Source organism: Suillus discolor (assembly GCF_016758755.1).
Source record: "Suillus discolor strain FC423 chromosome Unknown F5147scaffold_35, whole genome shotgun sequence".
NCBI lineage: Eukaryota > Fungi > Basidiomycota > Agaricomycetes > Boletales > Suillaceae > Suillus > Suillus discolor.
In genome coordinates, this window is record NW_024541282.1 from 242,665 (window position 1) to 370,928 (window position 128,264).

At 46.5% G+C, this 128,264-nt stretch overlaps 39 protein-coding genes across 39 annotated transcripts; 21 read left to right on the forward strand and 18 right to left on the reverse strand.

Moving 5' to 3' along the window:
• Positions 1-372: 372 nt before the first annotated feature.
• F5147DRAFT_774886 (major facilitator superfamily domain-containing protein) lies at positions 373-2,527 on the reverse strand (the record flags this gene model as incomplete). Its single annotated transcript, XM_041441644.1, has 9 exons — positions 373-633; positions 759-851; positions 909-994; positions 1,047-1,569; positions 1,623-1,782; positions 1,834-1,968; positions 2,028-2,188; positions 2,244-2,309; positions 2,369-2,527. 9 exons carry the CDS (start codon positions 2,525-2,527, stop codon positions 373-375), a joined length of 1,644 nt encoding a protein of 547 aa, XP_041291644.1.
• Positions 2,528-3,133: 606 nt separating this feature from the next.
• On the reverse strand, positions 3,134-5,428 carry F5147DRAFT_837835 (major facilitator superfamily domain-containing protein; the record flags this gene model as incomplete). Its single annotated transcript, XM_041444103.1, has 9 exons — positions 5,345-5,428; positions 5,088-5,291; positions 4,790-5,016; positions 4,661-4,739; positions 4,442-4,602; positions 4,248-4,382; positions 4,037-4,196; positions 3,446-3,983; positions 3,134-3,393 (listed from the first exon to the last, which is right to left on the reverse strand). Exons 3-9 carry the CDS (start codon positions 4,933-4,935, stop codon positions 3,134-3,136), a joined length of 1,479 nt encoding a protein of 492 aa, XP_041291645.1. The 5' UTR covers positions 4,936-5,016; positions 5,088-5,291; positions 5,345-5,428.
• A 12-nt stretch (positions 5,429-5,440) lies between these two features.
• Positions 5,441-7,589, reverse strand: F5147DRAFT_229073 (nucleoside phosphatase family-domain-containing protein). Its single transcript, XM_041428718.1, has 3 exons — positions 7,193-7,589; positions 6,057-7,137; positions 5,441-6,005 (listed from the first exon to the last, which is right to left on the reverse strand). Exons 1-3 carry the CDS (start codon positions 7,356-7,358, stop codon positions 5,567-5,569), a joined length of 1,686 nt encoding a protein of 561 aa, XP_041291646.1. The 5' UTR covers positions 7,359-7,589; the 3' UTR covers positions 5,441-5,566.
• A 36-nt stretch (positions 7,590-7,625) lies between these two features.
• F5147DRAFT_700759 (uncharacterized protein) lies at positions 7,626-9,758 on the reverse strand. Its single transcript, XM_041437698.1, has 2 exons — positions 8,753-9,758; positions 7,626-8,701 (listed from the first exon to the last, which is right to left on the reverse strand). Exons 1-2 carry the CDS (start codon positions 9,534-9,536, stop codon positions 7,938-7,940), a joined length of 1,548 nt encoding a protein of 515 aa, XP_041291647.1. The 5' UTR covers positions 9,537-9,758; the 3' UTR covers positions 7,626-7,937.
• Positions 9,759-11,530: 1,772 nt separating this feature from the next.
• On the forward strand, positions 11,531-12,310 carry F5147DRAFT_637545 (uncharacterized protein). Its single transcript, XM_041432947.1, has 6 exons — positions 11,531-11,638; positions 11,695-11,760; positions 11,814-11,887; positions 11,938-11,986; positions 12,044-12,080; positions 12,130-12,310. Exons 1-6 carry the CDS (start codon positions 11,588-11,590, stop codon positions 12,162-12,164), a joined length of 312 nt encoding a protein of 103 aa, XP_041291648.1. The 5' UTR covers positions 11,531-11,587; the 3' UTR covers positions 12,165-12,310.
• F5147DRAFT_700778 (uncharacterized protein) lies at positions 12,311-14,008 on the reverse strand. The gene is made up of 7 exons (XM_041437699.1): positions 13,650-14,008; positions 13,468-13,589; positions 13,337-13,419; positions 13,122-13,286; positions 13,047-13,071; positions 12,713-13,000; positions 12,311-12,651 (listed from the first exon to the last, which is right to left on the reverse strand). The coding sequence occupies exons 1-7, from the start codon at positions 13,773-13,775 to the stop codon at positions 12,570-12,572; spliced, it is 891 nt and encodes a 296-aa protein (XP_041291649.1). The 5' UTR covers positions 13,776-14,008; the 3' UTR covers positions 12,311-12,569.
• A 2,152-nt stretch (positions 14,009-16,160) lies between these two features.
• F5147DRAFT_746279 (uncharacterized protein) lies at positions 16,161-17,693 on the forward strand (the record flags this gene model as incomplete). The annotated part of the gene is made up of 6 exons (XM_041439831.1): positions 16,161-17,004; positions 17,065-17,081; positions 17,140-17,358; positions 17,413-17,444; positions 17,501-17,592; positions 17,653-17,693. The coding sequence occupies 6 exons, from the start codon at positions 16,161-16,163 to the stop codon at positions 17,691-17,693; spliced, it is 1,245 nt and encodes a 414-aa protein (XP_041291650.1).
• A 483-nt stretch (positions 17,694-18,176) lies between these two features.
• Positions 18,177-18,830, forward strand: F5147DRAFT_746280 (phosphotyrosine protein phosphatase; the record flags this gene model as incomplete). Its single annotated transcript, XM_041439832.1, has 3 exons — positions 18,177-18,337; positions 18,470-18,698; positions 18,750-18,830. The coding sequence occupies 3 exons, from the start codon at positions 18,177-18,179 to the stop codon at positions 18,828-18,830; spliced, it is 471 nt and encodes a 156-aa protein (XP_041291651.1).
• A 470-nt stretch (positions 18,831-19,300) lies between these two features.
• Positions 19,301-21,050, reverse strand: F5147DRAFT_700804 (HAD-like domain-containing protein). Its single transcript, XM_041437700.1, has 3 exons — positions 20,635-21,050; positions 19,926-20,580; positions 19,301-19,875 (listed from the first exon to the last, which is right to left on the reverse strand). The coding sequence occupies exons 1-3, from the start codon at positions 20,686-20,688 to the stop codon at positions 19,541-19,543; spliced, it is 1,044 nt and encodes a 347-aa protein (XP_041291652.1). The 5' UTR covers positions 20,689-21,050; the 3' UTR covers positions 19,301-19,540.
• A 3,772-nt stretch (positions 21,051-24,822) lies between these two features.
• Positions 24,823-27,834, forward strand: F5147DRAFT_637559 (kinase-like domain-containing protein). The gene is made up of 13 exons (XM_041432948.1): positions 24,823-25,263; positions 25,315-25,380; positions 25,439-25,624; positions 25,680-25,710; positions 25,763-25,800; positions 25,851-26,075; positions 26,132-26,509; positions 26,561-26,629; positions 26,684-26,869; positions 26,918-26,948; positions 27,008-27,045; positions 27,099-27,323; positions 27,377-27,834. The coding sequence occupies exons 1-13, from the start codon at positions 25,087-25,089 to the stop codon at positions 27,602-27,604; spliced, it is 1,878 nt and encodes a 625-aa protein (XP_041291653.1). The 5' UTR covers positions 24,823-25,086; the 3' UTR covers positions 27,605-27,834.
• A 1,121-nt stretch (positions 27,835-28,955) lies between these two features.
• F5147DRAFT_700817 (D123-domain-containing protein) lies at positions 28,956-30,464 on the reverse strand. Its single transcript, XM_041437701.1, has 5 exons — positions 30,103-30,464; positions 29,898-30,048; positions 29,608-29,851; positions 29,424-29,552; positions 28,956-29,370 (listed from the first exon to the last, which is right to left on the reverse strand). The coding sequence occupies exons 1-5, from the start codon at positions 30,285-30,287 to the stop codon at positions 29,057-29,059; spliced, it is 1,023 nt and encodes a 340-aa protein (XP_041291654.1). The 5' UTR covers positions 30,288-30,464; the 3' UTR covers positions 28,956-29,056.
• A 121-nt stretch (positions 30,465-30,585) lies between these two features.
• F5147DRAFT_700820 (uncharacterized protein) lies at positions 30,586-34,737 on the reverse strand. The gene is made up of 3 exons (XM_041437702.1): positions 34,138-34,737; positions 33,356-33,955; positions 30,586-33,303 (listed from the first exon to the last, which is right to left on the reverse strand). The coding sequence occupies exons 1-3, from the start codon at positions 34,591-34,593 to the stop codon at positions 31,039-31,041; spliced, it is 3,321 nt and encodes a 1,106-aa protein (XP_041291655.1). The 5' UTR covers positions 34,594-34,737; the 3' UTR covers positions 30,586-31,038.
• A 122-nt stretch (positions 34,738-34,859) lies between these two features.
• On the forward strand, positions 34,860-38,492 carry F5147DRAFT_229441 (CHAT domain-containing protein). The gene is made up of 2 exons (XM_041428720.1): positions 34,860-35,104; positions 35,156-38,492. The coding sequence occupies exons 1-2, from the start codon at positions 35,078-35,080 to the stop codon at positions 38,459-38,461; spliced, it is 3,333 nt and encodes a 1,110-aa protein (XP_041291656.1). The 5' UTR covers positions 34,860-35,077; the 3' UTR covers positions 38,462-38,492.
• Positions 38,493-39,726, reverse strand: F5147DRAFT_229438 (eukaryotic rRNA processing). The gene is made up of 4 exons (XM_041428719.1): positions 39,432-39,726; positions 39,244-39,374; positions 38,902-39,191; positions 38,493-38,852 (listed from the first exon to the last, which is right to left on the reverse strand). Exons 1-4 carry the CDS (start codon positions 39,660-39,662, stop codon positions 38,524-38,526), a joined length of 981 nt encoding a protein of 326 aa, XP_041291657.1. The 5' UTR covers positions 39,663-39,726; the 3' UTR covers positions 38,493-38,523.
• Positions 39,727-43,587: 3,861 nt separating this feature from the next.
• On the forward strand, positions 43,588-45,100 carry F5147DRAFT_229527 (uncharacterized protein). The gene is made up of 7 exons (XM_041428721.1): positions 43,588-43,809; positions 43,868-43,996; positions 44,052-44,093; positions 44,142-44,184; positions 44,232-44,425; positions 44,487-44,683; positions 44,733-45,100. The coding sequence occupies exons 1-7, from the start codon at positions 43,782-43,784 to the stop codon at positions 44,931-44,933; spliced, it is 834 nt and encodes a 277-aa protein (XP_041291658.1). The 5' UTR covers positions 43,588-43,781; the 3' UTR covers positions 44,934-45,100.
• A 19-nt stretch (positions 45,101-45,119) lies between these two features.
• Positions 45,120-47,973, reverse strand: F5147DRAFT_700832 (MFS general substrate transporter). The gene is made up of 12 exons (XM_041437703.1): positions 47,829-47,973; positions 47,744-47,782; positions 47,643-47,659; positions 47,540-47,594; positions 47,276-47,490; positions 47,004-47,225; positions 46,254-46,950; positions 46,067-46,200; positions 45,857-46,009; positions 45,779-45,801; positions 45,656-45,727; positions 45,120-45,591 (listed from the first exon to the last, which is right to left on the reverse strand). Exons 1-12 carry the CDS (start codon positions 47,938-47,940, stop codon positions 45,426-45,428), a joined length of 1,905 nt encoding a protein of 634 aa, XP_041291659.1. The 5' UTR covers positions 47,941-47,973; the 3' UTR covers positions 45,120-45,425.
• Positions 47,974-48,293: 320 nt separating this feature from the next.
• Positions 48,294-49,380, reverse strand: F5147DRAFT_700835 (uncharacterized protein). Its single transcript, XM_041437704.1, has 2 exons — positions 48,900-49,380; positions 48,294-48,850 (listed from the first exon to the last, which is right to left on the reverse strand). The coding sequence occupies exons 1-2, from the start codon at positions 49,366-49,368 to the stop codon at positions 48,402-48,404; spliced, it is 918 nt and encodes a 305-aa protein (XP_041291660.1). The 5' UTR covers positions 49,369-49,380; the 3' UTR covers positions 48,294-48,401.
• A 277-nt stretch (positions 49,381-49,657) lies between these two features.
• Positions 49,658-50,165, reverse strand: F5147DRAFT_637578 (uncharacterized protein; the record flags this gene model as incomplete). The annotated part of the gene is made up of 3 exons (XM_041432949.1): positions 50,157-50,165; positions 49,873-50,101; positions 49,658-49,818 (listed from the first exon to the last, which is right to left on the reverse strand). Exons 2-3 carry the CDS (start codon positions 49,907-49,909, stop codon positions 49,658-49,660), a joined length of 198 nt encoding a protein of 65 aa, XP_041291661.1. The 5' UTR covers positions 49,910-50,101; positions 50,157-50,165.
• Positions 50,166-51,667: 1,502 nt separating this feature from the next.
• Positions 51,668-53,863, forward strand: F5147DRAFT_700840 (uncharacterized protein). Its single transcript, XM_041437705.1, is given in 6 exon segments — positions 51,668-51,920; positions 51,976-52,098; positions 52,149-52,573; positions 52,626-52,875; positions 52,930-53,801; positions 53,812-53,863. 4 exon segments carry the CDS (start codon positions 51,991-51,993, stop codon positions 53,761-53,763), a joined length of 1,617 nt encoding a protein of 538 aa, XP_041291662.1. The 5' UTR covers positions 51,668-51,920; positions 51,976-51,990; the 3' UTR covers positions 53,764-53,801; positions 53,812-53,863.
• Positions 53,864-54,797: 934 nt separating this feature from the next.
• F5147DRAFT_229572 (major facilitator superfamily domain-containing protein) lies at positions 54,798-57,069 on the forward strand. The gene is made up of 7 exons (XM_041428722.1): positions 54,798-54,882; positions 54,945-55,202; positions 55,260-55,546; positions 55,612-55,746; positions 55,805-55,964; positions 56,017-56,554; positions 56,604-57,069. Exons 2-7 carry the CDS (start codon positions 55,044-55,046, stop codon positions 56,858-56,860), a joined length of 1,536 nt encoding a protein of 511 aa, XP_041291663.1. The 5' UTR covers positions 54,798-54,882; positions 54,945-55,043; the 3' UTR covers positions 56,861-57,069.
• A 3,045-nt stretch (positions 57,070-60,114) lies between these two features.
• F5147DRAFT_653859 (uncharacterized protein) lies at positions 60,115-61,199 on the forward strand (the record flags this gene model as incomplete). Its single annotated transcript, XM_041433816.1, has 2 exons — positions 60,115-60,175; positions 60,196-61,199. The coding sequence occupies 2 exons, from the start codon at positions 60,115-60,117 to the stop codon at positions 61,197-61,199; spliced, it is 1,065 nt and encodes a 354-aa protein (XP_041291664.1).
• An 865-nt stretch (positions 61,200-62,064) lies between these two features.
• F5147DRAFT_549089 (uncharacterized protein) lies at positions 62,065-62,307 on the forward strand (the record flags this gene model as incomplete). The annotated part of the gene is made up of 1 exon (XM_041430377.1): positions 62,065-62,307. A coding segment is annotated over one exon (243 nt), but the record flags the coding sequence as incomplete, so codon positions are not given.
• A 3,638-nt stretch (positions 62,308-65,945) lies between these two features.
• On the forward strand, positions 65,946-69,476 carry F5147DRAFT_578923 (uncharacterized protein; the record flags this gene model as incomplete). The annotated part of the gene is made up of 5 exons (XM_041431459.1): positions 65,946-66,577; positions 68,137-68,261; positions 68,496-68,686; positions 68,736-68,999; positions 69,234-69,476. The coding sequence occupies 5 exons, from the start codon at positions 65,946-65,948 to the stop codon at positions 69,474-69,476; spliced, it is 1,455 nt and encodes a 484-aa protein (XP_041291666.1).
• Positions 69,477-71,481: 2,005 nt separating this feature from the next.
• F5147DRAFT_774908 (uncharacterized protein) lies at positions 71,482-72,018 on the forward strand (the record flags this gene model as incomplete). The annotated part of the gene is made up of 2 exons (XM_041441645.1): positions 71,482-71,913; positions 71,971-72,018. 2 exons carry the CDS (start codon positions 71,482-71,484, stop codon positions 72,016-72,018), a joined length of 480 nt encoding a protein of 159 aa, XP_041291667.1.
• A 7,478-nt stretch (positions 72,019-79,496) lies between these two features.
• On the forward strand, positions 79,497-80,994 carry F5147DRAFT_653864 (uncharacterized protein; the record flags this gene model as incomplete). Its single annotated transcript, XM_041433817.1, has 6 exons — positions 79,497-79,637; positions 79,693-79,822; positions 80,063-80,169; positions 80,213-80,383; positions 80,442-80,681; positions 80,740-80,994. The coding sequence occupies 6 exons, from the start codon at positions 79,497-79,499 to the stop codon at positions 80,992-80,994; spliced, it is 1,044 nt and encodes a 347-aa protein (XP_041291668.1).
• A 7,016-nt stretch (positions 80,995-88,010) lies between these two features.
• F5147DRAFT_637582 (major facilitator superfamily domain-containing protein) lies at positions 88,011-90,014 on the reverse strand. The gene is made up of 7 exons (XM_041432950.1): positions 89,747-90,014; positions 89,624-89,689; positions 89,407-89,567; positions 89,217-89,351; positions 89,000-89,159; positions 88,412-88,946; positions 88,011-88,362 (listed from the first exon to the last, which is right to left on the reverse strand). Exons 1-7 carry the CDS (start codon positions 89,903-89,905, stop codon positions 88,106-88,108), a joined length of 1,473 nt encoding a protein of 490 aa, XP_041291669.1. The 5' UTR covers positions 89,906-90,014; the 3' UTR covers positions 88,011-88,105.
• Positions 90,015-91,478: 1,464 nt separating this feature from the next.
• On the forward strand, positions 91,479-93,995 carry F5147DRAFT_837853 (MFS general substrate transporter). Its single transcript, XM_041444104.1, has 12 exons — positions 91,479-91,861; positions 91,922-91,966; positions 92,022-92,081; positions 92,360-92,431; positions 92,481-92,487; positions 92,549-92,692; positions 92,741-92,884; positions 92,936-93,013; positions 93,063-93,344; positions 93,396-93,501; positions 93,561-93,713; positions 93,776-93,995. The coding sequence occupies exons 1-11, from the start codon at positions 91,571-91,573 to the stop codon at positions 93,682-93,684; spliced, it is 1,353 nt and encodes a 450-aa protein (XP_041291670.1). The 5' UTR covers positions 91,479-91,570; the 3' UTR covers positions 93,685-93,713; positions 93,776-93,995.
• Positions 93,996-94,393: 398 nt separating this feature from the next.
• Positions 94,394-99,427, forward strand: F5147DRAFT_229654 (uncharacterized protein). The gene is made up of 6 exons (XM_041428723.1): positions 94,394-95,142; positions 95,192-95,260; positions 95,311-96,177; positions 96,252-96,779; positions 96,838-97,335; positions 97,393-99,427. The coding sequence occupies exons 1-6, from the start codon at positions 94,470-94,472 to the stop codon at positions 99,135-99,137; spliced, it is 4,380 nt and encodes a 1,459-aa protein (XP_041291671.1). The 5' UTR covers positions 94,394-94,469; the 3' UTR covers positions 99,138-99,427.
• Positions 99,428-100,117: 690 nt separating this feature from the next.
• Positions 100,118-105,904, forward strand: F5147DRAFT_229691 (ankyrin repeat-containing domain protein). Its single transcript, XM_041428724.1, has 8 exons — positions 100,118-100,197; positions 100,260-100,434; positions 100,492-100,589; positions 100,649-100,831; positions 100,884-100,908; positions 100,956-101,513; positions 101,564-101,930; positions 101,983-105,904. Exons 3-8 carry the CDS (start codon positions 100,532-100,534, stop codon positions 105,805-105,807), a joined length of 5,016 nt encoding a protein of 1,671 aa, XP_041291672.1. The 5' UTR covers positions 100,118-100,197; positions 100,260-100,434; positions 100,492-100,531; the 3' UTR covers positions 105,808-105,904.
• A 493-nt stretch (positions 105,905-106,397) lies between these two features.
• F5147DRAFT_700876 (uncharacterized protein) lies at positions 106,398-107,130 on the reverse strand. Its single transcript, XM_041437706.1, has 3 exons — positions 106,696-107,130; positions 106,542-106,635; positions 106,398-106,494 (listed from the first exon to the last, which is right to left on the reverse strand). The coding sequence occupies exon 1, from the start codon at positions 107,055-107,057 to the stop codon at positions 106,854-106,856; it is 204 nt and encodes a 67-aa protein (XP_041291673.1). The 5' UTR covers positions 107,058-107,130; the 3' UTR covers positions 106,398-106,494; positions 106,542-106,635; positions 106,696-106,853.
• A 943-nt stretch (positions 107,131-108,073) lies between these two features.
• F5147DRAFT_229803 (uncharacterized protein) lies at positions 108,074-109,133 on the reverse strand. The gene is made up of 3 exons (XM_041428725.1): positions 108,652-109,133; positions 108,535-108,601; positions 108,074-108,462 (listed from the first exon to the last, which is right to left on the reverse strand). Exons 1-3 carry the CDS (start codon positions 108,924-108,926, stop codon positions 108,247-108,249), a joined length of 558 nt encoding a protein of 185 aa, XP_041291674.1. The 5' UTR covers positions 108,927-109,133; the 3' UTR covers positions 108,074-108,246.
• Positions 109,134-110,068: 935 nt separating this feature from the next.
• F5147DRAFT_746291 (uncharacterized protein) lies at positions 110,069-110,603 on the forward strand (the record flags this gene model as incomplete). Its single annotated transcript, XM_041439833.1, has 4 exons — positions 110,069-110,123; positions 110,183-110,268; positions 110,330-110,369; positions 110,578-110,603. The coding sequence occupies 4 exons, from the start codon at positions 110,069-110,071 to the stop codon at positions 110,601-110,603; spliced, it is 207 nt and encodes a 68-aa protein (XP_041291675.1).
• Positions 110,604-111,759: 1,156 nt separating this feature from the next.
• F5147DRAFT_578921 (uncharacterized protein) lies at positions 111,760-113,360 on the reverse strand (the record flags this gene model as incomplete). Its single annotated transcript, XM_041431458.1, has 8 exons — positions 111,760-111,855; positions 111,909-112,384; positions 112,441-112,461; positions 112,511-112,666; positions 112,721-112,809; positions 112,916-112,940; positions 112,993-113,251; positions 113,304-113,360. Coding segments are annotated over 8 exons (1,179 nt in total), but the record flags the coding sequence as incomplete, so codon positions are not given.
• Positions 113,158-114,146, reverse strand: F5147DRAFT_229872 (uncharacterized protein). The gene is made up of 2 exons (XM_041428726.1): positions 113,304-114,146; positions 113,158-113,251 (listed from the first exon to the last, which is right to left on the reverse strand). Exon 1 carries the CDS (start codon positions 113,931-113,933, stop codon positions 113,457-113,459), a length of 477 nt encoding a protein of 158 aa, XP_041291677.1. The 5' UTR covers positions 113,934-114,146; the 3' UTR covers positions 113,158-113,251; positions 113,304-113,456.
• Positions 114,147-116,683: 2,537 nt separating this feature from the next.
• On the forward strand, positions 116,684-117,605 carry F5147DRAFT_837859 (uncharacterized protein; the record flags this gene model as incomplete). Its single annotated transcript, XM_041444105.1, has 5 exons — positions 116,684-116,708; positions 116,767-116,904; positions 116,959-117,196; positions 117,254-117,311; positions 117,367-117,605. 5 exons carry the CDS (start codon positions 116,684-116,686, stop codon positions 117,568-117,570), a joined length of 663 nt encoding a protein of 220 aa, XP_041291678.1. The 3' UTR covers positions 117,571-117,605.
• Positions 117,606-118,292: 687 nt separating this feature from the next.
• F5147DRAFT_637596 (domain of Kin17 curved DNA-binding protein-domain-containing protein) lies at positions 118,293-119,688 on the reverse strand. Its single transcript, XM_041432951.1, has 3 exons — positions 119,624-119,688; positions 119,339-119,570; positions 118,293-119,279 (listed from the first exon to the last, which is right to left on the reverse strand). Exons 1-3 carry the CDS (start codon positions 119,637-119,639, stop codon positions 118,613-118,615), a joined length of 915 nt encoding a protein of 304 aa, XP_041291679.1. The 5' UTR covers positions 119,640-119,688; the 3' UTR covers positions 118,293-118,612.
• A 77-nt stretch (positions 119,689-119,765) lies between these two features.
• F5147DRAFT_700903 (DUF2407 C-terminal domain-containing protein) lies at positions 119,766-121,001 on the forward strand. The gene is made up of 5 exons (XM_041437707.1): positions 119,766-119,995; positions 120,048-120,281; positions 120,335-120,479; positions 120,527-120,746; positions 120,803-121,001. Exons 1-5 carry the CDS (start codon positions 119,819-119,821, stop codon positions 120,885-120,887), a joined length of 861 nt encoding a protein of 286 aa, XP_041291680.1. The 5' UTR covers positions 119,766-119,818; the 3' UTR covers positions 120,888-121,001.
• A 1,555-nt stretch (positions 121,002-122,556) lies between these two features.
• Positions 122,557-124,593, forward strand: F5147DRAFT_229930 (major facilitator superfamily domain-containing protein). Its single transcript, XM_041428727.1, has 7 exons — positions 122,557-122,929; positions 122,989-123,054; positions 123,110-123,270; positions 123,330-123,464; positions 123,516-123,675; positions 123,729-124,260; positions 124,313-124,593. The coding sequence occupies exons 1-7, from the start codon at positions 122,705-122,707 to the stop codon at positions 124,552-124,554; spliced, it is 1,521 nt and encodes a 506-aa protein (XP_041291681.1). The 5' UTR covers positions 122,557-122,704; the 3' UTR covers positions 124,555-124,593.
• A 689-nt stretch (positions 124,594-125,282) lies between these two features.
• F5147DRAFT_229950 (major facilitator superfamily domain-containing protein) lies at positions 125,283-127,569 on the forward strand. Its single transcript, XM_041428728.1, has 7 exons — positions 125,283-125,565; positions 125,622-125,687; positions 125,746-125,906; positions 125,972-126,106; positions 126,158-126,317; positions 126,367-126,910; positions 126,963-127,569. The coding sequence occupies exons 1-7, from the start codon at positions 125,407-125,409 to the stop codon at positions 127,217-127,219; spliced, it is 1,482 nt and encodes a 493-aa protein (XP_041291682.1). The 5' UTR covers positions 125,283-125,406; the 3' UTR covers positions 127,220-127,569.
• The last annotated feature ends 695 nt before the right edge of the window (positions 127,570-128,264 follow it).

Here is a 128,264-nt window from a genome sequence, read left to right on the forward strand (position 1 = left end):
GTACGGCAGGTCAATGATCAAAGTTTCTGACAGTGATAGGCTCGGGGTCAGAAACGTAAAAGTAAGCACCTCCTATTACGCCCGTTGCCCCGTATACTTGATCACGTTGTACGGGTAGCTCAGCTACTCCACAAGTACTCGCCCGGAAGGGTTAAACCTTATGCGCATGGTCTGCGCATGCGAGACTAGAGCAGAACGCAACACCTGAATCAGATAAATTAAATGTCTTTCCTGAACGTGTAATGGAAGCTCACTGCGTTGCGCCTACGGTGACTGTCCTTGTTTACACCCGACAACTGCCCACCATCGTCATCGTAACACCAACCGAGCTCTGTACCTTCAATACGCTTCTCAAGTTGCACCTCCTGATCATTACCAAACTCGTAGCTGGAAAGTGAGATCAAGGCACCACTCCGGTCGACCTTCGAGTTCCTCCATAATGTCAGGATATGTGCCCCAGTACTGTGCCCAGCTGGTAGGTCCTGCGCAGACCCATTTAGCAAGCGTGGCGAATGTTGAAATTGGCATGGGGGGCTGGGGATGATCTGTTGAAGAGTCTGCTAAAAGAAACGGGGTGACCCGATCGGAGAAATACGAGATTGTTCCGTTAGGAAAGGCGTCCAGAAGTGATGGCTGGTAAACACCATTGAAGGAGCAGTGTTTGAGTTTACAAACGCTAGTGCAAGCGATCGATAAACATGAAGGAGGTCAATAGAAACAAGTCATTCGCGATAATATTATTGGGAATCTTCCCATACACTAAGATCACGAGGAAGCAATAGAGCAGTACCTACAGCGAGAAATACAATCGCGATGAAAAAGTAGTATATCGACCATGCATCATGCCCTTGCTGCAATGAATAAGAGAAGATTGAAGTTGCAGATGCCGGGCCGATGATCCTTCCTACTGCGAGAGCCACCTGCGCGATTCCAGTGGTTGCTCCGAGCGAGGCACGATTGGGAGCAGCTGCTCTGATGAATAATGTCAGGCAGGCTATGAGTTGTTCTCAGTTCAACAGAACGCAGGAAGTGCTGAATTAACATACGGAAGCACATGAGCAGGCTAGTCTTCAGCGTAAGCTGGACGACAACACACAGCCACACCGCCACGCCTATTCCATAGGCCCGAGCCAGAGCATTGGTCACTGGAAATAAAATGACTATGGGTATGCCGGAACTAACGCCGGTGATGTGGATAGCTCTTGCACCGAAGTGATGATGTAAACGAGCGTATAAAAGTAGCTGGAATATGCCTTGTATGATACTTGATGCCGCAAGTAAAGCACCGATGCGAGGAGGGTCAAGGGAAAGACCACCAAGTTCAATCGGTGTCGCATAGAAAACAGGTAGGATCAAACTCAATGCCATGTGAAACAGGCCCATGGTGGCATAACTCGCTGTCACAGTCAACACTTTCGAGGTTAGCAAGGCGCGCAGCGGAAGCGGCTTTGGTTGAACTTCTCCAGGATGAAATGTAACGTTGCTCGATGGCTGGCGAGACTTCGAATATGACTGTCCGAAGAATCCTCCTTTAACTAGCTCCCAAAGTGGTGTCCTGGTAGAAACGCTCTTGTAACCACACTTAGTCTGATCCAGAGATGGGTTTTCAGCATCACGCCCACCTCTTTAAGACAAATACACGCGACTAGCCAAATTATCGATATGAAAAATGCCGAGATAGAGCACGGCAGGAGATATGGATAGGTTTTCAGGAGTTCTGATCGGCCAAAGATGTCAGGGAATCTGTCTGTTGGTCGGGAGAGAAATCCCCCAATGAGTGATCTAGTAGATGCCGTGAACCTCAGCTTGAGGAAAAATGTACTGTGTGCCTACCCAACTGTGGTTCCAATCATCACCGGAATTGGCATATAACTGAATGCCTTGGGCATATTGGTTGCGTCAGTAATGTCCATCACCAAGGTCTTGATGACAACATCGCCCGGATCAAATGCCCCGCAGACAACACAGCTGTGGTGAAGTAATTGACGATCACAACTAATATTTGATATTTAACTGAACACACTGACCTGACTACCAGACCAAGGAAGCTCTTCGACAGCCCAAACGCAAACATCGAAACAACATGTGCTAATAGAGCTGTCAGTAATACAGGTTTCCGCCCGATGTAGTCGGACAGTCGACTCCAATGAAAAATAGTCAGGGTGTGAGCTACAGAGGATGATAATTGCTCGAGAGAATATTAGCCACGAATAAAGGGGTAGGAGCAATGAAGCCATGCTTACAAGGATGCCGACATAACGACCGACCTGGGATTCGTCTCCGTGAGTGACTCCAATATCTCTAATGAGCTTGGCAAAGTTCCAGTTGTGATCAGATATAAGCCCAGCGAAGTGAATATACTACCCACTTGGGGAATAAACGGGGCAAGGGTCCGAGAAGAAAGAAAATCAGGCATCTCCAAGAGCAGTAGAATCCAAAATTGATCCCAGGGAAGAGGTGTCTTGGCTGTTGGCTGCTCTGGTCGTTGCAGAAGAGGTGTCTCCTCGTCATCCTGCGGTGGAATCATAGTGGTATGAGAGAACGACTGAGATGAAAGACGCACCTATACTACGTGAATTCATTTCAATGCAACGGCAATTAGTGTTGCTGTTGAATCGAGGTCACCCCGAGGTGAGTTCGATTCGGTTCGAAAATGAGGCAGTTCGATTCGTTTACACCTCGCATCGAATTAGGCAAATGAGATGCTAAATCTGGCCTGTGACTTGGTGATTCGTTAGAGTAGTACTCCAGCAACCTGTCATGCTACGGTACATAAATACGTCTACCTGTATTTATCATCCGCAGACGCCATGGCAGGTCTGATGTTTATGGTCTGCCCATAGTGTCAGGATATGCACCCCAATACTGTGCCCAGCTGGTAGGTCGACTTATGGTTGGTTACCTTCGCGATCTCAAGGTCTGCGCCCTCGCGAGGTGGGATTAAAAAGAGGAGACATTTTTTTTAAAGTCAGATTTCTGTCCAATTGGGGTGAACCAGCTGCTACCCTAGTATGTATCTAAGAAAGAGGAGACATAATAACACAAAGCGACGTTACAGGGTATAGGTTAGTGGAGTTTTGCCAGTTCTGCCTCCTACACTAGACCATAATGTACACGGTCATTCGCGATAATATCATTGGGGATCTTCCCATACACTACGAGGATCACGGGGAAGCAATAGACCAGTACCTACAGCGAGAAATGCAATTGCGATCAAGAAGTAGTATATCGACCACGCATTATGCCCTTCCTGCAATGAATAAGAGAAGACCGAAGCCGCAGACGCCGGGCCAACGATCCTTCCTGCTGCGATAGCCACCTGCGTGATTCCATTGGTTACTCCGAGCGAGGCGCGATTGGGAGCAGCTGCTCTGATGAATAATGTCAGGCAGGCTATGAGTTGTTCTCAGTTCAACAGGACGCAGGAAGTGCTGAATTAACATACGGAAGCACATGAGCAGGCTAGTCTTCAGCGTAAGCTGGACGACAACACACAGCCACACCGCCACGCCTATTCCATAGGCCCGAGCCAGAGCATTGGTCACTGGAAATAAAATGACCATGGGTATGCCGGAGCTAACGCCGGTGATGTGGATAGCTTTTGCACCGAAGCGATCATGTAAACGAGCGTATAAAAGTAGCTGAAACATGCCATGTGTGACACTTGATGCCGCAAGTAAAGCACCGATGCGAGGAGGGTCAAGGGAAAGACCACCAAGTTCAATCGGTGTCGCATAGAAAACAGGTAAGACCGAACCAAACCCCATCAGAAACAGGCCCATGGTGGCATAACTCGCTGTTGCGCTCAACACTTTCGAGGTTAGTAAAGCACGCAGCGGAAGCGGCTTTGATTGGACTTCTTCAGGATTCACTTCCCCAGTATCAACTATAATATCGCTCGATGACTGGCGAGGCTTCGAGTATGACTGTCCGAAGAATCCTCCTTTAATGAGCTCCCAAAGCGGTGTCCTGGTAGAAACGCTCTTGTAACCACAATTAGTCTGATCCAGAGATGGATTTTCAGCATCCCGCTCACCTCTTTAAGACGGACATACGCCACTAGCCAAGTTATGAATATGAAAGATGCCGAGATAGAGCATGGCAGGAAATATGGGTAGGTTTTCAGCAGTTCCGATCGCCCAAAAATGCCAGGGAATCTTTCTGCCGGTCGAGAGAGCGATCCTCCAATGAGTGGTCTAATATATTCTATGAACCGCAGCGCGAGAGAAAATGTACTGCATGCCTACCCAACTGTGGTTCCAATCATCAACGGAATTGGCATATAACTGTATGCATTGGGCATATTGGTTGCGTCAGTAATGTCCATCAGCAAGGTCTTCATGATAGCATCGCCCGGATCAAATGCTCCGCAGACAACACGACTGTGGTCAAGTAATTGACGATCACAACCACTATTTGATATTTAACTGAGCACACTGACCTTACCAGCAGAGCAAGGAAGCTCTTCGACAGCCCAAACGCAAACATCGAAATAACAAGTGCTAATATAGCTGTCAGTATTACGGGCCTCCGCCCGATGTGGTCGGACAGTTGACTCCAATGAAAGATGGTCAGGGTATGAGCTGCAAAGTACGATGATTGCTGGAGAGAATAGTATCATGAACGAAGGAAAGGGCAAAAACTATGAAAACATGCTTACAAGAATGCCGGCGTAGTGTCCAACCTGAGTTTCGTCTCCGTGAGTGACTCCGATGTCTCTAACGAGCTTGACAAAGTTCCTGTGATGAGATATAAGAGCGAAGGGAATATCCTCACTTGAGGAATAAACGGCGCAAGGGTCCCAGAAGAAAGAAAATCTGGCATCTCCAAGAGCAATAGAATCCAAAATTGATCCCATGGAAGAGGTGTCTTGGCCTTTGGTTGCTCTGGTCGTTGCAGAAGAGGTGTCTCCTCGTCATCCTGCTGGGCAATCATGGTGGTACGAGCCTACGAGGGAACGGCTCGAATGAGAAATGCAGCTCATTCCAAGTGAGGACATGCTAGACATAATACAGCCTGAGGCACATTGCATTACATAAATACGTCGACCGTAAGTTTATGTGGTGACCATGCCATTACGTGCGTACCTGTTGATGCCATCCGCGGGCGCCACAGGTCCAATGACTTGTTCGTTTACTTATGGTCTACCCAGTTCGGGGTGCACTGTACACAAGCTAACGCAACGGGGATTCGGGCTTATTAGATGAGAAGTCGTTCCACGAAGTCGGCGGTCGCTGCTCGTCGATAAAGAGTACGGCAGGTTAATGATCAAAGTTTCTGACAGTGATAGGCTATGTAGCAACCGGGGTCAGACACGTCAAAGTAAGCACCTCCTATTACGCACGTTGCCCCGTATACTTGATCACGTTGTACGGGTAGTACCTCAGCTACTCCACAAGTACTCGCCCGGAAGGGCTAGACCTTACGTGCATGGTCTACGCATGCCAGACTAGAGCAGACTTAGCAAGATGTAAGACCTGAATCAGATAAATTAAATGTCTTTCAGTAGCAGAGCTAAACGTGTAATGAGAGTTCACTGCGTTACGTCTACGATGACTGTCCTTCTTTACACCCGACAACGTAGATTTCCGCCCACCATCGCTATCGTAGCACCAAGACACCAACCAAGCTCTGTGCCTTCAATACGCTTCCCAAGCTGCACCTCCCGATCATCACCAAACTCGTAGCCAAGGACCAGCAAGGCATGCTGGAAAGTAAGATCAAGGCACCACTCCGGTCGACCTTCGAGTTCTTCCATGATGTCAGGGTATGCACCCCAGTACTGTGACCAGCTGGTAGGTCCTGCGCAGACCCGTTTAGCAAGCGTGGCGAATGTTGAAATCGACATGGGGGGCTGGGGATGATCTGGTGACGAGTCTGCTAAAAGCAATGGGGTGACCCGATCGAAGAAATACGAGAGAAGAAGGATTTTTCCGTTAGGAAAGGCGTCCAGGAGTGATGGCTGGTAAACACCATTGAAGGAGCAGGGTTTGAGTTCACAAATACTAGAAGCGATCGATGAATACGAAAAAGGTCAATAGAAAACAAAGACTTACTCATCCTTTGCCATGACAAGCTCCAAGACACGATTACAAGCCTCAAAACTGCCAATATCCGATCCCGTCATCATCACCGTCACAGTATCGCCGTCCCCCGCAGGAAGCTTCACCTCCTTCACTGACCCTTGAGCCAAGCAAGGATTGTGAATCATTCTTTTCCGATCGTTATCGCCATTCTTGCTAGACCTCAGAGAATCCATGAATTGAACGACGCGATGCACGCTCTCCCGAGCGCTCTTGAGGCCATATCCAAGATACGAGTGCTGATATAGCACTCGGTTAGCCCCACCAAACTCGAGCTCATACTTGTGCTCGCCCTCCTTGAGACCCTCATCACCTTTCTCATCACCAAACTGGGGCTCGAACACGATCTGCGTGGACCCTCCACCCAAATCAAGCACAGCATAGGGCGGCGCGTCCTCGGGGGAATCACCTCTAATGGTATTGAGAAGATAGTTCGCAGTAATCCACGCATAAACGCCCTCGTCTTTGCCGTCCATAATGACAACACCATCCTTATCGGGGAACGGGAAGGGATATTTGGAAAGGATGTGGTCATGCACTGCCTTGAGAATATCTTCGCTTTGGCGGGCGCCGAGAAGTCGAAGCCCAGCGGTGGCTTTAACAGCGACAGGCGTACAACTGCGCAGAGATTCGGGTACCACGTTCATGGCTTCGTCGAGAAGAGGGTTAAGGCTCCCTGCCGCCGCACTTGGGAGTCCTGCATACGAAGAGAGCCCTGGTTGAATCATGCGGAACACCTCGTACTCAAAGGTTGGCGAGGGTCCGCAGTTGTGGAATTTGTAGATGTGAATGCGCGAGCCAGTAGAACCGGCGTCAATCATGAGAGCATACTGCACAAGAGGGAGTGAAGGAGAATGTGGGGAAGTACAGTGTACAGTTTTGAGGAGGTCTGGGTCTGTTTCGGGAGAGGTAGGGAAGTACGTTTTGGAGGGTGGCGAGGCAGCAGTAGTCTTGGGAATGTCAATTTTATCTTCTGAGGGATTCGAAGGAGTTGTTGTTGTAGGTATATGTAAAACTGGAGGATGAGCATCGTCTATTCCAGGCGTCGGCGAGTCTTGTTTTCATGATATGTAAATGTATTCCTTCACGACAACTATCGCAAGACGTACCAGGTATCACATCTATCCTCGATCTTGGTCCAAAAAACCAGACCACGGAAATGAGCACTGCAGCGCCAATTGCGATCTTCTTCCATGCTAGCATCCTAGTCGCACGACCTGGACCAAAGCCGCCCTCAAGACGCTCATAGTTGCTGCTCGTTGACGTGAAGACCATGTCAGTTGTCAGGAGCCTGCGAGCACGGGCCTTGTGTCTGAGGTCGACGGACGTAGAGTGACTGGAAGCTTCTGAAGTATGTAATCGCGTAATGGCGAGTTGGCAACCTTCCAAGACAAAGAGTTGGTCTCGCTTAAGTATTTAGTCAATCCTTCAAGCTTAAGCCCCAAGTTGAAGGAAGAGTCTTTCAGGTGAAACGTGGTCCACTGACGCTCGTGGTTGTTCAATAACAAGTTTGGTTAGCATAGCCTCAATTCACGCAATTAATTATGACGCAAAAAAGTAGTACTTTTGATTTGCATGTAATCAACCTTGGACATATAGACGGGAAACGTGAATACTACTAGATGGCGTGTAATGAAATTAACAGGATAAAAATCAAGAAAATGACGAAGGTGGGGACGAGGAACGCAGGTCAAGAGCGATCATGAACATGGGGAAAGGGGATACGACGATGCTCTTCGCCAGTGGATGGGGAATGGGGATGATGAACATGATAAGAATACACAGAGCATCGAAGTCGAGAACTATGGTATCAAAAGAACGACGAAGGGAATGACGAGACTACTTGAGTGGTATTCATGGGTCTGGAAGCTCGGGATATTCGATGTTATGACTTCGCAGTAGGGCCTGGTAAGTCATAGCCTTCGATTTCCAGATCTCACTTTCACGCTTGTATTGCTCAACACTCTCCTCCAACTCGCGCTGGTACTCCAGCTTGCGCTTGCGACTTCGTCGAGCAGCGACCGTGTTTTGGCGCCTCTTTGCCTCAATCTGCTCCTGCTCAGTCATGGAAGGGAGGATTCGCACATCCTCGATGAGCTCGTCTTGCTCGTCACCGAAAGCAGCTGTACGCGCCCGCTTCCGAGCGAAGACAGCAGGAACCTCCTTGCGAGAAGTCACTGACGGGGTAAGGTACTTGCGCTGCTGTGTGGGAGCATCGATAGGGACAAGGGCCTCCGGCGTAATGTTCTTACGCGTGCCAGTGACAGCCACTTTCCGCTGCGGTGGACGATGACTGGCAGGAGAGTCGAGGGGCGATTCGAGTGGAGTGTTGAGCATTGGAGTGTCGGGGGACATTTGATACAGTTCATCAAAGTTGGTTGGGAGGTGGTATGATTCAGTGGGTTTGCATGGGGGATAAATAGAATCAAAGAGGGACGGGAGTTCGCCGAACGAGTCACCCCCAAAATCATCCAAAAGCGGACTCGTGAAGATGTCCGCGTTGATGTCCGCAGAGCCGAATGCAGGCGTAGTGAGCAGCTCATCATCGAAAGGCGAGTCGATGAGGGGTGAAGTGAGGTACTCATTTAAGTCATTCGAGTTGGTGAGTTCCGGTGTGGCTGGTAGGGATTGTGTAAGCCACGCCAGTGCGGCGGAAGTGAATAACTTACCACCGAAAACGTCCAAGAGCGTCTGAATGGCTTCTGCGTCAGACGGCGAAGCCGTCGATAGCGCCGTGTCCTCTACGTGGACACCGGTCGCGTCGTTGTTGCCTGGGTTTTGTGACAACATCTTCAAGTAATTCGAGCACAAATCGGCGAAAGCAGGTGAGTTTGTAGATGCGAAGGGTTCAACAGACAGTGTTGAAGAGGATGGTTCTCCTGGTTCTGGTCTACTAGGAGTTGTACGAGGTGCACTGGGCAAAAACTGGGGTATCCCATAATGGGAAGCAAGATCGGAAATGTTATTGAAGACCGGAGTAGACGTCGTTGGACGTTTTGAGTGACTGTTTATCGCGACATGGCGAGTGGACGAGAAACTTGAAAGTTGGGAACTTTCAAGGAAATTATGCGAGACATGGTGACCAGGTGATTGCGATGGGCCGGGTTGGTGCAAGAACGAACGATCTACAAGCTGTGGGTCGCGAACATGTTGACTAATATAATGGGTCGGTTTGTGGAGAATCGCGGGAAAGGGGGACGTGTTAACGGTCGGGTCTGGCACAGGCGGCAACGTCGGCTGCCTGGAAGGTCTGGACGACGACGCAGTCAGTTTCCCGTTCATATCACGTTGTGTATGGTATTGAGGTAAGAGTGGTGAGTGTGCGTTGCATCGCGGTGACTCCCCTAGCCCCAAAGGCTGCACCGAAAATGTTCGTGAAGGCCCTGGGAGGGGCCATGTACGAGACACATCGGGTGACCTCGATGTCGATGGATAATTATATGCCGACGACATCGTTTAGCCACGCGCACTCTTGATTTCAATCGATTTGATAGAAATCGGTAATATGATTGTGATGTGATCGTGCGCAGTAATGCAGACAAAACACACGTAGAACACAATCGAATGAATCAGACAGAACTGAGTCACTCACGGGTAACTTTGAGTACTTTAAGACTCGTTGGACACCTGAGCACTGCAAGAGCCGCTCCTAGGGTGCCAGTTGGTGGTTTGAGGGGAAAGAATATGGAGGAAAATTGTGACTCGCTATGTGCTTATATGGGAGTCTCTTCACCGCTTTTCAAGCTCAGAGCCGCGCATTTCCCAAAATAGTGTGACAGGCACAGCAAATCCGGTGATTTCTAAGGCACCGGCAAATATTGTGACAACAAAACTTGTATTACTGGCTGAAAAATCATCCGGTAGACAACAACTGCCTTCACTTTCCTACTGTACCCTAAAAGCCACAAAAAAATGGCAGTTCAAACGTTGGAGAACACTCGAAAATCATGGGTACACCGTCTGAGTCATTCCGGTGGCATCGGGACTCCATGGATGGCTAAGCCGTCGTTACCGCATCCTGACTCACATTTAGACGCCTTCAAAAACCACGACTCATATAATTGGGCGCGGCATACCAGGATGGCGGCCCGCTGTCCATCACGAGTGCCAATCGGATGGCTTGCCGACCAACTAGTGGCATAGCCTTGTGAATATCTGCATGCTCAGCGCTCAGCTGCGGACACATCACCACCAGAGAATACACGTCGTACAATGTGTTAGCGAACAATGCGTGGGAACAAAGGAGGCTGCGCGATCGCAGCTACTGCGAGTGATAGTGTTCGACTTCTTCTCCTGACTGCGATACCTGCGAGTGCACACTGCATAGATCTACGCCGTCGCCGATTGCGAGAGCTATTGTTATTAATCCGCAGTCGAATCTCGAGACCCCACAGATGTAGTTGCTTCTGGAACAATAAGAGACACGGAAGAAGTGACGTTCCGATATCGTCTGATTGCCGCAAGCTACTAGTAGTGGATGCCGGAAGCTTCTGGGCGAAAGGCGATTGTTCAGGGAAGGCGCAGAACGTCTCCAGCAGCATTGTCCGCTTGATTAGGCGATTACCATCGCAATGATTACATGTGACAGACCATTGAATCAAGGCACATGATCAACTGGAGAACCGATCCAGTGAATTGTTTCTGATCTCTGTTTTGTGTCCCATGTGACGGAAAAATTCCAAGCCAGTGATGGCACCAAGGAACGCAGATCTGCCTGTCACCAAGCATAATGATATAGCGAGCACCAAGTGACCGGCAAGTGTGTTCGATGCTAACAATCTGATACACGGTTAGTAAGCTATGCATCTTTAGTATCGTGATAAATCGTGTCGCCATGTACCGTTTGTGAAATTCTGGTCGGAACCTGGATTAAGCCATGATTGACACTGCGGTCTCCATAAGTTTCGATGGCAAATGCGGTGCAGGGTGGGGGCGGTGAAAAGTTCGAATACTCGCGTCCCGAGTCGGCATTACCTATAGGAAATTTTCACAAGCGAATAGTGCAGTGCACTGTGCTCCAGGACTTAGTAGTAGGAGCAGTGTCTGCTCAGACTGCGGCAAGGCGATGCCACAATTTCAGGGAGAATGGAACACAAAGGAAAAGTTTGCAGACATGAGAGCAAGTAATTTGGGAGAGTCGAGCAGACACTGGGATTATATAGTCACCTGCGGGCAGTCCAAATCCTAGACTGACTCGGAAGTTGCTCGGCAGGTTGACTCGCATTGACACAGTGAAATGGAGCATGAGTCAAACAAAAATTATTACGTAATTCTGTCGGATGCACTTGTATCTTCCTAATGGGATTAAGATAAGATAATGCTATGACTGCTACGCGAAAGTCGGCAAGACCCTCAAACCCGACCAAAACATCAACAAGATCCCCAGAAATGTAAAGAATCAGCTAAACCCGTGCTAAAGTTGGTCAGCCAATGAAACGCGAACAGTATAAGTACCTCATCATTCCGACCATAATCTTCCCTCAATCACCACCTCCCTTATCACAATGCCCCACCATCATAACCATCACGAAGACCTTGCTAGCGCACACGATCAGGTAGTAATTTACACCAATTGTTCAATACACATCATATCTAATCATGAGCATCGCAGGTCGTTAATGCACCTCATCAGGCAAAGCTCTCTCATGAGTTGATCGCTGCTGCGGCTTCTTACGAGGTGAGTTATCCTTATGATCGATCTTCCCATCGAACCTCAAAATATCATTGTAGGCCATGAAAGCTTACAATAACCACTGCGAGAAGAACGGCCAGCCTGTAAGCCACGAGAAGGCCAAGGAGCTCTTGTAAGTCTCTCGGCCTCGAAAGACATAATCGTAACTGACTTTGGTCACAGAGCCGCATTTGGCGGAGCCTTCATCGACCGCATGGTCGAGACGAAGGGTGTACGTTTTATCTCACTCGATTATCTGTGTAACTCATAACCTGACTTATTATTCTAGTTGGACATGTTAGACAAGCAAAAGGCCAAGCATCATGGTAAGTATCGCAGATCTTACTCGTGACACTCGAGTTAATTGTTCTACAGCGAATGAAACTGCCTACGAGAAGTCTGGCTATTAGTCGTCCGCAGCGACCTCATGCAGTCCAATACCCACCAATAGCATCATTGATCGTCATGTAACATGAGACAAATGTCACCATAATATATACAAGCCTAAGGACTTTATGATATGCATCTGATGAAAGATATATATAGATACAGATAATCCGTCGAAGCGAAAGTGTCTAAGTCACAGAAGTTATAGTCTGAGTACTGAACTTACAAGTGAAGGCATAAGTAGCGGTATACCAGAAGTGTACATGTGAGTATCAACCAGCTGGTGAGATAAGAGATGAAATATACTATGCGGAGGTATGCCTCCAGACATGGTTAGCAATAAAGAATCGTTGTCCGAGAACTACGTCCGAGGTAATATCGTGCAGTGTAACCACTGTTCGAGAATATCTATAATGAGGCCTGTAAATCTAGAGCAATGACACGAATATCGCGCATGAGATTGCAAGGAGTGTCCACAGAATTCCTTTAGGACGATACGTCCACTCCGCACTAATATATTACACAAAGTGAGCACAAATGGATATGCGTCGCAACCGAGATGGGAACCCACCCGCTTGAACTACTACTACCACCGGGTTGCTGGACCATCTTAACAGTTAATACCGCCACTAGTCCATCGATCGCATTTAGTCCATTGACAGCGACACTCTGATAGTGGTTGATCCCATCGCTAGTGTTCTGTAGCAGCCCAGAGACGTACGTCACAGTGGTCGCATAGGTGAAATTATTAAAGGATGTTTGTCCCGAGTACGTCGATGTATTGGTGATGTTTGCTGTTGGAAGGATTGTCGATTGAGAAGTAACATTCCCAACGAGCCAGTCTCGACCTAGGTTATAGCTACGGGATATAAGTCGAAGGCAGTTGACAAACAATGGGCACGCACCCATCAACTATGATATTATGCGAGTCTGCAACATGGTCATTGCAAATTCTTATCAAAGTTACTTTTCGGACGCACCAGCGATAGGCATTTCATATGAAGTTGCCATGAATATCGCGCCCGAGTCAGCGCTTTGCCCATTCTGTACCCAATAGCGAAAGTGGTTCCCTCCTTCGACAGTCTCTTGGCAAGTTCCAAGGTTTGCATCGCCATAGTCCCACCGAATGACAGCGGTCTCGTTCACTGAAATATTGAGCTCCGAGCCGAGCCGAATTAGAAAACAGAAGACGTACGGTAACCGTTGCCGTCGCCGAGATCAGCGGTTTGCTCGCTAGGGTCAGTCTGTCCCAAACACTCCGTCGAGAACCCAAATGACCTGCCTGCACGTAAGAACAACTCCACGAGAACAGAGGACAGTGCTCACTGGAAATAATTGATGAGACCACCGTTTGCCGTAGTCTCCTGCAGCACCTGAGAATCAGAATAGGCAGAGATGATGACGTTTATGGGTTCTCCGAGGCCTGGCGGATAGGTGTCCTGGACTTGCTGCATAACGTATCTCTTACATCAACACCCCACACCGCATATGGGACAGAACGAACGTACAGAAAGCATACTCCCGCCACCATCCATCGGGTTGTAGTATCCATAATTTGTCGATCGTTTGTGTGGAGGACGTGCGGGCGCGGGTGGGTCAGTTGGTAGACCTCTAGCAGAAACCATTGCGGGCATCGGCGATGGTGCAGTAATCAGGACGGCGCTGAAGTACAACGTTAATAAGTATAAGTAATCGTACGTCTTTCGGATTTTATGTGCCTAGACTTGGAGCGGGAGCGTCTATCGCGCTCTGGAGAGTAAAAGTCTAGGTGGGCCTGCCAAGGAGAGGAAATATAGTAAAGAGTGTTGTGAAGGGTGAAAACGTGTTAGCCATGCATTATTTTGTTCACGGTTTCCTTCAAGCGTTTTTCAATCTTGTCTTGTTACATAATCATTGTTCGGGACAATAAACACCAACTCAATCTGACGATTCTCTTGTTTTTCGATTTCATCCCTGTTGCCAATTGAAGCTGTGTCCCTTTTTCTCAAAATAAAGTTTGACCTTACCTGCAGTGCAAATCTAGGTCATATGCTATAGCTAAACGCAGATTAACGTTCCAGGTCGTTTCATGAGCGTTTACGGGCTAAAACTCCCGAACGCGTGTCTCGAGTCTTTGGCGCTTTGGCACTTGAGCCATATATGTGGTGGTTCGCGACGAAATTAACCTCTTCCGCACCTAATATTAAACCAAAAGTTCAAGCCACGTTTATGCAGCGTGTTGAGCTGTTACAGACCAATTTTAGACGCTTACGTGCGGTTGTTCAATCCCCCCCGGTCTGGTATATCGAGATGCTCAGGTCCTGTAGGAATCAATCACTCACATCATTGATGCTGGCGCGACAGCAGAGAAAATGTCGAAAAAAGCCTGTCGAGGACATGGACTATATCGCACCCACGGGCCACGGACGGAGAACAATGAATAACATGGCTAATTCAGGTGCGCAGCAGCAACGTACTCACTTTGTATCCCACTAGCCGACGTAGCAACTTGACACTGGCCTAGATCTGGTAGCGAACATGGGCGCGTATAGCAATGGACGCGCAAATTTCATTCATCACTTCCGAATGCCTCATTATAAAGGCCTCGGCGCGCCAACTCTTCGCCACCGGACCAGGAAGCCTCAAGTTCAAGTTCTCAAATTCTCTGGACTCCAACTTCGATCCGCATCGACGCCTGGAACTTTACCCTTTACTCAATTTCCGTTTCGAACCCCAGTCTAAATCTCGCCGTCACATAATTATATGTACCGCGCATTCGTTAGCCGGCTTGGCTCTTCTTGTGAGTACAAAAATACATACCGCATTATTACTTCAAGCTACCCACGCCTGGCTTTTTCTACTGCGTAGCGCGTCGCACGACCTAGGAGAATAAAGCCATGACTGCCGAAGCCATTGTGTAATTTTTGGCGCAAGGTCTTTTACTCGTCGAGCAATTCCGCCCATGAAGAGCACTAGCAGGCTTTGTTCAACTCGGCTCTAATAGGCATTTTTGCATGCTGTCAAGGACGCCTTTCAACCTCCACCTCTAAAAATGGTAGCGACCTACCGGTAGCGAATCTATTTTTTTCGATTGAAGAATATATGGATCTGTGCATCCATCAGGCAGTCGTTCAACCGGACGCTGACAGATCTAGAGATGGACGTACGGACGCAAGAACAATTTGGTGGTGCCAAGCGACCCGAAATCGAGATTTCGCCGTGCTGCGTGTCAGATTCTGTGAGCAGTTCATGCACAATTCTCTGTGATCTCTTGTTTATTTGTTCCCTCTCTGTCGCCGTGCCGCATTCAACCCCATTGCGGTACGCACCGCACGCTCTGCAACCAAGGCAACGCGGGGGGCGAATTCTGGCTCTCTGTCCATCCTAACCCAGCGCCGATATTCCGCATCAGCATTCCGAGTGCTGGGAGCTGAGGCATGACGTGTCGAGTGTTGCAGACATACTAGTGATGCTTCTTTGTCTCCGGCTAGGGGTCGACCACGCTACTACCACCTCACATACTCACCGCTCAACCATTTCAGAGGAGACTTCATTAGACTGAGGGCGCAATACAGTAGCTTTACTCACCAGTTTGTGTCGTATGACGTTTGTGCTGTCAAAGTATGTATACCGAAAGTGCGACTTGAACGGTATATATAGAGAATGGCTAACCGCAGCCCCTGGCAGTGGTCATCTCCCTGCCACCATCAATCACCCCTAAGCCGCTAGTGCCGAGGAATTGATGCCGGAATCACACAGTGCCCCCGAGTAAAAGTAGTGTACACACACTCAGGGAGGACAGTCACTGATCACTTCCACATCGAAAATAATTTCTATTGATTTTAGTAAGTTGCTCGATTCAGAGCATGCTACCCACACGACCCGATAGTGAAAGAATTTTTTCGAGTGTTTATTGAACTATATCATGATCCGCTACTATCTCCCAGAAACCCTTCCTTCCCAAACCCAGTTGAACGGTCCCCCAGCGTAGCTAGCCTTGCCTCCGGTCGTCCTTGACGTCCCCGGCTTGACGCTGTCCAATGGTTTCAGACACTGCTCGTATAACCGATCTGCCGCTTGAAGTATTAGAGCACATTCTCGTGATTTTGGACCCTCTTGATGTCGCAAGTACAGCCCAAGTGTGTCAACTCTTCCGCGGGCTCGTATACACTGCCGATGATGAGCATTTCTGGCGAGCTCTTTACTTGGCGCAATCATTTGATGACCCCCGTAAGGCGGTCACGTACCTCGGCAATCGCCGGACTGACATCAAATGGAGGGAGGAACTACAAAACATCATCCGCGCGAGGACAGTCGTGAATGATGTTACTGTCTGTCGACCAGATGAAAGATGTCAGGTACTACGAACCCTGCTTGACATGGTGACGAACGTACCGCCTCTACCTTTCCCTGAGAGCGAGCCGACGTCCCGTAATGTGGTGTGGATGCAGACACTCCTGCAGGACGGCGCGTTCCTTGATCTGGAGAGCCATTCCCATGAAGAAGAACAGCTCCGCGCACGCTTGCACACATGGTTTGGGTTGACTGACAGAGATGCTTTGGCAACGCAGAGAGTGCTTTCCCGAGCATATGTTTACAGTCAGCGCAACTACGGGCCCTCAAACAACTTTGGGCCTTTTATGCTAGATGGAAGTGGAGTGGTCAATTGGGTGCATATGCAGAAGCTCGCACATGTCTTCGCTAGCGCGTTGGTGGAGAAGGAAGAGGATGAAGAACTTGCTTTTGAAATTTGCTCGATGAGCCTGACTTTCTGTCAGGCTGTCATACCGCCCAGTCTGGATCTGAACTGCGAGACTGATTGGGCCGGCGTCGAAGGCTTATGGCGGATCTCTTATTGTTTCATGGATCACCGGGAATTACTAAGTAAGTCCATCAATGTTCTTGTCCTTCCGTTGTCTCTGACGTGGCATTGCTCCCGTCTAGTTTACAATGATCCCAATGTATGTTCTACTGCCCTTGTTACCTGTAATTATAGTCCCATCTGACAGACATTTACAGATGCCAGAGGACGAGCCACTTGATCACACTATATTCGAAGATGGAGAGTTAGAGGAGACGTTCAGCGCGGTAGACATATTTTTCCGTGTGATCAATGTGGAGCGAGACCCGGATCACCCGACCCGACCAAAAATCAACTACGTAGGAGAGATGGATGGCAATTTCTCCATCGTCGGCTACGTCAAACTCACGCCTGACCACCAGGTACGGTGGCACTTCGTAAGTACACCAGTCAAGTCAATTTGTTCTCGCTGACGCCAAGATCGGGTATAGGTCGCTGGTAACGGAGATCAACCAGTGTGGTGGTATGGTCCTCGTCCTTACATTGTTCATCATTTGGTAACCATATGCTCTAAAACAGGGGGGAAGCGATTGTTATGGGCAACATCCGTTCTCAATATGGAGTTCTTGGGGCTTGGTCTACGACCATGCATGACCCACAGGATCCCATCGGTATGTGCAAATATTCAGGTCGATTTCTCACATCAGCGGCTAATGCCCTTACCTTGGCAGGTCCGTTCTGGATGCAGTGCCAGCATCCTATCGAAGACTAACCTCTACTACTCTCACTTACGACCATCCAACGCCTTTGATGTCCGTGATTTCATTCGGCATGACTGCTACGAACAAAATCAGTCGCAAAAATATTGTACATAGTATGTGTTATTCGGTTTTTTTTTGGGACATATAGGGTACCTGTCTGTGCGGCGCAACATGTCAAGGTGTAATATAGACATTGATCGAATACGTTGCCGACACGGAATTGATCATGATCATGAGTCATTCCGGAGTACCACACCAGTCCGGTCAGGAACACGAGTGAATGATGATCAGTGCACTGCTCGTAGACTTGAAGATGAAGTTCTACTGATAACTACATGTGTACTAGTGACGAAGTTCTCCTACGCTTCCTTGCTCCAATGAAATGAAACCGTGTGAGCCTGATAATCCTAGGCGCCACATGAACATTCGCTTCTTGCTGATAACAATCCGATAAGACCTCTTTACTCACCACGCTAGCCTCGTTAAGCCAACACATGACGATCTCAGTCCTCGTCGTCTGCCTCGGCAACATCTGCCGCTCTCCCATGGGAGAAGCCGTCCTCCGCAACGAAGCCCTCAAGCGCGGCATCACCAATATCCACGTCGACAGCGCTGGCACAGCTGCTGCACATATCGGGGAAGATCCTGACGAACGGTAAGCGAGCATCGCATCTGTGCTCTCGACCCCCCAGACTCAGGCTAAGTATGATCGTGGCAGGACTATCGAAGTATGCGGCACGGTATGCTCCTTTCCTCCCCCAGCATCTTAATAGGAATATGTACGTAGGAGCACTATCGTGATCGTGCAGAAAAACGTTCCTATATCCCACTCTGCACGACAAGTCCGCGCGTCAGATTTCATGTCCTTTGATTATATACTCGCAGCTGATGGGTCTAATCTGCGCGCGCTGGAACGACATGCGGGTCGGAGGGAGGGATCGAAAGCGGTGGTGAGGCTTTGGGGCTCTTACCTCCCTGATAACAAGCCGATTCAGGACCCGTATTATGGGGGACTTGTGAGTCGTTTTGGTGTCGCGGGAATGGACTCTGAAATGGCGCGTGCGCAGGATGGGTTCAAGGAGGTTTACGAGCAGTGCGTGAAGCTTTCAAATGCGTTTTTGGACGAGGTCGCTGGGAAGAACAGTTGAGGGGACAATTCGGCGGATGGGACTGGATAAAGCTCGCAGCAGGAACTATGAACAAGACGGAAGATACCCCCATAATACCTGTTTTTTTGGTATGCTCAAGTTTGGAATATCTGAAATTATTATGTAGCGCTTCGTCTTCCAAGCGCTAGCCTGATGCCGACTTCTTCGGTTTTTGTCAAACATCATTATGCGATCTTTGATTTCGTCAAGGCTTCTTGTCTTCTTCATCAATCGAAATTGAGATCTTGCCATGATGGGGTTGGTACAGAAGAACTGGTAGTAACTTACAATTTGGAACAGGTGATTTCCAACCAGTGCATTTGAGTTCGGAACGTATCCCCCAGTACTATACAGTGGCGCTAGTCTTACCCTTCTTCACCGAGGACTGTACCCTGTAAGGGTCAGAGGAGATCGAAATCGGGTCAGCTATCATCCAGTACAATTCACGACCAGTCTTTTGAGACTTTGAGTTCATGATACCATCTTGTCATCGAATGACGCGCGGCGCTGCTAGATTGAGAATGCTATTCGAAATTACATGAGTATTCAAGTCCTCTATGTGTACAAGCATCCCTAAGTGGAGTGCAGATCTGAGCAAGAATCGTGTCGTACAAATGGAAATAAAAAAAAGGAGAAGATGACAACGGATGTAGCGCGGCCTTTCCACTGGAGGAAGGTTAAGATAGGGAATACATACACTCTAGGAACAATCATAGCTGCACGGTAAACTTCAGTCTGCCGTCCGCACACGGCTCGCACTTTACTTTGTCCATGTTTTCCACCACAAAGTGGGCGCCGACATGCTCGATGTGCTTCCTCTCATGGCTGGTGCACACAGCAATTACGGTGGCACCGCTAGCGACACCTGCGCGGATCCCACTTGGGGAGTCCTCGAACACGACACAGTTTTTCGCAGAAAAACCGAGTTCGCGAGCAGCAAGGAGGAATGGGTCTGGGGCAGGCTTTCCAGCCTTGAGACGCTTGTCGTCTGCGGTAATGGTAATCTTGGGCGGGGTAATACCAACGCGAGTCATGCAACCATATGCTGCAACAATAATCAGTATGATACTTCATCGTAAATAAAAATCCGCATACCATATGTTTTTGCACCTGAGGTGGCGACAGCGTAACGACCTTCAGGAATGGAGCTCATCATCCTTTTAACACCGGGCAAAATCCGCACTGAGCGATCAACACTCGTTGCTTCCTGTTGCCAAGCCTCGAGAACGTGTTTCTTCTGGTTGGCCTCGAACATAACGATGTCCTGCTGATCTTCTTCCATGATAGAGTCTTCGAATTGGGGACCCTGACCGTAGACGGCCGCTTCAGGTACGACGGACATAGTCAGCATATTATTTAGCTTGCTGGCAAATGATGGTCGACGAGGCGAGACGAATGATGATGCACGAGAAGAAGGGGCAGAATTGCTTGGCGAGAAGGAAAGATCAGGGGTCGCGGAGCCGGAGCTAAGAGGGGAATTCAAGACAGGCGAGCTTGCAGGTGAGGGGCGCTGCGAGCCGGGCCCGTACATGTTGTAGGCATCGGCGAAGAAGAGAATGCTCTCCTCGAAATTTTGAACCTCGTCGTCCATCTCATGTGCCTTGATATGGGGCTTGAATTGGGCGAGATTGTCTACGGCGCGCTTGCCATGGGTTGCAGCAATAACGTAAGCGGGGTCTTGGCCAATGTCTTTGGCGACTTTACCCCAGGCCGCCTCGACAGCTGCGATGGAGTCCGTGAGGGTGCCGTCCTGTAAAGCACTGGCAGAGTTAGATTTGGAATCCCAATGCAAGAAAATACACACCATGTCGAAGAGGACGGCGTCGGCGTAGAAAGTGTGAGCGTTCTGGGAGGACATCGTGATTATTTCGTTGAAAGATGTGGTGAGGAGGGTGGATGTGAAAGGGTGGGTATACCGAGACAAGATGGTATGTATGAAAGGCTGAGAGGGGATGAAGGAACTGACATTTAGTGAATTGCTGAGCCCATCTTATATACTTTCGCGTCTAACAAACCTCCTTGTTTTGTTTAGTGACGTCAAGGGATATAAAAAAATTGGTAGAAGATGCCGCTGCCAGTGGAGTTGCCTTGACAGAGAAGGTTACCAATTAATTTCGCGCCAGGTTGTATCCGTTTCATCACGGTAGTGTCGATAGGTTCATTGACAGTTGCCGAAGCCCGGATATGCATTGGCGACTTAACAGGAGGGCTTGGGGTGCCGGGCAGGACGACAAGCGAGATCAATGAACTTGAAGAATTTCCTAATCGAGGAGATGGATTGAAAACCAACGTGCCCGTCGGCACAACGGGTACTAATTTTTACAAAAATTTGGCCTTTTTGCCGGGATCTGTATACCTAAATTGGAGCAAATAACGTGAGTTAAGTGAGACACGTCAATATTGTTGGTAGTTATCGTTACCATTACTGGAACATATCATTTGACATTTATGGGACCGCATGGGAGGGGTCTTGATCTTCAGCGCATTTTCGCGAAGTCTATCTATTTTAGTCACCCTTATTTCCGTGCGGACCGTGTCTTCCCTTATCACTCCTCATTGACGCGCTCACCGGCGGCGCGTCCCTGGCAAATAGATAAGCCCGCTCCAATTGGGCCAACATCCCCTAAGCTCAAAGTGCTACAGCATCACCACGTTATAGCTCGTTCGCAAGAACCTCATCCAGTCATGTGTCATCATGTGGTTGGATTGGCCCCCACCCTCGTTCAGAAGGTTCACAACCTCTTTCTTCGTGCCTGACGCCGCATCTATTCGCGCACGGTCAGGGGGGAGCAATTCGTCCAATATGTATCTCTGCTTGTATCAGACGCGTTCTAGTTGGCTTCTCTCTTCTCGGCAACCAGTTCGCTTTAACTGTTTCGCGAAGGTTCATCGGACCCTGACTGCTACTACACCAAATAACACATAACTTTATCTGAAGGGTTTGATATCCACTCACTCGGTAGACGCTATTCATTCATGTATTCATGAGCTGTGGCGTTTCCTTTGTGAACCACAAATACCGTGGGCTCTCTCTTCGAAGCGGCAACGCCATCGACGTCATGTGAATTCGTTGGAGCCCTTGGAGCTCGTTTATTAAACATATAGACCGAAGTGGCAGTGACGATAAGTATCTTCTTGTCATCCAACCAGTCACAGATATGCTCTCTCCACCCCAAAAACAATCGAACCTGATCAACTGCGGACGTCAGCGATAAGCATCGACCGGGTCTTTCAGCCAGCCGCAAAAACGCGCTGTCCATGAATCGGTCAAAGTTCAAACCGCCCATCGGCTTCGAAGGTACCGATAAGCAATGCTTTATTGTCTTCTAGCCTGGACAGCCAGTCGCAAAAGAAGTCAAATTGTCAGTCAACTTCATATACCAGTGATAAGCATTGTCATCATCTTCCAGCCTGGACCCAAGAACAGTTGAAAAAAATCGCGCTCACCCGTAAAAGCAATCACAACGCCGCATGTCGGCAATCGCTTTAAAACCGATGAAAGTTCTTGATGCAGCAACTCGAAGGAACTCGTCAGGGTCTTTGGCACCAGATCTGCAGGGAATGAAAGCTTTGCTGGGTAGGGCGCTGGACAAAGAATCAGCCGCACAACCAGAACTGGTGTTCACCGAGCCCTGAAAACCAATAAACTTGGCAACATCAAATGATTTCTGCCGTTCTGATCGACATTTTTTTCATTCTTCTCCCGTGCGGGGCGCGATCGCAGAGGCAGGTTCTGTGCCCCGGTGACTTGGGATAGGAGAACAATGCAACGTTTGCTTGCGAATGCGGTGTATCATTTCGTATTTGAGGATATTTAATATATGCGTAACTCATACGGTAGTGTCGACACCAGCCGTCTTGTCGGCGTAGGAAAAGGGCGGTGGTTCGTCGGACAAGGCGTCTGGAAGCACTTCATTGAGAATGCGCAGGTAGGCAGAATAGTGACGAGTCTAGCCTGGAAGGACTTCTTCGAGAACGAACAGAGTCAGTCTCCACATCAGCTGCATTGTCGGCGTGGGAAAAGGGCAGTTGGTGGACCGTCGCACAAGGCGCTTCATCGAGAACTCACTCAAACTCCGCTTACAACCTGACTAGGCAACAGGAGGTGACTCTGGAGTATCGAATGCCGAATCTGCCGCAAGCGAACGAGTTCCAGCATCGAATTGCAAGGTGGAAAGACTGCATACATGTGGTACAAAAGATATGTATAGTAGAAATCACAAGTCCTGCTCGATACCATACCCGCACTCTCCAAACTTTGGAAATTTTGTCCTGATGAGGTTGACCTGGCAGGCCACGGCACTGGCAAAACGCGCCGAAGAAACACTCAATTGCGAGGGAACTTGAAGCAGCAGTTGGAATTGGGAGTGGCAAGACTATTTGCTTCTCCCTCCCGCTGTCAGTTGATGAGACGGAGAGTATTGCTGTGGTTGTGTGACCTTCAACAGCCTTAATCATAGATCAGGTATGTAGTAGAACAACTAAGACTCAGCCAAGGCATTTTACGAGGTGCGTGGGGATGCAACAACTTAAGTTGTACAAGAGTGGCAAAACTCACCCGGAATGAAAGATACTGTTTCAGGCAAGTTACGCATCATTACAGTATCTCCGGAAATTGCGATATCAAAGACATCGAGGAGCTGTTTTTTCAAAGTCTACATATAGTCAGCACCTTCGCGTGGTGTGCGTAGATGAAAACGCACTGTGTTAGTCTATAGGGGTACACCCCGCCAATGACGATATGGATCCTGCGAGGTCAACTCTCTTTCTGAAATAAGGCGAGTTTGCTCTGCTGCCTATTCGGGTGCTGTGAGCCGCCGAACAACAACTCGAGCATGTTTTTTTGAGGGGTCCTTATGTGGAAGCAGGTAATGCTCAAGTTGGATTGAGCCATGGCGAGACAATCTTAATTATCAGCGCGATGTCACGGTGTCGCGTTCTATGTGAGACGCAGTTCACACACATACCCGATTAAGGCGAAGTAGGAGATTCACTTGTCCTCTATTCGTTCAGTACTCACCTTACCCACACAAACACCTTGTTGCCGTCGTAAGGCGGCCGGTCATGAGTCCACGTAACTTGTGCGCAACTGCAATCAGGAGCAAGGTGAATATGTGGAGTTGAAGCACAAGGTCTCAAACCATCGTTCCCAAGACTATACATAGCAGAGCGTGGTGTCTGGGTGTTGAGAATTTTTTAGGAGACAACAGAAATGATGTCATTATGTCATGGGAAGCAGCCCCAAGTTGCGGCCACTATACATAGCTGAGCGCTGAGCTCTGAGCCATTTGAGGAGCAGGAATATTTGTTGTGTCCCACCATGACAAGCTTCGACCGTTCAGTGTGATTACACGGGGATCAGATGTATCAGAACTTTGAATTAGGGAGCGACGGCAGTACCCTCACCACATAACATCCGAAATATGTCCTCGTCGAATGCAAATTTGTCGCACCACAAAAGACGTGTCACATGGTAGAAATGACAAGTCCTACTCCGAGTCGATGCCATGCCTGCACTCTCAGAGCTTTGTAATTTTTGCCCTGGTGAGGTTGACTTGGTGGCACTGGCAAAACGCGCCGAAGAAATTGCAAGGTACCCGACCGTCATTCCTAAGGCCGAGGGCGCGAAGCTGAAATGTGTTGCAGTCCGCTCATACTAGGTTTTAGAATGACTGGGACTGGAGCCTAGGCACTTTACGAGGTGCGTGAGCATGTGGTCGTACAAGAGTGAGGAAACTCACCGAGATTGTTTCAGGCATTATAACAGCATCTCCAGAGATTGCGACGCCGTGTTGTCAAAGTCTGCATTTATTCAGCGCCTTTGTGTGGTGTGCGTAGACGAAACACGCTGTGTTAGTCTACGAGTGTACATTCCGCCATGACTGACTTTCTTCCTGAGCTGCCAATTCTGACGCTGTGAACGTTTGACTCAAACTGCCGAACAAAAAGTTGAGGGGGGGGGGTCCTTACATAATTATGTGGAACTCGGGTTGAATTGAACCATGGCGAGACGATCTCAATAATCAGCGCGATATGTCACGTTCTATGTGAGACGCGTAGTTTATAGCCTTTCCCATTATAGCGGAGAATTATCCTTTGGGTCGACTCCTACTAGTTGTGAGAATCCGCTCGACATCCAAAGTCAAACCAATCCGTCTATCGACGGCTTGCCTCATACTACACCACGGGTTGGTCACCAGTCTACTACTAGGCCCTTCAGCTATACCCCGATCTCCGTGCCTCTTCCGAGTCCCTTATGCATACAGGTTTCTCCGCTCGTAATGATGAGCCTGATCATCCGAGTCTCCCCACTGAAACAACGCTGAAAGACATCTCAAATGCTATCACCATGGATCAACAACACCCTGTTGCTTACGGCAGGTTGGGGGAGATCTGGAAATGCACCCTTCACATCGATCAGATATCGGTCAAAGTTCGTTTGCTGTCTTTTGTCTGTTTATCTGTCTAAAATTTGATTTTGCAGGTCGCAGTGAAAGCAATACCATTATTTACCCTTTATTCTGAAGGATCAAAGATAAAATTAACTCAGGCGAGTGTCTTACCGAAGGACTGAGTCTATTGCTTACAACACGGGCGCCACTTCGTAGAGGATAAAGCGTGAACTGAGGATACGTACCGCCCTCAACCATGCAAATATTGTACCCATTTATGGTTATACGTATAGCTTCAGCTCACTTCCAGCGATAGTCACACCTTTCGCAGAAAATGGTAGCCTGCTAAACTATCTGGAGCGTGAGGGTGCGGTTCTTAGTCTCGTCAGACGATTCCAGCTGGCAAGTCTTCTCTTGATGTATTTTGGGTAGAGCACAAAACCGATGGAACACTTAGCTCAGAGACATCATAGCTGGTCTGCAATATCGTACGTGATAGTTACTGTCAGTGCCCAACTGAGCTCTAACCATTCCTCATAGTTCACGCCAACGGTTTCATCCATGGAGACTTCAATGGGGTAAGTTCGATCTTCTCGATAGCTCCATTGTATTTAGACGCAAGCTCTAGTCTGATGTGCTCATCCGCGGTGATGGCACTGCGTGTATTGTTGGCTTTGGGTTTTCCTTGATGTATTCAGAGGTCGCAAGCGCCTCTGAGGCTTCCTGGTTTTCCACCCTCAAAGGAAACATACGATGGATGGCTCCTGAGCTGTTAGTAAGGAGGGATCATGGATCTTCAGCTCGTCCGAGCGAGCAGAGCGACATCTATTCGTTCGGCGGTATCATGTTGCTGGTACGTCTGAGGTAATCCCTACCTCTGGTTGATGATATTACCAGCTTTGCCTTCAGGTCTCCACCAACAAAGTTCCTTATTATTATCACAGTACTGAGGTCACCATCGTCCGATGCCTAGCTAGGTCGGAAACGTCCTCCAGAGCCCGTTATCCTGAGCTCCCTGAAAAATACTGGGCGCTTATGGAGCGATGTTGGTCCACTAATCCTCGGGATCGTCCATCGACAGAGGAAGTTGATATAATGATCAGGAACGAATTTGACTCACTGTCGAGATCTGAAATGAATCCTGTTGCTTATGGCGACAATCTCCCTCCTCATGCAGCACTCCGAGACCTCTCAAAGTATATCTCCAAAGCTGAAGGCCACCCTGTTGCTCGTGGCGGGTTCGCAGATATTTGGAAATGCACCTACGTTGATCGCATACTAGCCCAAGTTCGTTTGCAGCGTTGTTTGTCCATCAGTTCAAAATTGATAATTGAGCAGGTTGCGGTGAAAGTATTGCAGACATGCGCTGATGATCAATTTGGGCCAGCAAAGACGAAAAAGACCAAGGCGAGTTTCTTGACGAAGGACTTCATCTATTACTTATGGGCTGCCATCTCGTAGAGGATAATGCATGAACTCAAGATATCTGCCAGCCTCAACCACGCAAATATTGTACCCATCTATGGTTATACGTATGGCTTCGGCCCATTTCCAGCGATAGTCAGTCGTTGGGCAGAATGGGGTAACCTGTCGGATTATTTGAAGCGTGAGGGTGCGGCTCTTACTCTCCTTAGAAAATTCCGGATCGTAAGTCTCTTGTATTTCATGCAGACCACAGGCTGATGGCAATCTCAGCTCAGAGATATCATAGCTGGCCTGCAATATCGTACGTGCTAATTATTCTCAGTGCTAGACCTGGAGTAGTGACATTCCTCACATGCACAGTTCATGCTAAGAGTGTCATCCATGGTGACCTCACTGGGGTAAGTTCGACCGCTTCTCGATAATTTTGATTTGATCGAGACATGATCTCTAGCCTAACGTGCTGATATATGCTGACGGCACCGCTTGTGTTGCCGACTTCGGTCTTTCCTTGATGTATTCGGAGGTCATAAGCGCCTCTCAGGCTTCCTGGACTTCCACCTTCAGTGGCAATGTACGATGGATGGCTCCTGAGCTGCTTGAAGAGCGAGAGGACGGAACTCCAGTACGGCCAAGCAAGCAGAGCGACGTCTTTTCGTTCGGCGGTATCATGTTGCAGGTACGCCCAGAATATTCTCAACTTGTTGATGATGTCGTGAGCTCTGCCTTTAGGTCTTCACCAACAAAATCCCTTATCATTACCTCCGGCATAATCACATGATCGTCCTGCACATAGCTAAGTCGGAAACACCCTCCCGAACTCATTATCCTGAGCTCCCTGAAAAGTATTGGCCATTTATCGAGCAATGTTGGTCTACTGATCCTCGGGACCGTCCATCGACGGAGGAAGCTGATGTGACGATCAGGAATGAATTTGACTCGCTGTCCAGAACTAGTTGATTCTTGTGCTTGTCTTACATGCAAACATCTGCTTACTGAACCTATGCATCAGTATAGTAAATGTATACGTTTCACTCCAAGATTTCTCTTATATTATTGACTTGTACTGTATTCATTCAGTACTAAGTGCTGCCAGCCACTTACACTATATTACGGTATACCTAACACACCTTATTACCGTTGTATAAGGCGGCCGGTCATGAGTCCATGTAACTTGTGCGTAACTGCAATCAGTAGCAAGGTTAATATCTGGAGTTAAAGCACAAGGTTTCCAACCATAAGCATTCCCAAGACTATACATAGCAGAGTGTGGTACCTGTGGTGTTGAGAAGGACGGCAATTTTTTTAGGGGACAACAGAAATGATGTCATTTTGTATGGGGATCACCGAGGAGCAACCCTAAGTTGCGGCCACTATACATAGCTGAGCTCTGAGCTATTTGAGGAGCAGAGATAGTTGTTGTATCCCACCGTGACAAGCTTGGACACATCATAGAAGTTCAGTGTGATTATACGGGGATCAAATGTATCAAAACTTTGAATTATGGAGTGATGGAAGTACCCTCACCTCCACATAACGTCCGTGATATGTCCTCGCCGAATGCAAAATTTTCACACCGCTACGGATGTATTGTTTTTTTACACTCGTTCGGAAACGCCATGGTAGTGGTACAAGGGCTCCACTTGAGTCATTTTAACTCGATGATAAACGAGAACACTAACCAGTTGACCCCTCGTGGTCCGATGACCATGAAATCACTAGTGGTGGTACCGTGGTAGATCTGGCAGCTACTGACACGATATATCAGCACGCAACTGGCACCCATGACAGCTGTCTTACCACGAGTAGACAGGGGCGAAGGAGCTCTTTCCGCTGAGCTTCGCGATTGGCTGGGGTTTGGAGTATGATTGATGCGCAGGACACGGCTGGGCTGCTCGGTGTCGCAATGCGCTAATCGAAATCCATGGTTATTAAATGAATTTTTAATGTCGTTCAAAACAGCGTAAGTGTAGTAACTCGAGGACTGAAGTCAACACAGCGGAGTTTGAAGGTTTACCATGCACCAGTATACTTTTACTTTGGTCTGGTATATATTCTGAGGCATCGTTTAGTTCGTCGAGGATGAAGGCAACATTGTTTTCCACAAAATGCCTCAGGTCTAGCTGCCACTCGCCCTGCGTTCACTGATGGTAGCGCTAGCGACTCTGGCATTGAGGTTGACAAGATCTAAAAGTATCATAGAGATGTCTGTAGATCGCCCGCTTGACTATTCCTTACATTATGGTCCATATGTTGATGTCTTGACTCTTGACCGCTAGTTAGCACGAGGACTTCAATTGGCAGCGTGGTGCGTGCTGTGGCTGAATGTAGAGGTGACTGGATGATACGAAGCTCAGGTCTGATAAAAGATCTCCGTACGTGAATAGATCTTTCAAAGGAAGACCATGTCTATTAGTCGTCGTCATTCATGGACTGCTGAATCTCATTCTTCCACAAATCAGAGAAGTCGTTGATGTCCCGACCGCTACTCAGCGCGAGGGCTTCCATTGGCAACATGTTGTGTTGGTAAGCCGGTGCGTTACGCGATGCGAGCGGATGTAAAGGCGAGTCGATGATACGGACCTCGGGTGCGCTCGACCCCTGCGTGAAGACCGACAAGAGCTCTTCGTACGTGAATAGCAGGGGATCCGTCCGGGGTGCGTATGGGTTGAAGTCTAGGACATGTCCCCGAGACAGATCACGCGTCATCAACACGTCGAAAACATCTTCAGAAGTGTGATGAGTGCGCGGACTACGACAAAAACGATGTGACACATACAGTCTTGTTGTCCATGCCATTCGGACTTGATCTTGTCCTCCCAAAAACGCTGAAGCGTTTCTAAGATCTTGTTTTGTGTTTGCGGCTGGTTCATGAAGTCATAGAAATTCGTATCGCGTTGTGATATCCCTGTACGAGCGTCGTTCGTGGCTTGCTGGAACAATAATCAGAAAATAGGACGTACCTATGAGACGGCCTTCGCGAACGAAACACCTGAACTCGCGACTCCGGTCTATAGGATACCACTTCCTCAAGACAAGCTCGAGTTGGTACGATGGCGGGTTCGAGGGATCGCATTGGCATCCCTCGAAGACCGCGTCGATACTTAGATCGTGCGATATGAAGTCCGAGGATTTCAGTAGGATGTAGACGTCTGACGGAGATGTGCATTTGAGAGGCGAGTATGGTGGCAGCACCCATGATGCGTCCTGTGTTCGATGTGAACGTGGATCAATTTCGATGGAACGAGCTGACCTTTGGTGAAGAAAAATTGAGCTTGGGGAAAATGGCGCCGTATTCTTTGATGATTTGTCTTATCCGCTCATCTAGATCGGGGAAGGAGAAGGATTGCCCAACTGCAGCATCGTCTTCATCCTCTTGGTCCGAAGGAGAGCTTTCTGCGGGACTGGCAGTGGGAAGTGAGTACAACTGAAACAGATGGTCATTGTAGCCAACTGACACGTTTTCCGAGCCTTCTGGTACGAAAATGCCGTCCGAGTCGAGGTATTCCTTGAATGCTTGACTCAAGGGACGGATGATGGTGCTTTTGATGCTAATGGAGGAAAATGTCGGATACCATGATGAAAATTGGAAGGAAAGTAGATAATCTGGTGTTTGTAGAGGAAAGATGCGATGGGATGGCATGATGTCAGTCTAAGTACAGGCTGATCGAGAAAACTAGCTACAGTTATTGAACCCATGACTGCGGGTCAGTCATCAATGCATCACCCTCATACGTGCGAGTACCACAGTAAGTCTCTGGTATCCCCGATACGTAATCATAACGAGCTGCCTTAACTTAAGTAAACGCTTTGAACTTTCATTGTGACTGCCTTATGCAAGACAAGTCCTGCCGAACTTAGGATATAATCTAAGTACGCCGTTATCGTTTTCCAAGTATTGGAAGTGTAGCATTCAAAATAACTGCTCATTCACAGTATGCGGTTGGCCAATCAGGATAGAATTAGGAAAGCTCTATGATAATCTTCAAGAATACCAGTAGTATTTCGACGGAGGACCTATCATATTCGTGCATGGTATACTCGGGCATAAATACCTAACGTGCGATGTAAAACACATCATATAACAAGACAAGATAGACAAACAGCGATGAGAGAGAAGAGAGCAGACAAAAAAACAATCGGAGAGCCAGCCAGGGCAAGTATGGGACCAAGAATAAAGTTAATGAGGGGAGGAATCGGCTGATTCTCGCCGAAAGAGTCCATGTAGTCGAGATGAATGCCGGGGATATAATGCACAAATGGCGGAAAAGAAAAGAAAAAGGCAAATTACAACTCGGAATTCTTTCCCAGTCATCAGTCCGTTGTCACCCACAATTGTCAATTGGACTTACTTTGGAAAGAGGTAGGGAAGCACACGAACGACCCTATGATTGCTATGCAAACACCTCAGTCACAGTCCGTCGCCTCTCCCGCCTTTGCGAAGGTATAGTGACGGTGCGTGACTGAGAACCTTCCCTTTCGTCACGAATGCTGTCCAATGACATACGAGCTGCTCGTGAACCAAATGTCCGCCGGCGAGTATCTCGCTCCGTCTCTGAGCCTGAAAGTGGAGAACGGACTTGAGCAGGCGACGGTGCCGGAGGAACGTTCGTGTCTTCTTCAGTGTTAGAAGATGACGTAATGGCCTTCCTGCGTGCCTCGTCTCGTGAGTGCTGCTGTTGTAACGCAGATAGCGAAACTTCAGAAGGACGCGAGAAGGTTACAGATGAACGAACGGAGTCTTTGGAGTCAACACGGGATAGAGGGAATGTTGAATTTTCAGGAGAGTTGGATACCGTATGAGTAGTTACAGCGGTTGTCGGATTGGCGGATGGCAAAGGGATACCTCGGATGGTAGCGGCGGATGTCGTAGATGGTTTGCGATTGTTGCTTTTGTCCAGCGAATTACTTGTCAACCTGCCCATAAGCGATTCAGAAGGTAAGGTAGGAAGAGGTGGGGGAATGGCAAGAGACGGAAGTGGTTTTTGGCGGCCCGCAGGTACACCCCGAGCGGCAGGTGTTGGTGAAGGCTCATACTCAAGGGAAAGATCAACAATATCTGATGAAATATTATGAGAAGCGAGTGCATTTGACGTCATTTGACGATCACGTTGTTCTCGCGGTGTGAAAAGCCTACGCGTGGCGGACAGCGGCAGCGGAGGAAGAGGAAGAGGAAGGGGATTGCGTGACGAAGAAGGCTGATCCTGATCTGGATCAAAGTCGCTTGACGAAGGCGGACGTGCGGCAGTTCCCTCACAGCGACCAGTAAGCCTTCTGGACGAGTCAGCAGTGGAGGCAGAAGGCTCCCAACTCCGTCTTGACTCCACACTCCTCCTTCCATCCAGTCGACTTCTATTACTGCTCCTATCTATTTCGGGTGTTCGGCGGGAAACGTCATCACCAAGGTCGCTTCTTGAGTGCAGTGGTTCGGGATCATTCAAAGCACCAGCAGATGCCTCCTTCACAATTTTGCCGACTCCAAGCAAAAACCCTGTAATCGTTCGGACGACTTCGTCGCTCACACGCAGGCTCTCGCGGTACTCCCCTCCCACTCTCCTCCAGATTTCACCGGTGGGTATCTTGCCCGATCTCTCATCATCCATCTCGGCGTCAATCTGCTGTTCCAGCGCTCGATTTGTACCCGTTCTCAACAACGCATTTAACTTCTCGGAAGCAAGAACGATGGTTTCTGCGCTGCGGAACAAATCTGGTACGGACGCAGACTGATCCGGCAGACGGGACAAGATGTTCTCGAACATTTTCAAAGACTCTAGCATGAGCTTGGTATGCTCCGCGCTCTGTTGGTGAGTAGAGACCGACCCATTCCCAAGAGGTGTCATTGTGGTGTGACGTCGAGTGAGTGTGCCGCTACGCGATCTGTCTGGTGGTGTTGGTGCCGCTGGGACTTGTTGGGGAGGAAGCGGACGGATACCAGGCGATGCTCCCGAAGGTTGTCGCTCAATGCCCGAGTATTGCCGTCTGGATCGGAGTAAAGATGCTGCTCCCCTTCCAGCACCTCCATCCTCCCCATGATAGAACTCTGCCATCGAGGTTGCTGGTCTTGAAGAAGCTACGCGCCCCCCTCTCGAATCTCGTTCAACTAAAAGTGTAGATGATGCCCTGCTCGGATCTGAAGACAGATGTGGCCTTGCGGAGGGACCTGCGCCTTCACTGAGCCGTGTGCCACTGGAGCCGCTTGCCCGACTCCTGTCATCCGCCACTTTATCTTCGTCCTCCCACTCGACGGTTCGATGGATGCTGGAGCCAGCTGTCCGTGCGCGACGCAAAGACACGTGCGAGCCATTGCTGTGTACAAAGACGTCATCATTGGCCTGTGTCACGTTCCGCATACCTATGCCAGCAGCACGTAGGCCTTCACCAGCCAGGCGTCCTCCAGCTCCCAGGGTGCTTTCGGCACTGCCGCCGCGTTGTGTTTGTCTGCGGCCAGAATCCGGAAGGCTTGAAATATCCTCCGATAGCCAACGCGTTTGGTGACGGCGCGTTAGTTCGCGAACGGTTGATGGAAGGTTAGCACGAGCGCCGCGTGGTGAATATTGAGGATTGGCATTTGCGTATGAGGTTCTGTGAGAGGTGTTGGCATTAGAAGTGTAGCTATCTTGATGCGAGTTGTGATGTGGTGTCATAGGCTCGATGGAAGTCTGAAGTTTGTCTGTCAGCGGGAGTCAAGGAGACGAGAATAAATTGTGTTACCCTGCCATCCAAAGTACGCACTCGATCACCGTCTCTGAATTCTCTTGGAAGGGGCTGCCGCGAACGTCGATTAACGCTTCCTGTGCCTGTTGGACTTCGTCGTGAAGATGCTACAGCAGCTAGTGCGGCGTTCGTCACATCGTAAGATGCGTTATCTCTAGACACAGATAGTGCACCGGCGATAGATACTCGCTTCCGAGGAGTGTGCGAGGGGGCAGGAGAAGGCTGTCGAGATCTAACCGGTGAAGCGGGAGCAGATATGCGGCGTTCTCTTGTACTAGTGCTTGGAGGAGGCGTTAATGACCGTTCTGGAGATGAAGAACCATATGAGCGAGAGTTGGAATGCGAATTAGAGTACGAGGGAGTTGGAGCGCGCTGACTCTCGCGTTCTGTTTCAGAGCCAGAAAGTGCGCTATCATATTGCAGTGCTCTATCATACTGTCTTGTCGTAAGGGCAGAACGCGAGTGGGAGGAAATCCGGGAGGCTGCAGAAGAGGAAGATGAGGATGAAGATGCATGGATAGGAGGAAGCGGGGATCGAGATATACGGGAATTTGCAGGAGACGGAGTGCGGGAAAAGGAAGAGAGCTTGTTCAATGCCTGTGGTATGAAATAAAGGTAATAAGGTTAGATAGTATATTTCCATGTATAAAACGCGGAAATCGCCAGGACAAAAAAGTGAGGTTAGAGTTGTTGTAATTCACAATAACACGAGACACGTGCAAGTTACCAAGGGCAGGCTCCAATTAGAATGAGCGTCAAGGAACTAGAGGAGCACGTACCATGCGGTTGCGCTCAGCAAGGCTTTTAACTCGTTGCAAGGCCATGAGGTTTTCGTTTGGACTCTTTATTACATGACTGCGGTCAAGGCGAGCGGTGTCATCTTCTTCATTTGAATAGTCGTTTTCGTCATCGTCGTCGTCGTCAAGATTTCTGGAAGATTTTTCGGATGTGCTGGGTGTGTCATAATTACGGCGGGACATGTTTATGCTACCGGCATACGAGGCAGGTCGTTGGCGTAGACTGCCCTCGGTTGTACTCTTGTTATCACCTGTTGAACCACTTCCCGTTGAATTGGTTGCGGGTGGTGAAGGAAGGCCAGATGAACTTGACACTGCACTTGGGCTTTCTGGAGGCTCAGAAAAGTTAGGAATGACCTGCTCCTTGGGTGGTAACGATCCCAGGAAGATGGCGGATAAAGGACGCCTCGAAGAAGAAATGAGTGGGCGCGGCGTCATCACAGCCTGAAAGGCTAATCATCAACCGCAAAGGGAGAATAAAAGAAACTTGATAGCGTCCTCGCTGTTGAGAACAGCGAGCAGAAATTAGTGATGAGGCAAGCTCGACGCCTTGGGCAGTGACTACAAAGCAGACGGTCCAAGGGAAGCAGTCGTGGGAATTTCAGGGACATACTTATGTCTTGATCCGAATTACCGCCGACGGGAGCGGAGCCGGTAATATTAATACATACCAACTCAATCAGCTTGCCACAAGACACTGACTCCTCCAAGATAGTTTGACTGATCCGTCATAGACGACAAAGAGAATACAACATCCAAGTGACATGTGTAATATACTCAGATGCTGCATCCACCTTGTCCGATCCTCCAGGAGTGACACTATCATCATGGTGCTACTATTACTTTGCCCTGAGCTCAATCCGGCCGGACCCGCCGCTGTGAATGAATCATTCATCGACGTTAGCTGACGACCATCTCTGATATGATGAACACCGAAGATGATGTTACAGTGAGTGGATGTGATCTAAACTGCCTGAAACTGATAACAATGTTTCATCAGTCTGCTCGTGATTATACCGTCATTGGAGACGAACTGTATGCCCTGTCTAGAGATCAGGGTGATCTACATGCCCTCCAGCTAGCTATTGGTCATTACCACGCAGCCCTCACTGAAGATGTCCTTGATTCCCAATGCAGCAGAAGCGACCAACTTTTGAAGTTGGGCACAGCACTATCTCGGCGTTTCGATCTCGTTGGTGATACTGCTGACTTGGACGTTGCCATCGATTGCCACAGGGTGGCCATTGATCTTCAAACGCCGGATAGTCTTGATGTCCCTATCATGCACGTCAAGCATGCTCAAATGCTTATGAAACGCTTTGAGCTCCACGTAAACCAGTCAGACATTGATCTCGCAATTGAACAATACGCATGCATCTCCAATCAAACCGATCCTGCACACGAAGCATGGCTGGTTGCCCTCGCCGATGCACTGGTCACTCGATTTTCCCACTGGGGGGACGTCAGAGACCTCAGCCAAGCTATCCATCTATACGAATCTGTAGTCAACTTCGATGCCTCCAACGCACTCCCTTCTGTGCTTGGTAATCTATCCCTCGCGCATTTCTTTCGCTACCAACAGGAAGGTGATGCTCCAGATCTCACATCATCCATTGCCTACTCTACAGAAGCTCTCGATAAGATATCCTCCGAAGATCAAAACCGTTCCGTCTTGCTCAATAACGTTGCGAACGGCTTACTTCTTCGCTTCAAAAAGCTCGGGAGCACCGATGACTTGGAGCAAGCCATCAAATCCTATGGTTCTGTCATTGAACTATGTCCACCGGGACATAAAGGACGTCTCCGTGCCCTGAGTAATCTTGCGAGTGCAATAATGACCCGTTATGAACTCCAAGCGTCTCTAGTGGACCTTGAAATCTCCCTAGGTTATTTCCACGAAGCGCTCGATATCTGCCCCCAAAACCATCCAGATCGCCCCACATTGCTCGATAACCTTGCGACTACCCTCCGCAAGCGTTTTCAACACACCGGTGACATAATTGACTTGGAAACATCCATCGAAAATCATTATGAAGCACTACATGCATTGCCGCCGTCTCATCCCCATCGCTCTGATACATTATGCTCGCTTGGCAACGCCCTCCAGTCCCGATTTGCGTTTCAGGGGGATCCTGATGATCTCGTTGCAGCTGTAGACCGCTACAGTGAGGCTCTCCGCCAGCGACATCCATCACATCCAGAACGCGCTGACTTGTTAAACAACATTGGCAACGTCGCTTTCAACCTGTTTAGCGAACAGAGAAACCCTCGTAATCTCGACCTGGCCATCGAGCACTACTCTGAAGCGCTGCAGTTCAGCCCAGAAGGGTTTCGTCGATCGTTGCTACTTCACAATCTCGCTTCATCTCTTACGACGCGTTTCACATACCGCAATGATGCCAAGGACCTGGACCAGGCATTGGAGCTAGGTGCTTCTGCATTGGAACTACGTGAAAGAGGCAATGAATACAGATTGTCCTCTCACGTCATGCTGGCAAACGCAAAGGGTCTTAAATATGAGCTTGAAGGTGATCCTGCCATGCTTCAAGCTGCATTCCAACATCTTGACGAGGCACACGGTATGTGCACTCCTGGCCACCCCTCCCTTCTCGACATCTGGGAAGAGTATTCCTGTATCCACCTTCATGCCTATTCCAAGGCTCCGCAATCCATAAACCACTTGGAGGAAGCATTTCGGTACCTCAGAACTGCATCAACTCACGTATCCGGACGCCCGCTGCAAAAATTCCGCGTTGCGTTACGATGGATCAAAGAGGCGGAGGTATACAAGCACCCATCAGCGCTGGACGCCCACCAGATTGCTTTGAACATGTTCGACCGCTACGTCACGATGAAGCCATCCGTTGAATCACGACATCGCATAGTCCGTGAATACGCAGCCTCTTTGGCTGTAGACGCCGCATCGTGTGCCCTCAGACTTGGGTTGGTCACACTCGCCGTGGAGATGCTGGAGCACGGACGAGGTATTTTATGGACATACCTCGCGCGTTTCCGGACGCCGCTGGATGACTTGCAGAGCGCCGGTGAACATGGCTCTCAACTAGCCTCTGAGTTTGTAAGGCTGGGCTCCCTTCTTGAAGACGCAGCGTGTGGTGCTGTGACTGAAGAGGGGTTACAGCACTACCGAAGTCTCCTCCAGGAATGGGATGGTGTGGTAGATCAGATCCGGCTCGTAGACGGGTTTGGCGACTTTCTTCTCGCACAGAGCTTTTCTAAGCTTAAGGAAGCCGCAAAGAATGGACCAGTGATCATCACCAATGCCAGTCAATACTCCTGTGATGCAGTGATCGTCCATCACGAGCACGACCCAATCCACATCCCCCTACCCGACATCAACACATCTGATATCCTTCGATTGTCTCAACAGTTCAGGTACTTTGCTACCAATCGCAGCAGAGGACGCTCCGCAGAAAGGGAGCTTACTGAGTTACTACGTAAAACATGGGACACTGTCGTCTTTCCTGTAGTCAAAACACTAGAATCCTCTCTTCACCTTCCTCAAGGTTCAAGGATATGGTGGTGTCCCACTGGCCGTTTCAATAGCATCCCGCTTCATGCGGCAGCGCCGTTCCGGAGAGGCGAGAAAGGTCTGCCCAATTACTATATTTCATCATACACACCGACCCTTTCTGCCCTCCTGCGGTGCCAAAAACCACGTCACATTTCCAACGATAAGACCCCGCCACGGATCTTGGCAGTAGGACAGGCAGCACCCACTGGTGGTTTTTCAAAACTCGGGACGGTTGATGAAGAACTCGATTCGCTTCAAAGCATCTTACCGCCCGTCATGCCTATGACACGAATGACTGGCGAAAGCGCAACACGTTCGGAGTCCCTCCGCGCTATTCATTCAAGCCCTTGGGTTCACCTTGCCTGCCATGGGAAACAAGACGTGACTCGCCCTCTCAAGTCATGCTTTGCCATGAGCGATGGACCTCTGGCGCTCTTGGACATCGTTCGCGCACCATCCGATTCCGCAGAATTTGCATTCTTGTCGGCGTGCCACACCGCTGCTGGAGATAATAAAGCCCCAGACGAAGTTGTGCATCTTGCTGCTGGGATGCAGTTTGCTGGCTTCAGAGGAGTTGTTGGAACTATGTGGGCTGTGGATGACGCCGTCGTGGTCAATATGGTCTCGGCATTTTACGAGGCCCTCCTCGAAAGATCACCAAACGGACTAAATTCTGAGCATGCAGCAGTGGCTTTAAATACAGCCGCAAAGAGAGTGGATAAAACCGTTGTTCCACTGCAACAAAGGATTGTGTTCATCCATATTGGAATATGACTAGAAAGATGCTCAGGGAAAACGTACATACCAACTGAAAGGCTAGATACAGATACGCTGTATTATTTACGACTCCTAGAGGCAACACGTTTGCTTTTTCCTGGCCTCTTACTACCTCCCGCTCCCCCTCGTCCTGCCTTTGACCCGTGTCCTCCTCTTTTTCCTGGTGCAGAATCAAAATTGTCGGTAGAGGCTTTGGTATTTTGTTTTGACCTCCGGCCTTGACTACCAAAGCCGAATTTTTGATCGCGTGCATTACGCGTTATTTTCTTCCCACCAGGGCCTTTGGCATGCTTAGCAGGCCTGTCAGCAATGGCATCTTCAACTGCGATATCAAATGCATCGCCATCCGCGCCATCGGCCTCAGCATTTTCCAAGGCACCTTTGCGTTCTACGAGGACATTGGTGAGTTGATTGTCTCAGCAGAAATACAGACATACTTCTTTTGAGCCCTTTAAGTCGCTCTTCCATGTCCTTCTTGCTACGTTCTCTTTCCTTGAGCTTCTCCATCTGCACCTGCTTGCCAAACTTCTTCCCCTCCCTCTCTCTTCTCTTCTCTTCCGACTTCTTGATCCCGGCACGTTCATCGAGTAACCGTGAACGAAGACGCTCCATGTGCGCGTCGGACTTGACCATCTCTGCAAAATAATCTGAGGGGCGCGTAAAAGGCAGAGAATGAGAGGCAGCAAGCGTGCGGGCAGTATTGGCGGCATGTAGTGCTTGTTTGTAGCTAGATGCAAAATGAGCTTTTGTTAACGAAGCAAACCGGAAAGTGCACTGACAACGCAAGCTCGCGATTGAGGTCATCATCTACATCAACCTCTATTACTTGAGGATACGATATGACGAGGGTTTCTGTCCACGGTAATGATGGGTCGAGTCGGATTGACTCTCTTATGCGACGAAGAGCAACCTGCAATGGAAAGTAATTAAGTTTCGCATGTCACTTGATCAATGGATGAACACATACGGTATTGTCGATTTCGACTTTTTGTTCTGGAACTACATCTTCATCAACATGACCGTCTTCGAGATCATCAAGTGCCACTGGCTCTTCTTCATTTTCTGAACCATCTGAACCTGCTTCACTCCCATCTTCAAAATTTTCTTCGTATTCAACCTCCTCCCCCTCCTCTCCACTGTCACTGGCTGAGCCCTCGTCCGAATGTGGATGTGCAAGATATGGTCGGTTTGGATGCATGTCTGAGGCGGACTCGAAGTCTGGGATCTGGAGCTGGTCAGTTTCCGCCTCGAACCTTAATTGCTGAGTCGACTTCCTAATTTGGTTTACCGCCTTGTAAAATTTCACAAGTCTGCGGTGTGCTATTTTCAGTGTTCAACGTTCAGTGTTCACCAAGTTGCGAGCATATTTTACACGAGCAGAATAAAAGATGTACATGTTCATAAGACACATCATAGGACATAATTTTGTGAAGAATGTAGTGACAAAGATGCAACGCTATACGGGAATGGATGTGGTACTGAGTAATAGGACGGATAAAATGCTTGAGTTGTCATGATTTGTTGCCAGGCGGAAAGACTGGGTGGCACTCGTAGTATGACAGTGCTGGAGAAGGTGTAATAACAGAAATATTGCATGCTCTGCATCTCCGCAATACTCGAAGCGCGACAGGAGAGCACTGGCGTATTCCTCGAGGGGACATAGAGATAGTGCAGCAGCGAAGTAATCGATTACAAGGTGGATATCATCGAGCGTGCCGTCTTCTTTTAAACGAATAAGAAGACCTAGGGCAAAGTCAGAGCCTAGTACCTCATCGATTTTTTGCGATGCAGGATCTCCAGATAATGGGCTGTTTTGACACGGGGTGTAGTGAATACCAAGCTGTCGTTGTGCTCAGCTGATGATTGTAACTAGTAAGTGGTAAATCATGATATAAAGGTTAGCATGGATATTGTGAATGTTTACCTCACTGTTGTGGCCTGCGGAGTGTATCCGCAAGTGGATCATCTCAACCGACGATGGGAATTTCGTCTGTTTGGCCTCATACTTTGCATACCACGACGATGCACCGACCGGTGACAGATTCCAATTTGTGACTGCTGAACCTTTTCGGCATCGGTTCGTGAGCAGGATTCCTCGTATTAGGATAAATAATCTGAAATATAACCAACGCGGTACTCATCTGTATGAAACAATGTGGCGAGATATGCCTTCCGATCCTCCCCCGGCCATCAGGTACCTGTCAAACACATCTGTGCAGAGAAGACTGAAATACTTAGATCAGGTGCATCAGGAACGTATGTCACGCCCTGATTACTCAGGGTCGCTCTCATCTTCTTGAAAATGCGTGATTTGGACCGATGGACAATTCTGATCGGCCTGCCGGCGAAGCGTGCCCAAGTGTTTCTGAGAATTTTGAACCCTAGTTTGAAGGGGCCAGTCCCCTCTTGTGTGCGGATGTGCCGCAGACTGGCATGACGTGAGTCATTCGTTTCGAATGTAATTGAAATGGTTGCAGAACTGACGAGACGATATCATCGGCCAGGTATTCTTGTACATATCGAATGGAGCTTCCGAGTCAGAGAAGCATTAATATTGTTGGTCTAAACCATACAAGCGTCACAGCAAGAGGACCGGAAAAAAATATGTGCTTCCTTCCATGTGAAGTAGCGCGGTAGCGAACCTGCAGTGTGAAATGTACCTGTTCCCTGGATACTCGGTCAGTTGGTCACTTCGTGTGATGCATGATCAATTGCACCAACTTGAATGATTGTCCCGGCTAAGACACCTGCCTGATCACTCTGAATTTTTCCAACTTTGCACCTTGGTCAGGTTCCACAATTTGACAAAGTCGGTTAGGTTCCGTACCTTTTCTTGAATCCGTTTCGTGCATTTTTGGCATGGCAGTGCCATCACTTTCTGGACCATAACCAAAGAATACGTTTGCTCAGATTCGGGGTGTTGCCCAGAATGCCCTGTGGCGTCTAGATGAAAAATACATTGTTGCAGCTCGTTACGATGCTAAGTGAGGGACCCACACACTTACGAGACTCGTTTGTGCTCGTCTCAGCTACATAGTAACCGTTAACGCACCACCGGTATCTTCCATTGCCCCTAGGTATAGGGATGCTCAATTCTAACTGTCGTTGTCGTTTGCAAGCCAAACACACGCTAAGCGTCGCCAAACCTGTCCTAATTGGGACTTGTACCTAACCCTTACGGCGCCTGGCGCCAACACTTTGCTAGGAACCATGAGGATTAGGAGCACTGCTGAGGTTTAGGATGTGCTTTAAGACTGAAAGTGTTGGCGCTGCGCGCCGTAAGGGTTAGGTACAAGTCCCGCTTAGGACAGGTTTGGCGATGCTTGGCGTGTGTTTGGCTTGCAAACGAGAACGACATTTAAGTCCAGCTTCGTCTATCGGACGGCATAAAGGTCATTCCAACAGTGGTTGGGCTGGGGCCAAGCGTTAGCTCGGTTTGGACGCTGACGAGATTGCCGCTGGGTGGGCGGGAAACAAACTCGACAGGCGGACTGTCGGATGACCATTATATGCGCTAAGGTAGGCGGCTAGATACGATGATAGGTATGTATGTACGGGTATTCGAGATATAATCTAATGTGGCATGAAAAGGATTATATTGCGACGATAATGGGAGTGGCGGATGGGCGAAAATATGAGAAACGAGCGAGGATACTGTAGATACGAGCGAGTTGGACGTGTGGAACAGAGAAGAAAACGATGAAGAGAGGAGCCGAATACTTTCGCTCAGCTGCACGTGTGGTGCCGGTTCCTTCCGGGCACTCTGGAACCGGCACCTTTCACATAATTGCACGCATCCCTAAATTTGTTAGTCTATTATGCAACGAGGTACGAGCGGAGGAATAGTGTTTTGTCTTCAAGCGAAGATTCAAGATGACTTGGCTGATATCCTTCTTTTAAACATGATTAGTCAGATCTAGGGATTACCTGTTTGCAAATGCAAGTGTCCTAAGCCTGAGAGCGGCTGAGATGTGACAGGATTACCTTCGCTATTACTATGGTCTACCTGGTGAGAGGAGATTGAAGAGCCCAAGTACACAACATATATTGTGAACTTATCAGCGTAGCTATTGAATTGAAGAAGACTCTCAAGACCCGTGTTTGAACAATGTTGTAGCAGGACACTGTGGCATCGTCGTCCGAGCGGAAGGTAACAGGTGTCAAGCGGCGCACAGTGACCCTGGGGAAATATCATGTAATCAGTGAATAATCTTTGTTTTCCCATGATAATCCCCGTTAACGTCAACCAACAATTTCAAACGTTCAAACTTTGGACCTTGCGTCCAACCTGTTGACAGCGACATCAGCACAGCGGTTCTCAGTACTCAGTCCTTAGAGTTGGTTCCTCGGAAACAGATCTCACATGACTTGAGCGGTCACGGTATGTACCGATGTTGAACTTGTCTCATTATTATTGATCTCCTCGGGATTACAGAGTCTCAGAGTTTCACAGGGGACAATCGTCGCAGCTCGCTGTCGTGAATCATGATCAACTGCTGGTACACAATTATCCATTCTTATTGCGCCCATTATTTGACATCTCCCTGACATAAGATTCCCCCATCAAAAGTAGCTCTCAAAGTGCAGTGGCCACTTATAGAACTCAACAAAACGAAAGGGTCCCGTTTGTTCGCGCGAATTATGTACCCCAGAATGGCAAGCTGCTCATTTGACACTACGGTAGCTCTCGCAGCGCACGACTATTGATTGACAATATTAAATTGTGGTGCCATGATGTACCACTTGTCATCGTCTTCACGAATGACCACACTGATTCGTCGTAGTGATGCAAGTTCAGCGTAACTCGGCAAGCTTCACTCAGGGCTAGCAACCCTTACCCTGGTTATTATTACGACCGCTTTCTCGATGACTGGCCCAGTGATCGATGCTGCAAAACATTGCTGTGTCAGCAGTTTACCGTGACAGAATCATATTCGGATTGGAGCTCTTGTCACTCGACCCTTTCAAGTTGTACACACAGGAGGGGATCCGCGCGCAAGGTTTGAACATGGTCATATACGCTTATGCCAGGCCATCTGCGAGTGCATCCTTCTATGCAAGTGCTAGCGTGTGAGATAATGTACTTCGTAATCACAGAGTGACTCATGACGTCCCAACAGACACCATACATTTGTAGGATTCTCAGTCAGCTAGTCTGCATAGCCCTGCACGTTTTTATCGCTGCCAAGAAATGCCGTGAGCATCACGCCCGATAATCAGATAATATAAAAGACACACACGAAGGGTCTTCCTGCGTCACATATATAGCTGCCTTCAACATTTGCATGTCAAGATCATCCTTTCCCGTTATCTGATAATGACATCCTACCTTTTCCAACCAACAGGTGAGTGGAAGTTATGTAGCCGGTGTTGCATCTTTTTGTTTATCACCCTTTGCAAAAGTCCTGAAGTATATATCGATACTTCATATAATTGCCATGCTCTGTACTATTTTTAGGCTTGTTTACAGAGGTTGGATGCGTCACTTGTGGTGGGAGGATGCATGGGCAGCATTTTCACTGATCTCAGACGGTAGAAATTTTGCTGCATGCTGCATGATTCTGTAACTAACTACTGTATCCCCCAGTTATTTGCCTGCTATGCATCTGGATCCATACCTCGATAAGTTGTGAGTGTTCGTCTTCGCGCTCCAAGATTCACCTTACCTTTATGTCAGTCCCTACCTGGACCTTCTCTGTGGCTTTCACCTCCGTTGTCTGGTGCGCATCGTAGCTCATTTGGTTATGTTTCGAACTCACTAGTCCAGGGCTGCGCGTATGAGCATGATTTTCTCCATCATCCGAATTGCCAGCCCTTCAGGTCACAAGTACCAGAAATGGATCACCTATCTCATCACAGTATCCTTCGCGGGTATGTGGGCTGTAGTACTGGTATCGAAGGATAGCACGTGCGTTTTCACATGCCAGAAGACCATGCCAGTAGCGCTCTTGCAATTAATTAGTTGGTTCCTCTTTCTACTTTCTATACCTGTTATGGACCTCAAGTTCTTGGGTTCCTGCAGCGGATGTCGTCGCGGATGTTTCTCTCATTCTTGCGCCCCTGCTGTTCTGGAAAAATACAGGGCTCTCAAGCAACCACAAAATATTGATCCTCTCCCCATTCGGCGCATCGCTCCTTATCACTGCGATTACAATCCCCCACTCCGTAATGCTCCTCCACTCTGCCTCAGAAACGACGCTCATCATCGCTCACGTCAAGGTATGCGCGCACTTACTCGCATTCCTTTGTAACATCTGACAGATCTTAGGCCGCCCTCAGTCTCGTCGTCTGCAACCTCCTAGTGATCGTCACTTTGATATACCGCGTGTGCTGGAAGAGAACACTTGACCCGGACCAAACACTTGAATCTCCCATAATCTTTACGAGCGTTATCACGGCACAAATCCACGTCAGCGCGATTTCTATAACATCACCCCCTGTGCATGAGGAGACTACTCAAGATACTTAACGACGGGCGTTGACTGGGAAAACAGAAGATGAAAGACGCAAATGTCCTTTTTACCAAAGGGTGCGCTAGCACAGAAGAATGGAAAGCAATATTTAGATGATGGCGTTCAGTGATTAGAGTTGCCAAAGATGATGCGCAAGTACTTTATTCACCTTGGGATACAACGAGGTTTTATGTGTTGTACTACGGGTATTAAGCTTGTGGAATAACTGGGATTTAAATTTATCATGTGATTTGCAAAACCACATGCTTTTGGGTCATCGTCGTCAAGTATCTTGTTCTTCAGTTTCCCTGCCAGGCGATTACAATCTCACAGCGAACGCATGTCAAGGCACTTCCTCCACTGTACCAAAAACAGATCATCTGATATCACAAGATGCAAATACAACATGAACGGGGATCATTGCGCAATATATCATCCAGCACAGCGATCATCGAGCAATACATGAATCCAATGGTGCTGTACACTTCTGTCAGGACAAAAGACTCTCGTCAATGCACGAACGACCGCTCTCCACCCCTAATATTCCCGGCAGACTCATGCAAGAACAGCACAAAGACGCCAGTGATGATATACACGACGACGCTCGCCCACACTGGGACCCCGCGGTTCAAGACGAGAAGTGCACCGCCGAGCAAAGGGGCGATCATCCCGCCTCTAAGATCGATGCATATAAGTTAATTAGGTTGTTATTTTGGGATAATAAGACGACGATACGTACATTCGTGATAGCGCGGATGCAATGCCGCATGCTGTTCCCCGGACCTTGGTTCCGAAGATTTCTGGTGTCCAACTAGGAAGCATTAGTACTATGCACTCATATCAAGAAACTACTGGAACGTACCCATACAGTACAGCATACATGGTCTGCATCGGCTCTGTAAGAACAAGGAACAGACATATTTCGAGGAGAGCCACCCACCGTCGCACTAAGACTGATCCCCACCGAACTCACGCGCACCAAAAGCGCGCTTCTGACGAGCACGAACACAACACAAAAGAACGCCGTGACGAATGTGGTTGCAGCCAGCGAGCCCCGTCGGCCAAGAGGACTTTCAACCATATAGGCTCCGAGCTGCAGTCAACCGTCAAGCGTTAACATACCATGTAAACAAAGCAATGGAAAACATACGATAGCACCAGGACATCCTCCCATAGTAAATATTAAAACATCCCACAAGCTATGCTCTAGAGACTTGGTCGAAGTATCATCACTCGACCCAGTTTCGAGCAGCTTGGGGAGGTAGACATTAAACATCGTGTACGCTAGGTAGTCCACATGAAATACTGATGCTCCAGATGATGAATAGAAAACCCACCTAATGACATAAAGAACCACACGCCCCACATGAGCACCGTCGTCCGGAACCACTCGGGGGCCAAGACCATGCCGACACGGTCTAGCCATGCAAGCAGCGGCCGACGCACCCATCTAGGCAACACGCTCCCAACACGCTGCTTCATCTCAAAAGAAATCACGGATGACGGCCGTGGGCGTATAGTTCCTTGGCGAGGCCGCGAGCGCGCTTCGGGGATGGAGAAAAGGACTTTTGACTCCGACTCCGAGTCTCGAGACGAAGAGCGAGAGCGATGCCCCCGCGCAAGGCTTTGTCCATGCGGAGGCACCTCACCAACGGGAGTTATGAACGAATGTCCATCTAATGCATCATGAGTAGCTTCGGCCATCGACTGGTAGACTTTTGTTCCATTCTGATCGCTCGGAGTGCTACTGCCATCCGCACCTGTATCGAACAACGTCTCGTTATTTGCGCGAAGATCTTGGGAGTTGGAGTTAGGGAGGAATGGTACACGCTCCCCTGCAGATGCGTGTGCTTCAGAGGTAGGTGGAGGCCTGTCATCCACATCTTCTAGCTCTATCGGTAGCTCGGAGCCATTGAACCTAGAAATGAGCTGGAGACTTTCTAGTGCTTCTTGGTGACGACCGGCGTGTACAAGGTACCGCGGAGACTCGTGTAATCGGAAGAAGACCATGCGTGCGAGGAACATCGAAAGTGTCTGTAATGATCAAGGTCGGAGACAGTTATAAATCATCTGAGGGGTGAACATACGATGGTACCAAGGGATACGAGCATGAATTTCCAGCCTGTGTTCTGAGTAGCGACATCGCAGGGCTCGTTAGGGGGGCATGAGCGGGAAGGGATGACTATTAACGCAACGCCCGCAGATAGAACGGAGCCAAGGGAGAAAAAGACGGAAAGAGCCGTGACGAGATATTGTTTCCCATTAGGCATATGCTCGAGAAGAAGTGTGCCGTCAGTTGGCATTGAACCCTAAATTGATGCCCGATAAGAATAGGTCAACAAGGCGGAGATTAACGTACACCAACGGCGCTACCAAGAAAGAATAGGAGAACACATAATGACCAAAACGACCATGCAAACGATGAGAGGATACCGAATAAGGCAGTGAAAAAGAGCGTTGCGTTAAATGCAGCACTGCGTCCCAGGAGGTCAGAGCAGGTTCCCCAGCCCACAGCACCGAACATCATGCCGGCGAACATGGACGATGAAAGAGTCCCGATGTAGTTGTCAGGAACTAGGCGGGGGTTATATGATAACCCACTGTGGGCATGAAGGGAATTTACCTGAATAGTGTTGTTGTACTCTAGGAAGAATTATTGCAACGGCTTGAATCCACATCTGAGCGACATGTCAGAGAAGTGGGGAATGTTTTCGCGAACTACTCACATTATCTGCCATCCATCCTGATAGAGTATATCATAGTTAGTTATGATTGACAAAAATATCGTTGAATGGCCGCTGGCGAGAAATTGTAGCATGGTGCTCACCGAATCCGCATAATGACAGCAACGTCCATTGATAGCTCCCTGCTCGATGTTAGTGCCATATCAGAAATGCGAGGACGCGACGCACCCATCCCAATCCTATCAATGGTTTTGTCCAACGGCGTCCGTTTATCATACTCGGCATCCAAATCCACCTCGACGTCATCCATACCCTGTTCCGTGTCCTCAAAATAGGTCATCCTGTCCGCCCAGAAATCTGATACGCGGTAGGTGGCAGAGGCCATTTTTGGCTGCAGGGGTGCGACCGCTTATATATTTAGGGTTGATTACGCGAGTAAGACGCCAGCAAGGTTGCAGCCTGGCAGATCGCGAAGATGTGTTGCTATATTTGATAGTAAAAGGCCCGTGTGCACTGCACTTAGACTCTGGATGGATGAAACTTGATGGAAGCTTGCCGGATGAGCGGGACTCGTTGATGACGATAAGGAAGTATGAAGGACTCCTAAAGCAAGTAGAAGAGTGCACTTTGCACTAGTACTTATATGTTGTGCCACATTTGAAACTTGATTTCGTTTCGAACTGACGTTTCAAGTTCTGACCGCAATCGACAATGTTTCATCAAGGCTGTAACTACGTTTAATAGCAGTCCGTTTTATCCATCTGCAGGTTTAGATAGTGGCCCGACAGTCCGAGAAATGTACTAACGTGCACTGTACGCCGGTAGTTCTTCTTGATCTCCAACATCATCTCCGAGCTTCCTCACCTGCCTATCCACCCTCCATCTCCACTCATTTCCTTCCAGCCACTTGAAAGATGAACCACCAAAATTTACTGAGACGTCACACTCCCCAGACACACCCACAGCAGCATACACATCAATCCCGCTGCGGTTCTGCAAATATATACCGGTAAACGCATCTGGCAAGCGTTGACCGTCGATCGTGAAGAACATTGTACCTGTATGAAAAGAATATGCGCAACCGATTGTATGGCCAACGACAGACGTAATGGGTGGGAAGCCCAGTGGGAAGCAAGGACGCCCGCCATCTGGGTCCTCAAAGAATTTGTGGAAGTCGTCGAGGTGAAGGCCTGCGCTCAATCGATTCCAGCCTGGGAGCCTCCATGATGGGTACGGTCTGCAAGCAGTTCCTGACCGACAAAAAATGAGGTGAGGCGAAAGGAGCGAAAATATGCATACCAATTGCGATTACGCCACCTTTGGATGGGTCTGTCATTTTGTTTACAGTGATCTCAAAGTATACTCCACCATCCATTGGAAAGTGATATTGACCAGCGACGATTGGCAGGTTGCTGAGGAGACATGTATCTGGGCAGCCCACTCTAGAGCGTATCTGCGAGAGTCTGCCCTTCCCGACTGAGTTATGGACTACGGCGACAGAGGAAGAGTCGTGAGCTTGCATTCCCCATTCTAAGCATCCATTGCTGTCGATGTCCGCGATGGTTCGGGAGGGTAGAATTGCTGACGATTCAACAGGATGTCTTTTACAGAACTCGAGGGCTGTTTCGTAACTTTCATCTGAGGCTTCGTTCTGAAGACCGTAAGTGGATGATCGTTCTACTGCAGGTGCCCACTCAGGAGGAGCACCTGGCAGAACCTCTGGGTGCCGGGGAGCACGTTGCTGACAGTGTTGTTTGAACCAGTCCATGCAGTTTGGAGTTGAAACTTGAATGTACGCACAATAGGAGCCACTGCTATTATATCTGAAAGTCGTAGCGGAGTTTGAAAACAGCATATTGTGGTCTCAAAGTCATCAGCAGAGGCCCATTGAAAGGTTTGCATTGACCCATCTGGTGCAAGAATCTCGGCTTGACTGTACGCCAGCTGATCCATAAATCTAGTATATTAAGGTACTTTAACATTTGATCTTCAGATATACTGTGAAAATGAAATCTTGCCTATGATTCATTTGCCCCCATAAGCGCCACTTTGCACTCCTAGACCTGAATAGACAAATAGAAATACGAAAAACTAACGCTGCAAACGGTATCGGTGGAGATGGAAGGTCCGGGTAGGTCCAGTTGGCACCACTGGTATGATTTATGTTCGACAATCATTACAGGAGGGAATGACAACGAACCGCGAGCCTCGGTTTCATCTGGTAAACTAGAGATGAGCCTGCGAGATGCAAGACAAGTATCACCAACCTCACCGGAAATCATCAAGGCATCCCGGGCTACACTGGCCATATAAGTGCTTTTCTTTCATTGATGATCAATCCTAGAGTCCAACATGGCCATAAACGACAGCTCGGGGAGCTTTCGCGCTCTAATTGTCATCAACCAGCGTCTTTGCTGCTGATTCTGAATTCGATTGGATCGAATACTTTGAAGAACATGGCTTATGTGGCAGCCACCTCACCGATGTCCACTCCTTCAAGACTGAGCACATCGTCAGCAATTGACAGGTAGCATTATTCAAGCAAGACAAACGCACGCATCTATGCTGAATCTATCGTCTGGTATTTTCTTATAGGCTTGGCACTCGTCCATCAAGAAGTCGAGGAACGATTGATAGTCAAGGTTGCTTATTCCATAGGGACCACTTAGGAGCTGCAGAAACGCCGACCTGGACGAGTAAAACATGTCAGCGCAGTACCCATTAGTGAGAAACAAGCTTACAAGTGCGACAGGTAAGTATTTGTGCGAAGAGATTATGATATTTGACTGGAGGTGGGTCAGGTTGAACCACGAGACTAAGCTCGACGCGCTACTGACGGAAGCATGGATGGGGTTTAACACAGGGATGATTAGTACGACATGAATGAGGCCTGAGGCTTTGTAGCACAGCGGGGACGAGGCTTAAGCTTGACACACGCACAACAGTTCTTGTCACGGTATCATTGAAAAAAGATACATACGAGTTGGACTATAATTACACGAGGGATTCTCAGTAGCGATTCTGGAACGGGGAGTGCGCATGACATCGCATGAAGTTCAAGAAGAATTCCAGATGTGAGTGACGTTAAGTTGGTGTCACCCATTCCCTGAGCAGTTCTTGCCACTAGGTCCTTGAGGCGGATTTTAAATCCGGAAAATCCATGACAGCTTGACGCCAGCGCTGTATTCGAAGTGAGTAAATATAGCCAACATCCAGCGCACCTTTTGGCAATTCAATATCCCCAGTAGTGCCAACGGTAAGGCAACGACGCCGACCAAAACTGGCAGGAGCCGCGGAGGGAGACGAGGACGCTGTATTACTGAGTCACCGGGTAAGCATATAGAAATCAAATGCGACAGCGAGCAGTTGACTTTGAAAAAGAGGGAATTATATAAATCCATCATTGAAATTAATTGATTGAACCGGCAACTTGCGCAACATCAACGTACGGACATTTATGATTTCATTACACGTTCAACTCTCCTCCCGAAGCACGTTTACACCTAGACTGTCTATCGACGGTTTACCTCATATACAGGCTGGTCACCAGTCTAGTTTACACCGGGCGAGTATCTGTGGAGTAGCTGTACCTGAGGCCAGGATTCGAGTAGTATTGTTAAAATCGGAAGCCCGCCGAGTACGGTGTCAACAAAGAAAGGGAAGCCAATACTCACTGAGTACTGAGTAACAGTGTTTGTCGGCCGAGTCGGGGATTGGCGCACAATGTATAAACATGCGGCCATTCCACGGCTGAGACCATAACAAGGTCACCTATCCCTGGTTTGTGCACCAACAACAATTGGACTGGCCGATCTTTTTTTTTTGGCTGTTGGACCCTTTTGAAATTGCAAAGGACTCTGGCCAGGAATTGGAAGACGTAGATGCACAATGCATGGTCATAGCTGAGGCCAAGGAATTGCAGTTGCGTTGCACTACACGCGCTTGAGCAATCGACGTTGATCGCTTACTTTGAACAGCTGTATATTCTGTATCACTACGTGATAAGGCTTCCTGGAGCTTAATTATGAATTCACTGGGAACCAGTCAGTTCCTATTGTCCTCACGCACATGTACTATCTTGCTCACGTGTTATTGGCACCTGTAGTTTTGACCACTTCCGATTGTACGAAACCGATCGACAATGACGGCTACCCGACACATTGACCAGCGATGGCCATGTCGCAGTGCATAAAATGGAGCCTCGCTCGAATTTTGTGGCTGCCACATTAAATCTTTCGTAGTTGTCGTCGCATCATTGCCCACCTACATTCTTAACTCCGCATCATCATCATTTCTCTCTGAAAGTTGCAGGCTAGCAAGGTTCGTGCTGATATCTTCTAAATCTTGCAAATGAATCTCACCTCCGAGTCACTAGCGGTACCCATCAGTCATGAACCAAGTTCGTCATGCCACCCTAGAACTGTTAGATCTGCCCGTCGAAATCCTCGTATACATATTCAGCCATCTGGATGGCTACGAACTGGCGCGAGCACATCAAGTAAGGACAAACTTTTCTATTTCCAAATTATTAACTCGGTCTCTCTCCAGGTATGCCACAATATTCGACACATGATTGACTCTTCCTCGGAGTTGTTATATCCGATTGACCTCAAGTATTTCAACTCCATTCCAGTCCCTTCACCTGGACCAGATCACACCGTCGCATCGCTTCGCGAATCACTTCGACAAAGCGAATTTGCATGGCAGAAAGCCGAATATTTCAAAAGTAATCCCGTCTCTATACCGTATACGTATATCACCCATGACGTGTTCATGTGGTCTGGCGGTATTCTGGCACTCGATGTGCAGGATGAAAATCGACTAAGGTTTTTGCAGCCGCAAGTGACAGACCCTGATCATTCCAATAGCACAAGCTTACGTGAATGGGACTACCACTTCGATGGCGAATTCCCACTGTGCGATTTTTCACCCATACAAGACCTTTTGATTTGCCTTGTCAAAGCATCCCCAGGGTCAGTAGTTCCTTCAAGTTGCATCTTAGTGACTCAATCAACGTAAATAAAGGGAAAGTCACGCCTGTGATCTTATTTTCAGGTCGCTTTCAGAGCCTGATGAAGTCCATCCTGAAGCTGGATCCGCTGTGGTAAAAACCATCGACGAAGAGGTCGACTTCGAATCATTGGACCCATCCACTGTGTCATTCTCCATTTTCGGGAATTATTGTGGCATTTTGTTCAGTGAGGTTCTCAACGAAGATGGTGACCTGGTCGAAATTTTGCAAATTTGGAACTGGAAGTCAAAGGACGTTTCTCTGGTCAGTGAACCTCCTGATTCAGTGTTGTGACTCGTGACTTACCTGGACTTGTAGTGCCTCAAGCCGGCTCATGAAATTCTGCATTTCACTTTTCTAACAAACGAAACAATTCTCGTCGTCAACAGCGAGGAACTACTGTTATATTCCCTCGTTGATTTCCCCAATGCTCTTCATCTTACTGCCAAATTCTCGCTCCCTGCCTTGCCGACATCCTGTAGATATGAAGAAATCCGTATCAAGGACTCCATCTCGTCCCATTCCCGCATGCATGATCATATCATCAATATCAACATGAAGATTCTTGGGGACCGCGATAGCGTCCCTTCAAGTTGTGTCGCACTGTATGTCGAGCGCAACACCCTGTTGGAACTCCAGTCGACCTACACGCGCCAATATGGAAAAGCAAGCGACAGTTCCCCTAATTTGCCTTGGTCTGAATGGGGGCTAAAATATACCCGATCCTTCAGAGGAGACTTGCTTGATACTTGCAAAAATGTCGTCTTTGGTTTACGGGCTGTATCTTTTGTCGGCTCCCAGATAAGGCATCCTTTGCCGCGAGCACTGTGTATCCGCGATTTCAACCCTCATCGAGTAGCGGACTTCAAGGCTGGGAATGGCATTAGATGGAATCAACGACTCATCGAGGGCAACTTATTGGATTCATGTCCGGATATGTTCCTCGAGCCACTTGGGTCTGGACTTCCGTATATCGAGACTATCACTGAAGAGAAGTTCATTGGAGTCGATTTAATAGCAGAAGGAAACAAGGTGATGGTGCTATCCTTCGATTTCGTGGGCAGACTTAAGAGCCCCAGGATACCGGATGACCCGTATATTGTCCAGAATGAACCTGTGAGCAAGAGCATCGAGATACTCAATTTCGAGTAGTTATTTATCTCAAGCTTCATGTTATTTGAGCCTTTCAATTCATTCTGCGTCTTATTTGCGCGTTGCGTACTTGAGTGTTAACGTGCTTTCTGTTGCTAGGCCTATCGAGCGCGATTGACTTTCATTTGATTATTATTATTCAACGTCTATGCTGATAACAACCTTACGGAGATATTCTTCAGCACGAGCGCAGTGATTAGGATCCAACTGTTACCTTGGTATTAGATTTGGGTGGCTGATGTGTGCTATTGAGTGTTCGCTGCAGTATGCATCAGCCGCCTATGACTGGAGAGTTCGTAAGCCTGGGTGGCTCATAATTTCAAAAAGACCTTCGTGATGCATAAATTCAGTCTCATGCTTAATGTACGCACATAGGAGCCACTGCTATTATATCTGAAAGTCGTAGCTGGCAATTCAATATCCCAAGTAGTGCCAACGGTAAGGCAACGATGCCGACTAAAACTGGCAGGAACCACGGAGGAAGACGACGACGCTGTATTACTGAGTCACCGGGTAAGTATATGGAAATCAAATGCGACGGCGAGCAGTTGACTTTGAAAAAGAGGGAATTATGTAAATCCATCATTGAAATTGAATCGGCAATTTGCGCAACATCAACGGACATTTCATGACACGTTCAGCTCTCCTCCCGAAGCACGTTTACACCTAGACTGTCTATCGACGGTTTACCTCATATACAGGCTGGTCACCAGTCTAGTTTACACCGGGCGAGTATCTGTGGAGTAGCTGAGGCACTACTACCTGAGTACACGAGGCAAATTGAACGGAGGTACTTGCTTTTCCGAGCCTAACACTGTCAGTAACTTTGACCTTCAAATTCAAGTTGTTCAAATGAAGACTGCCGTACTCTTTATCGACGAGAGGCTAGCAGCAACCCGCCGAAAGTCATCGCACCTTTTGGTCACATTGATCGCCTGCGGATGATAAATAGGTACATGTGCGATATATAGGCATGGATACAGTTAATAATAATATTGCAGTGACCATCCGTAGCTGGACGTATTGAGCTAATGAAACAGGACTTTCATCACATCCAGTGCACTGTGCGCCTGATGCGCGTTAGCCAGCCATAAATATGACAATTAGGCAACAGTTCAGGTGGGTGCTAAATATAGCTTAACAGGAGGTGACGTGTTGAATCATCTTTTAATCATTCCAAGTCAAAAGCAGGTTGCTGAGACTTATCAATCAGATCCACCGCCTCTTTAAATGCTCATGTTGAACTGCATCTTCCATCCGAGTCATTCCTTCGTACCACCATGATTGCACGGCAGGATGACGAGGAGACGCCTCTTCTGCAACGACCAGAACAGCCAATGACTAGGACGCCTCTACCCTGGAAACAATTTTCGGTTATACTATTCTTGGAAATGTTAGATCCTCTTTCTTCACAGACCCTTGCTCCGTTTATTCCCCAAGTGAGTATATTCCCTTTGTTTAGACTCATATCTGACCACCACCGGAACTTTATCAAGCTCGTTAGAGACATTGGAGTGACTCACGGAGACGAGTCCCAAGTCGGTCGCTATGCCGGCATCCTTGTAAGCATGTCTTCATTGTTCCTTCCCCTTCCCCTTCATTCGTTCCTGATATTATCCCAGCAATCATCATACTATGCAGCTCATGCACTGACTATTTTTCATTGGAGTCAACTGTCCGACCACGTTGGGCGGAAACCTGTATTACTGATAGCTCTATTAGCAATTTCTGTTTCGATGTTTTCGTTTGGGCTGTCGAAGACTTTCCTTGATCTCGTGGTTAGGTCAGTGTGTGCAATCAAATATAAAATTGTACTTGTGACCATCGATTACTGATATTCTTGACCAGTCGTGTTGTCTGCGGAGCATTTGATGCGAGCAATGCTATCCTCAAGATCATGGTGATGGACATCACTGACATGACCAATATGCCCGAGGCATACAGTTATGTACCAATTCCGTGGATGATCGCAAACACAATTGGGTAGGCATACATCGATACGTATTGCATTTTCTCTCTCACTGAAGTTCACGACATCTAGACCACTCATTGGCGGCTCGCTCTCCCGACCAGCAGACAGATTCCCTGGCATCTTTGGGCGATCAGAACTCCTGAAAACCTACCCATATCTCCTGCCATGCTCTATTTCGGCACTGTTTGCATTAATAGCTTGGCTAGTCACGTATTGGCGTCTTCAAGAGGTGAGCACGATGTGAAAACCGATCTCTGGATCACGCTAAGTGTGGTTACAAGAGCGTTTCTACCAAGGCACCACTTTGGGAGCTAATTACAGGAGGATTCTTCGGACAGTCATGCTCTAAGTCTCGCCAGCCATTGAGCAATCTTATAGTTGATCCTGGGGAAGCGAATCCCGGAGAAGTCCAATCAAAGTCGCTTCCGCTGCGTGCCTTATTGACCTCGAAAGTTTCGATCGTAACAGCAAGTTATGCCACCACAGGCCTATTTCACATGGCATTTAGTTTAGTCTTACCTGTTTTCTATGCGACACCGATTGAACTTGGTGGTCTTTCCCTTGACCCTCCTCGCATTGGCGCTTTACTTGCAGCGCAAGGCGTTGCACATGGCATATCTCAGTTACTTTTCTATGCTCGTCTGCATGATCACTTCGGTGCAAGAGCTATCCATATCACCGGCGTCACCTCCGGCATACCCACCGTCATTTTATTTCCAGTGATCAACACTCTGGCCCGAGCCCATGGGATAGGTGTGGCGGTGTGGCTGTGTGTTGCCGTTCAGCTTATGCTGACGATGAGCTTGAACATGTGCTACCGTATGTCAATTCAGCACTTCCGATGTCTTACTTTACTGAGAAGTCGTAGCTTGCATAGCATTGTTTATCAGAGCCGCCGCTCCCAATCGTGCCTCGCTCGGAGCAACCAATGGAATCGCGCAGATGGCTGCCTCAGTAGCGAGGATCATTGGCCCGGCGTCTGCAGCTTCGGTCTTCTCTTATTCAATGCAGGAAGGGCACGATGCGTGGTTGATATACTACTTCTTGATCGCCATGGCATTTCTCGCAGTAGGTACTGCTCTATTGCTTCCCCGTGGTCTTAGTGTATGGGAAGATCATCAATGATATTATTGCGAATGGCTGAAAACAGCATGGCTCAACATCATTACAGCAAGGTTATGTAGGATATCGACAGCTCTCCTAAAGTACAGTGGAATTGAGTATATAGTGCTATGTTGAGGGGGGGGGAGGGAGGTTGCAACGAAGCTATAGTACACACTCTGTAGCCTCTGTAGGGCTACATTGCACATCACATTTTAGCTGATGTAGTACCAGACCATGATCTCGAAGGATGAACCTTCTTACTCAGAGTCTGTCACATATAGTATATTTTTGTGTGTAACCTGCATGTATGCAGGAATGTAAAGCTCCAAGTCAAGAGGTGTGCAAAAGGGAAATCCTGAACACACAGCTCAACTTTTACATAAGCTAAAAAACCTTAATGTACAGCCACTTTAAGTTATGAGGTGATGTGTTTTGAGTTTCTCATCAGTAGCCTCAAAAGTTCATAAAATTGTTTGTCAAGTACTGGAAGGAGGGTACATTATTTTTAGCTGTTATTTCAAAGACAATACATGTAAAATACAGCATTATCCTTGAAGGAACATGACCAATTTTTACATTATGTCCACACAGAACATTATTGAAACATGAATTACTTTTTTTCAATGTTTTGACAGGAAAAATGAGGGCAAATTTCTATCTTCTCAATCAATGTTTTTTGAATGTTTGGTGGAGGAAAATGAGAAAATGCCTGCAGTGAGAGGCTCTTGAAGGAAGTAGTTTCGAGGGAAGATTGAGTAGATTCAAGTTAGAAAATCTAGTATAAGATGACTGACTACTTATACTAGTGGAAAGGGTTGAGGGCTGGGCTACTGTACTGTAAGTAGGGGTAAAGGGAATGTCATATCCCATATTCTGGACCTACATCTGACAATGTTCCCACACCTCATCCAGACCTCCAGACCCCCTGTCCATGTCCTTTATCTGTCCAAATGCCTGTACCATTGAATATCCACACATCTGGATCTGATATCCTGGACACCTGATCTGACATCCACTTCTCAGGATCTCCGGATCTGACCTATGTTTCATATCTGAACCCAAACCTCAAATCAGCACCCATCCCCTTATGGTAATCACCTGTCTCTGGTCTTTGTTACGCTGACCATCGGTCGGCGTGTGCGAACTAGGATAGATCTTCTCAGCGACGACTCGAGTGAGTCTACTGAAGCTGAGGGTGGTTCTCGGCTTGACGGAACGTCAAGGGTTCCTCCGGCGATCTCGGTAAGGCGGCGCTCATCGAGATGCAGGGCTAGCGGATACGTGCTAAGTCGTATGGGAGCGACTTAGAAGTGCGGTCTTATGCAAGAAAGCGGGAAGCTTAGTTGAACAAGTTCTGGGATGAACCTAGTAGATTAAAGTAAAGTCTAAGTACAATAATCTGTCTACTTATATGTGCTACATATAGGTATTCTAGCTCAGTCTGTAATCTATAGTATATCGAGGATCTATGATAACAAGACATGAGGTCAGATAAGATACATGAGGCTTAACCTCTGATCAAGCATGCTGCGCCAAGGGCAGCTGCGCATAGGTACAGGAAGCACCAAGAGCGCTCCGGATCTTCATGAAGCGACATGTGGTATGCATGTGCTGATCCAGGGTGACCATGAGGCGTACAGCCTCCATGGATCAGGTACAAGGCCATCTAGGCCAGGGGCGGGTCATAGCGCCAGGGGCGGGATCATAGCGGTCCAGACCGCTGTCTTTCTAGGCGCAGGCGGCGCACCGCCGCGCGGGGAGTCTAGCAGAGCGGGGGCAGGCGTAGGCAGAGCTGGGGCTCCTGTAGGTGTTACGGATGCCTGTAACAGTCTTTGGTTATCTGTGTTTCCATTTTGCTTATTGATCCTTGTACCTAGTTTCATCTCCGAGTTCATTTCCCTATGATCCGTCTCACTTATTAACACATTTCCACATGCTCATACATAGCCTTACCCCTCTGCTTACTTATCTGCTCAGACTTGTCTCCAGTATATAAACCCCTGTAGATACTCCTGTATTTCCTCAGTCTGAATATTACACATATTAGTCCTCGCACTAGATCTCACATTAAGTCTTCATACTAATTCCTTACATCTGAATATCCACCTTAGGCCTAGGGAGGAATTCCCTAGGCTGGAGCTCTGCTTCTCTGATCCTGAACACCTCCAAGTTTCTGGACATTCCTCTGGAACTTTCCTGTGGATGATGAAAACGATTGTGCTGTTCCTCATGCATTGCAGATATGTCATCTTGCTGCTGATGTGGATGAGTTGAGTGATGTTCAAGATGTTGTAGATGAGACTAGCATCAGTGAATCTGCTGACATCACCATGAATGAAATTGTCATGGAGGCTGTGGGATATACCAGAGGCAATCACTTGTCAGTTAGTCGAGAGAAAATGAAGTTACATGCCTTGGCTTATGTGTTGGACCAGAAGAAGTTCCTCTTGTCTTGTACGGGTTCTCAGTTTTTTGCTGATGATGACCCGGGTTTGATGTTGTACTTGTTTCCTCATCTTGATCCTTGGGATATAGGTGGTTTTTTTCATAGTGGCAGAACATGTCAGCAATATTTGTTTATGGAGGCTCAAGTCAGAAATCTCTTATTGCAAGATGATTCACCTTTCCGGAGAGATCCTAATTTTGCTTTTGTTATTTGGAACATGATCCAGAAGAAAGAGGTCCACATAAATACGTCATTTCGGATCAGTTCGTCCTTGCAACATAGTCTTGCAAATGATTTGAAGGACATTGGACCCTCATTAACAAATTTGGCGGAAAAGTGGCAAAGTTCTCCAGCAAGTTCACCATACACAACAGAAGAGAAGAAAGCAGCCAAGATCCTCTGATGCTTACAGGCATCCACTAAATTTCTGAGAGGAAGTGTGGGATACAAGTTGTGTTGTCGCAATGAAATACGTGCATTGATCAAGAAATTCTGCACTCCAGCCCTTTTCGTGACTCTTAATCCTCATGATCTGACGAGTAATGTCTTACCTGTGCTTGTGGGTATTGAATTAGACGACTGGATCATGATGAGTTCTTTTGAATGTGCTAAATTAGTCGCTGAACGACTGGATGCTGCTGCCATGGCTTTTGATTTACAAATCCGAGGGTTTATCGACATAATATTGAAATATAAACATGGCCCTGGTGTTTTTGGACATTGTCAGGCTTACTATGGCACGGTTGAAGCACAGGGAAGAGGTACTTTACATTGTCATATGCTTCTGTGGATTGAAGGCAATCCTAGTCCCCAAGAATTGTGCAATAAAATGTATGATGACAATGCCTTCAAGGATGTCATGTTTTCCTGGCTAGAAAACATCATTAGTTGTGAGTTGCCTCATGATAAGGGCCTCGTACCAGAGCTAGCACAGCTGATGCCAAAAAGCCGTCCCGTGCTGCAGGGGAACTTGATCCTCTGCTAGACAAACAACCACAAGTGGTGGATTTGGACGATCAGTCATTTCAATATGAATTCATGGAATTTCTCACTCGTCTAGTGGTAGAATGCAATTGGCATATTCATAGTGATACTTGTTATAAGCATCTCAGAAATAATGAACCTAGAGGAGATGCTACTTGCAGAATGCGAATGGATGGTAAATTGCAAGAGAAGACCATAATAGACAAGGAAAGTGGCTCCATTGAACTGTGGCAGTGGTGCGGTCATATCAACAATTTTATGGATTTGATATTGTTCCTGATGCAATGCAATACAGACACTCAGTTCATCGGTTCAGGAGAAGCAGCCAAAGCTGCAGTATTCTACATAACAAAATACATTACTAAGGGTGATGTTCCACTCTACATTGGCCTTCAGGTGCTTGATTATGCAACAAAGATGCATGAAGCCAAGTATGTGGATATTGAGGACACCAGTGATGCACGCATGGCACAAAACTTAATCATGAAATTGGTTAATGCTATGATGGGTCGGCAGGAGACATCTCATCAGCAAGTCATGAGTTACTTAGTAGGCGGAGGAGATCATTACACCAGTCATACCTTTCAGACGTTCAAATGGTTTGAGTTTACCAATGCAATCGATAAGTTTGAATGCAAAGTCTGTGACTTGAACAATGATGATGCTGAGGATGACGAAGAATCAATGTATATTGAGGAATCTGTGACTGTCGGTATCTCATCGGAGACATTTATGAGTGACGTTCAAGATTATATGTTGCGACCTTTGGATGAGAATTTCGACCAGTTCTGCCTTTGGGATTTTATGGAAAGTACTGTCAAAGTGAAAGGCAAGATGGATGATCAGTCAACCAACAACCCTGAATCTGATAATGATTTATTTGGTGAGGAGATCACTGACAAAAAGCACAAACACAAAAAGATGCCTTGAGCGAAATTCTCCTCAGAACATGGACAATTTGAGACACACCACATCCGACTGCGCAAGAAAAAAGTAGTGCCAGTCTTGTTAGGTGCCGCTATTCCACAACCAGATGGGTCGACAGAGGACTATGAGATGTACCATTGAGCTATGTTGTTATTATTTAAACCATGGTGCCCTTTGTCAGAGCTCAAGAAGAATGAGGACACATGGGCTGAAGCATTTGCACAAGAAAATTTCAATGCAGATTTGTGCAAGGTCATCTGTAACATGAATGTTGAATGCACGAGATGCACATGCTGCAGCAGTCATGGCAGACTGCGCCAGACCACATGTCTTTGGGTCTTCAAGTGCGGTGCATGATACTACACAGGAGGATATGACTGCCTTTGAGGATGCGTTGTTTTCCAATGCTGCATTAGACCCTGATGAGAATGAAGAGTTAGAGAGTTTTGTCACGGCAGTAGACCAAAATGAATCATCAACTGGTAAACATGTGGGCAACATTAGAACCTGTCTTTGCTCTGCTAAAGACGGAGGATTATTAGCAGCAGTTGGCAATAGAAATGAGCCACACATTAATGATTTGCACTCAGAAAGTGTACTACTTACTGGAGAAACACATACACACATCCAAGAATACACGTCTATTCTTAAAGCAGTGAAAAAACAAAAACATCCACTAGACATTGGTGCTACAGATGCAGAAGCAAATCAAACACGCCTTGTGCATGAAGAGACCCAACCTATATTGATGCTGGTGGAAATGGAAGAAAACACTGAAGTAACGAACATATACCACTGACCCGAGCTAACCAGAATGAACAAAATAGCTATACTGTCCAATATCATTGATGAATTTAACTTGAAAGATAACCCAGAACAAGAGATGAGCTTTACCATCATCGGTGAACATTTCATTGATGATGAAGTTGACAAATTACTAATGTTCATTACTGGAATAGGAGGGTCTGGCAAAAGTCATATTATTTGTGCTACGGTTGAATTGTTTAAGAGATGTGGTGCACCTGAAAAATTGACACTCAGTGCACCAACAGGAAGTGCTGCAGTATTGATCAATGGATATACCATTCATGCCCTGACATTTTTGCCGAAGAGACAGGTACCCATCAAACAACAGGACCTTGAGTGTATATGGCAAGCTATAGAATATCTAATTTTGGACGAGGCATCTTTGATGTCAGCTGAATTGTTGAGCCAGGTGTCAAAATGCATTTGTCAAGCAAAATCATGGGATGAAAGCGCAAGATACAAACCATTTGGAGGCATCAACATCATTTTTTCGGGAGATATTGGCCAATTGCTACCTCCAAAGTCTAATGCTTTATACAGCCATACACTGGTAAATTGACTGGCTCCTGTGACAACACAGACAATGAGGGGACAATCAGCTCTCCATGGGGCTTTTTTATGGCGGCAGGTGGATACCATTGTTGAACTCAAACAGAATTGCTGTGCTAAGGATGACACCGCATTTGTTGAACTGCTCAATCGCATCCACATCAGCCAAGCTGAAAGATGTCCTGTGGATCCCAGGAATCAAAGTGATTATGAGATATTGAACAAGCGATTGCTTAGCGCAATAAAAATGTGCTCGCTTATGGAATTTGCTAGTTTCAAGGATGCGCCAATTGTAGTCACCAGGAAATTTCTGAGGGACACATTAAATGAGTGCAAAGCACGCTGTAGAGATACAACAATTGCTGGACACTACTCGAAGTAAGTGTTCAGCAATATAAAAATGTTATGGTCGTGCACAGCCTAGTCTGCTTATACTTGCAAGACAAGTGTGTTCGACCCAAGGGGCTTGCTGTTGGTATTAGAATAATCAGTTATAACAAAAGGAAGATAGTCCGAAGCGCGGGAAACAAAGTCCGAAGGTATAATTACGAGTCCAATGTCAAAAATGTTGGGTCCGATGTTTTTGGGTTTCGGGTCAGCGGGTTTGCCTCGGGTTGCATCGGGTTAGCATCGGGTTTGCCTCGGGAATGTAGCAAATGTCGGGGATAGCGAATGGTGGGTTACTGTCAGATGTTTCGGATAAAGAATGGATGATATTGTGGAATCCAACTAAGAACTATGAATATCAGATGACCTCCTCCTACTCGGAGGTAGAAAGGTAAAGTAATAGGTAGGAGGTATGCGAAATATATAGTGTCTATGTAGAATTTTGGAGTGCTATAGGCGAAAGTAGTAGCGCTGATTTTCGGGTCCAATGTCCTATGTAATAAGACACGATGTACTGCAGACATGTAATAACACGTTCTACAATGTTAGCGATGTGAAAATGAATAACTGCGCACCTAGTGGGAATAGATACGACAGGACAAGACATAGGGAGGACAAATGCGCGGGAAAATATCAGGTCCGATGCGCGGGAAACGTCGGGTCCATCGGATTAGTGTCGGGTTTAGCGGATAAACATCGGATTGAGCGGGTTAGCATCGGATTGAGCGGATGAGTGTTGGATAACATCGGGAAGTGATTCAGATGTTTGACATGTATCAGGAAATAGCTGGATATGAGCCTAGCGCGAGCTCGAGTGCTACAACACAACTTTGCTGCCAAAACACATCAGCAGTTTGAAATGTATCATGCACGTGACAAAATATCTTCCAAACTAGTCAGCAGTGACCAACAACACTGTCTGTGGCAGTTAGGCACTTCTGAGATGGGGGATGCAATAGGTAAACTTCCGTTGATTCCTGGCATGCCCGTGATGATTACGGAAAATGCTGCTACTAGTAATCGTGTTGTCAATGGTAGCAGAGGCATTTTGAAATCTGTGACTTATGATGTAGATCATCAAGGTAAGAAGTTCACTGTATGTGCTTTGGTACATATTCTGGGCAGTACTTTGTATGTACCTGGACTGTCTGAAGGCATGGTACCAATATTGCCAGTGACAAGCAGCTTTGCATTTCCTACAGACACAAAGAAAATTTATGTCAGATGCACACAGTTACCAATATTGCCTGGTTGGGCTTTTACAGACTATAAAATTCAAGGGACTACAATGCCAAAGGTTGTGATTGACCTCACCACCGCCAAGTCTCTTCAGAGTATCTATGTGATGTTGTCTCGCGCCAGCCAGTTGCAAGATGTTGCGATTTTGCATTGGTTTTCATCTAGAACACTTTACGGTTTCCTCCAAGGTGATCACGCAAAGAGATGCGATGATTACAAAGAGTCGCTAAAGTGACACAAGATAAGTATTTAGCTAGACATGCAGATGATCACTAAAGTCAGAAAAAAGGTAACAGGCAAGAAGCATCCAGGTCAACTTTGTGCATGTGATCGGGAGACAGAATATCACGTGCGTGATTCAACTCATGACGTTGAATGGAGACTGACCATTGGACATTTCACTTCAGTGTATATTATCATGATGTAGGATGGTTGAATCACCTGCAGGTGACAAACATTGGTTGGTAAGCTTGAGGTTTGTGTTTGGAAACTGCTGAAGATTGATTGATGAATGTCTCAGTTCAAAATGTGATGAGCGGTGTAGCACTCGAGCTCGCGCTAGGCTCGTATTGAGCTAATTCCCAATGTATGTCAAACACCCATTGCACACGAATCACTTCCCGATGTTATCCAACACTCACCCGCTCAATCCGATGTTTATCTGCTAAACCCGACGCTAGGCCAATGAACCCGATGCTAGTCCGACAGACCCGATGTTTCCTGCGCATCGGACCTGATATTTTCCCGCGCACTTGTCCTCCCTATGTCCTGTCCTGTCGTATCTATCCCCACTAGGTGCGCAGTTATTCATTTTCATGTCGCTAACATTGTAGAACACATTATTACATGTCCACAGTACATCGTGTCTTATTACATAGGACATTGGACCCGAAAATCAGTGCTACTACTTTCGCCTATAGCACTCCAAAATTCTATGGTGCTGTTCACTTATGTGCCGCTACTTTGGGACAACCGCCAAATCGATGGCCAAAAAGTTCCAACCCTAACCTGTTGCCCAAAATGGCAGGTGTAGCTTCAATGTTAGTATACCAGGCATCAACATCGTTTTGTGAGTTGCGAGACATTAGTATACTATGTACAGACGAAAGTTTTATATTTCAATCTTTATTCAATGGCCTGAAAGTACCATAAAGAGGCAGCAGCTCATGCAAGACTCGCCCGACAAACTCAACTGTATGCTGCTACTGCTCCAGTCATATCCAGCAAGGCTGTGCAGGAGCCAGATGGTGATGACGACAATGACAATAACTTCAATTGCAGGTTTACTGGTGGTGTTCACTGCTCGTTGCCTGACCCTGACAGTGACTCGGAATTTGAGATGGATTGGGACTCTGACTCAGAAAGTGGAGAGAGTGTTGTTGAGCTGGAGGGCAAAGAGCTTGAGAGCAGTTTGGCACAGTTGAGAGACGAGCTCACCTTGCTTGCAGAACCCACACCTTATCAGAAGGTGGTGGGACCCAAGACGAGCAAGACCTGGAAGAAAGCTGAGAGAAGCCAAGGATTAGGATATGATGGACACTCAAAGTGCACGCAGGAGCACAGATTACATGAGGCTCGTGCTCGAGAGGATTTTCATGAATATGCAAAGACAAGGTGAGCAAAATGAATGATTCTGTCAGATCTGAATGCTTACCAGCATGGCTGTTCAGTACTGATCCACAAATAAGCATGATGCGTGAATTTACTCAACAAGGTGCTGCAAAAAAGCCAATCCAAAAGAAAATAGCACCAGTGCACCCCAAAAACATGCAATATGTTCCAAACTCACTGTACTTCCTTTCCGATCTCTCAAGCAATGAAGACAATGACAGTAGCAACACCAACATGGATCATAGTGACAATTGTGATGGTACCACTGGTCACATTTCCTCAGCGCTACCTCGAAAGCGCCAGAAACTTGATGTTCCTTACCATGAGCAACAAAAACAAAAGCAAGCTGCAAAGCAAGCTGAGCTGGAGCAAGCATACAAAGATATCACAAAGCATTTGAAGTCAAAGAAGTTTGTGTTTGTTGGGGGTCCACATGGTTTACAGGCATGTCGTGCACGCACTATCGAGGTTCACTTGATGCTTGTGGTGAAGAATGAGCATGGTTTCAAGGTAGCCTCAGAGATGGCTGCAGAGACCAATGGGTTTGCTGCAAAGTGGGGAGGATGCCAGGTCCGTGGTTGGACTCGAGAGTGGATGCAAATGAGAACACTCCCAGTCTCACAATGGGGATGGCATGCCAAGATTTCATCACTTCTCGATGACCCTGCAATTGCATCTGAGCTCCACACATTCATGCGCTCAAACAAATGGTCGATGGACCCTCAGAAGCTGGCGAAATTTATCAAAAATGAACTTCTCCCTACTGAAGCAACAAAATATCTCGAACGGTGACATGCACCAAACTTGTTTTGTGCATGGTCATGGCTACTTTTGAGCTTTGACGTTCTCTACTATACTTTACGAAATTACTAAGAATTTTCTATAACACATTATGATTTGATTTGAGTAATTTTCAGACATAACAAACCCATAATACTACATAATAATTCAATTAACACTTATCCAATTTAAAGATAAGTTCCAAACATACCACAACACATTATTCAGCATTCTCTCACAATCTTATGATTGTTTTTTACCATTCTTCACATTTTTTCTGTATATTCTGAAACATATTTACGGTAGCATTCCAACATTTCAACAGTTCATGTGTGATCAATGGCTTAGTCAGATGAAATGGATTAGTAAGATGAGATGGATTAGTCAGGAAACTGAAGGAAGAAATTTAATAGATGGGAATATTTGAGAAGTGAACAAGTCATCATGAGACATTTCAACTATGACTCAGTATGAGTCATTGTGAGTCATTTTCTGTCTGAGTCACTATGAGTCATCTTTAATATGACTCAGTATGAGTCAGGATGAGTCATATTTCCTTAATTAGATAGTTACACAGCCACATTTAGAGTAGTATATAAGGGGCCCAGTTTCCCCTCTGAATAATGACAATCTCCCTTTTGAAATAAGCTTCCTTTGGAAGGACAGACATCCCCCTTTTAGAGAGAGGGAGGAGGATTTGAGTATCTTCCTGAATTTCTCACCCTATATTTGTGTGAACATCTGAGTGAATATTAGTTTATTCCCTCCATTCTTTTGTCATCATTTCCCACAACATACTGATCTTCTGAGGCCTACCTTGAGCCAATCCTTGAATTACACTAGCTGGTACACGGTTATCAGTCATCTAGTTGTAGTTTCGTCACATTCTCCCTACAACACAGGATACCTTTTCTGTGGGGAGAATTTACGTATTTTTAATGATTAGGAGGATGACAAATAAGACTAGCACTTTATTCAACAATATTAAGAGCTTGGCTACTTTAAGACTACATCAAGAGGGTGTACTCTGTTCTGATTCTGCGTCATACTCATCGTGAGTGCCTGAGCAGCAGAGAAGTTAGTTTCAATGCCACATATTTTGGTTGATTCAATTGTGTTAGAGGCTTAGTTTGATCTCCTCTAATTTTTGAGAATAGGGAGTGTTTTACAAGATATTACTCTGATTCATTGTGTATTGTTGTGATCCATATATTCATCTTCATATTGCACACCTTTGCAATCCTCTTCTAGTAGCATTGTAGTACTGCATCAAGCCAGTTATCAATTTGGCTACACCATTTATGATCTTTATCTTTAACATCCTAAGTACTGCATCAAGCCAGTTAAACAGACTATCAACCTTCAGTTACCTAAGCACTGCATCAAGCCAGTTAACAGTCACTGTCTCAACCCACCTAAAGTCATTAGAAGTTTGTTTAGATCGACACTGCTATTTACGCCTCCTCCCACGAACGACCACATTATCAACCGTTGGTATTTGTCTGAACTGTTGACTGTGGAGGTTAGTGAGAACTGGTGATTTTATTCCCAATCACATCCTAGTAAGACAACGGCTTGTGCAGAATGAAATGCCCCAGGGTCTGAAGAGATACATTGAGCTTGAGCTCTTTCCTCGCATTCACATGAAGGTTGGGTGTGGAGTATCATTGAGCACAGCCCATCGCTGGCTCCGTCTCGAAGGATTTTGGTTCATGTCATACAAGAAAGGACTGTATTTTGATGGCCACAATTGACCAGATGTTGTTGACTATCGCCAAAATGTCTTCCTACCTGCAATGAAGGAACATGAACATTGTCTTGTTCGATATGTTGTCAGAGATATTGAGAAGGAGTCTGATATCCCTCCTTCCAATTTCGTTGAGAGACGTCTGGTCCTTTGTGCACACGACGAGATGACAACTCAAGCAAACAATGGACAATCAATGAGCTGGGTACCAAACAGTGAGCACAAGCTGAGAAAGAAAGGAGTGGGTCGAGGATTGCATCAGAGCAGTATCATTTGCTCAACCGTTGGACATCTTGAGGAAGCAGCACACACTATCGAGTATGGCAAGAATTATGACGGATACTGGAATGGGGAAATGTTTGTCAAGCAGGTGGGTGTCATTGTTCAGATATTATGCATGAAACTGAAAACGGGGAAAGCTCCGTGACAAAATCATTCCAGCATTTGAATGTGCTCATGGATCTGGTTACCAGGCATTGTTCCTCATTGACAATTCTCAGGGACACTCAGCATATGCAGATGATGCATTGCTGATCTCGCGCATGAACGTAAATCCAGGTGGCAAACAGGCACACATGAAAGATGGTTGGTTCATTGATGCTGGTAGGCAAAAAGTTATTCAGTCCATGATGTTTCCCTCCAATCACTGTGATCACCCAAATGAACCGAAGGGCATCAAGGCTGTTCTCAAAGAATGTGGCCTTCTGCAAGGGAGATGTCGAGGCAGGTGCCAATCCAAGTGTGCTGATGGGGCGACAGAATGCTGCTTCAAGCAAATTCTTGAACTCCAACCAGATTTTCAGGAGCAGAAACCACTCGTGCAAGAAGTTATTGAGGCTGCTGGTCACTTGTGCATCTTCTTGCCAAAGTACCACTATGAGCTCAACTTTATCGAGTTTTTTTGGGGGGCAGTAAAGAGGTATCTGTGCAAGAACTGTGATTACACCTTCGAAACACTCAAAACCAACTTGCCAAAAGCTATGGCTTCTGTATGTCTCAGCACAATCCGGTTATGGGAGCATCGGATGCACAGGTGGATGGACACTTATCAGTCAGGTCTAGAGATGAAAAAAGCACAGTTTCAGGTCAAGGAGTTCAGCTCAAGGAAGTACAAGTCTCATAGATGTGTTCCGGAGACTGTAGCATGTCTTTTTGACTGATTTTACTGGTCACTGCCAATTTGGGTCATGTCCAAAAATTTATCTTGCTCAAATTTAATGCTATGCAAAATTGCTCTTGACAATATGTTCCTATCATTAATCTAAGTGTTTTTACAAGACAGAAAGTTTCTGGGACTTGTTTTCACAGCGGCAGAAAGTTTGCACAAATGTAGCAGCGCATAAGTGAACAGCACCATACATAGATACTATATATTTCGCATACCTCCTACCTATTTACTCACCTTTCTACCTCCGAGTAGGAGGAGGTCATCCGATATTTAGTAGTTCTTAGCTGAATTCCACAATATCATCCATTCTTTATCAGAAAAACTCCAAAACATCTGACATTCGCTATCCCCAACATTCGCTATATTCCTGATGCAAAACCAATGCAAAACCAATGCAACCCGACGCAAACCCGCTAACCCGAAAACATTGGACCCGACATTTTTGACATTGGACTCGTAATTATACCTTCGCACTTTGTTTCCTGTGCTTCAGACTATCTTCCTTTTCATATAACTGATTATTCTAATACCAACAGCAAGCCCCTCGGGTCGAATGCACTTGTCTTGCAAGTATAGCAGACTAGGCTGTGCATGACCACAACATTTTTATATTGCTAAACACTTACTTCATGTAGTGTCCAGCAATTGTTGTATCTCTACAGCGGGTTATAAAACTCACCTTCAAAATATTGAGCACACTTACCGCCATCATGTCTTTTTTATCAGGTGTGTTATGTTACCTCATTTGTGCATAATCATGCTTCATCTGATACAACAGTGCCAGGGACTGACAATCATATGACTTATGAACTGTAGCCTACACGATTGTTGGCAGAAATATGTAGATTACAGGGAGAAGGGGACTTAGAGACTTGGGAGCTATTCCCTTCATCATTGTCACAGATGGTATGATGGGCTGATGTGTATAAGGATCCGACTCAGAAAGATCAAGCACGAAATCGGTTGTTAATTTACAAGTGCATCGACGTTGAAGAGGCTCTCAGCACCATTTACCCAGTGGCATTACACTTGCATGGAATATTAGGAGACTTCAGTGTAGAAAGGTTTGGGAATTGGTCAGGGTGAGTTTGGACTTGCGGAACTCTTCAGGATACATGGTCTGATGTTGATGGATAGAAATAATGATGACGTTGTAGAGATACAACAATTGCTGGACACTACACAAAGTAAGTAGCCAGCAATATAAAAATGTTGTGGTCGTGCACAGCCTAGTCTGCTTTACTTGCAAGACAAGTGTGTTCGACCCGAGGGGTTTGCTGTATGGTATTAGAATAATCAGTTATAACAAAAGGAAGATAGTCCGAAGCGCGGGAAACAAAGTCCGAAGGTATAATTACGAGTCCAATGTCAAAACGTTGGGTCCGATGTTTTTGGGTTTCGGGTCAGCGGGTTTGCCTCGGGTTGCATTGGGCTAGCGTTGGGTTAGTGTCAGGAATATAGCGAATGTCGGGGATAGCGAACGGCGGGTTACTGTCTGATATTTCGGATAAAGAAAGGATGATATTGCAGAATCCAACTAAGAACTACGAATATCAGATGACCTCCTCCTACTCGGAGGTCGAAAGGTAAGTAAATAGGTAGGAGGTATGCGAAATATATAGTATCTATGTAGAATTTCGGAGTGCTATAGGCGAAAGTAGTAGCGCTGATTTTCGGGTCCGATGTCCTATGTAATAAGACACGATGTACTGTGGACATGTAATAACGCGTTCTACAATGTTAGCGACGTGAAAATGAATAACTGCGCACCTAGTGGGGATAGATATGACAGGACAAGACATAGGGAGGACAAGTGCGCGGGAAAATATCGGGTCCTATGCGCGGGAAACGTCGGGTCCGTCGGATTAGTGTCGGGTTTTAGCGGATAAACATCGGATTGAGCAGATGAGTGTCAGATAACATTGGAAGTGATTCGTGTGTTTGACATGCATGGGAAAATAGCTGAATACGAGCCTAGCGTGAGCTCGAGTGCTACAATGGGAACAGTGATCTCAGGATCGAGTGCACTCCACCTCATCCAAGCGAAGATGGAGGCGCTCCCACTGAGAGACCTGGATTTATACACCACACATGAGTTTGACGAAGAGGTCATAAAGCATATGAAAGAGGAAGGTTATGCAGTGAAGCACGAATCTGAGAGGAAGACGGAATATGATGGGTTGGCAATGAAGAAGATATACAAATTGACGAAGAACAGATGTGAGGTGGACATTATCATCACTGACTGGGCCTGTGCAATCGTGCCCATCATGCAATATCACTCCACAGCAGTCATGAACTACATGATGGCGCATAGCCTCATGAGTCTGTACCCGGAGTGGACAAAAAATTGGCAGAGTTTCGTCAATCCACAGATGTATCTCAACAAACAACGGGACACACATACACACTGTGATGGCATTGATGAAGTATGTCCAAAGAGGATTTCACATGAGTGCAGATCCATTCAAATTCGGGGTCCACAGCTGCAAGACGAGCGGGTACTGTCCAAATGCCATGAGGAATGCAATTGATGATGACACCATGCGATGGAACTTTGAAGAGGTGAAGATGGTAGGAAAAACTAGGGTGACCTGCGAGGACATAGCAGTTGTGATTTGGTGCCTGGGCAGAGGAAACTGTGAGGACCACGAAGTCAATAAAAATTGGAGGATGGCAGAGTCCACGATAATGTAGAATACAGACTTCTGCGGGATCATAGAGGACACACGGAGACCTCCAGCCATAGCAGAGCTCTCACCCGCAAAAGTGAAATGAAATGGACAGGAAATGAAAATGAGTTTGCCAAAAACAATGGCTGACAATGTTTGAACTTTTAAAGAAGGTGACATGACTATGTACCATTCATGCACCCTACCACTGACAAGTCAGCTTCCGACTTCCCACGAACTTTGGCAACACCTTCAACTTCATCTGCCGGCCACATGTAGTGCATTTGCACTCTGCAATGAATTCAAACATCTGAAGAAAAGTGTGAGAATTGGTAAGTTTGAAGTTGGCGACAAAGAAGGAAGCGAAGCAGGGTCCTGGGTTGCCCAGAGGGCCGTGGTATATATGAGGCTCATAACCAACAGATATACAGCTTATAATATTAGCCTTATAAGTAGCATTACATCTGACTAATAACCAAAAACAAATGTATTGATTATCTTCAAATAAAATAATTATGATATTGCCACAACTTCCCAGTGATGATTTTCTCACAACAATGAAATAACACCAATAAAGTGATTTAATGTCTTTTTAGATAGATGACCAATAGATAAACACCTATAAAACCAAATATCTTATAATTAGCAATTCAGACAAATACTAATAACTAATAATATTATCATTCATAGGTAGCTTGTTTATACTTCCCAAGGTATATTGAGCTAGAAGTACTCCCACAAGACCAGTAAATACTATGGTTAATCCAATAATATAGAATTTGACAGAAAAACAACATCCAGTTACTCTAACAGTATGGTGATGACAAAAATAGAGAACTCTCCTTCCAGCTTTCCTACAATAACAATGCCTTGTAACAAATCATACTCCACAAAAGATAGTATGGAGTTATAATAATCAGCCCTCTCAGTACAAATAGGTTCAAGACTAATTAATGCTTATGTAGAACTCTTAGCTTATTATTAGACTTGCTGCCAAGGAATCCATCATGAGTAATAAACAGAATTAGAAACAGATGTCCTTGAATTTTAATATCAAGTCCTCTATTTAACAGCTAAAGTCTATCAGACAAAGAAGACCCTAGCTTAGTATTGCTACTTAGATGAGTAAGATCAAGTGTCACTATCAATCCCTGAAGTCTCTCTACTAGGCTACTCTAAGTGTTAGATGGATATAAAGACAATACAAAGATTTCTGAAATATGTTTTGAAAAAAACAGAACACTAAGATTTAGTGAAAGTCAAAAAATCAACAACTAAGACTATATCTTGCTTGCTGGTTGTTAGACACAGTGAACTCACAGTTGGTTGTCTAGTATGATGAGCTTACAATATTTACTATCTTTTGAGAAGGTGCCTCTTAATCTTGAACAGTTTTTGAATACTGATGCTGATACTAATTACACCTTACTCACTAGCAAGAGATAGGAATACTTGTTAAAATTTGAATATTTATGTTGGTTTATATTATATGTAGACATTAGTAGCATCAATGATGTGATATTTTATTATGTATCTGTCAAATTTGTAAAACATATGATATCTTGTGACATCTATCATGAAATCGATAGTTTACTAATATGTTTATAGTAGAGCATATGTGTATACTTCTTATGAGTTCTTGCTTAAAAAAATGTAGCAATTTCTACTTTAGTTCTTCTCTCATGACTACTCATTAGTGATGATGGTGTGTATATGTTCAAATGTTCATTAGTAGCTTACCTTTATGCTTATGACCACTCTCACCCCTTCTGCTGGCTTTGATATTTCACTTACTGTCTATGATGACAAGGAAGTCTGTGTTTTTCCTAGCAATCACTTTTATGATCTTATAGAGTGCACTCATTGAGGTATATTACAATGTAAGGATTTATAAAGGCCATTATTGACATTATGTTTTCAATGCTATTAAATTCTGATTTTTTGGAGGTGCAGTAGTAGATGCAAGATATAACCCAGTATCTTTGGACTGTGTCATTCATTATTCAGTGCAAAAGTCAGAATGCACTCAAGTATTGTATGACAAAATAATACCTGCCTCACCTAGTTAGAACACTGCCATTATGAGCTTAAATAATGAACTGGTTCATCAGTGGTGGCAGATATCAAGGGAGCACTTGATTATGATTAACCAAAAAAATTAGTGCTAATAATCTAGTGGAAAATCAATGATATTAGTTCAAAATTATCTTATTCATTAAGTTTTGTAGTCTTCTAGCATTTGGCCTTTCAATTAATCATCATTCACAAATATGTATATGTATGTTATTGTACTTCAGTTCTCATCTAACTGGATTGGAAGCTACTCCTTACCCTCTTAGTCTCCAGAGACAGGATATTAGAGTAAAAGGTGGTTATTATAATATGGTTTTAGATCTTATGTATATGGTAAAGGACAGCTAATAGTGTTTCCTCAATTATGTTCTCTACATTTCATTAGAAATAATTAGTATTTTATTACATTCAATAGTATGTTTATTTTTTTGGTATAGGCTTATTCTAATACATAATATACTAACATACAATAGTAGCAGATGTAGCTATATTAAAGAAACTAGAACTTGGAGCTTGGAGGCTATTTTCAATACATTAAGTATACTATCTCTCAGATTTCTTAACAATATACTAGTACAAAGAGTGATATCACCAGTCATGTCTCAAAGATTCTACCATATTTTGTAAAGTAGACATCAAATTAAAATAATCATATCTTCACATAATGTCATTATATTCCCATACTACAGAGAAAAAAAATAAAGCTGAGAGACAGAGCTTGCTGACTTCCTATAGCTTAGTCATATTCCAATGCTCTAACTTATAATTGAGCAATTAAGTATATGAAAAGTTACAAACATTAAGGCACTTTTTGAGCCACTATATTTGCAATCTTATCCTCCTGATGTCAGGGTGTATGTCATGTACTCCTATGCAGAAACTCCAAATTACATTATTATCCTTTACTATCATAACTGCCCTTTTACATCTTCTTGGTAAGCATTGTCTATTAAGATGAGATAAATCTTACTCCTGGAATTTTCATTCAAGGTCAGCATCTATAAATTGATTCAAAAGTCCACTACCAATAGAAGTTGAAGGTAAGCTCATTCTTCTGTAACATATAGTAAAACATCTGATCTACTTGAATTATCTGAACAGTCTTATTTTCTTATTCTTGATGATTATTATTATTCATAAGCTTGTTTATATAGTAATATACACATTTTGACCTTATGAGATACTCTTCTAAATTTGTATAGGAACAAGCCATTAAAGGCTAATGCTCAGAGAGAGGAGACAGCCAGTATAGAGAGGGTGATAATTAGAGAGAAAATATTACTAGCAACCCTATTTGATTTAAATATCTAGATAATTGACTCCTTCTGCATTAGTATAGTTGCGGTAACAGCAAGTAGAGATAATTCAGTTCTTAATAGTAAGTATTTAGGTTTCTGTCCTTAGCTTAATAACATTAATAGCTTCTCTAGAAAATACTGCCAATCTAATGGACATTACATCTAGTAACTGGAGTCACATCAGTAACTTGCCAACACAACCTTTCTCATTTGTTTTTTCTCTTATGAAACTGAAAATTTCTAATGTGAAACTTTCTTCATCCTTAGTACCTTCTTCTTCCTATGGTAATTACATTATCTAAAAATCTCAGTTAGATCTGAGTATTAGTAGGGTAAAATATTGATGTTTCACTAAAGAAAATATTTATTTAAACTTTGAGACAATAGACAACATTATCTTTCTTTTTTTATTTATTTATCAAACTCAGGTCATTATATACAATAAAAGTGGCTGTGCTACTGCTATATTAAAATTTCTTCAGAGTTATTTCTAGTCATACTAAGTTAGAGTGAGTCATTGGATATAAAGCTAAGTCATCCTGGCTTGTTATTACTTATGTGACCTATCTAGCTTCTGATGACAAACCCAGGAAAGAGGTGAGAAATATTACATAATGTGAATTCTGTGTGTAACTACTTTTTTTTTGTTATCTGTTTTTATAAATAGTAAAATTAACATAATCCTTGTCTTTAGGATTTTAAAAATGTGTTTGCAAGATAACATATGCAGGAAAAATTTTTAGTCACCTAACATATGTGGGATTTAGTCTAAGTTATCATTGTGGATAACTAAGCAAAATTCATCACAGAATTAAATATTAGTTTACCTAAGTTCAGTTTGAAAAATAAAATAAAATATCCATCTGAGTCACATTCTAATGTTAGAGTAAAGGGAGACTGTTTTATAGTAATTTCTAAAGTATCAGGCTCATAAGAGAGTATTAGTCATTCATGCACTGAACCAGTTTGATACAGGTCAGCAAGAGATATATATTTTGATTTTATACAAAATTTGCTTAAAATAGTTAAGCTTTATATAGATCTGCTGTGTATCCAAAACCATTATTCTTTATAAATTACAGGATTTCCCATATAGTCATTATTTTACTGATAAACATCAATCTTGATTGAGTCAAGGCTTAGCCCACCTTCATTGATCATTAATTATAACTAAACTATATAGGCTTCCATTTCTAGTGAAGCTTAATAATACCAGTAAGGAGCTACAGCCTAAGTTAAATATTTGTTAATGTAAGTTGCTAAAGTTGATTCTCACAATTTTCCATAGTGCTCACTAAGACTTATTTTCAGTTCATAAATGAAGTACAAAAATCCTCAAAGAGCATTGCCATCATTTTGGACTTAAGGCCAGTGCTAATAAGACTACTCTCCAGGCTTGGTTATATGAGTTTAGTCATAATTGTAAAGCTTGGAATAGGAAAATAATAGTAACTAATACTAAATACTTCTACTAAATTATGAAATGGACTTAGTTAGCATTCATTTAGGTGCTCATAAACAGTATAAAGGCACTTGTACAACCATAACCACCAGTACAACAGGTGACATTCACATAGATCGAAATTAAAAAAAAACTTTCTATATATGTAGCATCTGGCTAACCTATGTGAAGATTCTAACTTAATGTTACAAAAGGTATTGCAAATAGTGTTGAATATTTGAAAGATATGTGAACTTCATAGGAGATTGAAGCACTAATTCCATAGATAAGTCACACTTAAGGAATCTGATAGCCTAATTTGCAATTGTACCAGGCACAAGTTATTATAGCTTACTTTCCATACAAGTCCAAGGCTGACTAGGCAACTGCAAACCCAGAACCACAGGTCATTAGTAGTGGACTTGAAGCACTCTACATTCTAATATATGAAAGCTTTATATCAAAGATGTGTCTTCTTTTTTTTACTAAGTGCTAACTACCTCAAATTATACATTCTAGATTGCTCAACAGGTTAGTGCTGAGGTTCTAGCATAGCTGGCAAAAATGACTCCAATCATCATCCTATCTTATTTGTTACATGATTCACACATTGAAAGTTTAATAACTACATATTCACATAGCAACATCATAGCTCAAGTTGATAACAAAGAACCATATCACATTAAACTTGGATACAGAAGCATAATTAGCTTTATAATCAGTAAGATACCTGACCCTATCACTATGATGTTTGTTTAGGATATCCTGCATCTGAAATTCTGTCATGTGGGATAATACTAGTTCTCACTAGGGCAGGGAGTCAATACTAATCATCAGGGGATGCCCTATCCTAATTAAGTATTGGCCTTAAGTTTACTGTTATGATAAAACTTGTCAATAGGAAGACACCAAAAGCTACTATATTGACTAGAGGGTAAGTTAATATGACCACTATGACAAATGTAAGGAGTAGCTGATACTTATATTTAGAATATTATTTATAGATACTGTTAGAGTACCCCAAAAGCTTTCTGATTGAATTTTTCTATAGATAGCCATAACATGAGCTTCACTATTATTGTTGCTACATTGCAAAAACAGCACCAAGTTGATAAGTAAGATATTGTCACAATTGCCTATAAGGAGTATGGAGAAGAATTTGATGCAGAGTTCTTATATCAAAAGAAAAACAAGATACATGTTATAAGCAATACATACCATCATCAAAAGTTAAAGACAATTTAATTCCTCTTGTCTAAGTTTGTAGTTATTTTGTACTAATGTGTTAGACTTGTTCCTGTGTTTTCTATTAGTGCATGAGTACATATGATAATATAATGTGCTCAAAAAAGGAAAAGAAGCTCCTGAGGCAAATCCTGCAGGACTAGTAGTAGCATGGGTATGTATTATATTGCCCTACTACTAGTTATAAGAACAAGATCCTGCATATCATGGTGTCAATACTATTGGTTCACATTGCAAAGTGCGACCTAGTACAAAGCTTGTACTCTCATCTCCTAGCACAATTATCAGAATGGCCCTGCAAATCCTCCCAGCATTTAAGAGAAACATGTAAGAACTATTAGTTTTGAATAGAACTGAGATATGGTTCTTATGAAAAGCAAAGCTTTTGACCTCATGTCTTTATAGCTTGAAGAACTATTCAATGATATCATTGCAAGGCTCAATTACTATGGAGTCATAGATGACACATGCAAAGAAAGCCTCACTAGTGTCATGACAAAAATCAAATCTCTATAGTAAGTTTGGCAGACTCACCCTGCTCTACACTCACACTCAATTGATCTGGAGAGAGGAGAACTGCTTTTCTAGACACAGGTCCACTTACAGTCTAATACCAAGGCACCGATTTCCAACTCAAGACTATTTTCAACCTTATTGGCTGGGTGTTTGGTGTAATGGGATGGATTCCTGAAAATGCTACCTTTTGGAATTACTACTATCCACTTATGATCCTTTATTACATATGGTATGAAGTATTGTGCACCAGGCATCATAAAGCACCATAAATGATATAGATCTCGTGGTTCACTCAAAAGGATACCAGACAAGTTTGCCTTGGAAGCAATATAGATAGGCCCTAAAGCAAGTCATAAAGAAGTTACAAGACAAAACAGACCTCAAAGGCTAATCCAGGATGGATTAGTAGCCTCTGTAGATAAGCATTATATGGAGGGTGATGCTAGTAATGGGCCACACATGGAGTATTATGCGGAAACATTCCCCACTTGATTACAACTAATCTGCTTTGTAAAGGCTTAGAAACTAGGTAATGCTAGAGAATATCGGAGGAATTACTATCAGAGCATACTGGGCTTTTGAGGATGAGCAGCTGCCACTAGATAAGTTCCACATTCTCAACCACACAGACTAGAAACAGCTGCTCACAGACTCATGTGAAAATTATAAAGTCCTTCGATTCTATTCTATATTTTTATATTATACTAATCAGTGCTTCAATTTAATAGCATTCTGTTGTCTATAACTGGACCCAAGTGACCATTGGCATGTACTTGCTATTGCATGAGTCTCTCAGTCTTTTTGTCTCTGTGCTTTGGAAAAAAGCTAAAGGAGCTTCAAACCAGGAGCAAAGTAACTATGAAGTTCAGGAGATGCTTAAAGATGCTAAGCAACAAGCTTTGAGCACTGTAAGTTTTGAACACCAGTATAATTAAATGAGATATCACTCATAATTTTCATTAGCTCAAACCTCTTTCAAGAGTCACTTGGCAACTGAATTTGAATGATATGGCCTCAGACTCAGAGGATAAGTCAGAATCAGAATCAGAATTCTCTGAGGAAGAGATTCTGAAGACAAAGTCCAGAACTTCAAGTAAGTTTAATCCTTCTACAATGATACATTATTATATTAATATATATAAAAGATTATTCTGAGAACTAAGCTTTATACATATATAATAAGACATGTGGTACTGAGTACATGTAATAACATGATCTACAATGTTAGTAATATGAGATCTTAAAGCTTACTTTGTAGCCTCAAACATCTCTGTAAGTTGTATATTCCTCTGTATTTCATAAACATTGATATTGTTCTAGCACACTTAGCTAGTGATGGCTGAGGAACAGATCATTGAAGTGATTCAGGCCTGTCATAAAATAGGTTCAAAAACTTACAAGAGTACACACTGGTTAAATGCTGTAAAGTTCAGTGATATAGTAAGACTATATTATTTATATTACTGATCCACTATGTTTATAGGAATCTGGTCTTCTTGATATGGTGGCCTTCATTTGCAAACCTGATACCTCCCTAGAGTTATCATCAGATCACCTTGCTACTAGTTTTAGACAACATCAGTGGAAGAATAAATTTGGTCTTATATTTAGTCTGTGGTCACTTGGGCTTCCCACTAGCAGTACTGCATCTCAGGTAAGCATAGTTCCAGATATTCTGATCATACTGCTATATTCATGAAATACACTTCAAGGCATCACTGGAGCTTTATACTATTGTCAAACTCATGCTTGACAAAGGATCCAACAAAAAGGCTAAGAAATTTCCATTAGGACAGGCCTTTATCCAAGCACTAGATGAACTTGACAATACCCATTGTTTAATTCCTACTGCTTCTCAGCCACTTGCAGTAGGCTTTCTAAACAATGAGGAGTTATTTATTCAAGCCTATCACTCTTGGTTATACCCCTCCATAATTGCTCGTGGCTATTCTGTAAGCCTTTATTTGATTTATACATGACATTCTCCTTAGCTAATGAATTTTTTCATAGGTAAAGCATGAGCCTAAAAAGTTATATTCTCTCATCAGCTCACATGTTCTAAATCGAGACACATTTGCAAAGTCTAAGATTTCTTTGAAATCTTGGAGACTCACCTGCATCATAAATGAAGTCATTGAATATCGAGAACAGATCAAAAGGGTCAGGCAGGAAGTATTTTGGATTAATAAAGCTCAAGAAACCTTGAAAGTACAGCAACCTCTTACTGACAGTGGACAACAAGGTATAGTTAATCTTACATTCTAGTATTGTTGTATGCTAATTATTATAAAAGATGATAGGGATCACTCATGCTCTTATATAACCTGCCTTAATCTTCCTGGTATTTTGGATAAAGAAAGGATAATAATTTGGAATTCAGCTAAGAACTACTAATATCTGATGACCTCCTCCTACTCAGAGGTAGAAAGGTAAAGTAAATAGGTAGGAGGTATGTGAAATATATAGTGTCTATGTAGAATTTTAGAGTGCTATAGGTGAAAGTAGTAGTGATAATTTTCAGGTCCGATGTCCTACATATATAATAAGACATGTGGTACTGAGTACATGTAATAACATGGTCTACAATGTTAGTAATGTGGAAATAAATAACTGTGCACCTAGTGGGAATAGATACAACAGGACATAACATAGGAAGGACATTTTCTGATAGACCGATGTGAAACCTGATATCTAATGTGAAACCCAACGAGCCTGATGTTTGGATCCAATGAATGTCTGATTAGATAGCTAGAAATATGGTTGGACAGAATGACATAGTCATGCTTCATAAAATAGCCTGATACAGGCCCAATGTGAGCCCAAGTGTTACAATGTGATCTACAATATTAGCGACATGAAAACAAATATCTATGCATTTAGTGGGGATAGATATGACAGGACATGACATAGGGAGAACATGTGCATGGAATTCCATCAGCTGAATTAGCCTAAACATTGGGTTGAGTGGGTAAGTGTTGGATAACATTGGGAAGTGATTAGCATGTGACAAATATTTTGACATACATCATGAAATAGCTAGATATGAGCCTAGCACGATGTAACACTCGGGCTTGCATTAGGCCCATATCAGGCTATTTTATGATGTATGACAATGACATTCTGTCTGACCATATTTCTAGCTGTCCAATGAGACATTCATCAGACCTGAACATCGGGTTTGTCAGGTTTCACATCAGGCATCAGGTTTTGCATCAGCCTATCAGAAAATGTCCTCCCTATGCCATGTCCTGTTGTATCTATTCCCACTAGGTGCACAGTTATTTGTTTTCACATTGCTAACATTGTAGACCATGTGTACCACATGTCTTATTACATAGGACATTCAAGGACCTGAAAATTATTACTACTACTTTTGCCTATAGCCCTCTGAAATTCTACATAGACACTATATATTTCGCATACCTTCTACCCATTACTTTACTTACCTTTCTACCTCTGAGTAGGAAAGGGTCACCTAATATTAGTAGTTCTAGCTGAATTCTGAAATATCATCCTTCCTTTATCTGAAACACTCCAAAACACAGATAGTAACCTAACATTTGCTATTCCCGACATTCTCTACCTTCCCAACATATTCCTGACACAACCTGATCCCTGAAAGTATTCTCCTAGCCTGTGGTGGTTGAGGCTGTGAATAAAGGCCTTGTCATCGGCATTAAGCTGGACCAAAACTCCAAGCCGGAGTTCTGTGACACATGTATCAAAGCAAAGTCAGCGCAAAAACCATTCCCCAATGAGTCACAACCGAGCATGCACCTATGGAGAGTCTCAAGTTACACATATAAAAGTAAATGAAAACAAATGCATTGCAAAATGAGAAACTACTATTCTAGACATCAAGTACAAACTACAGGACACCAATTGTGTTATTGTTGTTGCATTGTCGTCGTCATCATCATTGTGTCGTCATTGTGGTTGCATTGTTGTTGTTGTTGTTGTCATTGCATTATCATCATCATCATTGTGTTGTCGTTGTCATTGTTGCATTGTCATTGTCAGCATTGTTGGAGCAAGCAAGAGAAAATGAGAGCAGACAGGAGCAAGGGAGAGTGGACAAGAGCAGGTGAGAGCGGACAAGAGAGTAGTGACGAGTGAGAGCAATGAGCGAGGGAGAGCAGTGAGCGAGAGCAGCAAATGAGAGAACGAATCTAAAGAACAAGATTAGAATGAAAAAAAATCATTGTGCACCTCAATAAGCACTTAAGCAAGATAATGAGTCTAGCAAGTCATCCTAGAATAGTTTTGTTTAAATGTAAAGAACAAGATTAGAATAAAGAATCATTGCACATCTGAAAATTAAAATAAAGAAACACACTTCATGGAGGCAGTGTAGCACTCAAGCTCGCGCTAGGCTCATATTCTGCTAATTTCCCATGCATGTCAAACACCCATTGCACACAAATCACTTCCCGATGTTATCCAACACTCACCCGCTGTAGAGATACAACAATAGCTGGGCACTACACAAAGTAAGTAGCCAGCAATATAAAAATGTTGTGGTCATGCACAGCCTAGTCTGCTTATACTTGCAAGACAAGTGTGTTCGACCCGAGGGGTTAGCTATTGGATTGGTCTGTAGTTAGTGAAATGATAAAACGGTCAAAAGTCCGAGCGTGGGAAACAAAGTCCGAAGGTATATCTACGATGTCCGATGCCAAAGCGTCGGGTCCGATGTTTTCGGGTTTCGGGTTAGCGGGTTTCGGGTGCGGGTTTAGTGGGTTAGCAGGAATGGCGATAGCGAATGTCGGGAAAGCGAGCGGTATGCGGATATATGATAACAATGGGTATTTCGGATAGAAAGAGCAGTAATATTCGCAATGTCAACTAAGAACTACGAAATATCGGGTTTGACCACTAAGTATTGGGAAACGGCTCCCTACTACTTGGATAATAAAAATACTCGTAGTCAGTCCAATATATATAAGTACATAGAAATCCGGAAGGCCGTAGGCAAAAGTAGCGGCCGACAATTTCGGGTCCGAAGTACATGTAAATAAACACGAGGCACTGCAGATGATGGGAAAACATATAATAGCGCTGGCTACGACGTGAGTAATGTGCGAAATAATCAACTATGCACCTAGTGGGGCTAGCAAGACAAGATGGGACACGGATAGGACGAGTGCGCGGGAAAATATTGGGTCCGATGCGGCCGAAACGTCAGGTCCGCTAGTCAAAGTGTCAGGTTTGCGCCGGGTTGTGCGGGTTAGCATCAGGTTACATTAGTGCGTAACAGGCATTGGATGTGTATCGAGAAATAAGAGAATATGTGCTCAGCGCAAGCTCCAGTGCTACACCGCATGAGGTATACATGTGCTGATCTAGGGTGACCATGAGGCGTACAGCCTCCATGGACCAGGTACAAGGCCTTCTAGGCCAGGGGTGGTGTCACAGCGGTCCAGACCGCCGTTGTTCTAAGTTCTAGCGGTGTGCCGCCGCGTCGGGAGTCTGGCAGAGTGGGGGCTCTTGTAGATGTTGCAGATGACTGTAACACTCCCTATGTCATGTCCTGTCACATCTATCCCCACTAGGTGTGCAGTTACTTGTTTTCACATCGCTAACATCGTAGAACATGTTATTACATGTCCGCAGTACATTGTGTCTTATTACATAGGACATAGGACCCGAAAATTAGCGCTACTACTTTCACCTATAGCACTCCGAAATTCTACATAGACACTATATATTTCGCATACCTCCTACCTATTTACTTTACCTTTCTACCTCTGAGTAGGAGGAGGTCATCCGATATTTTGTAGTTCTTAGCTGAATTCCGCAATATCATCCATTCTTTATCCAAAACACTCCAAAACATCTGACATTTGCTATTCCCGATGTGTGTGAGGAATGATAGCTAGATGAGAAGGGGTGAAAGGGTGAAGTGGGGTAAAACTCAAATAGACCTCTGGACACGAGTATAGATTTGGCCCAAGGGGATTGCTACTGAGAATGATTCCTCTGAATAAAATGTGAGGGGAAACTTGGAAACTAGTAAGGGTAACTGAGAATGAAAGAGCATGAGAATTTGCGCCGATGCGATGCGAGCGCAAGCGAGCCGCCGAAAAGCGTGTTATGATGCGCGGCCGTATAGCCAAGAGTTTGATGAGGCACGGAAGCGTGCGGCCAAGCTAAATGATAAATGCAAAGGTTTTGCGAGCACGTAGGCGATGTGGCGCGGCAATGGAGCGAGGAGAAAGTTCAATGATAGAAACGATAAGTGGAATGCGAACATTAATGCAGCTGTAAGAGGCGCGCGTGCGGTAGTATGTCGAAGGTTTTAGATTTTCAGTCCAAGTGTTGCATGCAAGTTGGTGATAATTTTGACGCAGGAATAGATAGATACATGAGAATTCATAAGTACTAAGTATATATGAGAGCACGTGAAGCACTGTTCGGAGCCGAGTAGGTAGCAGTAGTATGTAAACAGGGTCCATAATGCAAGTAATGAAAATATAAATGAGATAGTGTCGGAAATAAAGTCAGTCTAATGCAGATTGAGATAAGTACGCACCAATGGACTGGCGGAGGACATGGATAGGACAAGGGAAGGACATGTGACGGAACCAAAGGGAAGCAGATGCGAGCCGAAGCGCGCGCATGAGTCGCTGTTACAGGCATCTGTAACACCTACAGGAGCCCCAGCTCTGCCTACGCCAGCCCCTGCTCTGCTAGACTCCCGACGCGGCGGAACACCGCCTGCACTTAGAAAGACAGCGGTCTGGACCGCTGTGACGCCACCCCTGGCCTAGATGGCCTTGTACCTGATCCATGGAGGCTGTACGCCTCATGGTCCCCTAGATCAGCGCATGTATACAGCATGTCGCTTCATGAAGATCCGGAGCGCCCTTGGCGCCTCATGGTACTTATGCGCAGTCGCACTTGGCGCTGCACGCTTGATCAGAGGTTAAGCCTTATGTACCTTATCTGACCTCATGTCTTGTTATCATAGATCCTAGATATACTATTGATTACAGACTGAGCTTGAACACTTACATGTAGCACATATAAGTAGACAGATTATTGTACTTAGACTTTACTTTAATCTACTAGGTTCATCCCAGAACTTGTTCAGCTAAAGCCTCCCAGCTCAGCTGCCTAAGACCGCACTTCTAAGTCGCTCCCCGCTTCTTAGCCGTATCCACTAGCCCTGTATCTCGACGAGCGCCGTCTTACCGAGATCACTGGAGGAACCCTTGACATTCCGTCAAGCCGAGAACCACCCTCAGCTTCAGTAGACTCACTCGAGTCGTCGCTGAGAAGACCTATCCTAGTTCGCACATGCCAACCGACGGTCAGCGTAACAGTCGCGGCCGTCGGCCGATAACGGAAATGGTGCGCGCCGCGTTAGCTATAATGCACGCTATGCGAGGACCTAAGGGATGCTGCAAAAATGGCCTCTACGAGGCTACAAGGACTCCAAGTCCTACACTGACATTCACTATATTCCTGACACAAACCTGACACAAACCTGCTAACCCAAAACCCGAGAACATCAGACTCATAATTATACCTTCGGACTTTGTTTCCCACACCTTGGACTATCTTCCTTTTCATATAACTGATTATTCTAATACCATACAGCAAACCCCTTGGGTCAAATGCACTTGTCTTGCAAGTATAGCAGACTAGGCTGTGCTAGACCACAACATTATATATTTGGCTGAGAGTTTATCTATGTGTTCCCTCCTCCATCAGCAAATCATCGAGTTCCTTTTTGTGCCTTAGATTACTTAAAAATGGAATTAAGGCAGCCAAGGCGGGCTAAGGAAAATAAGTCACTATTTTTGTCCTTAGTTCAATTTATTTTAAGGCCGAGTCCCTTGTTTAAGGCAAATTTCATTTGAAACATCTAAGTCCAACATTTGTATATATTTGTTCATGTAACGGTTACATTACCCTCCAACCTCTCTTCTCCAAGTCTCGCCTTCTAACCCTATGGCATGGCTGACCAACTTACCAGAAATTGAACATCTCGTGTCCTCGCTCCTGGGTGTTATTATTTTATCAATCCACCAGTGAAGTACCACATGTGAGTACTACATTTTGAACACATTTATGCGCTCAGTTCTTAAACAGTATATAAAATTTGTTCAATGCTACTCTTCGTAATTCAGCCCTCCGCCTACCTATTTACACCATGTTACGCCACCAACAATGGAGAGCTCAAGACTTTGTGTGAGTGCGTCGATCCTCGTTGGAGCTTGAGCCATGCTGATCCTTGTTGTCGCCCGCTGTTCGCAGTGTGTGAGTGCGTCGATCCTCATTGGAGCTCAAGCCACACTGATCCTTGTTGTCGCCTGCCGTTCGCAGTGTGTGAGTGCATCGATCCTCGTTGGAATTCGAGCCACGCTGATCCTTGTTGTCGCCCGCTGTTCGCAGTGTGTGAGTGCGTTGATCCTCATTGGAGCTCGAGCCATGCTGATCCATGTTGTTGCCCACCATTCACAGTTCGTGAGTCTGTCGATCCCCATTCGAGCTCGAGCTATGCTGATCCAAGTCGTCGCCCACCATTCACAGTTCACGAGTCTGTCGGTCCTCATCCGAGTATGCACTGCTTGTCTCCCCACCTCAAATCATTAATCGCTTCAATCCCTGCTCGCGCTATCATCAATTGCTTTCATGCACATTTTCTAATGTTTTTTTCGTTATTTTCATAGAACGCCTTAAAGCCATTGACATCCTTTTTTTGCCTTAATCTACTTAGATAGTTCTGTCTTTATGAAATAATAGTATCCTTAAAGTGCCTTATTTGCCTTATTTTAAATGAACCGCCTTAGTTTAAGGAAATGGATCTACTTTTTTCTCCTTATTTTAAGGCGGGAAAACAGCCTTAAAATTGCCTTATTGTGTGAATTAAGGCACTTAAGGAGCAAATAAGGCACTTGAAGGCACTCGATGATATGCTGATGTCAGCCATTGTTCAAGTTGTATCATTACAGCGGAGAACATTGTTGACAAGTTGAACTTTTGTGCCAGTGAGCGCACCGTCACCTGAACAAACATATACAAATGTTGGACTTGAGAATATTTCCAATGTTGAAACATTGATGCCTGGGAGAAGTTTGCTGTGAGTGCTGTGAGTGCTGTGGGTTACCGTGGGAACTGTCAAAAATGTTGATGTCTGTGACGAAATTTGTGGTTCACTGATGAAATCATTATTTATCTGTTTATTTCCACCACCAAAAGGAAAACACCATATGTCTGGGCCCTTGGGTTACTATCCCCCCACGTGCGGAACGCTCATGATGCATAGCATCTGTTTAGTGTCAAATTACTGTAGTTTGGGAGAGCTTCTCAATATCCTATGTAGCCTTAATGTATACAACAATGTTGAGCCATGCCATTCGCGATAAAATTATTGATCATCTTCCCACACACTAGGACTACGGGGAAGGAATAGACCAGTACCTACTGCGAAAAGTGCAATTGTGATCATGAAATAGTATATCATCCACGCATCATGCCCTTCCTGCATTGAATAAGAGAAGACCGAAGCTGCAGATGCCGGGCCAACGATCCTCGCAACCGAGGCAGCCATCTGCGCGATTCCATTGGTTGCTCCGAGCGAAGCATGATTGGGAGAGGCGGCTCTGATAAACAATGCCATGGAAGCTAGGACTTCTCAGTAAATTAAGACGTCGGAAGTGTTGGATGGACATACGGTAGCACATGATAAAGCTGATCGACAGCGCAAGCTGAACGGCAACACACAGCCACACCGCCATACCTATCCCATGGGCTCGGGCAAGAGCGTTGATCACTGGAAATAAGATGGCGATGGGTATACCGGAGGTAACGCCGGTGATATGGATAGCTCTTGCACCGAAGCGATCATGTAAACGAGCGAAGAAAAGTAGCTGAAATATGCCATGCGCGACGCCTTGTGCTGCAAGTAAAGCGCCGATGCGAGGAGGGTCAAGGGAAAGACCACCGAGTTCAATCGGTGTCGCATAGAAAACAGGTAGGACCGAATTAAACGCCATATGAAACAGGGCCATGGTGACATAACTTGCTGTTACGTTCAACACTTTCGAGGTTAGCAAGGCACGCAGCGAAAGCGGCTTTGATTGGACTTCGTCAAGATCCGCTTCGCCAGAATCGACTATAGCATTGCTCGATAGCTGGCGAGGTTTGTATGACTTTCCGGAGAATCCTCCTTTAATCAGCTCCCAAAGTGATGTCCTGGTAGAAGTGCTCTTGTAACCACCCTTAGTGTGGTCCAGAGATGGGTTTTCAGCGCCAGACTCACCTCTTTAAGACCGAAATACGTGACTAGCCAAGCTGTTGATGCAAACAATGCCGGAATAGAGCATGGTAGGAGATATGGGTAGGCTTTCAGGAGTTCTGATCGCCCAAAGATATTAGGGAATCTCTCTGCTGGTCGGGAGAGCGAGCCGCCAATGAGTGGTCTAGATGTCGTGAACTTAGTGAGAGAGAAAATGGAATACGTATTGATGTATGCCTACCCAATTGAGTTTGCGATCATCCACGGAATTGGTACATAACCGTATGCCTCGGGCATATTGGTCATGTCAGTGATGTCCATCACCATGGTCTTGAGGATAGCATTGCTCGCATCAAATGCTCCGCAGACAACACGACTGGTCAAGAATATCAGTAATCGATGACCACAAGTATTAAGTTGAACACACTGACCTGATGACCAGATCAAGGAAAGTCTTCGACAACCCAAACGAAAACATCGAGACCGAAATTGCTAATAGAGCTATCAGTATTACAGGTTTCCGGCCGATGTGGTCGGACAGTTGACTCCAATGAAAAATAGTCAGTGCATGCGCTACATAGTATGACGATTGCTCGGGAGAATATCAGGAACTGAATGAAGGGGGAGGAATGACGAAGACATGCTTACAAGGATGCCGACATAACGACCAACCTGAGACTCGTCTCCGTGAGTCACTCCAATATCTCTAACGAGCTTAACAAAGTTCCGATTGTGGTCAGATATAAGTATAGGCAAAGGGAATATACTCACTTGGGGAGTGAACGGGGAAAGGGTCTGAGAAGAAAGAGGATCTAACGTCTCCAAGAACAGTACGATCGAAAATTGATCCCAGGGTAGAGGTGTCTTAGTCGTTGGTTGCTCTGGTCGTTGCAGAAGAGGCATTTCCTCGTCATCCTGCCGTGCAATCATGGTGGTACGAGAAGATGATTCAGATGAAAGATGCAGGCCATTTTACAACATAAACTTGTTCCAATGCAATGCGGCAAGGTGCGATCACCGGCATGTTGACAGATGAAACACGATCATTAAGTTTAAATTTCCCACACGGCTGCCTAATCTTAAATTTATCATTGGCCTGCTAACCCGGGCCCTCGCGTGCGGTCTCGAGGTCTGCGTGGCAAGATTAGATAGAAGAGACAAACAATTCCTAAATCAACGACATTGAACGGTTTCAAGTGAGGACATTACTTACGATGGTGCTACAGCATGGCGATAGTGCACTGCTTGTGATGAAAGTCCCGATGCATTAACTTAATACGTCTAGCTACGGATGGCTGTAACTGTATCCATGCCTATCGCGCGTGTACTTATTTATCATCCGCAGGCAATGTGACCAAAGATGACTTTTCGGCGGTCGCTGCTAGCTCGTCGATAAAGAGTACGCCACTCTACATGTGAACAAGCTCAAAATGGTAGGCTCGGAATTACAAACGTACCTCCGTTCAAGTTGCCCCGTATACTCAGGAAGCACTACAGGCTAGTACTACCGCTACCGTGACTCCACAGATAATCGGGGGTATTGGCTTCGGTCGGAGTTTTTATTCATGGCCGACACATCGCGCATGCGGCCACAGTGACCACCGTTGTATCATGATTCATGAGGCCAGCGGGTGACAGGCACGAAAGACATCGAGGGGGGTTGGAGGAGCGCTCACAGCGTCAACCATAGCTGACGTAATAAAACTCCGATCAAATTGAGCCGAGCGGCCAAACAAGGACCCCGTGACAGGTCGTCCGTCGTGTTTTGCGCAAGTTCTTTGCGTTGTTCGAGTTCAACGAGCAGCTCGTGATCAGTCTCCGGTTGGATGTCTGCTCCCCGTCACTACCCCTACTTTACGGGACGTCACGGAGAATTTTCCTACACGACTCGTGATAATCATGCCACTATCCGATATCGCTCGCGCACATTCAATGTTTCATTTGCGTTCAGACTGATCGGAAGGACTACTTATGCGACATGCTACGATTGCATGCATGTGATTCTGAGTGTGTCAGTATTTTCATTGTGTTCCTGCTTCTACAGAGGCCCCGGCGACAATTTATCAGACTTTGTAAGTTATTGAATCCTAGTCCGGCACATAGTCATGACCGTTATACTGGGATCGAATTCTACACGTGCTGGATCAAGATCTACCCCCGAGTTGTGAGTCACACGCAAGGCTCCGGACGACCATATACTAGCCCTCGCAGACCAATGGCAGTCTACCTCTGCACTCGAAGCAGCGATGGGAAAGAGCCTGGGCTTAGCGTGCTTCTAGCATTGCACTTATATTAGTAGTAAGTTCTACACTTATTTACGTCCTGGCTTATAAAATCGACATCAACAATCATAACATTCACCCGCATGATCAAGACTCTAGAGTCTTTGCGGGCCGCGTGGCTTGAAATATTTTACTCGCAGCTTTTCTTAGGCAATGTGATATCCGTTAGAGGAAGATCAAAACGTCCTTCATCGATACCTCCTCTGTCGTTTACTCGAACGCACTCAATCTTCAATTTCCGTTTCTGAGTCATAACATTGGATCCAGGAACATCCTTAGGTTGCAGTTCACGTATACGGATTCAGAACCCATTATGCAGACGACGACGATCAGTGAGGGCCATACGGTTTCGCATCATCCGACATTTGACCCCCATCACAATCTCAAAGAGAGCGACAAACACAACGAACGAATTGAAGTGCGAGTGGGGTCGTCTGCAAGTGATTCAATAGCAGTATCTATCCCTGACCTGAAATCACAAACGAAACATCAGCGGCTGCGCGCACGAGTGCAATTTGCGACAATTTGTGGGTCGATGTACCTAGCTGGATGGAATGATGGGACAACTGGTCCATTGCTCCCTCGGATACAGAAAGTGTATGGCGTAGGTGGTTTGAAACACCTGCACTTCTCTTTGAAGTTTACCTTCCTATCGTCTTGACAGTTGAATTTCATGGTCGTATCCCTGATATTCGTGTTCGCATGTGTTGTAAGATTTCACTGCAGCATGCAAGATTCACCGATCAGTCTGAGTTACTCGATAGGGTTTCCTATCTGGAGCATTCGCAAATATGTACCTAGACGGCAGATTCGGTTTCGGAAAGGTAATTCCATCTTCGATGATTTTTTTACGATCTCTGAGTCACGCTCCGTGGTCTAGGTGATTGTGTTAGGTGAGGGCAGATGATTGCAATCAGAGGTCACAATCGCCTTATCGTTGCTCAGGAACTTCGTGTCAAGTTATAGCGTATGCCATAGAAGCGGGTGCCTTGCCATTTCCTGCATTCGTACTAGGTTACGCCATCAATGGCTTTGGATTGGCTCTACAGGCAAGCCATACAAGTGCAATGGATAATACTGCACGGATAGACCCTGAAATTAGTTCACACAATCAAATGGTTTTGTGGCTAGTCTCAAGGATAGTCCCGAGGTGAAAATGGGGATCCTCCATGCGGTAAGTGTCGTCTTGTCCATGAACTCTCGATTTATCTTACTATTGAAAGGTATATGGTATGTTGTACCTCTTTCATGGCGGTGCAACGTCACGGATGTTTCTATCTTCACTTTTCAGGTGCTGGCGCTTTGTCGTCCCCTTTGGCAGCAACGCAGTTTGCTCAGCTTCCGCATTGGTCATTTCACTACCTGTGCAGCCTTGGTATTGCGTTCACAAACACTGTATTGTTGATTGCAGTCTTCGGGCTGAAAACGCAGGATGGTATGACAAGCACTTGTATTGTTTCCAAAATTGCTAAGCATTTCACAGAGTGCCTCGCTCAGATTGGACAGCCAGCAGGCGAAAAGGGAACGAATGAAAAGAGCCGGTTCAGCCAGATATTGCGACTCAGAGAAGTGCACCTCATCGCCTTCTTCATTTTGATATATGTAGGAGTGGAGGTCACAGTGGGCGGTAAGTATACAACTTGAGTGGAGAAGATGTTCACCCAGAATATTATTCCAGGCTGGATGGTGACGTACATAATCGACGTGCGCGGAGGAGGTCCAAGTTCGGGATATATATCATCAGGGTTTTTCGGAGGTAAGCCTTCTCAGGCATGCTAGGGCTTCGACTGTTCATTTATAAATAGGTATCATGATTGGCCGTGTCGGTCTTTTGTGGGTGAACAAAAAGGCAAGTCTCTATCCTATTTATAGCATGCAACATAGATATCAAAGGTTACAGGTTGGGGAACGTCGTGTTGTGTTCATTTACGCCATCCTGGCGATTGGGCTGGAACTAATAGTATGGCTGGTGCCTTCGATCATTGGTGGAGGCGTTGCGATCTCCATCATTGGTATGATTTTGGGGCCGATGTATCCCATCGCTATGATGCACGCAGTACGAATCCTCCCCGAGTGGCTCGTCACAGGTAATTTCATGTTTAGTAGCACAAGTATGGTCAACTGAAACCTGGATGTAGGGTCAATTAGCTGGATAGCAGGCTTCGGGCAGGCAGGTTCTGCGCTCTTGCCATTCTTAAACGGTGCCATTGCAACGAAGACGGGAATCAAGAGTTTGCAGCCATTGTGGGTGTTCCTTATAGTTATACCTGTGCTTGATAAATTGATTATTGGTGGCACGAAAGTCTCGTCTCGATGATGGTGTTAATGATCGTCTTATGGGCTTTGGTGCCGGGAACTGCTAGGAGACCCAATGATATATGCTCCGTTCGCCATGTCTTGCGGCATGTGGCAGTGGATCTATCATGACCTCCACCCCTGAGTGTCAGCGAATTCTGGCAAGTTTCACCTTTCACCTCCAACCATTTGCAATAATATTGGCAGTTATCTTTCATCCTAGTATGGCCACATTTTGTCTTAGATCATCGAGTCGATTGAAACCAGTTTTTTGTTAAGGTGGAGCAAGAGCAGGAGATTGACGTGTCGGGGAAAGGGACGATCAATCTTCAAGAGAGAAGACCAAGATAGGGACGTTCGTAAAGGGTAGCGAGAATGAGTTATTTTTTGAGTTGGTGTGGATGACGGAATGCGACTCACTCAGGCTTCTTTTGCCTCGGCTGGTTCCAGAAAAAGGAGAAGCTACCACCACCAGTATACGGTGGCCACTGCGACGTCGACCTCGTAAACGATTACTCGATGGGTTCCCTATGAAGTAGCCTAGGTCCAATTCGTCCAGCAGGTAATTGAAACAACGCTAGCGAATCACAGGAGGCCCAGATCTCGCAGTCACTCAAGAACCCTTCGATAACGCAATAAGTAATAGGGTTTAACTTAGTCAGACCTTGGAAGCCGCGTTCCAGGGGTGTTCCATTACCTTGATTAAGTATGCTCGCAGGCATCTCTCGTCCCTTCCTCTTCTCTGGACTCCAATAATATTGATCGTTGCGTTTTCACTCTGTCGTACATGTACTTAAAATACGCGAGCGTGAGAAACACAAGGCATCGAGTGCCTCGTGTCAATTGAACGCAGCCAAACATGCTACCCTGTTGCAGTTCGCTGCCACCATCTCCATCTACTAATCTACAAACCAACAATGAGTGAAACACCGCCAAAACCAAAACCAGGTTCACTGCGCGACAGGATCGCCGCGTTCGAGAATGCTAACAAGAGTGCAGCGCCTGCCCCTGGGCCTGCACCACGCCCAAAGCCCTCGACCCTCCAATCGTGGAAACCAAAGGTACCTTCACCACCTCAGTCGCCAGAATCTGAGCGTAAGACTGCGGGGATGTCTGCATCAGACGCGATGGAGAGCATCGGCAGAGGCGGAAGTCTCAAAGAGCGCATGGCTGCTCTCCAGGGCAAGGTTACGTTTGGCGGCGGCACCCCGCCCCCGATCCTCCCAAAACCTGCAGACAAACCAAGGTGGAAACCACCGCCGCAAGTATCAGCTCCTGAAGATCAGGTTCTTTCGCAAGACGAGGCGATTGATGCTCAAGGGTCTTCTCCCCCTGCTACGGGTGATCCTGATTCTACCGACCTAAAAGGCGAACATGAGGCTCAGCAGGATGCCGCTGAGATTGAACAAGATCCGGAGGAAGAGGAGAGGCAGCGCCGTGCTGCGATCGCTGCTCGCATGGCTCGTCTGGGTGGTGCACGTGTTGGCATGGGCCCGCCTCTGTTTACCAACAAGCCAGCTCCCAAGAAGCCAGTAACCCCTCCACCTCAACCTAGGCAAGATGAGGGAGTGACCTTCGAAGACTCAGAGGGTATGTTATGCCATCTCTAGTTTATTGTATGAAATAACGCGTATCCTAGTGACTCCACCTCCTGCGGAGGCTATAAGCCCTCCCGCTGATGTCAGGGAAGAGACGCAGACTGATCCAGGTCATTGTTACGATCGCTGCTCTCACGTTAGTATTAATGAAGTTCTACAGATTTCTTCCCCACCCCTACACACAAGGATTCCGACTCTTCCTCGCTCTCCATTTCAGATTCCCCATCCAATGCAGCAACTACCCGCTCAATGCCAGTACCCGCCGGTCCACGTCGCGCAGCTCCCCCGCGCAAGAAGGCGTACAAGTCGCCTCCGGTATCCCAGCTCTCAGAGGTTCCTGTGCCTGTTGCGGCAGCAGATGTTTCTGAAGAGGCCCCGGACTCTGAACCCACAGAAGAACCTACGACTACTACTGAACCGGAACTTGAACTCGAGCCAGAGGCCAGACCATCTGTTGTAACGGTGACATCACAAGAAGTAGTCGAAAGCCCAGAACAAGTCCCAGTCCCATCCGCAGAGCAGATCCTCGTCATCGGTGACGTACAGAAGGAGATTGGTGAAGTAGGCGTAAGTGTCGAGCTTGACACAGCCGAGGTGGACCCCGCAGACAAGCTCGAGCAGGAACGTTACCATGTCGATGCCGATGAGCCTGCTCCTGAGCAACAAGACCAGGAGGAAGAAGAGCAGGAACAGGAAGAGCAGGAATATGAAAAGCGTGAGCAAAAGGAAGAAGACGAAGCAGAAGAAGAAGCGCGTAGGCAACGCGTAGCTGCTAAACTCGCTCAGATGGGCGCGTTTAACCCATTTTCGGGACCTCCGCCTGTATCCTACCAGGATTCCATACCCTCAACTACTGCTAGACGTGACTCGATCACCATTCAGTCTGTCTCAGTAGAAGAACCTCTCGCCGTTGATGAAGCAACTCCCTCTCCCCCTGCTGCTTATGTTTCTCCCCAGTCCCATGTGGAGGAAGAACTAGAACAAGCCAAAGAAGCAGGAGAAGTAGATGAGCCCGCTTCTCGTGCTGGTGAATTCTAATTTTACCACCTGTATTCATGTTGTAGTGTATTAATCGATCTTTGGTTGCTTTTTTTGTACTAGCCGAGTTCGATCATGGATCTCAGCCTGACTTGGGGACAACTCGTCGCGTGCTATATCACGATGAGATGGACGAACAAGAACAATGTGATGGTTCGGATCAGCTTTTGAATGAACACGAAGCTTGGGAGCCTGCATCACAGTCACACACTCTAGATACTCCTCTACCACCGGCAAATCCTATCTCGCAAGAATACCAACCCGGCCAGGGTGATCCGAATCAACCAGGTACAAGTGCCCAGGACGAGGAGGACGTATTTACAGATGCTGTTGACTCAGCACCAGATAATGCACCCGAGTTCCTTCAAGTTGCACCGGAAATAACCCCAGACCAACACCAGGACAACGACGAGATGCCCCCTGCTCGTATCACACGTTCAGTTCCACCCCCACCTGTCAATTTATCGTCGAAGTCTTCGATTACACCATCATCCCCACCGCCACCCCCCAAACTGCCGTATGCGCTCCAGGCTGACGAGGAAAGGCCCGAGTCGCCTGCACCGCGACCTGTACCTCCCCCTGTAAAGAGTGGTACGTGATCATTGTACGTGCATAAAGTTGACCTGGCGCTGAGATCATAGGTTGTTAGTTAAAGCCACTGAGAGGCGACCTGCCACACCCCCTCGCGTCGCTCGGCGTACCAGTGCCAGTGTCAAGTCTGCGGATATGGAAGAGGAACCACCTTTCCCACCTCCTCGTGTCGCTCGGCGTACCAGTGCCAGTGTCAGGTCTGCGGATATGGAAGAGGAACCACCTTTCCCACCTCCTCGTGTCACTCGGCGTACCAGTGCCAGTGTCAGGTCTGCGGATATGGAAGAGGAGCCACCTTCCCCACCCCCTCGTGTCGCTCGGCGTACCAGTGCAAGTGTCAGGTCTGCGAATATGGAGGAGCCACCTTCTCCACCCCCCCGCATTTCTCGGCGTACGAGTGCAAGCGTGAAGTCTGTGGATATAGAGGCTCCACCTACACCACCGCCTGTGCCGACCTCTCCTCGCCCTTTGGTGCGCAGACCGACTTCTCCACCAATAATCACTGCACTTCCGCTTGTTGTTGTTGTTCCTGTGACGAGCTGTCATGTTGAGCGAGGTGTGTTATTGTCGGGCTAGTATCATGGCAACTTCTGATAGCAGTATCCTTTGGCAGAGTTATCAGATGATGAGGCACCCTCCCAGCCTCAGCGAGCTCAGGAGCCTGAAGAAGAGGATGAGGATTCTGTGCGCAAACGGACCATTGCAGAGCGCATGGCGCGTTTGGGCGGGATCCGGTTTGGTGCACCACCAGTCCCCACGCCACTTACTCGACCTACTTTTCCTCGTGCACCTCCCCCGACATCTATCCCTCCTGATGAACCTGAAGTTGATGCTAAGGAATCCGAGGAAAGAGACGAGACAGTAGAAGATGAGGCTGCGAGGAAGCAGCGGATCGCCGTAAAACTTGCAGGTATGGGTGGCATGCGATTTGGGATGCTGCCGCCCGGCGCGGGTGTAGCACCTGCCACTGCTCGACGACTTGCACCAAAGCAGGATGATAGTGAGAGTGAGGATGCTGCGCTTCCTGTACCTGCACCCGCACGTCGGCCATTGCCACCTGTCGAGGTCGATCCGGAGCAGGAATCCCGCCAGACATGGTCGGAAGATGACGTGCGTGTTGAAATGGAGGAGAGCGAGGTCGAGGAGGCGTATTATTCAGATGCGGATGTTAGAGAGCCGGTCGAGGAAGAGGGCCCGCCCTTGCCTCCACCCCGACGGTCGTCTTTGACGTTGAAGTCTGCAGAGGTACTTCCGACCCCTCCTCCGCGTTCACCTCCTCCTGTTGGAAGACCTCCAATTCCATCCATCCCTACTGCTCTGCTTAACCGTCGCTCTAGTATTGCGACGGGATCGTCTTCCAGAAAGTCCTCGGTTGACTACTCCAGTGCGACTGAAACTCCCGTACAGAAGCAGCGAATACATACAGCGCTACCCTTGGAAAGAGACTCATCAGATTCTGGTACCCCATCAGAGTATGTGATGGTGGAGCCTGAACCAGAGACCGAGGAAGAGCCTGTTGTGCCTCCACCTCGCCGCTTCAGTCGCGCCCCTCCTCGCTCGTTCCCTCCGCCTCCGCCTCCATCCGCCATCGACCCTCCTGAACAGATTACTAGCACTACTCAGTGGGAGCTTCCGTCGATCCCCCAGGCTACATCTGAATTTGGCGATGAAACGGACCTAGCTTCATCCAGATTCTCAGAAGACTCAACGTTCCATGGATCCACTTCACCAATGCATCAATCCGACTCTCGCCGCACCTCAGGGCAGACTGCTCGTCCCGTTGACCAGCAGCTCAGCGCAGACGACCTCATGGTGCTCTGGGGCAAAATTGGAGTGCAGGTGGTGGAGTCTGCAACTGGGTTGTTCGAGAAATCTAAACGCTCGCTTGTTGGCGATGGTTCGTACGCGGGATTTGTGAAGGCTGTTTTGGCACAAGTACCCGATGCGCAACGCGCCTCAGGGGAGGGTGAGGATTGGGGGTACTCTATCTACGTGCAAAGTGCCGGCTCGGTGCAGCGCCGCGTTGCTGATATCCTACCGGGCGACGTGATCGCCTTTTGGGACGCGAAGCTCAAGGGCCACAAGGGGCTTCACACGTATAGCCAAACTGTTGGCGTAGGGGAGAACGGTCCGCTTGTAGGTGTGGTGAGCGAGGTGGAGAGTAAAAAGAGCAAAGTTCGCATATGGCAAGCGAATCAGCATGTCGGTCAGCAGGTGAGTTTACTACGAAGATGGGGGTGGAGGCCGAACAACGCGCTGACACCGAAGGCTACGCAGACTGTGGAGAATGTGAGTTATAGGTTGGAGGATCTGAAGAGTGGGGTTGTTAAGGTGCGTTATCTTCTCTTGTTTGGTTGAGGGTTTTGCTGATCCGGGTTTTTTCTGTGTTGCGATGCTTAGGTGTTTCGTGTCATGGCCCAAGTATGAGCAGTTTTGTATGTACGGATTTTGTAGGTGGATCGTGTAATACTTTGGATTTCATTTTATATTCGGAACCGTATAATTCCATGTGGACTCTCATCTAGGCATTCATGTGCACGCACAACTACATCAGTCGGACTCATCGGTACTCTTCTGGCTTGATTAGTAACCACATACCATGACTCAATCGGCGACACCTTGAAATATACTCACTATCATGATGAAGCTTTGAATTTGAAGCCTACCAATCGATGATCACGCCCATACAATCCAGTCGTTTTTTCTCCACCAGCTGCGGGCCTTTTTCACAGATTCCGAGTCAGTAGTCACACTGGGACCTCGTTTTTTTCATCAGAATGAGCCCTTTGGAGACATCATGTTAGATACGCCGTATGTCACAAGTTGGACAATGGTCATTTGCTTCGTGTGTATTCTCAAATTCCTACTAGGCACAGACTCAACCCTTTCAAGAACCGAGTAACACCCCGGAGCCGGAGGGCGCTTTTCTTCAAGGATTATTCATGCAAGCGCTTCGCTCCCATTCCCTTTAGCTGCCCTCAGCCATGGCGACGTGGAACGTTGTGGGCGACATGGCGAATGTCGGCGGTGTTGCTTCCATAGTTCAACTATCTCTGCAAGTTATCTTTGCAGTCAATAGTTATGCTTCTTCCGTTGCAGGGGCAGAAGCTGCACGTATGAGCCTTCGTAACGAACTCCTCTCCCTCAATACAACTCTCAGCGAAATATATATCCTCCTTCAGCAGTCGAATACTGCATTATCAACACAAGCAAACAACTTGTCCCCTTTGGAGAGCGCATTAAAGGAGTGCGAGAAGGTCTTGCAAGGTCTTTGTGAGCGGATACCAGAGAACAAGCGTCAAACATGGATCGGTTCAAGACTAGCGTGGCCATTTCAGCAAGCCGATATAATGAAGGCTGTGGATACATTGGAACGTTGCAAAAATACCCTTTCGCTAACGATCGCTAGTGGTATCTTGTACGTGCTTTGTATTTGGATTCTAGGCCTTGATACGTGATTAATGCCAATCATCATTCTAGGTCACATGTTGCAGAGATAACGGCTACAACCAAGGAGATCCAGCTGGATATAAAGGATGAGGCAGAAAATATTAAGCAGGAAATTAGCAGGAAAACCAGCGAGGTTAAGGAAAAGATCGGAGATGATGCGTTAGCGATCAGAGAGGACGTTACAGCTGCGAAACTGGCAATCACTGTGCGTATATCTGACTGAATCTCAATGCGCGCTGACTCCAAACGATGATTAGAACAGGTTCGATTACGGCATCGCCTACATCACGTCCGCACAGGTAATGGTCATGAAAAGGCATGAAGAACAGAAGATGGAGAAGTTGACTATACAAGCAGAGAGTATGTCTATCCAGCCACTAGCCGATCACTTCCCATTGTTTATAAGCACAATCACTCAGGCCAAGAACGAAAGGACTTGCTACAGTGGTTGGATGGGTTCAACTGCACGATCAGGCATGAAGAGGTTTCCGCTCAACGGGAAGAAAACACGTGCACCTGGGTGTTCGGAATGAAAGTTTTCCGTCAATGGAAGACACCGCCAACAGTGCAACGTGGTAAATTCCTATGGATCAATGGCAAACGTTAGTACTTCTACGAACTTTAATTATGACTCTCTGATTTACTATACTTCAGCTGGAGCAGGGAAAACTGTCATTGTGTGAGCGCTCATCTTTGATACCAGCACATGCATGCCAACATATACAGTTCTGCCATCATCAACGAGCTCGTGGCTTGTGGCGAGACACCGGTGTATTTTTACTGTGACTTTCGTCATGAAAGAACCACAGACGGGGCTATCGTTCTACGCTCCCTTCTTGCTCAGTTACTGAGACAAGCACCCGTTGATTGGAACTCAGAATTTAACGACCTCTTTCGTAGGAAATCAGAAGGGGCTGAAGCTCCGGTTGACATTGCGGTCTTATGTGACCTCATCTGTCGCTCTTTGAAATTTCTTGAACGACCCGTCGCAATAATTGACGCCCTTGATGAATGCAAGGGCGTTAGTACAATCCTCACACGGCTGGTTCGCACAGTGAACGAGGGCGATTTGCGACTTCTAATCACCAGTAGGACGGAGCCGGCCATTTCCAGTGCTCTGTCCGGCTTACCATCGTTGTCGTTAAGCGACTATACCTGCTCAATCAATGACGACATGGAACTTCACATCGACAGAGCGCTGGAGGCTCGTTCGAGGCTTGCATCTCTCCCACCGGATCTGAAAGATGAGATACGAAGCTCGCTCTTGCAGCAAGCTGACGGGATGTCAGTGAACGCCTACATTTATATTTCATGACTGATACTCTATTCGTCAGGTTCCGTTGGGTGGAGTGCCAGCTGGATGCTATCAGCGCTTGCCGATCCGTCAAGGGGATATCGGACTCGCTCAAGAGTCTCCCGAAAGGCCTTTACGAGACATATGACAGAATTTTACAGGCAATCGAAGAAGCTGGGCCCGATCGCAGGTCTATCGTTGAGCGGACGTTGATGTGGCTAGTCGCTTCTCTGGAGCCACTCAACCTGTATCAGCTTGTTGAGGCTTTGAGTATAGAGATCGGAAGTACAACACTGAACCAAAACCTCAGCGTTATGTCCCCAACCGATCTCTTGGAGATATGTAGCTTTCTGGTGAGCTTTGATGAGAGAACCTGTGTTGTGACTTTGTCGCATTACAGTGTGCGGGTAAAGTATATTCCTCCCCCTACAAGATGGTTTCTCATGCACATTATTCCAGGAATACTTGATGGCAGGCGAAAATGCACAGAAGTACCGCCATTTACTAGAAGATGCCCACCGACATATTGTCCAGTATTGCGCGCAATATTTGGTCAGCGATGATGTCCTCAATTCCAGCAACAGTCCTATGCTGCGGTATGCCCTTGATCTCGGGCTCGGGGCGCATATATCCTCTATCATCAGCGAGGAAGACTCTATACTTTCTTGTCTGGAGGATCTCCCGAGACAGATATGCATTCGACATCCTTGGAATGACCAAGTAGCTCTTGTCAACCCCTGGCAGATTTGGCTTGCCGATCCCAAAAGTATCTGTGACATTCTGGTTCGTTTCGGGCCTGAGTGGATGATTCAACGATATCTGCGAAAGCATCGGGAGCATTGGAATAACGTGCTGCAATTCGCAATCTTGGAGGGACATACACAGCTCGCCAATATTGTCTTGGATGTCGGAAGAGACCCTAATTTACCCATCACAATTGGCTCAAAGACTACAAGCCCTACGATGTTTGCTATCCAGCACAGTCCACAGGAACTCGTCGAATGCTTCCTTCGTAGAGGTGCTCATCTCCCAGTTGACGCTATCCATACTGCGCTCGAGGAACGGCAGTATATTAACTCTGACATCCTTTCATTGCTCATTCAACACGGGGCGAATGTTCGTGTAACACACGTCCATTTTAAAGATAGTCCTCTTCACACACTCCTTCGCATAGATGCTCAGAGCCAGGAAGTGTACCTGGAGGCTTCACGTGTCCTTGTTGATGCAGGGTGCGAATTCGATACTCAGGACCAAGAGGGACGGAAACCTCTCGACATTGCCATCATCAAATCATTCCACGCAGTCGCGCAATACCTCCTCCAAAAGGGTGCTATCGTCTCGGCGGATACTATTTGCAAATACCTTGAGAATGAGAGCTTTGACTTTACCCTCATGTCTATGCTCTTACGGCATGGCGTGGATGTGAATGTGCAAAGTAGCGGAGCTAATCCCCTCCATATTCTCTTTGGTTACAAAGAATGGACCGACGACTGGCTCGAGTTAGCAGACCCATTGCTCAAAGCAGGCTGCCCAATCGATGTTGAAGATGATGAAGGATATACGCCACTGTACCTGGCTATCAGATACGGGTCGTCCACATTATTGACGCATCTTATTGCATATGGTGCTCATATCCCTCTGGACGCAATTCATGATCACTTGGAGGCCTATTGGGTTGACCGTTCAGTTATCCATACCCTTATCCAACATGGAGCGGATGTGAATGCGGTGCGCAATGGGGCTTATGCCCTGCATGCCCTGGTGGCCCACGAGAATTGGAGAGATGACTGGCTCAGGACAGCACAATTACTTATTGAAGAAGGATGCTCAATTGATGCCGAAGACGAAGAAGGTCGGACGCCTCTTCACCTGGCCATTAGATGCGGATCGTTGCCATTGGTAAAAAATCTCACTGGAAAAGGCGCCTGCATATCGGCGTACGCAATCCACGATTATCTTGAGAATGATTGGGTTGACGATGCCATCATCTCCACCCTCGTTCAGCATGGTGTTGATGTGAATGTGCGACGCAATGAACGCAATTCCCTTCATTCTCTGCTTCGTCATCGGCACTGGAAAGAAGAATGGTTCAAGGCAGCGCGTGTACTCGTTGAAGCGGGAGCATCGTTGGAAGCTGTGGACGAAGCAAGTCATACGCCGATGCAGCTGGCCATAATGCAGGGGTCAGCCACCTTAGTGAAATACTTATCAGGAAAAGGTGCTCGCGTTCATGCGGACACTGTTTACGACAACTTCGAGAAGGGCTTGATCGACACTGCCATGGCTTCTGTACTTCTCCAGTGTGAGGTAGACGTCGGGCATGATGGTGGGAATTTACTCCATGCCCTGACTAGACGTCTAGATATGCGACACAACTGCATCGAGATAGCGGTACTCCTGATTGACGTGGGGTGCTCATTGGATGCTACCGACGATGCCGGAAACACTCCCCTTCTTCTTGCCATCAAACAGCAATCATCGTCTTTTATGCAGTATCTAATAGGAAGTGGTGCCCGCATTCCTACGGATGCTATCCATGTTGCACTTCAATCCACTCAAATTGACCTGGATATCATTTCGGTGCTCATTCAGCATGGCGCACACATTAATGACATGCATCTGGGTGCCAGCCCTCTCCACACTCTCCTCACTCGTTGGGATTGGGGAGGGGATTGTCTTGAGACAGTTTTAGTCCTTGTCGAAGCGGGGTGCAGCTTGGACGCCACAGATCAAAAAGGGAACACCCCCCTCCATCTTGCCATCAGACGCCAGTCGCTCCCTTTAGTCGAGTATCTTATCAACAGAGGGGCTTGTATTCCAGCAGATGCCATGCATGATGCGGTTAATCCTCCTCACAATTCTGGGATCGACTTGAATCCCGACGTTGCTTCTGCTCTCGTTGTTCGTGGCGCAGATGTGAATGCATTACGCTGTGGTGCCAACCCACTTCATACGTTGCTTCGTCGCCCGCAAAGAGGTGACTGTCTTGCAATAGTTCACATCCTTATCAATGCAGGATGTGAATTTGACAGACGCGACTCAACTGGGTATACGCCACTTTGCCTTGCTATAATCCACGAAATACCCTCGGTGGCTGAATACCTCCTCCTGAAAGGTGCTTTACTGCACACAGATTCCATCGGCATCGTCATCAAAGATAACGATGTGGGTCCCGATATTATTCGAAACCTTCTCCAGCACGTTGCAGATGGGGATGTGTCCAGTCAACTGCTCATGCTATCATTGGGCCATCGTTCATCATCCCAGTTGTTGCATGATATGCATGATAGCAATTGCCTAGAAATCGCCAGAGTCCTCGTTGACGCGGGATGCGAACGAGACGCTGTTGAATACTCACCCCTCATAGATCTCGCCATCACCCACTCACTCCCATGTGTCACGCAGTACTTCCTTCAAGTGGGCAGCCCTATCCACATAAATCATCCGGTACACGTCGCGCTCAATAGTGATGTGCCTGATAATCCTGGACAGGAGCAGTGGGTTGAGACAGACTGCCGATTCCAGACCATGCAGGCCCTTATCGAAGCTGGACATGATGCTAAAAGTCGAGACTCAGTGGGACAAACACCGCTTAACATCGCTATCCAGAAGCGAATCCCGTCTGCAGTCAATTATCTCCTCAAAAAACTTGGTCGTGGACAGCTTGATTTCTTCTGTGGAAATGGACTAGAAGAACACAATGCGGAGGCCATTGCGACACTGCTTCAGAGCAGCACTCCACTCCATGCTTTGATCCGCAATGTATTTACAGGTCCTGTTAGCATTCACGACTTCTGTTTTTCAAGCAACGGGATGCACGGTCCTTTCTGCGAACGAGACTGTGGAAAGATACTTCTCATTCTCATCAACGAGGGCTTTTCGGTCAATGCTATAGATTCGTCAGGAGACACACCCCTCCGTATTGCCATTCAACGCCAACTCTTCCTCGTTGTTGAATATCTTCTTCGACGTGATCCAATATGTGACGTCGACGATGTCATTGCCGCTTTCAGCGTCCAAACTCATGCGTGGCAGCACCTTCTTCAAAAATACATGTCGAACATGGACCCCTTGCATACCCTCATCTCACAGATGCACTCGAGCCACAATGGCGTGGATGAAGATGTTTACCTAGCAATTACGAAGGGCCTGGTACAAGCTGGCTGTGATGTCAATGCGCGGAATGGCAGTGGGATAACTCCTCTCCAGCATATGAATAAACTTGAAGTCGAACAAGGATACCCTGTAGTCAAATCTTTTCTATGCCAGGAAGGAGCACTGTAATGTTGTGACGGTCTAGTTGTTTGGAGTTTCTTTGATATTGGAGATGATGTCGAAACTGTAACGGATTATGGTAACCTACATATGTGATATATTTCCCTGTATCTTGCTACAGCTTTGCAATGTACAATATGACCCCGTCCTTCGCACTGCTTATCGTGGGGTATCACAGCTGACAGTCAATAGAATTTTTTCTAATGGCTGCACAGGGTGTTCAGAGGTCGATAGAAGCACTCGGCTTATTACTATGCACGTTCCGAGAAGCCATAGTAGAAGCAGAGCACGATGATCCAGCTTTCCATACTCTTCACCTTGACCTCACAGATGCTCTCGGCGAATATACCCTGCATTTCTATGCAGGCAAGGGGCGGTGCAACGCAATGGGGTGCTGGGCACCCTTCAGCCAACCTTCAGCGGATTATACCGCTAAGTACTCGGTATACGACCACGTCCGTTGATAACTTCGGTCGCATTGTGTGTTCAAGTGGATCATTAATTTTGCCAGTACTAGTAAGTTCGATACTACAAAGTAAAGGCACACATTATGGAGATATCATGGGAGCGCATTGAAACCTGGCTGGCTCCAAGTCCGTGTCATCAGTACTGATGATACGTGGGGGACCGCAGACAATCAAACAATGGGACTCACTATTGGAGAATAAGAGAACGCGTTATTATCGACAATGTATCCTTTCGCATAGTGAGCTACAAGTCATTGACAGAAAATGCGTACTCACATAATGAGGCACCGTCAACCTTGACTTTCTTTGCAGGCTTTCCTTGGGTGACTATAGAAGAAGTATCAGGTTGCTGACGCTTGCCTCGTTTTCTCTGGCAATCAAGAGGGTGCGAGTCAGGCCGATGTAAAGCGAGATAACGCGTGATACTGACAAATCTCTCATCAAATTGCCTCTTCCTGCACAGAGACACGAATATGATGAGGTGTCAAGCAACACAAAAAGCGATCAAACTTGCCTCGCGAGTGCCTCCTCAGCTTTCCGTTTATCCTCCTCCTCCTACTCAGACGATCGAGTATATCAGCAAATTATCTAGGTAAAGGATAGAGGATATCTACGAGGGCCCACCTTCCTGCTCCTCTGGAACCTTTCCAGAAACGATCCATCGTTTGAGAATACGTTGACCGGTTTCGGTTTCGGCGGGACCTTGGACGAGGTATTACCAGGAGAAGTTAAGGACGGAGTAGCTGTGATCGGAAAAGCGTATCCTGAGTAAGGTTGAGGTGATGCAGCCATTGATATTATGCTTTGGCAGATGGATTTCTACGGGCTCCAGTGGGGCTGGATCAACTTCGGTTCTTCCGGAAGCCGCTACTTTTGTAATCTTATTTATTTGTAGTCTCTTTATTTGTAGCTGTTGGTTGTTCTAGGACATTCGTTCGGAATCGCTGGACTCTGTAGCAACTCTGATAGCACTTGTGACTAGCGGGACCTCGCCGGTGCTGCCACTTCATGATCATGCACATTCTCTAGCAAATGCATGTTCAACCGATATCGAACAACCATTTGCTAGAGAGTGTGCATATCCTGCTGCCACTTTCGCACTTTCAAGTTTTTCTCCGCTTCACACGGACCACTCTCGCGATTCTGCCATTCACATACCACGGCCGCCGCTCCTAGACGAGATCGTAGTACATCCAGATAATAAGCATAATGGAAGAAGATGCGTATAACACGTTGTATTTTTCTTTTGCCTGCTTGTGAAACATCTTGTCACAGATCACAATACGCCCAAGAAGACTCTAGATCTTCCGCAGCTGATTTCTTAGCTCGTGGTTTCAGGTGTCTTCGCATGCAGCCATATCTTTTCCGAGCTGGTCGGTTGTTTGGATGAGCCTAGGGCATTGCAAGCAACAGGCTAGCATGACAACCCAAAGACCACGACTTACATATCAGCATGCACCGATCATCCAGTAACCGCAATGCAACAATACCGCTGAGTTCATGCAAACTTCCGCGGACACTCTTCTGAGCAGAGCTCGGGTTACAGCCATCGTAATCGACAAACTTCCTGGCGCGACAGAGCTGGTGTATACTTGATTGTTTGACGTCGACGTGATTCAAGTGTTCTTGTATCATGCCAGAAAAAGCACTTCGATGCTTGTACCTGACGTATGCATGAACGTTTGAGTACCAATCGTAGATAACCCTACGTATGGTCCATAACTCGGACACGAGCCCTCACAATGACTAGAACATCTCTTTACATTGGTAGGCAACTGTGCTGGGTCACATTGGTATTAAGGTATTCCCTCGCGTCTGCCCCTGACGATAAATCGTCCCCCTGCGTGTAAAACGCTCCAAGAAGGCGTTGCGAAGGTCGTAGAGGGATGTACAATATTCTGCAAACTGTTCAGTCTTCGCATCGGTCATGATGCGGAGATAGTTCATCTCACCTTCTTCGCATAAGTCTTTCATATTGAAGCTAATTAGCTGGTTCCATCGGTGCATGCATGCGATCCGTTCCAGGGGCCTCCTGAGTTCCCCGTCGCAGCTTCTCCACATATATGAACGTCAGCACTACCAGGTCCAACATATGTTCGACTGGCGAAAAGACCTCTAGGTATGCATCATGTCCTGGCTTGTTGAAACCAATATCCATCGGGTGATGCCGTGCGACTTCCTTGCCGTCGAGCATGAGCTGACAGTCATGCAATGCATCACGTTATACATTTTTGTTGAAAGTGATTGAAAATAAGCGCAGCTGACTTACGGTGCAATTACGCGGGCCGATCTTCCACTTGTATAACAGTCCATCGGGACCTCGGAAAACACGCCGCCTGTAAAGTATTGAAACAAGTGAAATGGTCCATATGTATTACGCTCTCACCGTCCAAGAATCCCCTTATTCGGAATGAACTGAGACGCCAACAAATCCATCCCGTCATACTTGATGACAGATGAAGCAAATGTGTGCCACTCGATCTTTGCGAGGACTTCTGACGATTCTACTTTGCCAACATTGAATTCGTTTGGGACGTGCTTCTTGACGACGGTCACACGAGTATCGAACGAGAAGGCGGTCGAGGTCGAGTAGAGAACATGACCCTGCTCATTCTTAATTACGGTGTTGCGCACATGAGGTGGTTTGAAGATGAGCTTCATCTCCAGTATCTGTGGGGATTAAGGATATTCGCAAGGTTCTTATCGTCTGCAGCGACAAGTTGTGGCAAAGTAAACACTATCATGTTATTCGTGGGTACATGTTAGGATATTTTTAAACCTTGAGTCCTGGAGGGGCGTGACGTCATACACAAGAAAACCTTACAGCAAGACGATTTAGTAGGCCACCGATGCATGATGTTGAACAAGAAACCCGCCTTGACACTGGGGACGAACTGTAAAAAAACTTGAACGCGTGTTCAACAAATATATCTGCAGCATACACGAGACCGTACCAAAATAGCTTCAAGCTGAAACATTAGACGTCAATGTCAATCTAGTGTATGATTTACGATATCGAGCCTTGTTATCGCTGCTCACAAGACCTGCGTCTCACCGGTTGCAGATCTTGGATTGGAAGACAGGCCTATGCAGAACCCTACACATGAGGCAAGAATCTTGATGTTGAGTGTTTTCACAGCTGCCAAGTAGCAACTTGAAGAAGCAGAGAATAAGAAACACTCGACTCACCGAAGGAAGCTTGAAATTTGTATGCAACTTGCAGCTAGGGCTTGTGTGTTTGGCACAGTGGGCGACCCGACGGGTAAACCTATTGCCCCGTCACGGGGTCGGAACGGAAGAAACACCGGCTATGATTTGATTGAACACCAAGAAGGGTTGCAGGGCACTCGGCTACTGTCGGTAGTAGGTACCCTGCGGTTGGCAGTGAGGGTGTCATGGGCCTACAGTGTTAGATCGCCGATACACGTTTCTTTCAACTGCCAACAGGACAAGTACACGCATTTCCAGTGCGCTAACCCTTCTACTCCCAGTGATGGATGGTTCGTCCGAAAGATGTATCGCTGATCACTGCGCATGCTCTGGCCTCCACAGTCATCGTCATGGATGACGACGGGGAGCTACATAGCCGCTAGGGTACAATTTTTAGAAGGGACTATAATTATAGATCACACAAGGTGATCGCGTAGCTTTTAGTTGACATCATCAGGCACGTGTTTCCGGTTCTGTCGCGTAATGTGGGACCAGGGGCACCATATAAGGCCCTCACAATTACAACTGAACCAGTCCTTCGATTTCTCTCCCGAATTTTGTCCTTTACCCCAAAAATCACATTCAACAACGACATGGAGTCCACCGCCAAAGCCACCACCAACCAACCCCAGGCTGCCATTCAAATGAGTATGTTTTTTGCAACTAATAAGACATATCATTCATGGGCTGCGGGTCGGTTTGAATAGATGCTGTGAACCCTGCTCCTGCCAAGAACAGTCAGAGGCAACAGGAGCACCATGCTAAGCGTCTCCGAGGAGGAGGAGCTGCCAAAGTACAGTTTCTCAAAAGTTGAAAGTCGAGAATGGTGGTTGATTTTTGTTCGCTTTACCTAGGACTGCTTCCTTGGTGCACTCGAGTGTTTCCTGTGCTTCGGTGAGTCCAGACCCCCAATGATACTTGGAAACTGTAGACTAAAACTCCTCATATAGAGTGCTGCAAGGTGATTGGTGGATATAGCAACTCTTTCGGGGTTAATCTGACTGCCACCATCATTTCAGGACTGCTGCGAGTGTGGCGCAGATATCATCTGTGCGTCTTACGTCCCTTTACAGTTAGAACAGCGCTGACTTGTGACATTTAGGCTGCCCATGCGAGATGTGCTGTTAAATGCCTCGCCTTCAATGCCCTCTCGCCTTCAAAGTCTGCTCGTGGTCTGCACTTTTCATTTCACAATCATGACTTGTAATACCGCCTGTTCGATTAATATTTGTACTGTGCGATGAATCAGTCGATGTAGAGATCAGATATCTGCATATTACCTTTGTTTTTGTCTTGGCACACTTGACAAGCGTACTAGTATTTTCGGGCCTTCGGGGTTCACGGCAATTAAGTTGCGCAGTCACTGCGGGCCGGGCATTAGGGGCTCGGCAACGTTTAGCTGAGGCTAGAGTTGCTGTTTTCCGGTTGTCCGATTCGGGTGGATGTTCATGGAACTCAAACCTAGTAAGTATGCTTCCTCACCCTCACCCTCGAATCCAAGCCAGGATTATAGGTTCGCCAATGGACCAAATGATAAGGACTAACTTAAGTTCTGTTCGAGTTCGAACCCCATTGCCAGACCCGAAATAGAAATTTCGTTACGTAAGATACGAGGTAGCTTTGGCTGATAGTTGTTCGCGAATGTGACGACTTTTTGTAGTCCTCGCAATCAAGCTACTTGAACCAGTGCGTGAAATAACACTTCGTCCAGCATTCAACAACCCCGCGGGGCTGCCATGGCAAAGCTACGTGTATCTGCTAGTGTACATCAGATCTCTCAGTCGACATTGATCGAGCTGTCCTCCACAAGCCTGACAGCTTCTTCCAAAGCATCATGTCAGTCATGATGATCGTATCACCGAGCTTGTGTAAAGGGACGTCCTCTTGAAACGCGCACAGTTGGCAACTACGCATCGAGTCTCAGGCCTCCACACATCGCCGACTACGACGAGCGCGCGCTGTCTGGGGTCAGCGCCAAGCCTGCGTGCCCCAAGGTACGTGATTACTCATCCTCCATACCCCCGTGCCCCACAACGACCAAGCTCAAACAGTTTCCTTCACATGCCCTCCCTCCCTGGATGGAACGGACCAAGGTGTTATAACGAATTTACCCCACCACGCGGGCCATAATGTCAAGGCAGTAGTAGCAACCCAGCAAAGGCCTACAACAACCAGTGTTGCTGTATTTGTCGAGTGGAAAACATAAATTCCCAGAGCAGTAACGAAGCAAAACATTCTGCATGGACGTCAATAAACCTTGAATCATGCGATGCACAAATATTGCTTACCCCCAGATTAAGTATGCATATGGAAGGCTGTACATGATCGCTAGCGCTTCGACGTCTGATTGTGTGTGAATCATTCGGGCCATGAACGATGCCTTGAAGGACAAATGAGCATTATGGACCTTTTAGCATGCAACAGGCAACGCACGGCGCCTTCAGCGGAGTCTGTGCCCCATCCGCGGCTCTCGACGGCGAGAAGTATGGATACCACCAAGGAACTGACAGTGCACATCGTGGACAGATAAATGACCACGGCTGCTGCACTGATGACCCCGGGAGCACACAGAAAGCTAACGTCAACTGCCAACATCACGGTGGACTGGCCAAAAAAGTTGATTATGACAAGTGAAAGTTTAAGAAAACCGCTTACAAAGATAGTGACGTTGCTCCAGTCGCGATTGAGTCTGTTAATGTGCTTGTACCACTTAGGATAGTTCAAAATATTGTCTACCCATGTGTTTCTCAGGAATTTGTACTGTGCAGCTGGTGCGCCCCAGAGGAACACGTTCGCAAGCCTAAGTCGGAATGTGCCCTTTTGTCTACTTTGTTCAACTTCGTAGACCGACTGGTTAGCATTGAGACGCGCGCCGGCTTGTCCATAGAAATTCAAGAATTTTGAACGAGCTGAATGGTCGATTCAGTGACCATGCCCATTGTCTCTTGACGGTTTCTATGCTCACCGAACAACCGCATGAGGCGAGCTTCCGGTGTGTAAGTGGAAGAATGCTACAGGAGGAACATATAGCGCACCTAGTACGCACGTGAGATGAGCAGGTAACTCCACACACTCATCACTAGATGGTGTTAGAGGCCCTACGTATTCCACTATATGGTTTGAAAGGTCCAGCATGCATTGTAGCGTAGAGAGGTCATAGGGAACAACAGAGGTATCGGATGTTAGAAAGTCTACAAAGACGTCCTAATTCATTGTTACGCAAAGACTGGCTGGGAATAACCAACCTGAGTGTGCGTGAAGGAGAACATGCTTGAGTTCTGTCGCAATCTGAGGCTGGATGGGAGCATTGCTTGGGTATAGTTCACAGTGCATCCTTCACGGTCATGATGTCGGCCAACGAGAACTTTTAAACTGAATACATCGTTAGAGATGTAGGGCAAAATGAGCGATAAGCTACGTACACAATGCAATTGACGAACCAATACTGTGCCTCAAGGGCGATTTCTGTTGTTTTCCGATAAGTTAACTTATTCCAAGAGAGCCAAGAGACACCCACTGATGTGAGTATCCGATTTAACACCCTTGACATGTTCGTAGATACATATGGGCTCGTCGAATTCCTGCAGCCAGAACAAGAGTCGTTTATCGTGCTGCACGAAGTAATAATTACATGCGTCTTCTTTCGCTTGCAACTCTAGAACTAGATGTGTCGAGTCATCGATTATATCACTGGCTTTCAAGAGTAGTTGGTAAGCCAGATGATTGATGGCCTTGAGAAGCCTTTTGCTTCTCAGATTTGCGTCCGTGAAAACGTGCTTTAGGGAAATGATAAACACAGGCAAATAATCAAAATGAGACAAAACATACTCGAGTGGCATCATAGAAGTACAACGCTCCCTCTGGATGTACGACACTTTCCCAACCGTCGACAGGCGTTTCTGAAAAATCCTTCTTTTTGGCTGGGATAGGCTTGGTCTCGATGTCACTCCTTCTATATCACGACCAATAGAACAGTTGAGATCAAGAGAACCTGATAGAACGAAAAGCATACACAAGTACCCTTCCTTTGTACCTCTGGCAAAGCTGCGGAGCCAACGGTTTGAACCTTTTGGGATCCCATTCCGTTGGCAACGCAGATGGTGACCGGGAATCGATGGAAGTGCTGGAACCTTGAGCAGGATGTTGACTGACCTGGACCTGAAGCTGGTTTGCCTGGATAGGTGAGCTCTGACTCAGATCGTTTACTGGCGCAAGGACTGGATGGATGGTGCTCGCAGCTATAAAATGTGTTGTCTCTGGTTCTGCATTACTGTTCGTTGGTGAAATCCTCTGATAGTATGCAAGGAGACGGCTCAAAAGCGTTTGCAAGCCAGAAGCCCGGATACCTAACTTGCGAATGTAGAAAATACACTGGCGTACGATGGACCGGATATGTGGTGCAGTTGTGTTGAACAGGAAGCCTAGCCAGGTCAGGATCGCCCGTAGGTACAGAACCATGAAAATGAGGCCCAGCAAACTTCAAGCTTGACTCCACCGAGTTGACCTGGAGGAGACGTATTTGGTCAGCGTCAGTGCCAGCTGTGTTACGTTACGGAATGAGCGCTTATCCGGGCAAAACCTATTTTTGCAGCTTGTATTTCTACAATCGTGTCATTCACCGTGACCACGCTTTTTTTTCTTCCTGGATTAACTTGGAATGCTTTCGAGCCTTGAACCCTTTTCTCAGAAACCGAAGGCTCCCATAAGTCCAATCCACTTCGTGTACGAGATCTTGGCGCAGCAGTCACGACAGGCGGCCATCTAGGTCCAGTTCTAGGTCGTGGCCGGTTCCAGTATCACGGTAACCGCCACAGGTTGGCTGGCTCATTTTTTGACTCCGCAAACGCCAAAGGCAGCGCCGCGCCCCACGGGCTTTGATCAAAATTTAGACAAGCTTCAACGCCGCGAACACACGGAGACCCCGCCTCGTGTGCATTATGTTTGGTGCGCGAATGCAAACACTTGACGGTATTATTCGTTCATTGTGAGCCTTGATCAATGGTTCATTACCGTGCTTTGATGTTGCCACAGGTAAGTATATCATAGATTCATGCATCCAATACTCGATGTCACTGATCTGCGCCAACACAAGATGGAACCTACACTGAAATTCTGGAGCCAAGACAGTCATTGCAATAGTCGAGCTTCTCGAACGACAGAATATCAACATCAAACCCATGGTAAACACCTAACAATATTTTTGCATTTGAAGCGCTCGGAGAACCACAAAAAGGGCGGATATAGCAAGTCTTCTAGGTTATGGTGATTGTATCGCCCGGGCTGAGGCTTTCCATGCGAAGATGGAGAATGGAATGGTTACCGTGCGTGTCATCGCGTGAAGATGCGATCCTATGCATCAGAGGACTGGTGAGCCGCAGATATTGTCATATATGCCGATATATGATCATATATAGAAAATGTTTTCGTTATATTGGAATATAAAGCCATGTATGACGTCGGAAAACCACCGCAATCAACGTAAAGCACCCTGGGGAGACTCACGAGTTCTCTGATGACTCGTCTGCATGCTGCGACATGTGACTACTTCGGATTTGTATTGTTAGCACCGTGGAATAAGGATTCTGAAGCAACGGTGTATTTGTACGACGGCTCTGCATGTGCAAGCATCCGACTACGACGCGACTTTCGTAGCCTGCCCATGAATTTGCTGAGCATGATGAAGGTCCGACAATGGCGTTCTTGGTTTATCTGATGGATCTCGCTTTTAGCTCACAACCTTTACCGGCTCCTGCTGAAGTCGGCACTGCAAAATACAATGGCCACTGACCGAGGCTGTACAATCAGAAATCGGGCTTTTGTGCCTGTTACAGGCTTCTCGTCTCCCATGTGTGATTTCTCTTTCGACCTAGTATGTATGGCGTCTTATGTTTAACAGGTATCAATGACACAGCATGTGTCACGATGTATCCGCCAGTGCAATGCATCACCGTCGCATCAAGTACACGATCGGATCTACCGAATAGAGTGCGCTGTTGTGTCGAGCTTGGCCAGCGAAGCTAAGAGAACACAGATGCTCATTGCGATCGCATCACGCTCATACCTATGTTAGGTCAATGGCCACATGGTTTCATACAGAACACCTCGAAAATAGCCTTGGAAATAAGTTTGCGATATCACTGACCACTGACATTTTTCTGGCGTCCGAGTAGTCGCATGCGTAATTCTGGGTTGTAAATCAAATTCTACTTTGATTATCCAGGGCTTCCCGATCAAGGGTCTCGAGGCGGGATCAAATATACATCTCCCTTATACTGATTTTGGCGATAGAAATGCTGAACGGTGGTATATCTAGCACGAACGCTGTCGTTATACCACTAACCTTCCCCACTCGCTCACACCCATCCCTCGGACATGACATACGTCTCAAATGATCCCAGTTGGTGGCCGACAATCAAGTCGAATTTTTTTTTCAAATATTGGATGGGTTCGTCGCATCAGGATGTCTAGATCCAACGTTGACATGTAGTTTCGCAGTTGCAGCGGGCGTCATGATGGTATACGATTGGGGTGGGCAGGACAGTGTTCAAAAACCGCTGATATTCTCATGATATTTCTAGTCTTAACACTCGGACAAGAGGTACGTCGATGTTATTGCCGCAGCAGCCAACTAGCTAAGAATGGTGTCATAGATTGAACTCATCTGGGTGAGTGACAAGAGTCCGTATCAGAAGAAAACAAGAGCATGCAATGAATTTGCGACAGAGACAACGTTGGTCTCTCATGACCGTGCTGTATTTGATTGTTAGTACTCGTGTTGTGCTTTGGCGTGGTGGGCAACTTGTGCTGACTCCAAAATGTTCTAGATACGCTATATTGGAATACCGTATTTTCTGCATGTGTCAAGACCAACAGCTTTGCATTGTGCTAATAGCTCATCTCTAACAATTAGTGTCCATTTTCTGCGTATGTCTCATATGCTCTGTATTTCATTTTTCTGACCGGCGAGACACAGAAACTATGCCATCGGTATCGCTGATAGATGCAGTAAGTATTCTGCAACCATATCATTCCAATCCAATCAATACGCTCATATGCAGGGGGCCCGGTGAGTCGGATTCCAACCATTGAACTTGGCTGAACACAATGACTCAATAGGTGTGAGTCGGAGTCTTTGATACTGGTGCGAGGGCGTTCACTAATGGGAAGTTTTAGGCACTATCGCATACTACGCAATAAGAGGGATAACTATGGCCTTGATCGCCATGTTGGGCGGTGAGTTACCCAGGTACAATACCTCTGTGATATTGACCTGACCGACACACGATGCAAGTCATCACGATTGCTCGGTTACATGCCATGTATCAGGGATCTAAAAAGATGCTTATGTTCCTTGTTGCTATCTTCCTGGCTGTAAACATCACCTCCGGAGTAATCACAGCAATAGAACTAAACGGTCACCTTGTACATGGTAAGTTCATTTGTCAGTTGACTTGAAGAACACGGCTCATTGGACAAACATCAGAGGAGTTGATACTCTCTGGCACGTATATGTGCTATTATGTATATAGAGGGTACGCGCAGCTTCTGAACTCCATGGCTTGGATGCTCAACACTGTTTGGGAGTTCTTCGCACTGTGCCTTTCAGTCTGGGCGGCTGTGAAACACTTCCGTGAGCTGCGACGACTCGGCCTATCGACAGGATTGACCATCGGGGGCTGCTTCGGAGTGCTGATACAATCTCACGTTCTTTATTTTGCAAGGTGAGCTTGTAATGTGAACGCGGTTATAATTTTCTGCTCAAGTTCCACACATGTTAGCTTTGCTGGTGTCTCTTGCCTCCAGCTTGCTTATCCTTATCTCTCTCCAGAAATCGCGGTGCGCCGACCTGTCGCCAACATCTGCGTGTAACCACTGCTCATCAGTTCTATAGAATTCAAATTATATTAGAGCTCTGACACTCGATGGTGCTCTTCAAATTTTATCGGTTGTGCAGATGTTTGTGCTGGGACCACGCCTCATCCTGAGCGTTCGAGAATACCACGCCAAACTCGTGGCATATTCCGATGCAGAAACTAGCATGAATTCTATTGTTTTCCAGGAACATATATATGTATCAACTAGCAGTACTGTGTAGGGAAATACTTGCCGAGTGGTCTACATGGAGAAGAACTTCTGGAGGATCCGTCGTAGTATTTATTTATTTAACATATAGGGTTTCGAAGTATATGTATGTAAAAGGTCCAGGCAAGCCTATTTCTTGTTGTATCACTACGGAGCGCAGGTCCTGTGCTTGAACCAAGTGGTAAGGGGAAATTATCCGGGACGACTAGCAACCAACCTGGTCCTTCATGGCCGATATTAAAATACAACGAGAATCAGTCACCCATACTTTCTTCCCATAGGAGACTTCTTCATGTTCTCCCACTGCAGCACATTATACTGGATGGTCTCGTAATGTCATCAAACCAGATGCTATGCAAGACACTTGCGGCCGCGTGGCCAGAACTGGTCGAATTCTATTTTACACCCGCTGTCGCACCGATAAACCTCGTGATTATAGAGCTCAGTCTTCGCATTGCCTCTTCAAGCACCTCCCGTGAAAACTACTATAGATATCGGCAGCCTGGTGACCTTCGCAATGCATTATTTAAAACTATTGCGTACTCGTCAGATGTAGCAGAGCTACCGGTGCTTGATGATGAAACGCTTGCCATGTTGTCCTCGCATCCCGTGCGGTCTGAGGCCTTGCATGTTGACGTTGGTGAACACAGATTCATCCCCTGCTGATATGAAAGCAGTGAAAGAATTTCTTGCGACGGTATAGCCTAGCAGATCGTACATGCCAGCAGGATTAGTACGAATTCTCAAATGGGTGGTATGAAGTACACCGCAACCAAGTAGTTCTAAATTCGGCCCTTAACATCGTATACAACCGTCACATTGGATCATGTGTAGGGTTGGTCTGTAACATTCCTCGTTTGATGGGAGCTACCAGGAATGTATACACGACAAGTGGCACGCATCGACACACTGCAGTCGCAGTCTAAGTAGCTGTACATTCTAGCTTCCTTTCGTGTTGTGCCAGTCATATAGCAATACTTGAGGCTGAAATATTTCCGCAATAGCTGAAAAATGCAATAAGAATAGAGTAAAATGATACAGTACGCAGCTGAAACTTAGACTACACTTTCTCTATCCATCCGCCGGCGCTTACGCTCTTGCTCCTCCATGATAAGCCGTTCTGCAGCTGACATCGGCGCAGGCCGTTTCCTATCATTTCCACCGCCACCCTCTGAACTCTCAGACTTGGCAGGCGCAGCAGACTTGAACACGTTAGGCCGCTTCAACGGGTTAACTTTGAGAGGATTTGCTCCGGGCTTTATGGCAGTCAGCTTTAGCCCTATCGGAGCAACTTTGGCCGTTGTATCCGATGTAGCCACTGGCTTTGCAGATAATGATAGAACAACCTTCTCCGCGCCCTCTTCTCTCTTAAGGCCCTCCTCAACGGGGGGGCTCGCACTTTCCTCACCACTCGCCTCTTTCTCCAACTTTGCCCTCTCAATCTGCTCTGCAATAAGAGTGCGCTCCCGCTGTTCATCGTCCCGCGTAGCTCGATCCTTTTTGATAGAGGCTTCTTGCTTCGCGAGAGCTTTCGGGCTGCTGTCGATCCACGCAATGAACCACCCTTTTTCGGTCTCGTCCACGCGCGCAATACCCGAGCGTCCCAGATGTTTGGCGAACTCGGTGAGGGTCACCCAACGGGTGGCGTTCATGTGAAGGTGATTCTTGTCTTGAATGAATTCTTGGTAGACTTGATTGATGCGCACCCGTTTCGTGTTATATCTAACGAGTGACAAACAAAGTTATAGAAATTGGTATCAGTTTGAAAGAGAGCTACGCACCGTCTGCTTAGAAGTTGGACGAAATCATGCTGGAACTGGCTCGAGAAATCAGCGATATGTCGCCCGGCATTCTCGCCGACGACAAGCATCTGGCGGAGATGGGCCTCTGATTGCGCATGGCACTTGAAGCCGTTCTCATCTCGGCACTGCTTCTCACAGACTTGGCAGTACCACCGCAGGCGCTGTAGGCCCTTGGATTTCATCTTATTGGCGAGATACTTTGGGGTTCCGACTGTACGTTGAACATTAGCAAGATTCATGCTCATAAATGTTGGTCTGACTGACCTTCTGCACGCGGCATGTTGGGCAATAAACAGGAGGTCCGGATAAGATTGAGGTAGTGGAGAACTGAGTCTCTTGAAGGAGAGCTTAGTCATCTTGAATGTAATGCGTCTGATACTCACGTGACCTATAGCTGTGCAATGACAGCGCTTTCAACTGCTTTCAGATTGGACGAAGGACTACAGCAAGGTAGGGACTATGCTCAGCGAGAAAGCCAAAGGGAAGCAGCGTGAAATAGACCCGCCCTTTGAGCAGCCCTCATCCTCGACACCGCCGGATGATTCCAGGGACCTCACGATTCGGTTCACTGAGGGTATCCCCGACTTTAAACTCACAGTCAGTCTGAAGGACACAGTCAGGGATGTTAAAGCTAATGTGCGTGGTTGAAAGTATAATTGGCACTTGACTTATGTGCAGATAAATACAGATAGTTAATGGTCTCCCCCAATTGAAAGACCGTCGGCTTCGTCTCATACATGCTGGGCGCCTGCTAACGGACGGAACATTCCTTCACGAATGGCTGACAACCCTCGAGGAGCGACAAGTCCGTGCCACTTCCCGTTCTGAAGAGATTTCAAAGGATGATCAACTGGTGACGTGGTTGCATTGCTCTGTTGGCCCCGTGATCGAACCTGGAGAGAGCGAAGAGGAGAAACCACAAGTGCGTGGCTGATGGATATAATGATTCGTGTTCGCTTATTGCTTTTCGCATAGGTTGCCCAATTGCAACCACTGAGGGGATTTGACAGGCTTGCTGCTGCAGGATTCTCTGAAGATGACATTGCGAACTTCAGGCGGCAGTTTCATAGTCAATCGTCATCAAATTATCTTGACATTGAGTTTGAGAACGAGGAAGACTGTATGTCCTCTTAAATTCACCAGAAAACATGCTTACCATACCTGCAGATGACGAACATGCGCGAGCTCTCGAAGAACAATGGATAGACTCTATGGATAATGTCAACACAGCCTCCCTTTCTTCTGCTTCCTCACAGAGTCTCATTCTCCGCGGGATTGTCATTGGGTTTTTCTTCCCGATCATACCATTTTTCTTCTTACGTGAAACGAAAGCCGCAGTTTTCTGGGAAGAGGGTGAGCACGAGAGTGGGGAGAGTGTCATATTTTCGTCAGTCTCTTTTTCTATTATGAATTCCCGTAGTCATATACTGACCGGTACACTAGGCGGCGCACACAAGTAGGAATTGTTTTTGGATTTTTAGTGAATTTGCTCTTCGGGATGTGGAGATATTTGCTGGACACGTCGTAGGTGTACATGGAATTCTTATCATTGGAACTTGTGGTGGGTCCCCGAAGACGCCCAAATCGATTAGAATTTACTAATATGGAGCTTCTCCACAGAGTTAGGCTGCATTGCAATTATCCATACACTGCAAACGTGGTACAATATTCCTATCGATGTCGTAATTTATCAGTGGATTATTCTCAGGCGGTTGCCAGACGTTGAGTGACAACTCGGTTTCCTCGACTCCTCGCCCAATAAATATTTGGGGGGGTTCCGAGTATAGACAAGTATCTATTTAAATTCTTGCAATGGAACAACATCGATAGCATAAGTTATGGTTTGGCTTACTTTTGGTGCACATACAAGTTACTGGGGATCAGACTTGACATAATGGTGCGTGACTCTTCTCGAAAGACCTCTCTTTCTGGTTCTTACGAAGACCGTGCAGATATGGATGCTGGGGTACGTGGGTACAATCCACGCGTGATGCCCTCCAAATCGTACATACGAAATACTGACTTGCATGATGCCAATGCATTTGGCGCAATACCATGTGTCAGGAAGATATCTTGTGCACCTATTATGAGTATCTGACTAGAGAGATCTCTGACCTCATCCTTCTCTAGGGTCGCACCGTGTTATGGATGATGAAACACGAATGATGCACCTGGTATTCGATTGAACGGAGAACGTTCGACGCCTACCTTAGTGAATGGCAATATCATACTTGCACACTACGAATCGAAGTCTATCCTTTCCCCGAGCAGTATTTTGCTTCACATGGCGCTGTGCATCGGCGCCAAGAAGGAGGTCACGAAGCCACTTCCGAGCCCATATATTAAACTATATGCAATTGACGCTTTGAACAAGCTACATATCTTGACCACAAGCCATCAAACTTCAATGTAGCGACAGGTAGGTGGTTGCTTGGTTGTCTGAACCTTCATCAACCGGTATGGTTAGGAATGCAGCTGCCTCTACGGAGCGAAACCAGATACCCAGCACGGAAGACGATGAGAAAGCACCTGGGTCACATCAATTTAGTCGAGTCTGCCTTTTAAAGGGCACGCATGAGTATGGCCTCAGCTCTATCCAGACATGCGCTCACCAGCTCGTACAAAGTTCTCTGAGAGAGCCCAAATCCGATATCAGGCGTTGAGCACAGGTGATGATGGTAGTGATGTGTGACTGATGCTGAGCGTCGAATTGTGACGTTGATACTTGACAGGCGAGAAACTGCGTGAGCTTGAGCCTGAGCTGCACGGGAGACGGCACTAGTAGCAGCACATGCTGGCGCTCAGATGCCGAAGGGATAGCAGAAGCTGTAGAACTGTTCCACTGGCGAAAACTCATATAATACTAAACTCACAGTATGATGCATGAATTTCAAATACGATGACCTAGACACCCGTTGCTTGAGGACTGCTCAACATTTGTACAGCATTGCACTGCAGGCGCCTGTCCTCCGGCGCTAAAGCAGTACTGCGGTCCGATGAAAATACGTATAATTATGTTTTAGAACAAAAGGTTTGAGGACGGGCAACGGAGGAGCAGGGTACATATTGAGGAATTTGAAATGCTAGAGATGTGAGGTTGCTGGAGTACTACTCTAACGAATCACCAAGTCACAGGCCAGATTTAGCATCTCATTTGGCAGTTCGTTCCTGATTTGATGCTTATTACAACGGGGTGTAAACGAATCCAGTTGTATCGAACTGCCTCATTTTCGAACTGAATCGAACTCACCTCGAGGTCACCTCGATTCGACAGCAACACTAATTGCCGTTGTAGGCCTAATTATCGATTAGCTAGCCAACAAGCCGGTCAGCAACCACGTTGAAATGGATTCACGTAGCATGATACGTCTTTCATCTCTGTCGTCCTCTCATACCACCATGATTCCACCGCAGGATGATGACGAGGAAACACCTTTTCTGCAACGACCAGACTCACCAGAGCAGCCAACGACCAAGACACCTCTTCCCTGGGATCAATTTTGGCTTCTACTGCTCTTGGAGATACCAGATTTTCTTTCTTCTCGGACCCTTGCTCCGTTTATTCCCCAAGTGAGTAGTATATTCCCTTCGCTGGACTTGTATCTGATCACAACTGGAACTTTGTCCAGCTCATTAGAGATATTGGAGTCACTCACGGAGACGAATCCCAGGTTGGTTACTATGTCGGCATCCTTGTAAGCATGTCTTCATCGCTCTTACCCCTTTATTCGTAGCTAATATTCTCTCGAGCAATCATCATCTTCTGCAGCTCATGCCCTGACTATTTTTCATTGGAGTCGACTGTCCGACCACATCGGGCGGAAGCCTGTGATGCTGACAGCTCTATCAGCAATTTCTGTCTCGATGTTTTCGTTCGGGCTGTCGAAGACCTTCCTTGGTCTGGTAGTAAAGTCAGTGTATTCAGTTAAATATCAATTAGTAGTTGTGATCGTCAATTACTTGACCATAGTCGTGTTATCTGCGGAGCATTTGATTCGAGCGGTGCTGTTCTCAAGACCTTGGTGATGGACATTACTGACACAACCAATATGCCCAAGGCATACGGTTATACGCCAATTCCGGTGATGATCGCAACCACAGTTGGGTAGGCATACAGTACATTTTTCCTCGCGCTAAGGTTCACGGCATCTACTAGACCACTCATTGGGGGATTGCTCTCCCAACCAGCAGACAGATTCCCCAACATCTTTGGCCGATCAGAACTCCTGAGAACCTACCCATATCTCCTGCCATGCTCTATGTCGGCATTTTTCATATCGATCATTTGGCTAGTCGCGTATATTTGTCTTAAAGAGGTGAGCGCGATGCTGAAAATCCATCTCTGGATCACACTAAGTGTGATCACAAGAGCGTTTCTACCAGGACACCGCTTTGGGAGCTAATTAAAAGAGGATTCTATGGACAGTCATGCTCAAAGCCTCGCCAGTCATCGAGCAATGTTATATTCGATCCTGCGAATCCTGGAGAAGTCCAATCAAAACCGCTTCCGCTGCGCGCCTTGCTAACCTCGAAGGTGTTGAGTGTGACAGCGAGTTATGCCACCATGGGCCTGTTTCATATGGCGTTCAGTTCAGTCTTACCTGTTTTCTATGCGACACCGATTGAACTTGGTGGTCTTTCCCTTGACCCTCCTCGCATCGGTGTTTTACTTGCGGCATCAAGTATCATACAAGGCATATTCCAGCTACTTTTCTACGCTCGTTTACATGATCGCCTCGGTGCAAGAGCTATCTTTATCGCCGGTGTTAGCTCCGGCATACCCATCGTGATTTTATTTCCAGTGATCAATGCTCTGGCTCGAGCCCATGGAATAGGTATGGCTGTGTGGCTGTGTGTTGCCGTTCAGCTTATGCTGAAGACTAGCCTGATCCTGTGCTTCCGTATGTTAATCCAGCACTTCCTGCGTTCTGTTGAACTGACAAGAATTCGTAGCCTCTATGATATCATTAATCAGAGCAGCTTCTCCCAATCGCGCCTCGCTCGGAGCAACCACTGGAATCGCGCAGGTGGCTCTCGCAGTAGGAAGGATCGTTGGCCCGGTGTCTGCGGCTTCAATCTTCTCTTATTCACTGCAGGAAGGGCATGATGCGTGGTTGATATATTACTTTTTGATCGCGATTGTATTTCTCGCTGTAGGTACTGCTCTATTGCTTCCCCGTTATCCTAATGTATGAGAAGATTCCCGATAATATTATAGTGTGCATTATGATCTAGTGTAGGTTGAGTGTAAGAGGCAGAACCAACAAAACTCTACTAATTCTTGCAAGTTCCTTGGAATAATCTTGCATTGCAGATGCTCTCAAATTGGAAGGTACACGGGGCAACGTGCGTAATAGAGGGTGCTTACTTTTACGTTTCTGACCCCGGCTGCTAACATAGCCTAGCTATTACTGTCTGGAACTTGGATGCTTATTCTGTAAACTGCCGTACTCTTATCGACGAGCTAGCAGCGACCGCCGACTTCGTGGAACAACTTCTCATCTAATAAGCCCGAATCCCCGTTAACGTTGCGTTGGCGTGTGTTTCGCCGGACTGGGCAGACCATAAGTAAACGAATAAGTCATCGGACCTGTGGCGCCTGCGAATAACAAATAGGTACGCGCGCAGTGGCATGGTCACCACATATACTTACGGTCGACGTGCAATGTGCCTCATGCTGTAGTATGTCCTCTGTAGCATGTCCTCACTTGAAATCGTTCAATGTCGTTGATTTAAAGGGCATTTTATTATTATGTCTCCTCTACCTCGCGTGGGTGCTGAGCGCTGACCTTCTAACCTAAAGTCAGTCAGCCAATGATAAGCCCGAGATCCTGGCGACAGTGCGAACCCCTTGGCCAGTGGCGGCTATACCCGGGTGCTACATAATAGGAAGTGCCGTGTGACTCTACTATGTCAACTGATTAGCAAAAGCAGGTTCTTGTGGACGGCCATTGTAGGCTTTATCGCTCAGCAACCGCCTCATTAGAAATGACTTCACGTAGTATAACGAACTGCATCTTTTATCCAAGTCATTCCCTCGCACCACCATGATTGCGCCACAGAATGACGAGGAGACACCTCTTTTGCAACGACCAGAGCAGCCAACGGCCAAGACACCTCTTCCCTGGGATCAATTTTGGATTCTACTGCTCTTGGAGATGCCAGATTTTCTGTCTACTGGGACCCTTGCCCCGTTTATTCCTCAAGTGAGTATATTCCCTTCGCTGGACTTATATCTGATCACAACCGGAACTTTGTCAAGCTCATCAGAGACACCGGAGTCACTCACGGAGACGAATCCCAAGTTGGACACTACGCCGGCATCCTTGTAAGCATGTCTTCATCGTTTTTGCCCTTTCCTTCGTTCATGATACTACTCTCTCTAGCAATCATCATACTATGCAGCTCATACCCTGACCATCTTTCATTGGAGTCAACTATCTGACCACATCGGGCGGAAGCCCGTAATACTGACAGCTCTATCAGCAATTGTTATTTCGTTGTTTTCGTTTGGGCTGTCGAAGAGCTTCCTTGGTCTGGTGGTCAGGTCAGCGTGTCCAGTTAAATGTCAAATAGTAGCTGTGACCATCAATTCCTGACATTCTCGACCAGTCGTATTGTCTGCGGAGCATTTGATCCGAGCGATAGTATAATCAAGAGCATGCTGATGGACATCACTGACGCAACCAATATGCCCAAGGCATACAGTTATATACCAATTTCGTTGATGATCGGAAACTCAATTGGGTAGGCATACAGTACACTTGATCTCGCACTGAGGTTTACGTCATCTACTAGGCCACTCATTGGGGGATCGCTCTCCCGACCAGCGGACAGATTCCCTGATATCTTCGGGCGATCGGAACTCCTGAAAACCTACCCATATCTCCTGCCATGCTCTATCTCAGCATTTTTTGTATCGATAATTTGGCTAGTCACGTATATCCGTCTTAAAGAGGTGAGCGCCTGAAAACCCATCTTTGGATCACTCTAAGTGTGGTTACAAGGGCGTCTCTACCGCTAGCAAAACACCGCTCTGGGAGCTAATTAAAAAAGGATTCTTCGGAAAATCATCCTCGAAGCTTCGCCAGCCATCGAACAACGTTATAGTTGATCCTGCGGAAGGGAGTCCTGGAGAAGTTCAACCAAAGCCGCTTCCGCTGCGCGCCTTGCTAACCCCGAAAGTGTTGAGTGTGACAGCGAGTTATGCTACCATGGGCCTGTTTCGAACGGGGTTCAATTTGCTCTTGCCTGTTTTCTATGCGACACCGATTGAACTTGGTGGTCTTTCCCTTGAACCTCCTCGCATCGGTGCTTTACTTGCGGTATCAGGTATCATGCAAGGCATATTCCAGCTACTTTTCTACGCTCGTTTACATGATCGCTTCGGTGCAAGAGCTATCTTTATCGCCGGTGTTAGCTCCGGCATACCCATCGTCATTTTATTTCCAGTGATCAATGCTCTGGCTCGGGCCTATGGAATAGGTATGGCGGTATGGCTGTGTGTTGTAGCCCAGCTTGCACTGAAGACTAGCCTGGTCCTGTGCTTCCGTATGTTAATCCAGCACTTCCTGCGTTCTGTTGAACTGAAAAGAACTCATAGCCTGCATGGCATTACTCATCAGAGCAGCTGCTCCCAATCGCGCCTCCCTCGGAACAACTAATGGAATCGTTATGGTGGTTGTCGCAGTAGCAAGGATCATCGGCCCGGCATCTGCAGCTTCAGTCTTCTCTTATTCATTGCAGGAGGGGCATGATGCGTGGTCGATATACTACTTCTTTATGGCAATTGCGTTTCTCGCTGTAGGTACTGCTCTATTGCTTCCCCGTGATCTTGGTGTATGGGAAGATTCCCAATGATATTATCATGACTGTGTACATTATGATCTAGTGTAGGAGGCGGGACTGGCAAAATTCTACTATGTAGCCTATACTAGATGGTCCCACGAGTCCGTGTGTCCCAAGAGTCCGCGCATTGACTCTAGCACACGCAATTCTGCACAGAATCCTTATCCATGATAGATCTGGATTCGCCCAAACATAATACACACTCCCATATATATATTTTGAAGAAAATCGAAGTAGATCTTGTTCCATGGGCAACTTATCAGTGCGAGAGGCATAGAAGGCTCACTCTAAAGGTCAGATCTCCACATATAATTCTGGAATATTGTGAGATGGTTATATACATGATTAGAGAATACTAAAACAAATTTATTCGGGGCACATGCTTGTCAGGATCATCTGCGATAAAGAAATAAGCCCCAGACGTGACAATCTGCCCAAAGCGTTACATAGAGACTGTGTAATCAAAACTCCGCAATGCCGAAATGCTTTACACATGCACAACTTCACAACATTTAAACGGTGCAAATTCTGCGGAGCGTGAAAAGGCATTGCGGCAGACGTGTGACATAGTGTGACGAAGTGCGCGAACTCTAGGGAAAATGCACTTTTCTGCGCGGTAACTCTCCGCTGGACTCAACACGTCAATTTTCGAAAAAGAAACTAGCAGACGTTGTACTTTCGATGTCACGCTATCGAACTGTCAAATAATTAATTTTGTTTGTTTGTGCGATGTGGAGTAATAACCGTTTTGCCAAAAAGGCGCGAACTCCCGTGGACATCTAGTACCCTTGCAAGTGAATTGCATCGCAGATGGCCGGGCCAATATTTACGGCTGAATATTGTCTAGATTTGGAAACATTGCAAAGAACATGGAAATTTCCGACAATTATTTGGGTTTAATTTTATCGATACTAAGCTAATGGGTCGCGTGATTCCCAGCGTCGTAGCGACTTTGAGTCTGACTCAAATAACTTCCACTCTAACTTTAAGTGGGCGTGTTTCGGTTCTGGCCATTAGCAGCCGTGGTCAGTGCACCTTTCACGTGTCAGGGATTGTT

Excerpts from the sequence above, each read along its gene's own strand:
- F5147DRAFT_229073 (XM_041428718.1), bottom strand. The coding sequence starts at position 7,358 with ATGGTCTTCACGTCAACGAGCAGCAACTATGAGCGTCTTGAGGGCGGC. Across the intron at positions 7,138-7,192 it reads GAGGATAGATGTGATACCTG|ACTCGCCGACGCCTGGAATA; the intron begins GTACGTCTTGCG and ends CATGAAAACAAG. Across the intron at positions 6,006-6,056 it reads CTTGTCATGGCAAAGGATGA|TATTTGTGAACTCAAACCCT; the intron begins GTAAGTCTTTGT and ends GATCGCTTCTAG.
- F5147DRAFT_700759 (XM_041437698.1), bottom strand. The coding sequence starts at position 9,536 with ATGTCGTCGGCATATAATTATCCATCGACATCGAGGTCACCCGATGTG. Across the intron at positions 8,702-8,752 it reads GCTCTTGGACGTTTTCGGTG|CCACACCGGAACTCACCAAC; the intron begins GTAAGTTATTCA and ends AATCCCTACCAG.
- F5147DRAFT_637545 (XM_041432947.1), top strand. The coding sequence starts at position 11,588 with ATGCCCCACCATCATAACCATCACGAAGACCTTGCTAGCGCACACGAT. Across the intron at positions 11,761-11,813 it reads CTGCTGCGGCTTCTTACGAG|GCCATGAAAGCTTACAATAA; the intron begins GTGAGTTATCCT and ends ATATCATTGTAG. Across the intron at positions 11,888-11,937 it reads GAGAAGGCCAAGGAGCTCTT|AGCCGCATTTGGCGGAGCCT; the intron begins GTAAGTCTCTCG and ends CTTTGGTCACAG.
- F5147DRAFT_700778 (XM_041437699.1), bottom strand. The coding sequence starts at position 13,775 with ATGCCCGCAATGGTTTCTGCTAGAGGTCTACCAACTGACCCACCCGCG. Across the intron at positions 13,590-13,649 it reads GTGGCGGGAGTATGCTTTCT|CAAGTCCAGGACACCTATCC; the intron begins GTACGTTCGTTC and ends TACGTTATGCAG. Across the intron at positions 13,287-13,336 it reads CGGCGACGGCAACGGTTACC|TGAACGAGACCGCTGTCATT; the intron begins GTACGTCTTCTG and ends TCAATATTTCAG.
- F5147DRAFT_700804 (XM_041437700.1), bottom strand. The coding sequence starts at position 20,688 with ATGTCCTCCCAGAACGCTCACACTTTCTACGCCGACGCCGTCCTCTTC. Across the intron at positions 20,581-20,634 it reads ACGCCGTCCTCTTCGACATG|GACGGCACCCTCACGGACTC; the intron begins GTGTGTATTTTC and ends AGTGCTTTACAG. Across the intron at positions 19,876-19,925 it reads CTCAGGTGCAAAAACATATG|CATATGGTTGCATGACTCGC; the intron begins GTATGCGGATTT and ends TTATTGTTGCAG.
- F5147DRAFT_637559 (XM_041432948.1), top strand. The coding sequence starts at position 25,087 with ATGCATACAGGTTTCTCCGCTCGTAATGATGAGCCTGATCATCCGAGT. Across the intron at positions 25,625-25,679 it reads TCGTCAGACGATTCCAGCTG|CTCAGAGACATCATAGCTGG; the intron begins GCAAGTCTTCTC and ends TGGAACACTTAG. Across the intron at positions 25,801-25,850 it reads TCCATGGAGACTTCAATGGG|TCTGATGTGCTCATCCGCGG; the intron begins GTAAGTTCGATC and ends CGCAAGCTCTAG.
- F5147DRAFT_700817 (XM_041437701.1), bottom strand. The coding sequence starts at position 30,287 with ATGCCATCCCATCGCATCTTTCCTCTACAAACACCAGATTATCTACTT. Across the intron at positions 29,553-29,607 it reads TCGCGAAGGCCGTCTCATAG|GGATATCACAACGCGATACG; the intron begins GTACGTCCTATT and ends ACGCTCGTACAG. Across the intron at positions 29,371-29,423 it reads ATGGCATGGACAACAAGACT|ATGTTTTCGACGTGTTGATG; the intron begins GTATGTGTCACA and ends ACACTTCTGAAG.
- F5147DRAFT_700820 (XM_041437702.1), bottom strand. The coding sequence starts at position 34,593 with ATGACGCCGCGCCCACTCATTTCTTCTTCGAGGCGTCCTTTATCCGCC. Across the intron at positions 33,956-34,137 it reads TTGCTGAGCGCAACCGCATG|GCATTGAACAAGCTCTCTTC; the intron begins GTACGTGCTCCT and ends TTCATACCACAG. Across the intron at positions 33,304-33,355 it reads TGCGTACTTTGGATGGCAGG|ACTTCCATCGAGCCTATGAC; the intron begins GTAACACAATTT and ends GACAAACTTCAG.
- F5147DRAFT_229441 (XM_041428720.1), top strand. The coding sequence starts at position 35,078 with ATGATGAACACCGAAGATGATGTTACA. Across the intron at positions 35,105-35,155 it reads ACACCGAAGATGATGTTACA|TCTGCTCGTGATTATACCGT; the intron begins GTGAGTGGATGT and ends ATGTTTCATCAG.
- F5147DRAFT_229438 (XM_041428719.1), bottom strand. The coding sequence starts at position 39,662 with ATGCATCCAAACCGACCATATCTTGCACATCCACATTCGGACGAGGGC. Across the intron at positions 39,375-39,431 it reads AAGTCGAAATCGACAATACC|GTTGCTCTTCGTCGCATAAG; the intron begins GTATGTGTTCAT and ends TTTCCATTGCAG. Across the intron at positions 39,192-39,243 it reads CTCAATCGCGAGCTTGCGTT|CTACAAACAAGCACTACATG; the intron begins GTCAGTGCACTT and ends TTTTGCATCTAG.
- F5147DRAFT_229527 (XM_041428721.1), top strand. The coding sequence starts at position 43,782 with ATGACATCCTACCTTTTCCAACCAACAG. Across the intron at positions 43,997-44,051 it reads ATTTTCACTGATCTCAGACG|TTATTTGCCTGCTATGCATC; the intron begins GTAGAAATTTTG and ends TGTATCCCCCAG. Across the intron at positions 44,426-44,486 it reads AGCGCTCTTGCAATTAATTA|CGGATGTCGTCGCGGATGTT; the intron begins GTTGGTTCCTCT and ends GGGTTCCTGCAG.
- F5147DRAFT_700832 (XM_041437703.1), bottom strand. The coding sequence starts at position 47,940 with ATGACCTATTTTGAGGACACGGAACAGGGTATGGATGACGTCGAGGTG. Across the intron at positions 47,491-47,539 it reads AGTACAACAACACTATTCAG|TTCCTGACAACTACATCGGG; the intron begins GTAAATTCCCTT and ends ACCCCCGCCTAG. Across the intron at positions 46,201-46,253 it reads GTGGTTCTTTATGTCATTAG|CGTACACGATGTTTAATGTC; the intron begins GTGGGTTTTCTA and ends TGGACTACCTAG.
- F5147DRAFT_700835 (XM_041437704.1), bottom strand. The coding sequence starts at position 49,368 with ATGGACTGGTTCAAACAACACTGTCAGCAACGTGCTCCCCGGCACCCA. Across the intron at positions 48,851-48,899 it reads AGGTGGCGTAATCGCAATTG|GAACTGCTTGCAGACCGTAC; the intron begins GTATGCATATTT and ends TTTGTCGGTCAG.
- F5147DRAFT_700840 (XM_041437705.1), top strand. The coding sequence starts at position 51,991 with ATGAACCAAGTTCGTCATGCCACCCTAGAACTGTTAGATCTGCCCGTC. Across the intron at positions 52,099-52,148 it reads AACTGGCGCGAGCACATCAA|GTATGCCACAATATTCGACA; the intron begins GTAAGGACAAAC and ends GTCTCTCTCCAG. Across the intron at positions 52,876-52,929 it reads AGTCAAAGGACGTTTCTCTG|TGCCTCAAGCCGGCTCATGA; the intron begins GTCAGTGAACCT and ends CTGGACTTGTAG.
- F5147DRAFT_229572 (XM_041428722.1), top strand. The coding sequence starts at position 55,044 with ATGATTGCACGGCAGGATGACGAGGAGACGCCTCTTCTGCAACGACCA. Across the intron at positions 55,547-55,611 it reads TTCCTTGATCTCGTGGTTAG|TCGTGTTGTCTGCGGAGCAT; the intron begins GTCAGTGTGTGC and ends ATTCTTGACCAG. Across the intron at positions 56,555-56,603 it reads GAGCTTGAACATGTGCTACC|CTTGCATAGCATTGTTTATC; the intron begins GTATGTCAATTC and ends GAGAAGTCGTAG.
- F5147DRAFT_637582 (XM_041432950.1), bottom strand. The coding sequence starts at position 89,905 with ATGATTGCACGGCAGGATGACGAGGAAATGCCTCTTCTGCAACGACCA. Across the intron at positions 89,690-89,746 it reads TTTCCCCGTTCACTCCCCAA|CTCGTTAGAGATATTGGAGT; the intron begins GTGAGTATATTC and ends AACTTTGTTAAG. Across the intron at positions 88,363-88,411 it reads CAGCTTTATCATGTGCTACC|CTTCCATGGCATTGTTTATC; the intron begins GTATGTCCATCC and ends GAGAAGTCCTAG.
- F5147DRAFT_837853 (XM_041444104.1), top strand. The coding sequence starts at position 91,571 with ATGCAGACGACGACGATCAGTGAGGGCCATACGGTTTCGCATCATCCG. Across the intron at positions 93,014-93,062 it reads ATCATCAGGGTTTTTCGGAG|GTATCATGATTGGCCGTGTC; the intron begins GTAAGCCTTCTC and ends ATTTATAAATAG. Across the intron at positions 93,345-93,395 it reads CCCCGAGTGGCTCGTCACAG|GGTCAATTAGCTGGATAGCA; the intron begins GTAATTTCATGT and ends ACCTGGATGTAG.
- F5147DRAFT_229654 (XM_041428723.1), top strand. The coding sequence starts at position 94,470 with ATGAGTGAAACACCGCCAAAACCAAAACCAGGTTCACTGCGCGACAGG. Across the intron at positions 95,261-95,310 it reads AGAGACGCAGACTGATCCAG|ATTTCTTCCCCACCCCTACA; the intron begins GTCATTGTTACG and ends GAAGTTCTACAG. Across the intron at positions 96,780-96,837 it reads ACCTCCCCCTGTAAAGAGTG|TTAAAGCCACTGAGAGGCGA; the intron begins GTACGTGATCAT and ends ATAGGTTGTTAG.
- F5147DRAFT_229691 (XM_041428724.1), top strand. The coding sequence starts at position 100,532 with ATGGTCATGAAAAGGCATGAAGAACAGAAGATGGAGAAGTTGACTATA. Across the intron at positions 100,909-100,955 it reads GCAGGGAAAACTGTCATTGT|TTCTGCCATCATCAACGAGC; the intron begins GTGAGCGCTCAT and ends CAACATATACAG. Across the intron at positions 101,931-101,982 it reads TGTCGCATTACAGTGTGCGG|GAATACTTGATGGCAGGCGA; the intron begins GTAAAGTATATT and ends ACATTATTCCAG.
- F5147DRAFT_700876 (XM_041437706.1), bottom strand. The coding sequence starts at position 107,057 with ATGGCTGCATCACCTCAACCTTACTCAGGATACGCTTTTCCGATCACA.
- F5147DRAFT_229803 (XM_041428725.1), bottom strand. The coding sequence starts at position 108,926 with ATGAAGCTCATCTTCAAACCACCTCATGTGCGCAACACCGTAATTAAG. Across the intron at positions 108,602-108,651 it reads AATAAGGGGATTCTTGGACG|GCGGCGTGTTTTCCGAGGTC; the intron begins GTGAGAGCGTAA and ends AATACTTTACAG. Across the intron at positions 108,463-108,534 it reads TCGGCCCGCGTAATTGCACC|CTCATGCTCGACGGCAAGGA; the intron begins GTAAGTCAGCTG and ends CATGACTGTCAG.
- F5147DRAFT_229872 (XM_041428726.1), bottom strand. The coding sequence starts at position 113,933 with ATGGTTCTGTACCTACGGGCGATCCTGACCTGGCTAGGCTTCCTGTTC.
- F5147DRAFT_637596 (XM_041432951.1), bottom strand. Across the intron at positions 119,280-119,338 it reads GTCCAACTTCTAAGCAGACG|ATATAACACGAAACGGGTGC; the intron begins GTGCGTAGCTCT and ends GTCACTCGTTAG.
- F5147DRAFT_700903 (XM_041437707.1), top strand. The coding sequence starts at position 119,819 with ATGCTCAGCGAGAAAGCCAAAGGGAAGCAGCGTGAAATAGACCCGCCC. Across the intron at positions 119,996-120,047 it reads TCAGGGATGTTAAAGCTAAT|ATAGTTAATGGTCTCCCCCA; the intron begins GTGCGTGGTTGA and ends AGATAAATACAG. Across the intron at positions 120,282-120,334 it reads GCGAAGAGGAGAAACCACAA|GTTGCCCAATTGCAACCACT; the intron begins GTGCGTGGCTGA and ends CTTTTCGCATAG.
- F5147DRAFT_229930 (XM_041428727.1), top strand. The coding sequence starts at position 122,705 with ATGGATTCACGTAGCATGATACGTCTTTCATCTCTGTCGTCCTCTCAT. Across the intron at positions 123,465-123,515 it reads ATGATCGCAACCACAGTTGG|ACCACTCATTGGGGGATTGC; the intron begins GTAGGCATACAG and ends GGCATCTACTAG. Across the intron at positions 123,676-123,728 it reads CGTATATTTGTCTTAAAGAG|AGCGTTTCTACCAGGACACC; the intron begins GTGAGCGCGATG and ends TGTGATCACAAG.
- F5147DRAFT_229950 (XM_041428728.1), top strand. The coding sequence starts at position 125,407 with ATGATTGCGCCACAGAATGACGAGGAGACACCTCTTTTGCAACGACCA. Across the intron at positions 125,907-125,971 it reads TTCCTTGGTCTGGTGGTCAG|TCGTATTGTCTGCGGAGCAT; the intron begins GTCAGCGTGTCC and ends ATTCTCGACCAG. Across the intron at positions 126,318-126,366 it reads CGTATATCCGTCTTAAAGAG|GGCGTCTCTACCGCTAGCAA; the intron begins GTGAGCGCCTGA and ends TGTGGTTACAAG.